The following is a 128,835-nucleotide window of genomic DNA, read 5'->3' as shown; positions in this document are numbered from 1 at the left end:
TCCTTGTATTGAGCTCGTTTCTCACATTGAAATCCCTTTCCAAGATAATTGCATGCTCTTTAAAAAACTTGGCTACATCCTCCCCAAATGCATAAAAGCATCTTCTCGGGATAGATGACTATTATGTATGTAGATTGGTGATTGCCATGGTGTAAAGTAGCATTCTGGCAGCCCTGACATTTGCTGCTATTTCCAACCACATACATTGCTTATGTGGGTCTTATTTTATGACCTTGTCTATTTTTTTCAAATGATATTGTTGATGTAGCATACTATTCGACCAAATCCTCTCCCTCCTATGTGTGTTTTTGTGTTCCATATTGAAGTTTTTCAAAAATCCCATAATTTTTAGAGATTCATTCCTTTAAGCATATCTATCTCTGATATTTCATCTTCCATTTTTATGAACTTGTACAAAGTCCAACCTCCCACATTCCATTCAACAATTGAATTTCCCGGTTAGAAATTGTAGCTATCAACAGATTTACTAGTAGTGCATCTAGCTCTCTCATTTGACAATATTTCAATAAATGTGAAAGGAATGCATCTTCTAATTTATGACTTCACCTTGTTTCTGAAAAATACATGCTCCTCCGATTCATGTGATTACCATAGCATTATAAGCACCTGTTGACAGCCTTAGTGTGGCATAAGTGGCGCGATTTGACAGCATAAGAATAGGCACCTATCTATTGTGATTTGACAGCAAGTGCTAGGGGTTTCCCCATGAATGTGGTCTTATGTCGTCTCCTGGTTGTCGCTCTACGTATGATAAGGGCTACATTGACCCCTATCGGCAGTGGAACCCGAACTTTGAACAGAGAAGAAATATCCTCAAGCGTAAAGTGTGCATCAATCCTCTATCTGAGTTGTCGTATCGTTGGCTCTGTCTCACGATCATGGCAAGGCCTCGTGCTGTGGGAGCCCGCATGGTCTAGTTGGAAGAACTCAGTGATCGAGCTGTGAGAAGAGTCTATCAAGGAGGTCTCCTCTTGTCTCCGTGATCAAAGTAGATGCTCATGGTGTCTGAGTGCCTCGTGAATGAAGGCGGATGAGCATCTTTGGTCCAGAAAGGAGAGAAAGTGGGACAATATCCCAGAGAGAGAGAGAGAGAGAGAGAGAGAGAGAGAGATTTGACAACAGTTGAGAGAACTTCACATGAAAGAAATAGAAATAAAGATTCAAGGAGAAGAGTGAGAGAACAACTAACCCAACCTCACCCACAACTTTGGAATTTACAGCATCACTCTTCCCACTACATGTACTTCCCTCCCTATTCATGTTACCTTAATATTTATTTTTGCCCTCACGCTGTCCCAAACTAATGATGATGAGAATTTAATGTTCATTTGATTGGGGCAGACAAAGAGAGAGGTTTCCGTTTTTCATCGCAAAGCTCTCTCATGTGCTTGAGCTGCCTCCCCCTCCCCATTCGTGCTCACTCTCCCTCTCCTCCATCTTGCCTCGTTCTCCCTCACCTCCCCCTTCTCCTTCCGCGCTCACGCCCCCCCCTCCTTCACCCGCCTTGCCTCCTCCTCCTCCCTCTCCCCCCTCCTCTTCCATGCCCTTCCTCCCCTGCGACCTCTGCCATTCTCCGCCCTGTTTTTAGCCCCCCCTCTTGCCAACCCGCCATGCAGCCTGTGCTGGGCTGTGGGCTATGCCGCCTTCCTTGCCTGTCCTCTATCATGCCCCCTAGGGCTACCATCAAGCCCCCTAGGGCCGCTTGTGTGGGGGTTAAAGGCCACTGTGCCTTGGGGTTATGTATAATACTCAAACACATATATGTATGGATGACATAGAAGATTAGGGTGTTCTTGCACCCACCAAAACTTGTGTCGCTCTCTCTTCTGGCTCTCCCTCTCTATCACCTTCTTCCATTATGCTTCCGTTGTTGAGATCTCTCAACTAGTATCAGAGTGCGAGTGTTCTAGGTGAGCTCGAGCATGGAGCTCGAAGTCTACTACTACAACTCTATGGGAGGAAGAATAATCTTTGTTGGGTGACTTTACCAGCATCCTGGTGAGTAGAGACCTTGTAGAAACCTTTGGAAAGTTCTTTGAGTGGAACAAAAAAGACGTTTCTTGATGATTCCCCTGTTCCTTTCAATGATCGAGAGTCCGGAATGACCTGCAAAGGTAACCATTTCTTGCTTTTGGTTTCCATTGCACTTTGGGATTTGAAAACCCCTTTCTTCTTCAATTTGGGATCATTTTATTGGATTTCTGACTCACTGTCTCTACTTTGATATTTTTCTGCTAGTATGTTGGAACTCAAGTTTAAAGCAACCATTCACAGATTTGCTAGATCCGGTGGACTGAGAAGGTCCTTAAACTTCTATGTTGCTCATCATTCGCACTCCGGTGGTGTTTACAAACAAGTATGTTTGCAAAAACGTTTTTTGGTCCGTGTGTTGGACCCGGTGATTGGGACCACGATTTCCAAAACCATTTGTTTCATTGCATTCTGAAGGACCAAAAACCCCTAACTGTCAGCTCTTGCACAATTCCCTAGAGATTTGGAGAAGTTTCGTCTCTCTAAGACTCCGAATCGTATGTTTCTCTATCAAAATTCCATTCAAAGATTCAAACCTTTGATTTTTTTATTACAGGTCAAATGCAAGGGTTGACTCCCCATTTCTCATTCATCGGTTGGGATTTTGGAGTTCCAGCAGAAGAGAGATATTTGCATATTTTCTTGCTGATTCCGATTATGTAGTGATGCCCATGTTTTGAGGCATCTCAAGTCCTCTTTTAAATAGCAGTCATTGTCGTGGGATCGTAATTTTAGGGACATACCTTATGCAGATCACTCTGGTTGCAATCTGAGCTGTGTGCGCTCATTTGTGGTTTGTATTGGGTTGCAGTGGACGTTTTACATGCCATTTGAATGCATTGCGATCCTTGTTGGATATACTGATAGGCCTAGATTGCCTTATGGGATGCTTTATTGATGGACGTTTAGCACACATATACTATTTTATACTGAGGGACAACTTTGACACATTGCAATTGATGCACTCATAGTTATGCTCTCTTGGATGAGACATTATTGATGCATATGCCATTGGATGGTGTTTATGCTTGAGGCATTTAGCTCTTATTGGCATTGGGTTTGCTATTGTTTTGTCATTGCAGATTGACATTTTCTTTTGTGCCAAATATACTCATATGGATGCATAGTATATGCACATGAGTCAAATGCATTTTGATGCTTTGAACCTTGCGTTTTGCTGACACTATCCTCCATTAAGGCATACATATTTGGGTGCACCTAGTATTTCGTGTGATTTCTCTCTTGCGAGTACTAGCATTTGGGATTTTTCTTTATTTGCATCAAGGCATCCTCTTCCATGTCTGAAAAGGAGTTTTTTAGCAGTAAAAATTTTAATGGAATAAACTTTTCTTTGTGGAAAGAACAGATAAGGGATGTGCTTATTCAAAAGAAGCAGATTAAACCCTTGGCAGGGATTGAAGCTAAGCCTACAGATATGTCTGAGGATGATTGGAATGAGATTGGAATGAGTTGGATGCATTATCAAAGTCTACTATTAGACCATCTTGTAGAGAGTTTATTTCACAATAGTAAATGAGTAGACTACGGAAGATTTGTGAAAGAAATTATGTACCACTTATGAGAAGGAAACTGCCTCTAATAAAGTTTACCTCATGAAAAGGTTGTTTGAGCTATAGATGAAGGAAGGGGTATCCATTTCTTCTCACTTGAATGAATTCAATATTATTTTCAGCCAACTTTAGGCTCAAAAGATGAATTTTGATGCGGATACTAAGGCAATATTCCTCTTATGTTCATTGCCATCCTCATGGGTTACCTTCTGTATAGCTATCAATAACTCTGCACCTAGTGGAGTACTTAAGTTTGATGATGTTGTGGGTAGCTTGTTGGCCGAGGAGATTCCACGGAAGTCTATGGATGGCAACAAGCAGGATGCAGCCTTAAATGTGCAAAGGGGCAGATCACGCTTCAGGGAAAAGTCCCAAGAAAGAGGGAATTCTCGTAACAAATCTAGGGCACGCAAGATTGTGTGCTACCACTGTAGCAAGAGGGCCACATGAATAAGGATTGCCACAAGATGAAAAGAGAGCAAAAGGATAAGAAAAAGAATGCAAATTGAGGTACAACTAAGAAGGAAGAGAGTCCAAGGGAGGACAAAGGACAAGTTAAGATCGAGGAGATCAATGCAATCACTGATAATAGTGACAATGACATTCTCTTCATGTCTAGTCTACTTGCAGAGTTGCTTACCACTTCAGATGATGCATATTCCCAGGATTGGATTTTGGATTTTGGTGCTTCATTCCATGTTACGTATGGAATGGTTCTCCACTTTTGACAATGAAAAGATAGGTTGTGTGCATCTTGGAAATAACTATGCATGTGACATAGTAGGAGCAGGTGACAAAGTTTTCTTTTGCAAATGGGTCTGCATTTGTTTTGAAAAATGTGAGACATGTGCCTAAGCCGACCAAGAGTCTCATTTCAGCGGGTCAACTGGATGATGCTAGTTTTCATACCATCTTTGGCTTTCAGAGTTGCCAAATTCAGAAGCTCTCTGTGGTTTTGGCAAGAGGTGCCAAGTGTGAGACATTGTATCCCTTACATGTATCAAGGATGCCTGATCATGTTGTTGCAACCACCAAGCAACCAAGTACTTCTTTGTGGCATTGCCGGTTGGGGCACATGAGCCAAAATGGAATGAAACTCTTATGGCGTTTGGGTTATGTACCGCATTTGAGTTTTTCTGACTTTGAATTTTGTGAGCATTGTCTCTATGGGAAGCAAACTAAATCAGCCCATAAAATAAGGGAAAGGAAAGAGCTTGAAAACCTTGATTTAGTGCATTCTTATGTATGTGATCGCATGCCTTCACAGTCATTAGGCGGGGCTAAATACTATGTAACATTCATTGACGATGCAACTAGGAAAGTGTGGGAATATGCTATAGCTCGAAAGAGCGATGTATTCCAGGTATTTCAAAAATGGCTGGCTTTGGTTAAAAATCAGTTAGGTAGAACGCTTAAACGCCTACAGACTGACAATGGTAGAGAGTATCTCTGTCATGACTTTCAGCATTTTTATGATACACGTGGGATCAAGAGGGAACCCCTCATACTCCAGAGAAAAATCCAGTTGTAGAAAAGATGAACTGTACCATTCAGGAAAGGTTCCAATGTATGCTTTCCAACGCAAGTCTTTCTGGTGGTTTCGAGCTGAGGCAATGAGGACTGCAGTGCATGTGATCAATAGATCACATAGTAAGAGTTTGGATGGTGGTATTCCTGAAGAGGCATGGAGTGAAAAGAAGTCCTCTTACTCTCATTTACATATATTTGGGTGTGAGGCATATGCACATATGCCAAAAGAGCTTCGAAAGAAGCTAGATCCTAAGTCTAGGAAATGCATCTTTCTAGCTTATGGTGAAAGTAGAGAGATGGGGTATCATCTCTGGGATCCAGAAGCAAAGAAGATCATACGAAACCATGATGGGTCTTCAATGAGAAGAATATGCATAAGACACCCATGAGGAATGTGGAAATGAGGAGAATCACTTTCCAGGATGTGAATCCACCTGCATATGTTGATAGACAGCAAGCTATCCATGCATCGAATGTGCAGAAATGGTGCCACTAGGTACTTTCTCCCACAGCTACACAATCAAGGACAGATGATGGATCATCTTTTGGTGGAAATGATGAGCCAAATGTGGCTGGTATGCAGGCGGGACAACAAGCTAAAATGCCCTTGAGAAGATCAACTAGAGTGTCTAGACCGCCTGAGAGATTTGTTCCAGGAACAAACTATGTGATGCTTATTGATTGCAGGGAGCCTTCTTGCTATAGGGAGTCTATGATGCGCAAGGATGAACGAAAGTGGGAGTATGCTATGTAATCAGAGATGAATTCCCTCATGAAAAATAGGACTTGGGACTTGGTTTCTTTGCCACATGGAAAGAAAGCATTGCCATGTAAATGGGTCTACAAGATGGTCATAAGTGATGATGTGCCTAAGTACAAGGCTCATTTGGTTGCTAAAGGGTTCAAGCAAGAGAAGGGTGTGGACTTTGATGAGGTCTTCTCTCCGGTTGTGAAGATGACCACACTTAGATGTGCACTTGGACTTGTGGCAACAGAGGATATGGAGCTTATGTAGATGGATGTCAAGACAGCTTTCTTGCATGGGGATCTACATGAGGAAATTTACATGGTACAACCGGAAGGCTTTGAAGAAAAGGGCAAAGAACATTTGATTTCCAAAACTTGTGTGTCTCTCTCTTCTGGCTCTCCCTCTCTCACCTTCCATTCCGCTTCTGTTGTTGAGATCTCTCAGCTTGTAGTGCCCAGCGATGGACTGTTGCTGCGCCTCTACTAGATTGGAGGCCGCCCTCCAACTGCCTCTTCAAATCACCCTTGAGGCGCCATCCCTTGAACAGCCTGTGTAGCGAGAGGCCACACTTAACCTCAGCCCTCCATACGGAGCAGATTTGTGCCAAGAAGACCCTCGATAACTCTAGTGGTGGACAACGGGCTAGATGTTTGCAATCGCTCCGGCCTCTCTCAGCTTCGAGGTGGCTTGCATATTTTTCCTTGGCCCCGTGGTGTGAGGATATCAGTGGCAGCTTTCAGGCAGACCCTCAAGGAACCCTTGCGTGCCAGGGTCCGAGGGGCAGAGGTTGTGGGCATGCTTTGGTGATGCTCTTGGAGGGCTTTGAGCCTTCATTGCTCTTTTCTTAATCCATTCAGGCAGCACAAATTTATTTCTTCTGGGTTTCGAATTTTGGCAGCGACCACTGGTCTGGTAAGAGGAGCTCAAATGGAAGCATCCTCAACTCCTTCAATTGTCAAGGTTTTGTAATCTTTAGAAGACAAACATGTGCAGAAAGCGGTGCAATCTCTTTAGGATAGATCAGTAGTGGGCCAGATAGTGGGGCTCACACCTGCAAGCAGACAAGTACGAGAGTGGATCCAAGCAAGTAGCCACTAGAGAGAGAGAGAGAGAGAGAGAGAGAGAGGTCACCATCTATGGCAAGGGAGTTTTCCTTCTCCAGTGGAGCTCACCCGACACACCTCTCAAGTCCTCATAGAGTGGGACCCCCTTCTTTTATGCCTGCACTTCATCTACTTTATCTCATGGTACCATGGGTTCACTGTGGAGGACATGGAATCGATGCATCGCGTGGCCCACTTCGCGGTGATGCTACGCTTGGCTCCTGAAGGAGTACCGGACCATTCTCTACTCCATCGAGAGATATTTTGGTACAATCCTAGACACTCCACCCCCGACGGTCGCCTCAATGGTAGCAGACGATGGGGTCCCTCAGCTCAGGTTGGTCGTAGCGCACCAAGAGACCTTCCCAGAAGAGATCTTCCTCCGGACACTTGATGGCATAGAGTTCAGGCAGAGGATTAAGGTCTCCAGATTACCAAGACAATGCCTATGTTGCAAGCAGATGGGTCATCTAACCCGCGAACGTCAAAGGGGTGAGGTCGGGGCTATGGCTCATCCCTGACAGGATCAATGGGCTGCTCGTCCAAGGAGAGCCCCGCACGAGCGAGGTCAGCAGATGGAGTCCCATACCCCTTAAGTGGAGCCCTCGAAAGGGGGGCTTGAACCAAGATGAAACATAAGAGGTCTGGCAATAGGGCCAAGCAGAACCACAAGTGGCGTGCCATATATCACACAAGATGGCAAAGGATGAGGTGGAGCCCCCTCCACAGGGAAAGTAGATAGAAGGAGACTCTACAAACCGATCACAGTCTCTGGAGGAGGAGACCTTCGATGATGTCCCCCCACGCTGAGAGCAATGTCACAGGCACCCCAGCAAGTCCCTAGTGCTCCCCTTGCTACCCCAAAGGTGGCCCCTTCCCCCATCCTCCACCCTACCTCCACCTAACCTTCCACCCCCTTCGTCCTTCGAACGCCTGCCCAAAACCTCGTCCTCTGCCTCCCTCGCCCGCCCCCCCCGTCCCCCCTGCTGCAGTGACTCTCACCGTTGCCTCTCCCCTCTCCCTTTCTTCTACCCCCTTGCCTCCCCCCTCACCTAGAGAGTTTTGGAGGCGGACCATGGAATGACTAGGAGATCCCTGACAAGTACCCTTTGACGCTTAAGATGACGGTTATGATCTTGCAGTCGTGCAAAGGGGGGTCCATTGGCATGGTGGGGTCTCACATTACAGCGTTTTGGGGTTCAACTTTGCCTCCACAAGAGAAGAAAAGTGGACTCCCACCCTCTTCGAATGGATGATGAAAGAGCATATTTTTGTATGACGACGGAGTGGATGGGCTTCCAAGGTCTAGACATTTGGGTCACACATGGTGACTCATCCATCTTTCAGCTTGGATTCTCTCCAAAGAGACCTAGCGTAGGCATGGGCATCGCAATGATCAATGGGACCCAAGGTGTAGTTTACGTAGGTCACACATTTGTCATTACACTAGTGTGCGTCCAAGCTAGGACTCGAGGTCTCCTTCATGATGCATTGGGCTTCAAAGGTGGTAGTGACTTTGGTCATGCTCTTGATCCGGCATCGAACGAACATGGATTACTCCCCCTCAAAGCCTTCGTCAAAGTCACAGAGATCTAAGATTGTTTTGCAAGCTCCTTCACATGAGCGAGCCTTTTTCACTCACACCGCCTCTCCATGAGTTGGAGCATAGTGTGTTGGAGCATGCATGGACTACATGATCGTGCACGAAGTCAGCCATAGTACTTGATTCTTTGGCAAGGGCTTCAAAGAGGTGGTATGTTGACTTTCTTCTAGTTAAAGAGCACATGTTTTCAGAGGCAAACATTAGTCACCGCCATGATCTTCTCCCAGGGCGGGAACTTGAGGTATGGTCCCCCGCAGTAGGCTAGAGCAAGGGGGTTTGCATTTCGATTTCTCAGATAGTGGCCCCGGATGTTTTCAACCAGGGGGAGCTTATCCCAAACCAGAAGTATGGGTGGGTGTACAAGTGAGAGTTCAAGATTAGCATTCTGAATGTTTACACACTATCATGTCGGTAGTGTCGCCGAGCTTTTAGGAGGAGACTAATAGACAGCCTCCCCGATGTTGATTCCTTGGTTGTTGGAGATTACTAAAACAACCTGGAATTTGGAGAAGAGAAGCAGGGAGAAGCCTCATTTGCGGAGATTCCGAGGGTAGAGGGCACGCGGGAGCAGCTCATCTTTGAGGTCTGAGGTAAGGATTCGTAGCGAGAGGAAGAGTTCACCAAGAGCCTCGACAAGCCTCCACTTCTTCGATCAGAGGAGACATGACCGCCTGCTTGAGCACATTGATAGAGTTTATGTTGGGGACTAGGCTTTTCTTCAAGGGGGGGGGGGGGCTAGCAGGCATGACAATGTCCAATCACTCCCCGATAGTGCTCCACCTAGAGCCACACCGCCAAGACCTTCCCAAGAAAGGGGTTCGTATTCCCGATAAACTAGGAGGTGCAGCAGGCAGTAGCTTTAATTTGGCTATAGCCTTAGGAGGAACCCAACATAGATTGGTCTTCATGGGTTGCCGAGGCAATCCTTCGGAGTAGCGAGGAGGTGCAGTCCTGGGTTATGTGAAGGGTACTTGCTCTGAAAGGAGTGCAAGCGTGCCTTGAGAAGGGACCTCACTTCTATAGAGCAACTCAAAGAGCAGGACCCAAGTTCCCAATGGCTCAGTGACCCAGGAGATCTGAGAAGCCCTCCAAGCCCTCCCTTTCTAGAAGTGCCCAAGAGAGGGACTAACCCCAACCTTCTTTCGTTGCTTCGAGGAGCACATTCTCACCCCCCTTCGATTGGCGTGCCAGGAGATCTTTGATTCAACAAGTGTACTCCCATAATCCCTGAGTTGAGGATGGATTTGCTTAATCCCAAAAGGGGGAGATAGATCAAATATTCGACAGTGGAGATCGATTACCCTACTAGACACCACATACAAGATCTTGTCCAAGGTATCGAGCTTGCGGTTACAGCCCCATCTTCAGATATCATCCACAACACTCAGATTGGCTTTGTTCAAGAACATAGCATCCTGATCAATACCTTCATGTTTTCGGAGGCTATGGATTGGGTCTGAGATGATGAGCCGTGGCCTCTTGCTATTCTTCTCTTGGACTTTGAGAAGGCATACAATATGGTGGAGTGGTCTTTCCTAGAGGGCACTATGCAACAAATGGGCTTCTATGCAATGGATGGGCTTCTCCGAAGGATGGATTAGAGGGGTTTTAGCTTTATATGCAGGAGGACACGTGGAAGAGGCTTTTTGTCTTTCGCTTTTGGTTGGACAAGATTGCCCCCTGGCTCCCTTCCTGTTTCTCTTCGTCTCACTGAGGCACTAGGCTACTTTCTCAGTTCCCACGCTTCTAGCCTTGCAGGTATATGATGTTCGATTTGCAAGGAGGACGAGCTTCTAGATTCAAACTTTGCAGATGACACGACTTCATATGTGGAGGGTTCTGTGGCGAGCCTAGAGGCAGTGAGGGGAGCATTGGCCATCTACTACGAGGCTTCTGGGGTGAGGATCAACTAGACCAATTCTATTGGCTTTTTCACAGGCGTAGAGGAGGTTCACGAGGTTCGAGATTGGGGGACAACCATGCGGGTAAACAACGAGATGCCTAGGATGTCAGGTGGGGATTGACATTTCTACAGAGCAGCAGATAGCTCTAGTTGTTGAGAGCATTGTATTGGACTTCCACTAAGATTCCCCTAGCAGGCACAAGAAGACAGAGTGCTGATCATCAACCAACTCCTTGCCACAACTTGGTTTATAGCCTCCCATTGGTGTTTTCAGAGAGGATGCATGGGGCAACTCACATGCTTGCTTCGCAACTTTCTTTGGCCAAGATCGGGCGACACACGGAATACCAAAGCCCAAGTTGCGTGGCAGACAGTGATTCTATCGTAGGCATGAGGAGGGCTAGGTATCATTGATCTAGAGATGCAAAGCAGAGCCCTTTTGGGCAAGCTATTGGTTGTTGGTCTCACCCCAAGCACGAAGACCTAGAAGCTACTTCTCCAAAGAGGTATCCTTAGGAACACCCCTTGCATAGGTGGACAGTGGCAATAGTCCCAAAGATGGATCTTCTCGAAGGGCTCTCTCACGAGGAAAGGCTCCCCGTTGATGTGGAATCTTTATAGGTTTGGCGGTGATTGCTTGCGAGACATATCCTCACTAGCTCCTCATGCAGGGAGGAGTTTGAGAGAGAGCCGCTCATTTGGCACCCAATGATTAGAGATGCGAGGGTCGCATACTACGGCAATGCACACACATAGGGTGGGCATAGTGGGACAATGGCACTGCGAGGTCCTTTGGAGCCTGGAGAGTGCTACCGCGAGCTGCAAAGAACAAGTTGTAACATTGGCTCACCTAAGAGGGACAACCTCCGGGATGACATAGATTGATACAACGATTCCGAACTCATGATGGAAGGGGCTACGTAGCCCTTGGACCCCCCACTATTGGTCTGGCCAGTTCTCGCAAACTATATCCCCCACAAAGTGCGCTTTTTTTTAGAGTCTCTTAAGGCCCCCTGCCGCCGCAGGTTCTACAGTGTAGGACCAAGAGGCCGCCTATAGGCCGAGATGGACAGAGACCGAGAGGATGAGCTCTTAGATAGCTTGGATTGGCAGAGGATAAGGATCATGGGCCGCTTGGGCAAGAAGTGGCACATTGATCCGATTTCAATCCTTTCAAGGCCAAAGGGTGTGCAATTCAGAGTCTCTAGCTCTAGGAGAGACGGGCCCCTCCGCGACCTTCAATGGGACCGGAGAGTGGATGTGGCCGACGCATGTAGGGCTTTTGAACGAGGTGGAGGAGAGATCCAACTTCTCCTACACAACACGCATAAGACGCAGTATCTAAGTGGCAGTTGTGGCTTCAACACCCTCGAGAGTACGCCATTGGTTAGAGCAGGATGTCCCATGGGAGATCCTACTTTTGACCAGGTTTGTGGACCAACCTCAAACCACGAAAGATCTCATACTTCTGGATGGTAGCATACGAGGGCCTACCTATCAACCCTTGGCTGAAGCAAATGTGAGTGGATGCCCGTTGTCATTGCTATACAGAGGAGTGCTTGAGACGATACCACACTAACGTTGGGACTGTAAAGCGATGCAAGGGATGTGTCCAGTAGCTATCAGGATTGTTGCTAACACACAAAGGAGGCAACGAGACTTCACGTGGGGGATGGTGGCTTGGTTCACTAAGGGGGGTCATGGGGATTGAGATTGAGGCCACAGTCCCTCCTTAACGAGCCCACCTGATTGTTTCTACAAAGGATAGCATCTGGGAGGCATTACTACATGGCACATTTGGGTCGCCAGATGCAATCAGGTGATGGGAGTCCAGCAAGTCCCTGCGACAACTACACTCGTTGCTACTTGGCAAGATGTTATCTTGACCTTGCGAGCTATCTATGAGTACGGTACCCCAGGCTCACGTGCGACCATTGAGAGGCGAAAGCATTTTTGCAAGGCTTGGCATGCAAGCACTTTCTACACTCTTTCCGCGAGAGGTATTCAATGATGTATAGACCACCACCCGGGTTCTACAAGGAACCTAGGCAGTGTGCTAGGCCCTACAGAACCTGGCTTGGTTAATAGCTGGTTTCCTCTTTTGTATTCACCTTCAGCAGCTCTATTAGAAGCTGACTTGCAGGGTGTTTTTTCAAAGCATTAATAGAAGTTCCTTTTTTTGCAGAGAGAGAGAGAGACAGAGAGAGAGACTCTCTTTCACATCTCCTAATGCCCTTTATATGAGAAAACAATTACATAAATAAAATTAAACATGAAAGAAAACTGAAAATTCTCTTCATATGTGACAACAATTGCATTTCGAGGTCATAGAGGAAACATGAAATGATTTTATTCAATAAGATATTATGCTTTTGGGTGTAAAAAAATGGTAACATCTTAATGACATGCCAAATACTAGAAACCTTGGGAGAAGGTAACCATTCTCTGCCAGTTTCACTTTTAAAAAATGTTCAGTAACCGTGCCACATCCGTGGGCTTAAGATGAACCTATTAGTAGCCTTTCGAAGTTCCCTGTAGCTTCATCCACGGAGTCTAACTCTGCACTAACCTTACGGACCTTCTTAAGGTTCTCTTCCTGCACTTTGAGCGGGACTTTCTCTTTGTATCCTGCACTCTCCATCTTCTTTGTCAACCTTTCTTTCTGCCTGTAAACCAGGTCAACAAAATAGCTAAATCAACAGCCTGACAATAGGCTCGGAAAGCAAGAACAAGCCCCACTCTAAATGTCTTTACAAAATGATGCATTGCAAATTACCTTAACTGAAGATTTCTTCCTTTCTACAATATAGGAAAGGCATATCAATGTGTCAAATAGCATTGGGCCACTTTAAAGTTTCCCAGGTCCAAACATACAAAACGAACAGAATAGTTGCACCTTAACAGAATATTTCAGGAATCTAAAGAGAATCTTCTGAAATGCCAAAAGACAGTGAAAAGAAGGGTTTAAGGGAGAAGGGGGGTTGAGAATGCTAAATCAGGGAGCAGGGATTGAGCCAGGTGCATCCCACATTGAGTGCAACACAAAAAATTCCACACATAAGCAGATATGAAAAGTTGGACAGAGGAAAGTACAGGTTCGCACATTCGATACCAAGTTTGACATAAAACTTGGTTACGTCATCAATCGTGTGGAAGATTACTCACCCTAAAAGTTCCTCTCGCTTCTTTGTTAGCTTTGAGATTTCTAGAGCAGCGTCCACAACACCTTCGAGGAGTAAGAATGCTGATATTTGTTCATTTACAATAAAAACTGCACAACCTGAAGGAGGTATATCGGTTTCCTGCAACACCTAGTGCCAGATCCAAAGGGAGTGATAAGCTAGCTGCAAACCAATGGAAGCAGAAAGCAATACAGATCTTGTCTAATAGAATTTAGAGACATACCTTTACATTTGACAAATTTGCAAGAGTGCGAATTTCAGAAGAGCACTTCTGTGACACAATACTGCATTCGGCTGTTCGGCAAAGTAGCATAGCCTCAGGTCTGCATACAGAAGTTATAATATGTTTTACTTTAAAACCAGCTCAAAATGTTATCATGATCATTGTTTGAACAGTACTTGAATAAAGAGTTTTCATTGGAAAAATTTCCAATCTCTTAGCTTGTGAGGAACTAAATTTAGACACCCTCACTAGCATCATTAAATCATTAAAGTGTCTATCCTAGTGACACATTGGGTGCATACCAGATCCAATCAACAACAAGCAATGTACACAGACATAACCGATGCATAGAAACATCACTGAGGCTCTGCGGCAAATCTATGATTGGTCCTTTGTGTGTTTTTCATCTTGGATTAGAAACAGCTTCGAAGCCTGTAGGCATTTTCTACACCTTTTTCGCAAGGGGTATTCGCTTGATGTATAGACCACCATCTTGGTTGCTAGCTCCTGTTTTGGAATCTCTCTAGGCGGTGAGCCGTGAGATCCGAAAACATATGGCTTTCCTATTGCTGGCAGCCTGTTTTTTTTCTGTACTTCCATCAGTAGATCCTTTTTGTATGGTGTTTTCAAGCATTAATAGAATTTACATCTTTTTTGGGGGGGGGGAAAATCTTCGAATTGCTGTTCCAAGCAAAGGCACTTATTTCTACAAGCTTCTTGAAGCTATTTTGTAGCTTTTAAAACAGTTCTCAGACTAGTTGACCTATTTTTTCACTGCTGCATGCATTCCAAGACAAGGTCGTGTTAGAGATATCATAGCCAAAGAGTGTGTTGGTGTGATGTGTTAGTGTGTAATACTAGGTGATCTAGTACTAGTTCATGTGTGAGTCACGTGTAAGTGCCACGTGTCATTATGAGACTTATCCCATATGCACTAGGTGCTAGTGTGTAAGTGAGTAGCCTATATAAGGCTTGTACTTCTCATGATTATGAATAAGATAGCCTTTCATTATGTTTTCATTTATGTATCAATTCCTCACACCCTAACCTTGTCTCCCTCTCTCTCCACCATGTTTCTAACATGGTATCATAGCAGGTCAACCTGCCATAGTGCCCTGCCACGTCATCTCTGACCTTACCCTAACCCTAACCCTAATTTTGCTCAATCTCTTCCTTCATGCAGCTGCCTCAACTCTGCTCATTTCCGACCAAGTTCAGCCTCATTTCCGTCTCTTTTCAGTTGTCTTCTACCTGTTTAGGGTTTATGCACAGCCGCCCTCTTTGCTGCCCTCATTACCCATCTGTTTTGCAGCTTCTTCTGCCCATTTAGCCTCTCCACAGCCTGATGGTCAACACGCCTTCCAAGAGACGCCTGCACGTGTCTATTTTCGAGCCTTCTTGGAGCTGTTCCATCCCGTTTTTAGGGTTTGCAGGCTGTTCCATCCCATTTTTAGGGTTTATGCACAGCCGCCCTCTTTGCTGCCCTCATTACCCATCTGTTTTGCAGCTTCTTCTGCCCATTTAGCCTCTCCACAGCCTGCTGGTCGACATGCCTTCCAAGAGATGCCTGCACGTGTATTTTTGAGCCTTCTTGGAGCTGTTCCATCCCGTTTTTAGGGTTTGCAGGCTGCTGCAGCAGAAATCGCCCATCTGTGAGTGAATTTCATGACTTTTGGAGGCATTTTCAACCTAGTTTGGAGCTACTACTGCAATTCCGAGCTGTTTTGGTGCTGCTGCAGCATAACCGCCTACATCAGAGGTGATTTTGGGCGTTTTCCTCATCTACTCCAACATTTTAAAACCCTAAATCAACTTGGAGCTGCATTTCCAGCCACTTTCGAGGTGTTTTTGGCCTTTAGCACATCAAAATCAATCGTTTCTCTGCGTGAAGATTTGCTGCAGCACCCCATGTGCACTTTGAATAGCCGCCTGATCATTTTGAAGCTGTTTTGAGGCCTCTAGCATACATATAACAGACATTTTTCGTTGTGGAGGCGTGCTACATCACTTCGGACTGTTCAAGGGAGCCACCTTCCACATGGACTGCCTGTTCTTTGGACTTTAGAGCACCCTGCTAAGCCTTCTTGAGGATTTCTAACCTGCTACCACGCCCATTAGTGCACATCTCTTGGCTCATTTTTGCATTTTGGGGCATGTACCAGCTGTTGGACACGTTTATTCAAGCATTTCTTAGGCCGTTGATTCATTTCAGAGCCCTAGACCAGCCCCTCTATTGGCTGGTAACCCATTTCAGCTTGCTGGCTTTGCTACCTCAGTTTGATACTATGGAGCCTCGTCCTTGTGGTGAACACTCATCAGTATCACTCTAAGCTAGGGATGAGCAGCATGACAAAGCACTGGCACTTATTAATGTGAGGTTGGTCAACAAATTGCTTCATCAACTTGACCTCACTACTTCAGCCAAGAAGACCCTGGACAAGCTCAAGAATACTTATGCTACATCTATTGGACTTGAGAAGGAAGCTTTATCTGCTATGTTGCATGATCTATTCCTCTCTGAGGTGGTACATGATGCTTAGCTCTGTGTGTTTGTGTTGAGTCAAATAAAGGTCCTCAGCCTTGAGTTGTCCCTCTAAAGTGAATGTATTTGGAGTCAATAAGAGGTACTCTGCCCAGTGTGTAAGTGAGGGGGTGGCTAGAGATGCTTTCAAAGTATGTTTGTCCATATTCAGGGTGATCGTCTGCTCAGTTTTCACTAAACACAAAGATCTCCTCCCCCTCAATATGTAGCTTCTGTTCCACCTACCAAAGAGGGTTTGTGATACAAAATCTTATGGTTTACAATACAAATTCTTATGGGCTACAATCGCACACAGCAGATCAGCATGAAGAATTTTTCCATACTAAGATAAACAACAAACAATAAGTGATACAGAATGATATAGCAATACTGAGGTGAATTTAAGAAAGATGACCTGCATAGAAAACCTAGGATTATTCCTATACTGAGTACCGTAAGTTGGAATAACATGTGCACATTCCACCTTGCCAGCGCACACCCACAAACCTTCTAAGCCCACAATTCAGCATGTATAATGTGGATTATAAGATCTGGCACACCGACTTGCATCACTAATGCACATGAGTGGGCGCAGGCCAGACACACAAGCTTATGCCCAGTCAGCCCATAGAGCCCGAAAGCTTGTACAATAACATTTTAACCCATATCAATTGCTTACCTTTCCTTTGGTTCCAAGCGATATGTCGCACGAAGAGTCCGAATTGATTTTACCACAGACTCGATTAACAACATTTCAGACTCGGTTTCCAAGCTTGTCCAATCCTGCACATGTAGGAAAACATTATAGCATTAGAACTTTGCAACATTTCAAAACCCAGTACAAAAAATCAACTTCACAGGACTTCAGTCTCTAAAAAGAATTACAGAAAGATAAAAGGGAAGAAAGAGAAATCAACTCAAAACCATGACTCATGCCATCGGATGGAAACACAGCATAACTGCTGACCTCAACAAAAGAAGGATAATCCGCAATCATGATCGATGAGCATGAACTGCCACCCAGTCTTTGTGGGAGACGCTGCCACAGTTCTTCTGTTACAAAGGGCATGAATGGATGCAGCAGGCGCAAACCTGTATCTAAGCATACCCATAAGGTATCCTGAGTGGTCTTTTTTAAAGCAGCAGCCTCAGCATTACTGTCATCTCCAGCCAAAGCTGGCTTGCTTATCTCAATGAAAACATCACATAATTGGTATAGCCACCATGAGTGCACAGCTGTAGTGGCTCCTGAAAAATCATGTGCCTCAAGACAAGTATTTGTCCTTAGAATGGCGCTGTTTAACACTGATAGAATCCATTTACATCCAAAAGGAAGAAAAGCTGTCTCCAGCTTAGTTGAGGGGACAAAACCCTTTCCAAGGTTTATCATGGCAAATCGTATTGCATTCCAAAGTTTGTTGCACCAATGTCGGTAACCCACAACACGCTGTATATCAAGGTTTATTTTGTCTGACTGCATAAATGCATGAAACAATAATCAGTCTACTTTTGTGACACACTCCCATCTTCCCCTTTAACTCTAGACTATCTTTCAACATACTTATCAGCAGGAGAAAATATCAGTGGTGAAGTAGACGTTCTAAACCTGGACAGAAACCTGCTAATGAAAATTACCTGGGCTGTATATGCAACAAGTGCAAATCGCAACGCATCTGCACCACATTCATCTATCCCTTTGGGAAAGTCTCTCATCATCCCTGACTTTGCTATTTCCATTTCTTTCTTATCTAAGTTACCCTGCTCCAGTCTCTTCAATAACCCGTCCAATGTAATACCCTGAATAACTTCCAATGGATCAATCACATTGCCAAGCGATTTTGACATCTTCCGCCCATGTGCATCTCGCACCATTGCGTGAAGAAACACCTGTGAATACATCCAGTGATGAATAACACACTCTGAATAACCCCCCCCCCCCCCCCCCCCCCTTCCCTTCTCTCTCTCTCTCTCTCTTTCAATAATTGCATAGAGGTGGTTCATCGAATAAAGAATCATTTCAACAAAATGAAAGCACTTGCACGGATTGAGTGCAACAGTTCATTGGAGAAAAAGAAGTTTGATCAAGCAATCATTACAACAACAAAATTCTTAGAAGAAGAGAAATTCGTCATAGAAAAAAGACACAAGCAGATAATCATGCTGTAAGCCTATGCTACTTTGGCACAAAAGATATGGACATGTCAATTTCAAGAGTTTGACACCAGTCAAGAACAAAAATATGATCACTAGCATTTCAAAACAACATCCAGTAACTATTTATAAGCATCACATTGGTACATGTGTAACCATGCAGGACTGTCACTTGCCAGATATGTGGTACATAATTATGTATTTGTAACCAAACTTCACTTATCAAATTCAATATGATTTCTAGGAAATATTTCATTGAGAGGCTCCATGAAGTACCTTTTTAAATGGAACCTGGCCTGTTAGCTTCATGCCAAGCATAACCATGTGAGCTACCCAGAAAAATAGAATATCGTGCCCTGTTTCCAATAACGCTGTCGGGTAGAAAGATTCCAAATCAACTGTCTTTTCTGGCCATTCCATAACAGAGAATGGGAAAAGGCCAGAGGAAAACCATGTATCCAAAACATCTGGATCTTGAGCAAGCTTATACTTTTTCCCATGATACTTTTGACTGGCTTGCGATACAGCTTCTTCCTCATTTCTTCCAACTACCCAATGATCAAGATATGCACCAAACTCTGTTATCTCATCATCCTCTAAAGTAACATACCAAGCTGGTATCCTGTGTCCCCACCAAAGCTGTCTTGATATGCACCAATCTCTTATGTTCTCTAACCACCTGCATAAGCAAACGAGTTAATTCACACGTGAGCTTGAAGACATATCTTCGTTGATGTGTCAAGAGTATCTAGTATATGTAAAGAACAACAGTTGAACAAGTGCATCCTAAGGGGATATAGCCATCTACAAGAGTTACCCCAACTACGGGAACACAACCAAAATTGTCATTTTACTACACCTCTCATACAAAAGCATCCAGGAACATTTAAGATATTTTACTACATAGATTTTGTTGAAGATGTCCGCCACATATACATCTAGGGCATATCCCATGAGGCCAACATCCTTGATTAGTTGTATACCTTTGTAAGACTAGAATAAGTCCAATCATACAAATTTAGATTTTTTGTTGTTCTAAAGACCAAAAATCTACACAGAAAATAAAAGAGAAGAAAAAAGAGGTAAACAAAAACTTTTATGAAAAACAAAAAGGAAGACATACTTAGCAAGCAAAGCAACACTTATGTCGTCATCAGTGCCCAAGCATAAGCAGCTATATTGGGTTTCTAAAGACCCGCGGAGTCTCTTGGGCAAACCCAGTGCTTACTAAATACGTCAAATAAACAAAAGAGAAAGAAAACAAGAAATAAAGAAGAAAGGAAGAAGGTGACTAAACAAAAATAAACAAGCAAGTCAAGAAACAAAATCTTCCAAAAAACTGAAACTCTCTCTCTCTCTCTCTCTCTCTCTCTCTCTCTCTCTCTGTCTCTCTCACTCATTTAAAACATAAAAAGCTAAATGGATCCTTGATTAGTTGTATACAACAAAAACAATTGCCAATGTATTTCTTGCTATCATAAAACATGAGATCCTTCACAAAACATTGGCTGTCACAAAAATTAGATTATAAGCAAAATTCCTCAACGACATGCATTCCATTCAAGCTGCATTGGTTGCCTTACATGCAGCTTCACATTAGCATAGAGACAGAGACTATTATCTAACTGAGCAAATAAATACATGCGGAGCCAAGCTAGAACCAAAACCCGCACATCGAGTATCTATGTCTACATTTCCTGCCCAATCAAATCAGTGAAGACCTGCAACACCAAGTCATTGTCTCTAGCATATGCAAAATCAAATGTTAGTCTTCCAGTGACATACATCAAAACTTTTACATTGTGTTCCAATGAGTGATTGTTGGGTAAAATTTGGCTTACCAACCCAATCATGAAGGCATGTTGTGACTCATGCAATAAAGATAAGGTCTGCCTAGCACATGTCTATACAAAGTAGTGTTACTTTAATCCTTGTCATGCTTGCTTAACATTGAGAAGGATATCATATAAAGTTCTGTTATCCGGAAGGGCCCTCGCCAAACGAAAAGGCCTACTGTTTGTGCTTCCTAAGGTTCCACCTCACTGTTTGTGCTTTGCAGAATACCAGATAAAACTCAGCTATCCGAAAGGGCCAACGCAAAAGGATAAGGCCTACTGTTTGTGCTTGCTTCCTAAGGTTTCACCTCACTACTTAAGGCAACCGCGGAGTAGGCACTAGCAACTGATGTAAACGCTTTGACTTTGGTTCTTAAAACTCCTAAGCACACCTTACCAACAACAATTCCCTACCTCCTCTTTAAATGCATTACCCCCCCCTCCCTTTTCCCATCCTCCTTGTAGGTTGCCTACGTCGAATTGTGAAAGCCTTTGTGCTGACGTCCCACACCTCTTATATCTTGTGGTTGGGAAGGGAAAGCTTCTCCAATGCCTTCATGCCCCCCTCGCCTTTGCCACATCTTGTCATCCTTCAAACAAAAAAGGGCGCTCCCCACATGGGCAAAAGACAGGACAAAAGGGATTGGCACAAGAGTGATGGAAACATTTTCCATCAAAGTCCATTGATGTCAATCAACGGGATTCCGTCATTGTGAATTCACATTCAATTGCAGATTTTTTGGCTTGTCATTCATTGCCAATGCTTTCAAAAACCATTAAATGTATTATATATCGTATATAGTGTGTGCTATCACTAGGGTAAGAGTAATTGAGGACGAGCTCCAGGTGAAGGGAGGAGAGGCAGAGTGGGTCTTGTTGAGCCCAAGGCTAAATAGCAGGCCATCAAGCGTGGGTTTGCTACCAACCCCTCATGTTTAGCTGGTTGGGGCTTGCTTGAGGCACTCCTTGTTGTAAGGCAGTCAAATGGGCTCCTTTAGTAGCCCACCTGCAACAAGCATGAAGGGGAACGAGGGGGATGCTCGCAAGTGAGATGGCCAAAACCATGCAACCAACGAGGATGTCAAGCAATTGAGAGACGAAGTTCACGCAACACGAGGGGAGGGAGTGGTTTCACACACACACTTTTTTTTGTAAAAGAAATTGCTCTCTCTCTCTCTCTCTCTCCGGCAACGTTGGGGTCTTTTGTCACTCGCCTTTTTTCGCACTATCAAGAACTTGAAAACTCTTGACCCCTCCACATCGGAGGAGATTTTTTGTACTGAGGATTAGGTCCCATGGCTCATTTTTGGCCCCCCGAGGACGATTATAAATTCTACTTCTACCTCTCTCTCTCTCTCTCTCTCTCTCTCTCTCTCTCTCTCTCTACCTCTCTCTCTCTCTCTCTCTCTCTCTCTCTCTCTCTACCTCTCTCTCTCTCTCTCTCTCTCTCTCAACGACAGCATTGGGGTCTTTTGTCACTCGTCTTTTTTCATACCGTCAAGAACTTGAAAACTCTTGACCCCTCCACATCGGAGGAGATTTTTTGTACTAAGGATTAGGTCCCATGGGCCATTTTTTGCCCCTCAAGGACGATAATAAATTCTACTTCTACCTCTCTCTCTCTCTCTCTCTCAGAGGGCCAAAAAGCCTATGAGACCATGGAATCTGAAGTCGTCACAAGAGTGCATCCCGTATGGGAGGAGCTAGAGGTGTCTATCACATCTGATGAAACTATAAATTGCACGAAAGGAACTCTGTGTGTCAAGGAGTTCCTATCATATCTTGTCATGTGTCATGTCTTGCCTAGGGCATAGTGACCTAAGTGGGCCTGACTTCGATCCAACCTAGAGTTGTCATGTCTCTGAAACATGTATGAAACCTATTGCTGACGCATTCTACTTCTCGCTATTGAATATGCATGCGGGCGACATAAGGTAGTGTAATGCCAGAATGCTACAATGATGATGCCTCGGATAGGGTGGGTGCTCATGAGGCCTGTGTCCACTCTCTCGCTTAATCTGTCGTGCTTGAAACTCTGGGCTTTGATCCCGACGTCAGTTGTTTCTATGATAGTTTCTTTGTGCTTCTTTTGTAGGTCCGGGTTTTCAGGAGCTCTGGGGTCGTGTCAGTTGTTATCAGAGCGAACTCTTGAAAGGCGAATTCATGTAAAAGGAATCGTTTGCCAAGTTTTTCTCTTGGTATGCCCAAAAAAAAAAATCACAATTTGTAGACTTCTTACTAGATTTTGTCTATCAGGGTTAGGGCAAAATTCGTTTTTGAGAAGAGAAGGTGGATTTAGTGCAAGGTTACCCTAAATGTGAATGAGGATGAGCTAGAAAGTTGATATCGACCAAGAATCATAGGAAAGGATTGCATCAGCTTGGAATCGTTAGGAAATCTGGTCCAGGACTGCCAAAAAGTAGGCGACTTGTAGCGATCCAATTTCCAATTTCTGGAATGAGATTTGTGATTCAGCTATTGCGCATAATCTGGTAAAGCTCCAATTCTAGTTAGAATGAGATTTGTGATTCATTTGTTTGGGAATAAATTGGCTTGAGATTTGGAGAGGGAGGGGGTCAAAGAGTTATTTTCTAGGTATTGACTTTAGTCCAAGATACTTAACCTCGGTTAGATAAACCTAACCTTGGTTAGGGAGACTTGACTCACGCCAAGAGGGTTAACTACGGTTAACCAAAGTATTTCATAGCTAACCTCGGTCAGAGAGTGTTGGCTTCGACCAACAAGACTTTGCGTTAGCCAAGGAGGATTGACTTCGGTCAACCAAGTTATTTCCCGACCTCGATCGACGAGTTTTGGCTTTAATTAAGGTGCCTTGACTGTCGATCAAAGCACCTTAATTCATGTAGTTAAGAAAGCAAAGACCAAGGAATTCAAAGAAGGTGGGAAGTCTGTCAGGTTCGCTATTTAATGACCAGTATGATCATACAGAGAAGGCCATGCAATTTATCAAGCAGTTTGATGCAACGTTTGGTACAGAAAACTTTTCTGAGTCCTCCAAACTACGCATGATCACACTTGACAAGAACAGCCAATGCATGGTGGAGTGCACTGACCACAGATGGTTCTACTCCAAAGAATTGGAAGGACTTCAAAAAGACCTTCTACAAGCAGTTTATGCCTAAATAGTTTCAAGACCATGTCCTTCTTAGCATAGAAAGTTTACATATGGATGATGGGGACATAGTGGAGATTTATAATCAAAAGTTTTGGGATGCATATCTACAGATTGCACCCTTTAAAGAGGTGCCTAAGAAGACCCAAATACGGAAGTATAGGGCTGGCCCCAATCCGAAGATACAGGCTGTGGCAAATACCCAGCATCATAAAGGCATCCATAACATTATGCATGCAGCCTCTGTGGCAAGTTTGATGCACATGCAAGATCCCACTGTAGTGCCTTCTTTTTACACTGACACAGCAGAGAAGGAAAGGCCAGCCACTCCTCAGTCTCAGAAAAAGGAGTTTCCCAAGGCTCAAAAGATGGAATTTCAGACCCAGAAGCCGAAGGGGAACCAAGGACAAAAAGCCTATGAAGGCAAACCTCAGTTTTCCCCTAAGCAGATGGCTATATTCTGCAAGGAGGGGAAATGTGTTAGGTGTGAAAAAGAGGGGCATGTGGCTGTCCATTGCCCTGAGAAACCTTCGGGTTTGAAGAAGCAAAGAAAGCCACAAGGGCAGCCAAAGCCGATGGCAGGAGAAATTCTAGACATTCTGGGCAGAGCGTCAAATCCATAGGAAAGAGAGTTTTTGCTTTCATAGGGCAAGATAAGAGACTAGGAGGCGCTCATATTGTTTGATCAAGGGGTTACAAACAATTTCATCTCAAAAGATTTAGCCATGTGACTGGGAATAAAGACTGAATAGTTGGTCAAGGCTTTAGATGCCGATCAAATGTGCCATGGGAACCCTGTGCATGTTACTCCCTTGATTGGGAAACTCCGAGTCCATGTGCAAAGTTACATAGATCAAGAGGATTTCTTCATTTCCCCGATTAAACATCATGACGTTTGGGAATGCATTAGTTTCATCGTAAGGCGGTGAAGTTATCTCTTCTCGAAAGAGTGCTTGAGTTTGTACATAGGGGTAAAGCACAACGAGTTGTTTCCAGGAATAGAGGGGAGACCATCCCCATCGTATCTGATGTTTCAGTTGGAAAAGCAATAAAGTCTGCAGTTTCAGCGTACATGGTTTTCATCAAAGAAAGAGATGCTGAAATGCACATGATACAGAAAAAGAAAGATTTCAGTTTCTTGCAAGCTTTAAAGATTGTTTTTCACATGCTTTGCAAGGCGAGTTACCTCCTGAGAGACCTAAAGGCCATCGGCCCCCGTACAAAGTCAGTGCAACTCAGCGAGAAGAAATCATGGCCAAGTGTAGGACTTGTTGCCCAAAGGGCTGATTTAGCTCAGTTCCTCTCCATTTTGTTCCCCTGTACTTCTTGTACAGAAGAAAGATGGTTCATTTCCTATGTGCGTTGACTATCGCGCACTAAACAAGATGACCATCAAGAATAGATTTCCAATACCGCGCATCAATAATGTGCTAGACCAGTTCAATGGAGCCTCAGTTTTCAGCAAGATAGATTTGAAGAGTGGTTATCATCAAGTCAAAATATAGCCACAGGATGTGTACAAGACATCGTTTCGCACTACATTTGGGCTATGTATGAGTCCGGCAAAGATCCAAGCCCTCCAAGAATGGCTAGACTGAAAACGGTGCATGAAGTCCGTAGTTTCCTGGGCCCCTGTTCTTATTACAGAAGATTTATCTGACATTTTGCTGATATTGCTGCTCCACTTCATGACTTGACCAAGAAAAATGCAGCTTTCAAATGGCGTATTCCATAGAAGACAACATTCACTACACTCAAAGAGAAGCCGACTAGAGAGCCCATTTTGATAGTTCTTGATTAGTATCAGCCTTTTGATGTAGATTGTGATGCTTGCGGAGAGTGTGTTGGGGCTGCATTGCATCAAAATAGTCATGTAGTGGCTTATGAAAGCCGGAGACTACGAGATGCAAAGAGATACTTGGGAATCTATGAAAAAGAATTGCTAGCTGTAATTCATGCCATTAATACATAGAAACACTATCTCTTGGGTGCAAAATTTGCTATAAAGACTGACCACCAAAGTCTAAGATATTTCTTGACTCACGAGGCTTTCCGCGGACGTTAATCTCTCTCTCTCTCTCTCTCTCTCTCTCTCTCTCTCTCTCTCTCGTTCATGTGTCAAGTTGTTCGTGACTCATGTTACCATGAGTAAACCAAGCTCCATGCAAGTCCAACTGGGCTTCACGGGGAGTCCGTGACACTTGTGCCTCCCAAGCATATCTGGAATCTACTGCTTTCACCTCTTACTCCTCTCTATGGATGCATCTATGGGTAGTGCGAAGCAACCTTATGTTGTGATGCAGCTCGAATGGGGTGAGAGCTCGCTAGGTTAATGCCCACTCTCCTACGGGTCTGACATCTTTGGAGGATATGTTTGCGATCAAAGATCAATGCCTAGATAGTAATCTAGCGACCTCATGTACAAATACTCCATCACATCAATACGTGCTTCCCCATCTCCGCTCGATGCATGTGACAAAAGGTGCAAAGCTGCTCTCGACTCTCATACTATCTAGGACCTCCCATCAATATGTGCTTCCTGATCTCTGCCTCATGCATGTGACAAAGGGTGCAAAGTCTTACATCCTTACACTGTCATGGCTGTGATTTCAGGTGCAGCCTCTAGCTGAGCCTATGAGATGAGTTTTTGGAGCTGAACCAGGGCGATGCATACCACATGGAAGAGGAGGATCTATTGGTAACCCAATGCCTAAATGAATCCATTTTTGCTAAGTGGAGGAATGCTCTTTGTAGAAGGCCATCTTGGTAGATTATGGTTGTCGCTATTATGGGAATACCCATGTCTCATGAATATATACCTACCCTTAATTTTCTCTGATGACCCGTTGAATATCCTGCTGTGTCCAATGTAAGAAGGAAACAGCTAGCGAGTACTAGTATAGAGATGGGTGATCAATAGGCTTGCCATGGGAGTGGAAACATGTGGTAACCCATGCATATCAACACGATTCATCCTCCTCGTTTGCAAACTCCATAGACAATGAAAGATCCCTCCATGGTATCCTCTATCTAGCCTTGTTCGTTAGGCCATCTTGTCTGCTTGGTCTATGTATGTGATGATCTCGAAACACTGCCGCTCTAATCTTTGTAGACAAAGCTGGCTCGCCCATAAATATTTGTTTTATTTTTTGTGTAGTGGTGGTCGGAATTCTAGTATCACCTTGACTTTGTCCATATATCTAGCAATACCAAATCTTGATCACCTTTATTCCAATATCACCATGAACCCATATCTATGTACGTGCATGGAACAAAAAATTGAAACGTTCTGCAAATAAGGCTTGTCCACAAGCTGCCTTCAGTGATTTTTCTTCAATTAAAATATTCGATCCATGTCGGCCCAAAAAAATAAGTATTCAAAAGACATAGGAGACATCTTAACTCATTCTTCAAGCGCACTTTTAACCTTTTTAAAAATTATAGGTGTGTTAAAGTGAGCTTAAACATTGAATTAAAATATCATATAAGAATGAAATCCAAACCAACAACTACTATGTGCTCTGCCGACCTGAACCATTCTGCTTCAAATTGTTTTGGCACGATCTCCAAACGGCCATCACGAACAGCATCACAAGATTCCTTGGCCATACCAGTACAGTCAACAAACCATTGTGGTTTGATCATCGCTTCCACCACATCATCACTTCTTGAGCATATTGCAAGGCGCATGTCACTATTTTCAGTCTTTCTGTACAGGCCCTGTGTAAATGCCCCAAACCTTTTATAAGTGATCCATGTCAAAAGTTAGCATTCATTAACAGCCACCTAGCAAGTCAGCATGCATCACACGACACTTGAGACATCAGTACTGTGACAAATTTTAACTAAATTTCAGTCCCTGCAATTCAGCTCTATAACAGAACATAGTATCGCACGACAAAGCAGCTTCAAATGTCATCTAGGGCACATAGAGCAGCACCACCTATCATTTTCTAAAATTTATGTTTTTGCATGCAAAATGTACAAACAACTGCAATTGCTTTTATGAACCCACACATAGTTTAACAAACAACTTAAACATGGATAGTCTGGACTACTGAATGTTCTCATCCTCCTTTGCTCCTCCCTTTACCCCACTTGCTGCTGATCGCCCTCACCATCACTGCGCCTCTCCCCTCCCCTCCCCCTCATAATCAATGTCCCTCTCAGCCTCCCCCCCTGCCCCCCCTCTCTTGACCTTCCCTCCCTGTGCACTGCCCCTCTCCCCCCAGGCACCTCTTCTCTGCTCCCTCTCCTCCCCATCCGCCCCCCGCCCCCCCCTTTACAATTAGCACAAACACAGGATCCCCCCCTCCAAGAAAAAAAAAAGGGATAAAAAGAAAAACGCCCCTCCCAAAAACCCTTTCCCTCCCTCCCTGACCCAATGGCTCTATGTAGCTTGATCCCCCATCCCTTCCTCCTTTCCCAAGTTGTTCCACCCCGAGAATGCACCTTGTGGGTTAGGCTGTACCCCCGGCTCCCATTCTCTCTGTTCCCACTTTAGCCTCACCACTTTTTGCATGCAGGACACTCCTTGCCCATGTCCTTGTTGGTCTATGCCCACCATGGATTGAATAATGCCATCATAGGTTGTAATATTGAGTCTACACTCGGTTATGACGTGTGACCAATGTAAAGAGTCATAGACAATATGTCGGGTTCGGATGTAGAATCTGATTCCAGTTCAATGGAGTAGTCTAAACTCCTCCCTAAGTTCATGCAATAGTAATTTTTTGCACTAACATGTGGCACTATGCCACGTGTCACTCTACGACTTGCTCTTAATCTAAGGGTGTAGGGTTCTTATAAAACCCATACTTCCTTTGTATTTCAAGTGTGTGCAATTCATTTCACCTTTCTCAGACTTTACCCAAAAAATTATTTTAAGTTCTCTCGGTCTCATTAAACTCACAACTGGTATAAAAACAGTGGGCTCAAGTAGAACATATACAAACACCTTTATACATTTGATGGCAAATAGTAAAGAGAAGAGTGCATGTTTCACATTCAAAAACTCATTACATATTTTTACTATAGAACAATGGCTCACATTAACCACAAAAGTTTTCTGGTATTGAGCAATAGCACATCTTTTGGGAATATGCTCGTCTTTTTTTTCATGAAAGAGACTTTTTTTTTCCATGAAAGAGACTTCTATTAAGTATGAATGAAACCCGCAAGAGCAAGCTCAAGGTGGAAATACATCATGTAATGCATGACCATAAACACCCTAAACAGGCCAATATATTGCTCCTCCGAGCGAACTGGAAAAAATCCAAGGTTGAGGCTGAAAGTGACACCTCACCCCCACTGTCGTCTCCAAAAAGGAGCAAAATAGCCCTCCTGGCAGAAGCTGCTCAGGCAGACCCCTGCATGCTCATCCTAATCGCCACCAGCATGTGTACAGTATCTGTCCAAATACTGGCCAAAGTGTGAGAAGGGTGGACCTGGGTTCCATCCAAAGCATCTGTGCATCCTTGACCTCAGTACCAATTGCCATTCAAATGAAGGCACAGCTCCTTGCTACATGGGTAGAGCATGTGAGTCAACCTAGCAGCCACCATAATATTGCTCCTATACAACAATGAACGGATAAGACTACTCTCCCTTGAATCCTCTCTCAACATCCAACAAAGCAGAGCCTTCTTAACATGAATCAGGTTCCTGAAGGGTCAAGCATGAACAAGACTCTTGTAAGCTGGGATGTGCATGGCTTCCACAATTGAATTAGACATTAGCTGCAGAGACTGTTTCTCCACTGAGAAAGAGATCTGATTGGCAGAGCAAGAGGCATCTCAATGCTTCAAAAGTAATAACTTTCAACGACTAAGACACACAGGAGCAGTAGTCTCTATTCCTCACCATGGTAGGCCTCCATCTCATCCCATACAGTCTACAACAATGGCAGGGTCTACATCTCCATAGGGACGACCTTAGCTCCTACTTTCTTTAATCAAGGAGCATACCCCCCCCCCCCCGCAAAAAAAAAAAAAGACATAGCAAATGGGTAGGGCTAGAGTGGAAGATATGGCCAAAATGATTACATTCTTACATGTCATTAGAGATTCTTTAGAAGGTGGCTAAGGAGTTGTCTGCCAAATGCAAAGGCATAGATTGTCGGCAGCAACTTCAATAAGCTAGCATTCACACAGGTTAGGAGATGCACCATTCTCCAAGGTTCAGTCGCCACAGTGAGAAATTCATTAAAAGAGCCTACTAGATGAAGGAGCTTCCTCATCGCAATACATGGGCTCATTCAAATTCAAAGAGGAAATCACGTGCATACAAAAACAATATGGTGTTCAACCCACAGCCTGCTTAGATGCATAACCTCACCATACTCTCAAATTGTACTCTTCAACCAGTCAGCAGTGAAGGAAATTGGCCGGCCTGCTTGAAACACAAAAGATTCCAATCTTCGAACTCATAATTTCACCTATTCATGCTCTGTCCTTCCCAGCCCCTGCCCTATGGGGCAACTAATTTGCTCTTTAAAAAGTTTAACAAATCCTTACAAAAAATCTCTCCAAGCAACAGCCAAAAGGAGCAGGAAAAAACTGCAGGTGGTGACCATCCCGATGACTATATAAAGTGTGGAAACCAATAGAGAAGCAGAGAGCCCCATTAAGAAATCCCTCAAACAATCAGTAAACATCAATGGATGTAAAAGTCACAATGGCCTCACTTAGAAGAAGATCAAGACATAAAGCCCTCTGTTCAAGAATGATACACACCAACCATCTGGCACAATATGATAGAGAAGGCTTGCAGGTTAATACAAATGATCTATTGCAGACCTAAGGCTACACATAATCCTTTAAAAGCCTTGAAGATTTCAGTCAGAATAAAGTGACACGCCAAGAAAAGCACAATTAATTATAGAAAAAAGGGTACTATGATGGATATAAGTATGGGGGAAAGGTTAGAAGAAAGATAACCGATGAAATAAAGTTCCAAAAACAAAGCCAAGAATTACAGGAAAAGCAATCACGTGCATACAGTAAGGTTTCCTGACAGCAGCACATGGTTAATGCCGACGAAATTGCGAAATGGAGGAACACTACGGCATTTATATGGTATACAAGAGACACACTGCAGTGGACAGTATCCTTTTCAGAGAAGCAAGCATCACCAAGATTACAATGTTTGCCATAGATTTATTAAAGCCCCAATCAGACCCGTGACCCGTGAGAGGTGAGATTGCTTATGTATCCCATTTGGCCTTGATCTTCAAGAGTCTTCTGCTTATAGGGAAAGAGTGATGATGTGGACTGGTTCCTGGATTCAAGTTTTAGCAGGCACATAGTTCTCTGCCACTTCTCTAACAACTTCGAGTATTTCTAGTCCTCTTTTGAAGGTTGAGGCCCGTGGAAAACAACTCAGATGATGTAGCATGGCCACTGCATGACCTTCTAAGGTAACTCTTGTCTAAGGACTCCAGATGTATAATATGTAGGCGAGGATTCTTTAAAATGAGAAGGTTTGATCCCCATAAATAAGAAGAGAGTATTCAAGGAAAGTGCCTAAAATGACCTAACCACAAACTACAACTGTCATGGTGGTCAAGTCCTGCAATCGGTACCTAACCACAAACTACAAATGTCATGGTGGTCAAGTCCTGCAATTGGTATCTTTATAGGGTAGGAGAGCTTTGTTTATAGGAAACATTTTAGAAAAGCATTGGCTATTCACATGATAGACCAACCTAAAGACTTTAGAAAATTCCAAAGCCTTCATAGAGAAGAACACCAGATGCAGGATACTAAATATTAGAACAAACCACAAGGCAAATAATAGTTTGACCAGAGATGCGCTTGAGCATGCTGCATCTGATAGTTCTCTACTGTTCTCAGCAGAGAGCAACTGCCGAGTAGTTCAACCACCAGAAAGACACTTAGGTAGCCGGGAAGAAGCTCTAGCGAAGGCAACCGCAACACAAGTCTCGTTCCCTCTTTTTAAAAATGCAGATCAAAGCTTTCAAGAGACTTTCATATGGTCAAATTGTTAATTAAGCTCCATTTCAAAAGCAAAGTATGCTTGATACTTGGAAACGCTAAACACTGCAACCAACAAAATAATCAGAAATATTACCTTTAGTGAAGATAATCGTATAGAGATGCAATCAGAAGTGACAAACCCAATTACTTCTGGTTGTCAAAGGGTCACCACAGTTCATATGCACAAAGAAACCAGAATAGGCCAAAGGAAATCAATTTGCCATGACATCTATAAATCAAAACACAAAAGAAGATGGTGTTGAATGCAGACTGTTAGGCCTTCAGATGGCATCAAGTCAATAACCCAAGCAGCTGGAGGATACCTTTCAGGAATCATTTGCAACTGATTGTCTTGGACACCCTAAATAAGTTTGGAATGCAAGCACATAAGGAGTGTGAGACTTGGTTTTTCTAATTCCAGATTTCCATGGAGTAGTAGAAAAGGACCCTCAAGTGCACCTTTTGTGCTATAACAACAATTGTTGAGGATGTCCTCATGATGGAGTACTTCGCCTCAGCATTTAAAGATCAGGCCCCAACTTGACAGTGCATATTGACATGGGATGCAGATGAGATCTTGAAAGGTTTAAGGCTAGAATCATTGCCAAAAGATTTACACAGATGTGAATTCACTACCTTGACGCCATACTCAAGTGGCCAAACTGATGTCAATACTCATTGTATTTGCCATATGACTCAGGAACAAATGATTTTCACTACATAGTATCTTGAAATACTGTTAACTGAGGAATTTAACGCACATTAGGGAACAAAAAGACAATGCATGTAACTTGCAAGGGCTTGTACAATGCATCAGAGCAGCAGTACACCTCATAACTGAGAGAAGGGCAATACCTTGGGAAAAACAGCAGGAACTTCCACATACAGTTAGATATTGAGCTATTCATAACTGACAGACAATATTGAATAGACATATACTCCCAAAGCAGATTCAGAAAATTCTTTACAAATCCTGAGAGAGCAACAACCTACCACTTCCAGCCACAATTAGATATCATCAATGTACACCATTTACAAGAAACAGACAGTGAAAACAGCGTTTGTGCAATGAAATGAAAACTTTAACAAGTATTTTATAAATACTTGTACATTAAAGATTGCACTCAAAGGCTTGCCTTCATTTTCAGAGCATCTATGACTGCTACTCGAGCATCGAATCTTCGCATCCCCTTAAACAGTTCTCCTCCAGCACTATTTATTTTCCCATCATCTGTGAATATATTGATGAAGTCCAGCTTATGCCTATTTCCCACAGCAAAGTCATTCGTGTCATGAGCAGGAGTTATCTGTGAATATCAAAACAAGTATGCAGATAATTATTATAATACTTGTGAGGTGAACATTTTCCATAACAGAGACAAATGAAACATGTATAAGAAACTTAGTTGCAAAAACTATGCACAGTAAGTCTTACCTTCACAGCACCGGTACCAAACAATGGATCAACAAGGACTGCATCACAAATTATGGGGATCCTCCTTCCATTGAATGGATGTATGACAAATTTCCCATGCAAATGTTTGTATCTGCTATCTTCAGGATGAACTGCAACAGCAGTATCACCAAGCATCGTTTCTGGTCTTGTTGTTGCCACAACTATCTCTCCAGCACCATCTTCTAAAGGATAAGCAAAGGACGTAAGCGTTCCAAATTCAACAGGGTTCTCATAACCAGGCACTTTCAAAAGTGTCTTGCCATTTATATCAATATAATCCACCTGAGAAGAAAGCCAGATATTCCTATTTGTTAACATTGTGCAAGCGCTGACATTGTGATAACAAAAAATGCTATATCATTCTCAATTATGATCTTGCATACCCCAACGCATCCGAAAAATGATATCAATACCAGGGCATGATACCAATAAAGTTCAACAACACAACTCTTCAAAAGAGAAGGTTTCATGGACATATCCAAGAATTATCACACTGGACAGCGATAGCCACCCAAACCATCATAACATTGACAGCTAAGCTAGGCACATCACTAAACCTACACAGAAGAAGAGAGAACTTGCGATTACAGCACCAGAAAATCTCAATATATGACAAGTAAACAGTAGAATCTATCTGCCGAACACACAGACAATCATAAATAGATTGCTTGAGTGACATCAGGAAATAGTGAATCTTGGAAAAGGTAGAATCTCCAAAAAATTTATGATTTCGGCCTTTCCATAGAGTCCATAGTCCCCAATATCGAACCCAATCAAATTCAAGCCTTTGTGGATGTATCCAGAAAAGCCAGAACTGCTTGCCAAAACAAGCATTAGACAATTGAGCTCAGAGACGCTGCTGCAGGAAAGGGAGAAAATCACGAGTGACAAGGCTTTGCCACACACCCACACACATATCTACATCTATATGTGTGTCTGAATGTACATATATGTGTTTGTGTGACCTTACCCAAAAAAAGAAAAAAACGTGTTTGTGACCACTCGTGCTTTTGGGCATGGGCATCCCACTCCATGGGACTTCATTTTGGGTTAAATGTTCTTGGCCTGGAAGGAGACTCTCTCTCTCTCTCTCTCTCTCCCTCTCTCCGCTCAGCCCGCTCAGCCTTGCCTCTCCACCGCTCAGCCTTCCCGCCACTTAGCCTCTCCGCTTGCTCTCTCTCTGCCGCTGCCTGCTAGCCTCTCCACCCACTAGCCGCTAGCCTAGCCTCTCCATCCGCTAGCCCCCTCCGCCTACTAGCCCCCCCAACACCACCTGCTCATAACTCGCCGTACAGGGGGAGTTTTCATCAGCTAACCCAGCCTCAGGCTGAGCTGAGCCCCTGGCTCAGTCTGAGGTGTTAGCTCAAATAAAGGGGTCGCTGATTGCGCCAAGTCTTTTTTAATATGGAGTTCCCGAAAACGAAACTTTTCCCATCGACTCCAGCCACCAAGAAGCCATCCAACGCCACCATGGCATCAACGCCTTCCCCCTATGCTCTGACTTATCATAGATTTCAAAGTAAGCTGATCCACACGAACAGATTTACTTCCTACAGCAAGAACTCGGAGATGCAAAGCTCCGCATTGCTTCTTTGGAGAAGATAGTTTCAAAAATGAAGAATGAAGGGAGGCAAGAGGTAATACAAGAAGTCCTACAGCAATGAAACACCACGACTCCGACACCACAGCTCGTAGTCAAGATCCAAGAAATGGTCAACACTCAGCTCAAATCCATGGAACAGGAAATTACAGCAGCAATACACAACAAGATCGACAAATGTGATCTCTATACTGAGGTAAGAGAGCAGCAAAACATAGTAAGTAACAAGAAGATTTTACGCATTTGGAGGATTGCAAGACAGCTGTCTTAGCTGTTTTGAATGGAAGAGGAAGAGGAACACATTGATGAGAGCAAGATCATTCAACTCAAGAAGGCAATACCACAAGTCAATTGGGATGAGAATGACATAAGCTTCATCACTCGAAAGGGTAACCAGACACAGATTCACTTCAAAGAAAAAAGCTCAAGGGTCAAGATCCTTAAACAAACCAACAAGCTGAAAGGTACTAGGATTTGGATAAAACTCAAACAACCGGCAAATGAACTCATCAAAGTGAAAGAAGCAAGGAAGGAAGGTAAATGGGCGGTCTACCGAGATGGGCAAGCATTGATAAGACATTTCAAACCTAAACCCAAAGACTCGCAGTCTTAAACTGATGTTATTCATAATACCCGAATGTAGTTATGGTATGCTATTATAATAATCTAGGGCTGAGTTGTTGTACTCCCCCACAGACTCATGTAGTTTTGTGGTGTATGTATTTTGTCCCATAGACCCGCGAGGTCTTCCAAGGACGCTAATATATCTTTCTTTCTTTTCTTTCTTTCTTTCTGGATGGGAATTCCTCGCGCACTGAGAACTTACACTGGTCAAAGGCATTTGATTGACCCCTTGCTTTGCAAGAACCCAAGCGCTCGTATTTTAATTCATCCAAAAGAATTACACTTGTTGGTGATGTACATCATGATGATGTTAGAATTATTGTTATAATTTAGCAATGACCAATGTAATGTAATAAGTAGGTTAGGGGCACTTTTCCCTCACTTAGAGGTTTGTTCCCCTAACCACAGTTAGTTCACTAACTACGGTTAGTGAAGGATAAGGTTTTGTCACTTAGACAAAACCTATCCCTCTCTTCAGTTGTACTACACTCTTCTATTGCAACTATTGCTTTCAGCTCTCACTCTCCTACACTCTTGCTCTCCTGCTCTCACACTTTGCTCTCTCTCTTCAACTCACATTTGGTATCAGAGCAGGTTGACCCTGCTCCCTGTTCCTTGCCAGAAAGCTCCCTGCTCCAAGCTCAATAGCTCGTTGCCCGTCCGTATAAGCCAGTCGTCCGTACGTCGCCGTACAGCCGTATAGCTCCTGAGATCGCCGTACAGCTCCGTCCGTACGTCGCCGTACAGCCCGTACGGTATTCGTACCATTGCACTAGCCCATACAGCTCGCCGTCAGTTCGTACAACTCCCGTACATTCCGTACCGTTGCGCCAACCCGTACGATATCCGTACCGTCGCACCAGCCCGTACAACTCGCCGTCAGTACTAGTACGTGATGTTTCGTACAACCGTACTGATTCCGTACAGACTGTACCCGTGTCGCACTGCATTGTACTATGCCGTACATCCGTACACAGGCGTCCGTACCTGACTGCGCTGGGTCCGTACTCCATACAGCTATCATCCGTACAGGAGCTAAATCTGTCTGTACACAAGAGGGTACCCGTCCGTACAGCTTGATTGTACATTCCGTACAGTTCCGTACTTTTGTACGGAGTGTGTCATCAGCTGTCTCCTCAAGCCTCCGTGTGCATTCAAGGTCTTCTTGTAGGAGCATTTTGCAGGCATTTGGGAGTCATTCAAATTTGAGGCAGATTTTTGCTTTACAGGCCATTGTGGGCAGATTTGGACACATTTTGTGTATTGGGAATTTTGTCAAATTTGGGGCTTTTGCATTTGTTGCAGAGATTGCAAAAATTTGGGGCTTTTGCAATCACACTGCAATTTTGCAGTGAAATCTGGGGCTTTTGCAGGCAGAGAGCAATTTGTGCAACATTTGGGGCTTTTAGACCATTTGCCCCTTTCTGGTTGCAATTTCAAGCCACAAATTGGGGCTTTTGTGTTGGGAGAGCAATTTTGCAGGTTTCAGTTCACACTGCCTTTCTATAAGTGTTTTGAAGCACTTTTGGCAGGTTTTGGGAGAGATAGGATGCTCTGGCAGATTTCTAACAGAGACATTACAGAGATTTGAGTTGCATTTTTAGCCAGTGTTTGGCTGTATTTTTTGGGAATTGTGCACTCCATTCCCAGCAAGGGAATTCAGGTTTGCATTTGCTGTATTTTCTCTCTCAGACATGGCCCAACAAAATCAGAATGATTTCCAGTTCAGTGGTCTCTCACAAGAGGATAAGCTGGATGGTACCAACTACTCCCTCTGGAGTTTTATGGTACGCAATATTCTGATTTCCCGTAATTTGTGGGACTATGTAAATGGGGATGAGATCCGGCCAACAAATGTGGCACCTAATACCCCTCCACAGCAAGGAGGAGGCAGAGGTCGTGCACAAGGTACAGCTGCAGGACAAGTTATTGGTGCAACTATACCTACCAATCCAGAGCAAAAGAGATGGGATTCACGTGATGCTTTAGCTTTGTCGTGTATTTCTCTTTCAGTGAAAAGATTCATCATTCCGCATATCCGATCGTGTAAGACCTCAAAGGCAGCATGGGATATTTTGGAGAGCATGTATGCAGCTCGGAATGATGCCAGGGTGTCTTTTTTGAAAAGAGAATTGTCTCATACACATATGGAAGAGGGTGACTCCATGTCAGTGCACCTCACAAAGCTACAGGATTTACGAGAGCAATTGCTGAATATTGATGAGATCATTCCTGATTCAGAGATGATTACCATTCTCTTCCTGAGTCTTATCTCAGCTTTCATACCTCGCTGAATTTGTCGTTGAGGGGGGGTGCAAATCCTCCCAATTTTCACGAGTTGATAGGACTTCTGTTGCAGGAAGAGCAGACCAGGAAAAACATGGCTTCACGAGCAGGTGAACATGCCATGCTTTCAAAATTCAAGCCTAAAGTAAAGGGACAAGCAAAGACATCAGCAAGTTAGCCTTCCAGTGGTTCAGGACAGCCTTCTCAAAAGGTTAAGGGTGATGCAGGTAAGCCCAAGAAGAAGGGAATATGTCATTACTGCAAAAAGCCAGGTCACTACATTGGAGAAACCAAGAAAAGGCTTGCAAAGAAAAGAAAAACAGCTCCGGTATGGCTGTTTCAGATTCAGCTCCTCATACATCTGACAATGAGCAAGCTACAGCCAACTTTGTGGAGCACGACTATGCTTTCTTGTCTTGCATTTCAGACTCTCAGTTTGCTGCTCCGGATACTACAGCCACTTGTAATGATGACTCTTATGCTTTTCTGACATGGAGTTATGATTCTTTCAAGGATGCATCAGCTTTCAGTGTCAATGAGACACAAAATACATGGTATTTTGATAGCGGTGCCTCAAAGCATATCACTTCCAAGAAGTATCTTTTCACATCTCTGCATCCACCTCCCGTTGGTAAAAAGGTCACATGTGCCAACAACTCCTCCTATTCAGTTCGTGGTACAGGAGAAGTTGAACTTACAGCCATTGATGGCTCAACATTCAAAATTTCTGATGTCTTGTATGTGCCTAGTATCACAAAAAATCTACTTTCAATGTCCACTCTTAACAGAGCTGGATTTCAGGTCATTTTTTAAGATGACAAGTGTGCAGTCCATGACAGAGAGAATGATTATGCCTTGAGATTGTCTGGCACTTTGTTACGTGGTCTTTTTCAGCTTGACATGTATGAGAAAAGACCAGCACATGTTCTTGCAGATTCCACTCCTACTGCTGCTATGCAGAATGCGGAGTTATGGCATGCCAGATATGGACACATGCATTATGGCAGCTTGATGACACTTTAAAAACATGATATGGTTGATGCATTGCCTCCTCTTGAAACACCTCCTCCACATGCCTGTGAAGGATGCATTCTTGGTAAAATGCACAAATTTCCTTTCAAGAAGGATGGATCAGTAAAAGCTGTTCGAAAATTACAACTTATTCATAGTGATGTCTGTGGTCCCATGAGGACTCCATCATTGGGTGGTCATCTTTACTTTGTCACTTTTATAGATGACTACTCCAACTACACTTGGGTTTATGGGCTGAAACGCAAATCAGAAGTGTTTATGGTTTTCAAACACTTTGCAGCCATGGTTGAAAATGAATCAGGACTCAAGATACAGACATTACGCACAGATAGAGGAGGGAAGTATTTGTCTGCAGATTTTGATGCATTTTTGAAAGACAAGGGCATTGCACGTCAGCTTACAGTGAGGCTAACCCCTCAGCAAAATGGAATGGCAAAGCTGAGAGGAAAAATTGTACTCTTATGGAGATGGATAGATGCATGCTCAAAAGCAAAAAATTGCCTCACAAATCTTGGCTTGAAGGTCTCATGTGTGCCAATTATGTTTTGAATCGGGCTCCCACCAAAGCTTTGAAGACCAAGACTCCCTATGAAGTTTGGCAAGGGAGAAAGCCTTCTGTGGATCATTTTCGTGTTTTTGGATGCCTTGCATATGCTCATGTGCCAGTTGAGTTTCGGCATAAGTTGTCTGATAAGGCAATCAAATGCATTTTTGTTGGGTACAGTGCAGAGAGCAAGGGCTACCGTCTCTACAATCCTATCACACGCAAGATTATTGTCAATATAGATGTTCTTCTTCTTCTTCTTCTTCCTCTTCTTCTTGTCTCTTCTTCTTGTCTCTTTTTCTTCTTCGTCTTCTTCCTCTTCTTCTTCTTCTTCTTCTTGTCTCTTCTTCTTCTTCGTCTTCTTCCTCTTCTTCTTCTTCCTCTTCTTCTTCTTCGTCTTCTTCGTCTTCTTCTTCTTCTCTTCTTCTTCTTCTTTGTCTTCTTCGTCTTCTTCTTCTTCTTCCTCTTCTTCTTCTTCTTCTTCTTCTTCTTCCTCTTCTCTTCTTCTTCTTCTTTGTCTTCTTCGTCTTCTTCTTCCTTCTTCTTCCTTTTCTTCCTCCTCCTCCTCCTCCTCCTCCTCCTCCTCCTCCTCCTCTTCCTCTTCCTCTTCCTCTTCTTCTTCTTCTTCTTCTTCTTCTCTCTCTCTCTCTCTCTCTCTCTCTCTTACAAACTATTAGTAGCTCCTCGAATTTGTCAAGGTAGCTTCAGATAGGTGGATTCCTTCCTCCTAGCCCCTCACCCTTCTTACCCTCTCTCTCTCTCTCTCTCTCTCTCTCTCTCTCTCTCTCTCTCTCTCTCTCTCTCTCCCCGCTCAGCCCTCCGCTCAGCCCCCCCGCTCACCCCTCCGCTCAGCCCCTCCGCTCACCCCTCGCTCACCCCTCCGCTCACCCCCTCGCACTCGCAGCCCCTGCTCACCACTCGCTCACCCCTTGCACCCCTCCTCTCACCCCTCCGCTGCCCCCCTGCTCACCCCTTGGAACCTCCCCCTTCACCCCTCCGCTCAGCCCTCGCACCCCTCCTCTCACCCCTCCGCTCAGCCCCCGCAGCCCCCCCGCTCACCCCCCTCCCTCAACCCTCCCGCTCACCCCCTCGGTCAACCCCCCCGCTCACCCCCTCGCGCCCCTCCTCTCACCCCTCTGCTCAGCCCCCACAGCCCCTCGCTCACCCCTCCGCTCAGCCCCCCCGCTCACCACTCGCTCACCCCCCCTCGCACTTGCAGCCCCGACCCCCCTTTTTTTTTTTTTTTTTTTTGGGAGCAGCCCCAACCCCCCCTTTTTTTTTTTTAAATTAAGAAAAACCCCAACTTTTCTTTTTAATTTTAAAATCTCTCTCTCTCTCTCTCTCTCTCTCTCTCTCTCTCTCTCTCTCTCTCTCATCGCGCATTGGCAGCGCTCGCCATCTCCCGCTTTTCAATGTTGCCGGTTTCTCGTAATTAAACATGGCCGACACCGTCGAGCATGTTACAGAAGCAGCAACAGCAGCAACATCAATGGCCGCCACGACCGATATGCTGCACTATAGAAGAAGAGGACTTGCATCTTCTTCAAAGGACAACGCAGTGCCCGCACTTGCCGCACTCCCAGTCGCAGGTACACCGGTTTCAGCTCCACTATCTCATCTTCCGCCCAGCGCAGTGCCCGCACTCCCAGTCGCAGGTACACCGGTTTCAGTTCCATTATCTCATCTTCCGCCCATAGCTACTTTGTACCCGCAGTTTTTTTCACCCCTCCCCTCTCAGGTTCCTTCTTCTCCTACCCCTTCTCCACCCTTTTTGCTCCCCCTCTCACAGCCCTCTGTCACCTCTTCCCCCCCTTTGTTGCCTATTTTACCTACTTTGCCAGAGGCTCCCTCCTCCTCATCCTCTCTACAGACTTTACCCATCCCCTCCTCTCCATCCCCGGTACCCGCTTTCTCTCCCCCTTTCCAGCCTTCTCCTTCATCCCCGCTACCCACCTTACCGGTTTCCCCCCTTTCTCCCTTTCTTTCTCCTTCCATGCCTTGCACTGTTTGTCCTTGCCGCCACATCCTACCAGAGCTTCAGCACTTTGAGACCCACCTCCGAGCTGCCCTTCAGATGCTTCACAGGAAGGACGAGACCATTGCTCTACTTACAGCTCAGGTTGTATCTCTTGCTGATCGAGTGACACAGCAGGATCGGGAGATCTTGTCTATTAGGACAGATCTTCAGGTCTTACAGGCAACTCATAGGACTCTTGCTGGAGAGATTCATGGACACACAGAGCGAGTGCAGCAGATCGAGACTCGCGTTTAGCACATAGACACATCTCCCACTACAGCAGTAGCAGCGGTTGAGGAGCGTTTGACCTCCCTTCAGACAGAGGTCCAGAGAGCCACAGAGTGGGTGGATGTCATCCGCCGTCAGCCATCACAGCCTCAGAGATCGACTGTATCAGCTACATTGGCCGAGTCACAGCAGAGGGCCACAAAGGCCCTCAACATTCGCATTCGTGGTATCTTGCCCTCGGCGACAGAGTCCACGATGACACAGGCTGTGACCTTTGTCTCTCAGACACTGGGAGTACAGGATCATGGCATAGTAGGATCATATAGAGTCGGGAGGGATCGTACTAGAGAGCAGCCCCTCATTATCAGATTCAGAGATGCCCAGGCACGTCTAGCTGCCCTCAGGAGGAGAGGGACACTCAGAGACCACCCACAGATTTCCATGGACGAGGATTTGACTCAAATACAGGTTGAGGAGCGCAAGGCGCTCATGCCTCAGAGAGATGCAGCCCGAGCTCAGGGCAAGTGGGCAGTGATCAGGGATGGCAGACTCATCACAGGCACCTTGAGGCGTGCTCCCACAGTGCTTAGAGATGGCAGACCAGCAGATATAGCCCCACCTCCACCTCCTGCTGCGACCGCTTGACGGGACAGGGCCCATGGGACACACCACCCGTCAGATAGTCTACGCATCGTTGTATGGAACTGCAATGGTTCTTTTACAGCACAGCCAGGCAATCTACGGGGGGCATTCTTTGGGAGAGATATCATCTTTTTCACGGAGACACACGAGAGTCCAGAGAGACCTTTGCCACGAGTGACAGGGTATACATGGAGATCTGCCTTCAGGCAGCACACTCGAACATTTGGAGTGAGAGGATCTGGAGGAGTGGCCATTTTGTACAGAGAGCATCTCGATCGGATCATCACAGTGGAGAGAGCGGATTCACATGCCCGATTCTTGTGGGTACGCATCCGCCGCAGAGCCCCTCAGCGAGATCTTTTTATTGCAGTTTGCTACTTCCCCCCGGCGCAGTCGATCTATTCTTCCACTGGACCAGGCCAGTCCATATTTGAGGATCTCTCAGCGGACATTGCAGATTTTTCACATCGCGGAGAAGTCATCCTTTTAGGAGACTTCAACGCGAGGACCTCAAACAGACAGGCCCTCACTTATGACTTCATGGAGGATCCGGTCATACTCCCAGCATTTCACGATGATAGCCTCTGTCGGATTTCATCAGACTGCACAATACAGCCCACAGATCAGGGACGTCAGTTACTGGAGCTCCTCACCTCGCACAGTATGGTCATTTATAACGGCTTGTCCAGGTGGCCACAGTCTTCCATGCCTACATTCTCTTCTACTTCTGGGCGTGGTACTAGCGTGATCGACTACATCATAGGTCCCCCGACTCTAGTCCCTTCCATCCATAGCCTTACTGTTAGCCCCTTCATGCCCTCTGCCGACCATGCACTCATCCACTTTACTTTGACTCATGTCTCCCATGACCCACCCCCCCTCGTTATCATGACCGCCAACCCTATTACGAGGTTCATTTCGACCACCAGTTCGATGATGTATATAGCCAGAACCTCAGCCGCCTACTCCGTCCTCATCTATTAGATGCTCTACCATCCACGCAGGACCGGTGGGAACTTGTACATACTTCACTCGTTTCTGCCGCTCACATGTCGTTCCCTGCCACATGTCATTCGTCTAGTCCCCCACCGGTTGGTCTTGTTCCTTGCAACGGCTGGTATGACAAGGAGTGTAAGGAACTCCGCAGGAAACTTCACCTTGAGACCAAGGAGAAGTCTCCCCTCCTTGCCGAAACCAAGAGAGACTACAAGTGGTTGGTTAGGCGCAAGAAACGCCAATTTCTAGCCCGGAATGAGGAGGAGCTGAGAAGCTTGCTTTTCAGCTGTGACTCCAAGGAATTCTGGAGAAAATTCCTTCGCTCGAAGTCTCAGAGCCCCCTCACAGATCCACGTGTCTGGTCTGCATACACTTCAGCTCTATACGATGTTCCAGATCAGCCAGCCATCGATTTATCCCATTCCCCTAGGCCAGCTTCATCTAGTCTCTTCACACCAGAGAGTGTCCGTGCAGCAGTCCACTGATTGAAGAACGGGAGAGCTAAGGATCATGATGGATTGCAAGCGGAGTATGTAATCCATGGGATTAATGCCTTAGATTTTGTTCTTTCCCGTCTCTTCAATGAGTCTGTTTGTACAGGCCTACCACAGTCCTGGTTAGGCAATACCATAGTACCTATCCACAAGTCGGGGGACCCTATGGAGCCGTCGAATTACAGGACCATCATGATTGGCCACGTTATGGCCAAGATCTATGCATCAGTTTTGGAAAGCCGTATAAATGACCATGCCGAGACGACAGGACTCAGAGCCAGAGGGCAGGCTGGATTTCGCAGGGATCATTCGACACTTGACCACATCCTCACACTCAGGTCACTGGTAGAGGAGGCGAAGTCACGAAGGCAACGGCTTTATTGTTGCTTCGTGGACTTCAGGAAGGCATTTGACACAGTTCCGCGATTCAGATTGTTTCAGAGGATTCGCCAGATGGGCTTCAGTGGAGAGATACAGTGGGCTATCATGGCTTTGTATGAGAGGGTCACTGGTCGGGTTCGGACACGTGAGGGGCTCTCAGAGGAGGTATGCAGCACGATTGGGGTGAAGCAGGGTTGCCCGCTCTCTCCTACTCTCTTTGGGTTATATATTGATGAGCTAGAGATGTTTGTACAGATGACAGGCGGTGTGGGCTCTACTCTCTCAGGATCCTCCATTCCTATCCTCCTGTATGCGGACGATGTGGTTCTCATTTCCTCTACTGCTCAGGGCCTCCAGGCACATATTGAGGCACTCCACAGGTTTTGCTAGAACAGGGGGTTGACCGTAAACCTTGGCAAGACCAAGGTTATGGTTTTCAACACCTCTGATCGTATTTACAGCACGGATGAGTTTTGCTTCACTTATGACGGACAGCCCATTGAGCTTGTTAGAGAGTACACTTATTTGGGGGCAGTTTTCAGGGGACCGGTTTTCACCATGACATATGCAGCACGAGATAGGATTAGTAAAGGGTATGCTTCGTTGGCTCATCTTGAGCGTCAGTGTTTTCAGTCCCACTTTCAGCATCCCGATACGAAATCCTTGCTTTTTGATACATTGGTGAGACCAGCTGCGATGTATGCAGCTCCTTTCTGGGCAGGAGACCTTGGCGCTGCAGATTGGAGACGAGTAGAGAGGTTACAGATCATCATGTTCTCTCGGCTCATTAGGGCCAAGGCTACAGTTCCGCACGAGATCATGCTAGCAGAGTTTGGAGCTACTCCCCTTGCATTGGATGCAGCGTTTCAATCGGTCATGTATTTGCACAGGGTTAGGGAGTTTGGAGACTCAGCAGCAGGCAGAGCTCGGTTGCCATGGTTAGCACTTGCATCTTCTATGGAGTTGGCACGATCTGGGGCCCGATACTGCTGGTACTTCAGACTCACTAGGTGGCTCACATCTCTTGGACTAGACATGGATAGACTGCCTCCCTTCCGATACAGCATAGATGCCCCTCATCTCGAGTTGACTCGCCACGAGCTTAGCCAGGTCACGAGAGCAGACTTGCTGCAGCTTCATACGTATCGCACTTGGATTTATCCCACGCAGCTTCCGACGAAGATGGCCACATATCGTGACCACTTCCTTCGGATCTCAGAGGATGGATTTGTCATTCCATCAGGCTATACAGGTATCCACATGTCCCACTCACTGAGGATTGCCCTTGGCCAGCTTAGAGTCTCTTCGCATCAGCTCGAGATAGAGGCTGGTAGGATACGACGCATGGAGGATGGACGGCGACCAGGCCGAGAGACCAGGATCTGCCCTTGTTGCACCATGGGAGAGGTGGAGTCAAAGGAGCACTTCATTTGCAGATGCCCGCTATATTATGAGCTCAGAGGTAGATTCCACTGTCTCTTCACGGATGGCTTTGGACCTCTCTCACGAGTGATGGACTACGAGGATCAGCATTGCCTAGCTCTTTATGTCAGGGAGGCCACTATGCTTCGACGAGACTACCTCAGAGACCATCAGCACAGACCGGAGCGTGATAGAGCCCAGCCTGATAGAGCTCAGGCACACGCTATACCAGAGGACAGAGACCAGGAGGAGCACGAGGAGGTCAGAGCTCACACAGGACACATGCCTCCACCCTGTGGATGTACATATGAGATGGTTTGTAGACGCCGCAGGATCTTGTTACATAGGGGACGTACTCGCCGCTTCATCTCCAGACGATCCAGGATGATGGCAGCTTTTCGGAGGATACTTACTCATGGAGATCTCGCCCCACCAGCCGCTCACGTCACCTTTGCTCAGATTTGTACTCTCATAGCAGGAGGCAGAGTCGATGGACAAGATTTCCAGTATTATTTTGGTTCTCAGACTCCGTGACACTTGGACTTGTATCTTTGCATTGGCATATTGTACTCATCCCCCCATTTTGCACCCAGGGGCGGTTTCCTTGCATCTAGTTTACTTTGTATTTAGGCTCAGATTTGACATTATGTACTTTCACTTGCATTGTATTGCGTAGCACTTAGATGATATTCGACGATGCCTCTTCTTTGTGGCACGTTGATTTTGTGCTATCTTGTATGCAGAGTTCTTGATGTCCCATGGGCCCATTTTGGCCTTTAGTGGACAATAATACACTTTCTTTCTTTCTTTCTTTCTCTCTCTCTCTCTCTCTCGGGCTGCTATGCATCGAGAGCCGTTCACTTTTGATGGGTCACCGGTTGAGATTGTCTCGTGATACACATACTTGGGGTTTCTCTTCTCTGGACCTATTTTCACTATGAGGCTAGCGATGCAGGCTCGCTTGAGTAGAGGGTATGCCTCGTTGGCCAGACTAGAGAGGCAATGCTCCCGCTCACGCTTTCAAGACCCTCGGACCGAGGGCTTACTTTTTTACTCCTTGGTCCGCCCAGTGGGAATGTATGGCAACCCTTGCTGGGTGCCGGATCTGTCTGATACAGAGTGGGCTCGTGTGGAGCGCCTACAGGTTCTCATGTTATCACATATGATTCTCAGTGAGCCGTCAGTTCCTCACCAGATTATCCAAGCTGAGTTTGGGTCATCTCCCTTGCAGCTCGATGCAGCATTTCAGGTCATCACCCACTTATATTGAGTCAGGGGATACGGGGATTGCACCTCTAGATGCAACAGATTACCATGGCTAGCATTGTCCTCTTCTATGGCACTATCAGCTGCACGTGACCAGAGATGTTGGTTTGCACACATAGAGAGGTGGTTTGAGCGACTAGGGATCCACATGGATAGGCCTCGTCCCTTCCAATAGAGCATTGACGTGCCATTCTCCCCACTCCGGTATCATGAGGTCAACCAGGTCATACGTAAGGATCTTTTGCAACTACATACATTCCAGACCTGGTTGGAACATAATGAGCTCCTAGTGAAGCTCAGCTTCTATAGAGATCATTGCCTACATGTCTCAGATGAGAGGTTTATTGACCCACCATGATATACGCGGATTCATCTATCCCATTCACTGAGGATCTCTATTGAGCGATTTCGGGTCTCTTCTTGAGAGTGGCCAGGCAAAGGGTTTACCCAAGGAGAGACGCATATGCACCTTTTGTGACCTACAGGAGATTGAGTCTGAGAAGCATTCCATTTTCAGATGTCCGGTGTAATCTGAGATTCGGGGGCGCTTCTATTGTCTATACAGAGATGCTTGGCCACCTTCATTCACGAGGCAGTCAGACACCGTAAGTGTACCCTGATAGACCCTTCTTAAAGCATGATCCCTGAGTTTTTCCAGCCGGACCGTACAGGCTCCCACCTACTAGGCCTTCAACACGATCGCGACCCAGAGCTAGTGACACGACAGCTCAGGCAAAGGGTTGACGCACAAATTACACGTGGAGTCATTCCCTCCTTATTCAGAGTTGAAGCGCGACCAACAAGGGTCATTGCCGCCCTTGCTAGACATAGAGCCTTGACCAAGAGACAGCGCAAGACTACGCCCACAAGCAACCAACAGCATTCTATCTCTGATTTCATGCTACCCCTCCCTCACCCTTGATGAGGCGAGCTAGAGGGGACCTCAATCATGACACTTTGTATTCTGGACCATATTTCACTTTGTATTGATCTGATGACGATGATGATAGTGATGATGTAGAGGATTATTCTGATATGACTATGTAGCATTTTGCTTTTTGCTTTTTGCATGGGTGTTGATGCTCGATTAGTAGGTCCACCCTTTCAGCTTGCTTGTACCAAATTTGTCACAGTCTCATAGACCCATCGGTCTTCCAAAGACTAGCAAAATTCCGCTCTCTCTCTCTCTCTCTCTCTCTCTCTCTCTCTGGCGGCCAAACGGTATGGATTGGGGATGCATTATCAACGCCTTTGGCACTATCTTTCTCAGATGCTTTATTCCTTTTTGCTGGTACCTAGGTTGGAGCTTATGTATCGCCGACTGATTGGTCCTTGCATCGCCAGGGTTCTTCTACCCACCCATTATGCCTGGGTCATATCTCAGTGGCTGGTTTATACAGGGTTTTGATGCCTCCTCCTTGGATTGATATCACATCATGCGAATCAGCTTTGGTCTTTAAATCGTAATGCCAAATGGTACCATTTTTGGGTATACACACATATGTATCTATATATACATACATATACGTACACACCGACATATGCATATGTACACACATACACGCGCCCTGTGCCCACATGTATGGTTAGCTAAGTTAGCACATACCGTCTCTACGAGAATGTACAGCAAGGAGGGGGTTCAAATTGCAAGGTACGCTTTGTTAATGCTTATCTATGCAGATCACATAGTATTATTCGCAAAGAATAAGGAGGGCTTGCAAGCACATATAGATGCGCTGAAAGATTTCTGCAAACACTCGAGGATGCAGGTCAATATAGACAAGTCAAACGTAATGGTCATTGGGAAACACAACAAACCAAGTATAGGTTTCACGAACTACAAGTGGAACGCATGCATGGAAAGAACGATTCTAGCGGATTTAAAAGCTCTATATAGCTTCCAAAACAAATGCAAGAAGGCGCACCCTTGGAATTCACCATGCTTGTGCAGATAGTAATCCTCTATGGATGCCCCGCTTGGGCACCCGGGCTGTCTAGAACATGCTGGGAAAGATAGGGGAGTTAGGGGTTAAGGCACAGACACCCTACCCAATCCTACTCGCAGAGATGGGTATGATACCTCTAGAGGGGGAAGCATTGTGTCAATTCATGGCTTACCTCTAGAAGATGGGCGGCAGTAGGATACCACACAAGGCGATGGAAGGTACACAGAGCATGGGCTGGCACAGGGAGGGAATGAAATGGATGGAAACATTGGGTATAGCAGCCACTGATTTACCAGAAGATGCATGTGAAATAAGAAAGATTGTGACACAGAAAATGGTACAAAAACTCTGGCAAAACCCAGGTACAAAAATGCAATCGCATCGGGAATCCAAATGCCCTCCCGTGTGAAATTCCATGGACTAGCCTAACTCAATGGACAGCCATGGAATGCAGAAATACCTCAGGTAATATCAACATTTAAAAGACATCTCATCTGCAAAATCAGAACTAGCTCACATGATCTCGAGATAGACAGGGGTAGATGGGCAAGTCCATGAATTTCTAGAGAGGAAAGAAACTGCAAACTCTGCTCCACATGGGAGGTAGAGAATGAACAACATGTACTCCTAAGATGTAGAGCCTATGCACACATCAGAGAAGAATATGGGGGCAGCAGAGATCTAAAAAACCTGCTAGAGCAGCCAGCCACAAAGCTAGGAAGCTACTTGAAAGGGTTTTTGAACATTGCAACAAGGTACTGGGTCTAACACATAAGCTAGCCAAACAAGTACTCAATACAGTTTGTAATTTTTCTCACTGGACGTAAGGGATCACTATTAATTGATAGTGATCACCAGTCCCATAGATCCTAATGGGTCTCCTGCGGACTTTATCATATCATATTGCAGAAACAATTCTATCAATCCCTTATGTCCCAACTTTGGAACAAGGGCACCAAAAGAAAAAGCGGAAACATAGTACTAGCACATGTGAAAATCTTAAAATCTCAAGCAAGCAAAAGATTGAAAGTGATTCTGCTTTAAATTTCTATTTTATTTTTTTAAGATGAAGTAAGATTACCTCAATGTCTGAGATAGCAGTCCTTAATACACAGTCCCAATTGACCAGACGGTTGTCCCTGTTAAAGACGAATTAATACCATAGACTTGAGCGATAGGAAAGAATAGATAAGATTCTTTTCACCCACTCCTCTAAAACAGCCTTACATTAACTCTTGAATCTAGTACACAAGCACACAAGCACCACTTAAACTGCATGGACCTCTCCATTCACATTTTCCCTTAAAACCTAGAGTTGACACAGGTATTTTCAGTCTAATATTTGAGTTGTTTAGTGTAAATGACCCACACATACTCTTGAGTATCCATGTATACAAAAGTTTTCATACTATGTTTATGTCAGCTCTCCAGAAGTGAAGGGCAGACTTGGTCATGACAAACACTAGCACTAAAGGAGAAAGCTAATCAAAAAGTAGCCCACATTCTCTCATTCAAACTGCAACTATTATATTTTAGCATGGTTGTTAAGACACTCGTGTCTTATGATAAGACACTTAAGACACATGTCTTACCTTAAGACACCTTTAGACACTCTTGTGTTTTTTTTTTTTTTGGTGGGTGGGGAGTAACAACACACATTGAGTTTGACTTAGCCATGCTATCATTGATGGTGACTTTGGATCTAGCAGTGGCAGTGACCTCATAGATTCAGATTAGGATGAATCTTCAGAGATTTGAGTCTTGAGAGTCGAAAGCTTCCTTTCAATTATATGTATCGAGATGCAGTTTTCATTCATGTCACATGTGACAAGATTCAATTGTCAGTTTAAACCTTTAAGTACTTAAAACTTGTGAGCTCTTCAGCCGTGAGTCTTAACTTTAACTTTTAAGACTTGAGTGACAAGTCTTGACTCTTAACTACATTGTACAAGTGCATTGTTTCTTCTTGCATTATTTAAGTGTAGCTTATTGTACTTCTAGAATCTAGCAGCTAGCTATGCTAGCAAGTTGTACATTTGTATACTTATACATATATTAATTATTTATTTATTATTATAACCACAATGGCGTGTCTAACGTGTCTTATCTTTAAGACACTTTAGACACTTATGTCTGAAGCGTCTCTAACGTGTTGTGTCTTAACGTGTCTTACAACCATGTATTTTAGTCTCTCTAAAACGAGCATTTTTAAGTTATAATTGCTTGGAAAAGCAGCTATTAGCAAAACGCACCTTAAGACAAAAAGAATTTATCACAATATCAAGAGGCTGCAACATGGAAAAAAAAATCACAGCTGTCTGCAAATACAACAAGAACAATGATCGTGATGAATCCAAGAACATGCCCAAGCTCATCCTCTAAAAGCACAATAAATAGTGCAGCTTCAATCTCATGACAGTGACAAGGGTGAAAACCATACACTCCATCATGCACAACGTCTTCTATGGATCAAATATCAACATCTGCTCTCTGATGGTGTGGTTTATGTCATCTAGAAAACGCTCCACATCATCCACACTCCACCTGAATCTTACGTGGTAACTCGCCCTGATGTAGGCCTCTGGGTGGTAGTGACCATCTAACAAATTTCTTCATGGAAATCTACGTCCAGAAAACCTTCTGGTCTCCAGATCGATTTTCCCTGTGAGCAATCCTCAGGTTCAGATCCAAAGTCTTCCAAAGCCACATTTGTACTCTCCTTGTGCTCTCCCATCTTTGACAAGAAGTCTTTGACAGAGTCTGCTTTGTAAATCTCCAACAGTGTGCAGCTGGACCTCTTTGGGAAGGCTTCTTTGACAGTCAACCTTGGCACCACTATGTCCTCCAAGAAGTCCGCATCACCAATCATGCCATGCATAAAGCTTCCCGTGCCTCTACTCTAAAGCTAACCGCTCTAGTTGTTGGGCAGGTCTTCCTATTGAGAAATCCAGGCCAACCAAACATTCCATACCATCTTGCTAAATTCATGAAACAATAATGAGGACGAATATCAATATCAAGTATATAACACTTCCAGAGTGCCATCCTCCTGTGATTCTGGAGCCATACAACAGTCTTACACATTCTGCTCTTGAAATCTGCACTCTGCCTGTACACCAGCATCTTCCACCCTCAGTATTAACGGCCTTGTCCTCAGTTTCAATCTTTGTCTCTGTGTGACAAATGCTGTCCTCTACATTATTGCACCAGCACTCAATGCTAGGCATTGTGACAGTCATCCCATTGTCTGCAAATACACTGACTGAGGTGCTTGGGATAATCACCAAAAACAACTCCTCTTTCACCACATTGGCTGTTGCTTCTTCGTTATGGGACTCGTCCTCCTCCCTCTTTTCAACACTCCTTCTTGATGAACAATAAAATAGGTTTTACGCCATCGAGTTCAAAAACTTCCCTTGCTTTATTCTCACACGAAGCTTAATTATTATATCCGCCACCTGATCTTCTATCAAACAATAGGTAACGTCAATTTCATTACTTGCATCTTTTCACGCATGAACTACAAGGTCCTTGGCCAGGTAATAGACCTCTGGTTATCACCTATAAAGGGGTTGGGCTTTTTTGAATAAGACTGATATCATTTAGATCCAGATAGCCTCATCCACAGTAGTAGATGCTCTACATCCAGCTTCCAGGAAGCATAAAGCAATAGTACTTTGCTTCTTACTCCTCCACGATATCAGACCAAATCCAATACTGAAGCATCATGCCCAATTACTATTGATAAACCCTGACAGTTTTAGATATTATATTATATTCCATATCCATTGTTCCCTTGAAATACCAAAGAATCATCTAGGTTACCTTCCAATGGCTTTCGTTCAGATCAGACATATATTGTGGATATTGCACTAATTATGCTTCGTCTAGCGGTCCTCTGAATAGGGGCTAACAATCATTGTGCCTCACCTCCAATCGACTGGTGCAAAACTGCAGCTTATCTTATTTTCTAGCTTGATATCACCTCACTTAGCTTTTTACAAACCAAATCAAGAATGCGCAATGCGTGATTACATTGCTGCATTACAGCAGCAGCTGAGAAATAACATTCCAGTCACCTCACTGCTGAGAAATAAAATTTCAGTTACCTCACCAATCTGATTGGGATGATAGCACCATTTGGAAAATGGAAAATAGATGCTTAGCTTCCCATCAGCAAGAACTACTACATCCATATAGCTCTCTATAGAGCCTACACAAATCATCCTTCGAAGGCTTAGGTATATTAAGATTAGCTCGAATTGACAAACTTTAGATGACATGAATAGTGGAATGATAAAGAAAGCAAGCGTGTCCAATCCCTAAACAAGACCAAGAAGGACACCATAAGGGGTATCTTGAACTTTACTGTGCAAGAGATCTTAGTCACCTTTAATGGCAATAAAACAAGGGAATTTCTAAGCATGTATCAAAGAAAATGAACTGCAAGGTCCCCTCTTCTAGGAGGTGCATTGCAAGAAATTACAAATGAGGAATCTTTTCCTCACAAAAGCTCAAAAGAATATGTGTATCTACGCTTAATTAAATATTCAAGAGATATCTAAAATCCAAGTATAGCAGAAGAACACCAAAACCTGTATATCAGCCCTTCATGATACAAGCGCACAAATGCCTCAACTACTGCCCTTGATCTCTTCTCATCCATCGTAAAGCACTATAACCACACACAAAAAAAAAAAGGGTAATTTATGCTTCAGGACTGTAAAAAAACTGCCAACCAGAAATTGTTCAACTAAATACCGAACCATTCAGAAGACGTGTGTGATTCTGGGAAACCAACCCCCTGTAAGCCATTTGTGAGTAAGCTGTATAAATTAGCATTACATCAAAATTTAGAAGCCATACTTGGATAGATAAAAAATACTTACTTCTCTTGACCAATCAAGGGAAGCCCCAACTCGTCGAAGTTGCTTGAAGATAGTCCCTCCATACTCCTCTTTCCATTTCCATACCTGTCTTTCAACAATCCCAGAAGATGATTATCAAGGAGCACAAACCCTGTAAATTCCCTCAATCTGCTCAAAAGGATTATCTGTTAGAAAAAAGCATACCTCTGCAACAAACTTCTCTCGGCCAAGATCATGTCTAGTCAGCCTTTTCTCCTTCATTAGTTTCTTCTCTACAACAACCTGCAAAACACATACCAATTGAGACCACTGAGAACATCAAGCTTACACCAGAGCAAGCATAAAGAGGATCACTGGAAGAATCAAAACATGAGTCAAAGGAGAATAGTCATCTTGCCTAATATATATACTGCCTTCCTTACATAGAGACTAAAGATTATGAAATGAAAGGCCACAACTGCTAAAAAATAAGTGCATCCCTGTCAGAAATTGTGCCCCCCAAAAAAATCTTAGTGGTCCGCTGAAGCTTGAGCTGCTGCTCCTCCCCAACCTTTGCTGCCCCCTCTCCCTCAGCCCCTTCCTCTCCCCCTCCCTTTCCTCAGCCCCTCCCTCCCTCCCCCTTCCCTCTCAGCCCGCCCCCCTATCCCGCTTCCACTGGCCGTGATGGATTTCCAATCAGCCAATCCTATCCCGCTTCTAGTGGCCGCGAAAACAATCACATTCTCAGAAGACGAGTTGCAGCAGCTCAAGAAGGATGTAGAACGTGAAAGTTCTACCACTTTGATCGCACACATCTATATATCTCACCCTTCGATATCACAAGCCAGAGACTAGATGCTTGCAGCGCTCCCCTCAAACCTCACCCCTTGACTCATCGATGTTTGCTTACTAGGGAGAGGTTTCTTCTAGGTTGTTTTTGATTCACCGGAGGCTGTGAGCGCCGTGCTCAAAGCCGGGTACCTGCACTTGGGACATAGAAAGATTTTCTTTGACCCTTTCGTGCTGGGAGCACTTCAGTAATGTCACTGAGATCCCCCCCTCCCTGGTTTGCCCACAATGGCTGCAGAGGCAATCAGTTATGACGGAGTTCCTAGAGCTAGGATCCTTTCACCATACCCTAGTTTATCAGATGAGCATGTCATGCTTCAACGTCCGCATGGTTCTTTCTTTCGACAGAGAGTGGAGATCGCGGGCAGACAAGTCCAGTGCAGGATCTATAGGACCGTTCAACACGGAATGCCCAAAAAAGAAGAAAAGGCCCCAAAAACCTTCTAGTACAGCAACTCCCCCTAGACCTCAACAGGGGGGTGGTATGGTTCTAGCACCCCCTCCTCGGTCCTCAACCTCGACAGGGTGTTGGTACAGTTCGAAAACCACCTCCTCGACCTCGACAGGGTGTTGGTACAGCTCCCTCACATCAAAGTGCTCCTTCAGTATCTCCTCCTGTTGTCCCCCTGGTTGTTGGACACGGAGTTATCTTCCCCTCTAGAGACCAGTGGATTCTTTTTTTGATTCGGGAACGTAAGGTTGGATTCCTCAACCTCTATGCCCCCAATAATAGAGAAGATCGTGTCTTCTTGTTGCTCTCCTGAGCCCCCATTGCAGATTCATGGGTCATTGGAGGAGACTTCAACATGGTGGAGTTTCCCTCAGACAAAAATGGAGGCAAAGAGAGTGGCCTCCACTCCTTGGAGAGGGTAGCTTAGGATGCATTCCTCTTAGTTTCAATGGCAGAGATGCTTGGTTTGATGATGCCTTTCACACTCAGTCACAGTCACTCCTATTTCCCTGGTCAAACGGGAGACCACAAATGCCTATCCATGCACGGATTGACCGTTTCTATGTTGACAATTGGGCCTTGGATAGAGGAGGTTTAGTTTGCATTGCCCCTGGGGTTTCTACTTCGGATCACTTTCCGATGGTGCTGATGATTTTTGAGCCACACTTAAGAGGTCAATCCGCCATTATTAGGATTCCTAATGCCTTTTATGCAGAGGAGGACCTCACAAAGGCAGCTTTTCAGATCTGGGTTTCTCACTTGCAGGGTGGAGTGCCTTCCCCGTCACATATGGCACATGTCCTCTCCAATATTAGTGACTTTTACCATCTGGTTGCAAATACCAGGAGACGTGAGATTCTTAGACAAGAGATTGGTGTTCGCCAACAGTTGGCATCCTTGCAAAAGGAAAAGCAGAAGAGGCCACGCGATGCTTGGATTCAGGAGCGCCTTGCTGCAGCAAGGACTCACCAGCAGATTTTGTTAGATCAGAGAGCAGAGTATGCCTTTCATGCACGAGAGTCCTTCTGGTTCTAGATGGGAGGTAGGGTCAATAAGCATTTCTTCTCTACTCATGGCCCTAGACATAGTAGAGAGAGAGTTTCTCAACTCGTTGACTCAAACGGAGTTTTACAGTCCCCAAATCCAGATGCTGTCATGTGTATAGCTACAGATTTCTATGCCTCCCTTCTCTCAGCAAATCCTAGTAGCGAGGCCACTGATGATGCCATGCAGGTCATATGGCAATGTATTCCTAGATTGAAAGTGCCGGACTTACACCCTCTTTTTTCCTGACCTTTTGGGATATGATTGGAGATCACATTACCTCAGCCCTATAGGGTGTTTGGGACTCCGGTGAGATGCCTATCTCACTTACAAAGGGTCTCATACATCTAATCCCAAAAGGAGAGTGCAGAAATTTAGTGTCACAGTGGAGACCTATCACTTTATTGGGCACTTGCTATAAAATACAGGCAAAAGCAATCAACTTGCATTTGCATCCCATACTTCCAGATCTTATTCATGATAGGATGCGTCAATTTTACGAGCAAAAACCTATGAGCAGGTTTATCCGAGCGTGTTTTTCAAGAGATTTTTAAAAATGTTTTTCTTTAGGAAACATGGTTTTTACACTTTTATTTTCACTAGAACTAGATCCCTTTATCATAAAAATATACAGACTAGTCACTCATTCATTTTTACACAACATAATTTTCTTATTTAGAGACATCCCTTTGTACCCCTGTTATTACCTTAAAAAAGTGTTGATTCCTTTAAGAAACATTCCTCATAATCACTCTCAATGTAATAATACTATGCATATGTAATTACTTATTAACACATTTATATCATATGGCAATATCTTTTTAGTGTTTTTATAGCATATTTATGGACATGTTTCTAAAGAAGTTTAAATTACTATAAATAAGTATTAACTTAGGCTTATATATCACTCTCATAAAATACATGTAATATTTAATACTATATATGAAAGATTTTCCAAAATATAACCCCATAGATGTGCTCAAATGGGGTGTTCCGATCAATCTGAGTGGTTGAATGACTATATTTGGACATTGGATATGAAAGTTATGTCACTTTTAAAAGTGCTGTCCAAGGTAGTTTCGCCAGCGAAACTACCTTGGGAGACTTGCTTCAAAGGGGTTTCGCTGGCGAAACTACCTGGATGGCTTGCTTCAATGAGTTTTCTTTGAAGAAACTCTTTCATGAAGATAGGTTGAGAGAGGGTTTTCAATGTCACCTCCTATTAAGTAAAAGTTGTAAGAAGGATCATAAGGGAATTTTCATACAGAAGTCTACTCTACATGTGGGTTTCTTCAAAAGCCATCCCATTATGCTCTCACCATTCCTACAGATTCACCTAAAGATTTTTGTATAAAATAGGCATTGCTATAATACTTTGCATATTTCTAAGTGAAACTATGTTTTCTTCTGATCGATTTTTGCCATATTTATGCATAGTTGGAAGCTTTTTTTTTCCTTCGCTCGGACGCTCGGAAGATTTCGCTCAGAAAATGCTCGTCCCCTTCATGATACGTAGATGAGATTTGTTCATGGCAGAAGCATTTTTTATAATATATTCTCTTTTTGGGAAGCTTCGGAGTGAGCCATGCACAGTGGACAAAAGATAGCCATTTTCTCCTGGACTTTGAAAAAGCATATGACAGAGTAGATTGGAATTTGTTGAAGGGCACCCTTCCTCATTTTGGGTTTTCAGATGTGCATGGATCGTAGGGGTTTCAGCTTTGTACAGATCAGCCCATAGCCAGGTACTTATAGGAGGGGTCAGGGGAGATAGATTTCACATTCTGTTAGGGATGCCCTCTTGCCCCTTTTCTTTTTCCTTTTGTGGCTGAGGCTATGAGCATTTTTCTCATATCTCGAGCTGTCATTCTTGTGCTCAGATTACCGCTGAGACAGAAAGAGGACCTCGTCGATTGCGAGCTAGTAGATGACACTCCCCTTAGACTCTCACCTCTTTCAAGACAGCCTTGGACTTGTTTTGTATGGCAGCAGGTGCTCGCATTAATTGAAACAAGTCCAATGGCTTTTGGATCAGTGATGATGACACTCGAGACTGGGGGTCTGATTTGGGCTTTCACTTGGACTCAGAGAGAGGTGTCAGTCAGGTATTTAGGATGTCAGGTCGGTTTGGGTATCTCTTCTTCGCAGCAGTTTGCTCCAGTGTTGGAGAGTATCAGGAGGAAACTTCTTTGCTAGAGTTCAACAAGATTGGACCTTGCATCCAGGGTGGTGGTTGTCAACCAAGTTTTTCAAGCCACGGCTTGGTATGTTTGCTCCTTTTGGTGTAGCTCCAAGGATTGTATCACTCAACTCATAAGGCCTATAAGGAATTTTTTATGGAGCAAGCTAGATGGTACAGCAGACACTATTGTCAGGGTGGCTTGGGAGACCTTGAGGAGGAGGGTCTCACCCAAATTTGCAATGCAAGGCCCTGCTTTGCAAGTTTGTGGTTAATGGCCTTTTGCCTAGAGATGAGCCTTGGAAAATTTCCTTCATTCACGGCATTCAGACATGCAAGCCCTCCTCAGGTGGAGATTGGATGGACAGCACCAAACGGATTTCACCTCAGCCCGTCTCAAATCTCCATCCTCCCCGCTTTTGGTTGCTATTCTAAAAGCTTGGTCAAGTACCCTTCGGAGAGTTACTCCCTCCTCTCTCAAAGAGATTGGCATGCAGCCTGTCATGTGGAATGATTGCATACTTGATGAGCATGGTAGGCAACTTGGTTTGTCTCATTATATACAATGGTCCAAGTGGGAGAGAGGCCCAGCCACTTCGGTCGGCTCTCAGTCACCTCAAAGGAAGTGCAAGGAGGATACTTTAGATAGATGCAACCTTACTCCATGATTGGGTGGTTGCAGATGATAGACATGTGGCTTGCTCACTTTGGATGGGGGCTTTCTCCAGGACAGGTATTCCTCTTCAAGTCATTGCTTTCTTGGGGGCACAGGAGGATGCCTTGGTTTTTTATGTACAGTCAGGTGGCAGGCTGTCTATTTCCTCATATGATATTCTTTTGGACACACCATTTCAGCCTGTCAAGATCATAGGCTATGTGGAGCAAGGTAAGTACTCTGCTTGGCATATAGATCCGAGTCCTCGTCTCTCTACTTCGGGTTCATGGAGGTTGTGGCTCTATGGAGGAGTTCCCAAAAAGTATCTTCAATGGGACCCCGGAGAGTGGGAATGGATTGTTGCAGGGAACCAAGAGAGGAGTCTTCCTTTTTTTGGTTACACGGTCAGTAATGTTCCAGATCAATTGTAGAGGTTGAAGACCTTCCAAAGCCCCTCATTGGCCCCTCATTGGGAGGGCTATCAAATTTCAGTTGACTTGCAAAGAGTCTTTTGGAGAAGGCTTTGGAAATCCCAAAGAAATAGAAAGATTACTTTATTCATTTGGCTTTCTATACAAGGAGGGATTGCAATGAATAGGTGGAGATCCAGGTTTGGGACAGATTCCACTTGTCCGAGGTGCTCATCTGCAGATGAGTCAATTCATCATTGCTTATGGGACTGTAGACATGCGAGAGCCATTTGGATAGGGGCTGCCAAGATTCTCAGCACTTTCCCATCTTCTTCCAATTCCTTTTCTTCTTCTTCTTCTTCTCCTTCTTCTTCTTCCTCTTCATTCTGAGAGCATTCATCTTCTGGGCGTAAAAGGTAGAAGAATAGATCAAGACGAAAGGATTTCTTGCCCATCACATAGATTGCATATGCGACCCTCTTTGGGTATCCCCTCAGCCCGCCCCCTCTCAATGCATAGTCGGAGTGAAGAGAGAAGGAACTCCCTAACCAATATCCTCCAAGAATGGGAGAGGTGGATCCGTGTATAGCCTAGCAAATCAATGAAGCCCTCCTCTAATATCCGTAGGCAGTGGTCTCTATAGAAGATGAGCTTCACAGGATGGCAACTTTCATTTATGAGGCCACCCGACACAGAGACCCTTTGCTCAGAGCACAAAGACGAGATTAGGGTTCCACTCACAAGTAATCAATGAATTTTCTAAACCACATAGCACAAAGTGGGCTTGGGCATTGATGAGGCCATATTTGGAGTTTGTGTAAATATGGATACCTTAAATATATTGTAACCAATAAAATACTGAATGAACAGAACACTCAGCTGATAGATACTTAAGATAAATTGTAGCCAAAACATGTCACCAAGAATGACTCCAACAAGAGCACAAAAAGATAACTTGTTCACATGATCATCATCGACAATACTCCAACCACCAGCACCTTTTCATGATCCAAGGGACTGGATTGAGAACAGGAAGGGGGGCATGTTAACCAAATTGGTTAACAACGTCATTTGATGGATGGTGGCAAGTCCATGGAGCTAGAATTGTGTCTTGGAGCTAGATGAGCCCAAGAGGATGGTAAAAGAATGAGGAGATTGCCATGTCATCTACCACGTAGGCACTGTCACCTCGTCACTACCACGTGGCACAATCCCTTAGCAGGCACATTTGCCCCTTCACAGGCACACTTGGCACCCTGCATGTGCACAGACCTTGCCAGGCACAATTTTGCATGTGAATCTAATTGCCACATCATCATTTTCACCCTTTTTGCCCCTCCACCTAAATCAAGCCATCTCTCTTGATCCACGAAGAATTTGACGGTGCTCCAAAAAGGAAAAAATATCAATTTTTTGTGCTCTACATGCTCATCACATCACGCACACATTTTGGCTCGTGTATCACACAATTTTTAGCCTCGTCATCAAATCCATTTCTTGCACGCAGCTGGCCTCAACCTGGCAGTCTAGCCTTTCAACTTGTAACCAACTTTCAAACCTCTACTTGTGTAAATCCTCTAGAAATAAACTTTCAAAATGAAGCCGCATTGCTCGATTCCTCAATTACAAACCAAAGCAAAGGCACACAAAGATGCAAAGATGAGATCAATTTACATGTTCGTGCATGAGTGTGAATGTGTGACAGTATTTTGGAAAACAGAATAGACCTGTGTGGAGATGCTAGCATGGTCAATACCAGGAACCCACAATGTGTTGAAACCCCGCATTCGATGCCACCTTACTACTGTGTCCTGTTTAAGTTGAAAGGTACATGCATGACACAATAACTGTTAGTCTAAAGATATGCCCATAGCCTAATAATGCTTTTAGTCTTGAACAGACCGAACAGAGTGCAGCTAGAATGAGGACATAAAAGTATCTGATTGTCTGATAGCCGCACAAACATCAATCACATATAATGAATCTTAACCCACTCACAATCTCTCAATGTGTGTGATCTTGCATAATATGCATAAGAGGAAAAACAAGGTGTAGGTGATTTGACTTCAAGCTTAGTACATGGTCATGGACTCATTACTACTTACTTGAATTGCACAAGTAAGCCCATGTCCTATATGTAAAGCACCTGTAACATTCGGCGGTGGTACAACCTACAGTGAAAACAAAATAAGCACAGGCTATATGACATTCTCCTCCTGCAGGTATGGCTTCCCCTCTTCCTTGGAAAACACAAAAATTAAGGAAAGGGCATGGAAGTAATTTGCACAGCAATTTTCTTAAATGAAATAACTCACAATTACAAAGGGTGGTTTGCTGCTGGAGGGATCAGCTATAAAAAATCCTGCTTTCTCCCACCACTGGTACCACCTGCAGACAAATTGCCATGTGCACATTTGAGAGCACGATTCAGAAGGATTACTATTTCAATTGTCTCACAAGAATCAAGGTCCCTTTAAACTTAAATCCTAATCTCTTTCTTTCATTCCTTCAGGTTCTCATTCTACAGAGCCTATCCTACACATAACAATGCTGAAAAAGTGCAGCCACACACACAAATAATTAGTGATAAAATCCACTCTTGTTACACCATAAAGACCAAAACTTCAAGTTTGAAATGTGAATCACTACTGCAAAAGGAGAACGAGTAGGCACACTATTTCACTTGTCTCACAAGAATCAAGGTCCCTTTAAACTTAAATCCTAATCTCTTTCTTTCATTCCTTCAGGTTCTCATTCTATAGAGTCTATCCTACACCTAACAATGCTGAAAAGGTGCAGCCACACACACAAATAATTAGTGACAAAATCCACTCTTGTTACACCATAGAGACCAAAAATTCAAGTTTGAAATCTGAATCACTACTGCAAAAGGAGGAAGAGGAGGCACAAAATGAGCAGAGAAAGATGAAGTAATTTAAAAACACCAATTTCTTTCATTTGCCATCAGTAAATCATCATAGCAAAGTGAGGGACCCATAGGTTGAATCTCGTGGTGAAAGACTTAGCTCTGTACCGACTATGTCAACAGTAAGCACATATGTGAAACTAGCATCTCTTGAAGGTTCCTAGCCTAGGCAAGACAGGAATTCAAGTAAAGTCAAGAACTCCCTTTTAAAGAGGTTACTAGGGTATAGAATCCAGTGGAGTACAGGCTCCCATAGGGTTCAAGACTAGACACTCCAATTCTCAGCCTCAAGCATGTGCAAAAAAAGAATACAGTGCAAAGCAAAAGATAGTGTGATTGAGTCATACATCTTGCAAGCACTTTGTATATGGCGATAAGTCTTGGATCATGTTTGTGGTTTCTTCATGTACATCTATCTGGAGCACTTCCAAAAACTAATGCCATACGATACAGATAACTTGCAACCATGCATCACCAAACTAACTAATATATTGATGCCATCATTGCATAATCATGAGCCCAAAATAACTTTCAACAGAGATCAGGCAAGCAAACTTGTAAAGCAAGTGCCGCAAAGCATGACATTCTCTGTGGTTTTTCAAACATCATCACTCAATACAACGATCCTTTTGGGGAAAAAATTTGCTCCTTCAATAATATAACTTGCAGCCCTCCAAAAAACTTTGAAAATTACATGCAAAGGAGGGAATTTTCCCGTCTCCTATTGAAATTTACATTGTGTAAGGGTTCTTCCTCATATATGAATCATGTGAAAAGCAACTTTGCACTCCTCAAGAATTATTGGAAATCAGGGGGATGGAGGGAATGTGCACAAGATTGCAAGAAGATAGAGATGAAACCTTTATGAGATGGGGGCTTTGCACAAAATTCAGCTCAAGACTGAACTCAAAGAGACAAGAAATTGAAGTTCATACTCATCAAAAAGTCTCATGGAAGCCTCTTCTCCATCCTTTTTTCTAAGCCTCCCTTCTTAAAGATGATCTTAAAGTCGCCTACCTACCACAACATATGAAAGGAGTTGAAGACACTTCTAAACATCTTGGCATTACAATAACATGACTCATAGCATACATGTATCAAGGTGCACCTCTATTATATTAGAGCTATTAAACACATATTCTTAAGCCTTGCCTGGTTCAGAGAATCATACATAATCTAGTGATCTGTGTTCCAAACCTTTTGGAAGTCCTCAAAGTGCAAGCAAGTACTTGGCAAACTGAAGACGTGGAAAAGGATACAAGACTAAAAGAGGTGAGGCTTCTGAAATATCCCATCAAACACTCAATTGGATGTAATCGCTAATTTTTGAACACAACGAGCCAAGTCCCAGCTACAGGCTGTTCCAACAGGGACAGCTCCAAAAAATTTGAAAGGATCCTAAAGCGCCTTTGAAAGGGGTCTTTGGAGAGCTGTGAAGACAGCCACCTCCCTAGAAAAACTGCCAATAGGGGTGTCAACATTGAAGAGCTCGCGAAGACTTCCACAAAACACCTTGGGAGGGCAGCTTGGAGCGCTCCTCTTTCAAAGGCCTAGCCCGCTACCCGAGCAACTAGAGGTTGCACGAGACGGCCACGGGAGAGAAAGGGGGGGGGGGGGGGGGGGGGGGGCTCCCTAGGTGTATCAACGGAGGCTAGGTCCACCTTGGCCGCCAATGACTAGGCGAGGGAGCATCCCCGGCTGCTCCACAAGCTGCACACAGGTCGCCCAGGGCCGAGCAGGGAGGCGACTTGCTCGCCGGCACCAAAAACGGGGGCGGCCACCGTTTGTGAACTACGAGCTGCCTAGAAGGGGCATGCAATGGCGCGGTAGAGGCAGGGGGAAGGAAGGAGAAGAAGTGGCTGAAGAGGGGGCCGAGAGGAGATAGAGGGTGAAGGAAGCAAGGGAGCAGGGGGGGAATCGGGGGGCAACAACGAGTTCAAGAGAGAAATATTGGCCCGACTTCTGGATACTGTTTCTTACTCTCATCAGAAGCTATGTCATGGCTGAGTAAGCAACAACATACTGCCACCCTTTCATCTACAGAGACAGAGTACAGGGCTGCTTGTACAGCGGCATGTGAAGCATTGTGGCTCAGGTGGATCTTGGAGGACATGAATGTGGCCCAAGAAGATACGACGGTGATTATGTGCGACAACCAGAGTTGCATAGCAATCACCAACAACCTCGTGTTTCACGCACGGACGAAGTACATCGAGGTCCACTACCACTTCGTTCATGAACTCATCCACGAAGATGTCATAGAGTTCATGTACTGCCCGACCGACGATGACATCTCGGATGTCTTCACTAAGGCGCTTCCCAGGGAGCAAATGGAACACCTCATTCGACACATGGGGATTGGACCAGAGTTGTGTCATTGAGAGGAGGTGTTACAAATGTCACTACCCCACCTGTGAGCCCCCGATTGGAGGGGACAAGGGGGCAGGAGACTATAGGGAATGAGGGCTGAGAGTACCTGCCTGTTTGGAGGCAGATCTATGCCAGATATGAGGCAGCACCCTGCGTGGAAGATTGCACCAGCACCATAGGCCCATGCGGTGGCATATGCAGCAGCACTTGTACCAGCCAGCAGCAGCCCAAAGGCCCAGCATATGGGGCCTTATATAGGCCAGGAGGCTGGCCAAAAAACCGACCAGGGGGTCGGCCATTTTGGCCCCTTGTAGGGTCAATGGGGCTTGCTGAAACCGACTGGCCAAGTCGGCCAGTCTGTGGGCTTGCTGCCCACTTATATAAACCCCCCTTCCCCCACTTCATTCTCCATCACCTGCATTGACAAGCCTTGCACCGGCAAGCATGCTAGAGGAGGAGAACACTCAGCTTTTGTTGACAGAATCCTTGCTGTCTTCTCTGCTCATCTCTGAGCTTTTGTCAGCCCACATCTGTGGAAGAATATATCTGAGTTTTGTCTCTATCTCTCTCTATCTCTTTATGTGTTGTTTGAGCTACGATCGGGAGTGAGAGGAGCGAGTGATTCTGTCCTCTACTTTCCAACACCATAAACATGACCGCCACCCAATGGTTTGCTACGGTTATGGGGAACATCCGGTGCTACTCCCACTCATGCATTGGTTAGCTCAGGAAATTGATATGGAACTCCTTTGGTCTGATTCCAATGGCACAATGGGTAGCTTGGACCAATAACATCTTACCTAGACATGGGGACAGCCTCAACATCATTTATCCTGACATCCAGTGCAAAGTCTTCCTAGGTAAGGTGGCCATCAAACAACTCCACATACTTAAACTGTATACACAATGCACAAACATGCACATACACACAGACTATATTGCACAGTGCACACACACACACATGATAAACAAACCCAAAACACATATACATACCGAAAGTACAAATACATACACAAGAAACAAAAAACAAACTCCCACCCCCCAAAAACAGGCAACCCAAACGATTAAAACATTTCCAAAGAAAGAAGGAAAAAAAAAGTAGAGTTTTTTCTAAATGACATTTCATCTAGAAGTGCCACGTTAATTTCGGCCAGAAACATTTTGTCATATTTCATCCTGACAAAAGTGTTTTTTGGTAACTATGCTGCACTATTAAAGTTTGGACTTTAGCAATGGACACTCGGTTCTCATGCGTAATCCATGGCGCCTTTGGCCCTATGCTCATTGCCCCTCTCAACAACTACCAAGGCACTTGGAAGAGTGGTGATGAATTGATGCAATGTCTTCCCATAAGCCTTTATACATCTGCAACTATACAATTACAAATGCCAAACGAGCACAGAAATGAAGCCTGTAATGGCTACCTACTCAAGACAACATTGGAGAGTTTTGGTATCATACTCTCCATACAAAGTCACTTTGGAAGACTTGTTAGAAATCACTGACCCCATCTTGTGAGCCCCTGATTGGAGGGGGACAAGGGATGGCAACGAACTACAGCAGCAAAGGGGCCTGCAAATAGGGCCTACAAAGGGCCTGGAAGAGGGCTGGCTGTAGGGCAGCAAAGGCCCTACACCAGGGCCTTATATAGGCCAGGTTATAGCCTGCCTGGGTTGGCCAAATAGCTGACTACAGGGCGGCCCATTAGACTGCTGCCCAGGTCGGTGCAGGGGGCTGAGTCGGCCCCTGCTGGTCGGTGGAAATGCCCTAGGGGCAGGGCTATAAAGGCCCTCATATTCCCCCCCCCAATCCTCACTCACTCCAGCCACTAAAGTCTACCAGAAGACAGCACATACAAGGAGTCTTGTAAGGAGAGTTTTGCAGCAGGGTTTTACCTCAGATTTGAGGGGTGTTTTGTGCTCACCTTGAGCTCAGTTTTCCCACAGTAAGTGGATGAATATACTCTCACTTTCTCTCTCTCTTGCTGTCTACATAGATCTTCCATTAGGAAGGTGAAGATCTGGAGCCATCTCATGGCTCGGAAACTATGGAAGCTTGTGTTGGGCGTTGACGAAAGGCCGGAGGATGATGTACTGGACAAGAAGGAAAGAATTCGGATTCTAGTAAATGCGGAAGATCTCCCAACGTGCGAACAGAAGGATGCGCATGCCCTAGCCATGCTGATAGGGACGAGGCAGACGGAGTAATTCCCCATATTCAGATGGTGGAGATGTATGTAGAGGCGTGGGTCATACTGAAGGATCTCTATGAAACAGATAACACGTCTCAGATCCTCACTCTCCAGCATCAGTTGTACAATCTGGATATGAGTGAGGGAGACAACGTTCATGACCATCTGACGAAAGTCAAGGTGGTGAGGGACCAGCTTGCTGCAGTTGGTCAGAAGGTAGACTCGAGTCAGCTAGCATTGTTGACACTTCACAAGCTACCTAAGAGTTTCAAGAGCTTCATGACGACGATCACTGCAAGACAGAGGACCAAGCCTCTCACATTCGAAGAGCTTGGCCCGTTACTGTTGTAGGAGGCGGCTCCGGAGAAACTATTTAATCAATCGGACGAGAAAGCACTTGTGGTGAAGGACAAGCTAGGCAACGGCAAGTCCAAGAATTCCAAGAACAACAAGACCGAGGATGCAGAGAAGAAGAAGATGATGAAATGTTTCTACTACGAGAAACTTGGTCACTCAGCTAAGGAATGCCGAAAGAACAAGGCACACCTAAAGCAGAAGAGGGAGACCAAAGAGGAGGAGGAGCCAAAGGGTAACTAAGGGGGATAACCAAACATGCCCTATAAAGGGTCTTGGTAGTATCCCATTCATCACGACTGCAGGAGACGAGGAGCTGATTTTCCAGTGTCCTCTATGTACTAACTTTGTGCAAGAATCTTTTGTCTGTCAACCAAATCGACAAACACAGCATGTCCGTACTATTCGACAACAGCAAAGTCACTGTCACATCCAAGGCAAATGGAAAGGTAGTGGTGATAGTCCTATTAACTAATTATTCTACTGCATGTAAGCAAACTATAAGCAACATGAAATCGTCATTACATGGAATGAAACATGAAGTAGAAGAAGAATGATCGACACTTATTCCATTACTATCTCCTCAGCTCTACTAAGCTTGTTGGAGCTTCATTACAACACACGCACTCAGCTACAACCATACATAGACTAAGGCACCGAGCCATGGAAGATAAAAGAGATTGTCCCTGAAGACGCCACGCTCATCACGATCAGCTTCCAAGGCATAACATGAGCACCAACTTCAGAGATGACTGTGCCAACAGCAACCCGTGATCACAGCAAAGACCACCGCCTCTAAATGAGCTCTCTAAGTACTCCATACAGCCCGCCATGCATGCTCCACGTGGAGTATCCCTACCAACCTCCCTTGTCTCCATGATGCACTCCACCTGACCTCGAGTTTGCCTAGTTCACCAACAAGTGGCTCATGGTGGCGAGGAGCATGGGCTATATTGGCTCACCACTTTGTTGGTGCATGGGGACCATGGAAGATCCAAATTATGGCATGAGCGGTTCGGTCACATCAATTATGGCACTCTGGCCGAGATGCAGAAGTCCAAGATGGTGATGGACTTCCACCAATTGCAGCCAATGATCGTGTTTGCAGGGCTTGCTTGAAGGGCAAGCAACACAAGGATAAGTTTCCACAGGAGGCCTCATCATGGGCCAAGAAGCCGCTAGTTGGTTTCCTCCTATATCTACAGCCCGATCTCAACAAATTCCTTTGCAGGTTCAAGAGGTTCAAGAACTTCCAGCACTACCCACCTAAGGTTACCATCAAGGAGGTGGAGAAGACTGAAGAACCCAAATAGTAGGAGGAGGAGCACGACGACCCAGTGCCAGCTCCGAAGGCCTCTCCAACGAAGGCACCTCCAGTAGAGAAGAAACTACCTCAGTGGTATTTGAAGACACGGACTTTCCCGAGAGCAATTCCAAAGTGCAACGGTCTCAACGCAATGTGAAGAAAATCGTGGCTCAGCTTGAGGAGCCCAGATCCTTCAAGGAAGCGAGGGATATCCCAAAATGGCAAGATGCTATGCAAGCAGAAATGGACGCCATTCTCTATCCGTGAGTGTTTCGTGAAGTATTTCTGAGTGTACTTTGAGCTGAAGGTCAACGAGAGGTGGGAGAGATTCTATCCTCCTATTTCCAACAAGACTCCTCTGCAAATCCTACCAAAAGAGACACATTTCCATATTCTTTTGGCCCTTCCAACATGGTGGACTCCCAACCAATGGAGACAAAATTTTGGTGGAGACAAAATTTTGGTGTGAATCCAAAATGCCCACAACGTTTCGCAATGATGGAGTCTATTCACCACTACATCTAGGGTTGCAAAGAGGCCCAAAGGATCTTCTTAGGCATTGCACACTTAATTCACAAGATGAGGAGAGATGCTTGCTACATCACATCGGGAACCATCCCCTAATATTAGCTTTCTTCGATGCAATAAGGTAAACCTCATAGGGGGGTCATGTTGCAACACTGGTGGTGGAGAGTATTCAGGTCCCAAGATCTCTTCTGGCCGTTGCTTTATCATATGACAATGGAATCATCTCTTGGTGGCAGCATGGAGTCACCATCTGATGGAAATGTGGAGTCATCTCTTGCGAGCAAGGAGTTGCTAGGCGACAACTTTCATGGCGATTCTCCCTCTATAAAGACAACGATAGTTCATAGTTTTGTCAACTTGTGTGGTGATATATTTTAGGTCATCTTTCATTATCTCTGGCCGTGTGTCGGTCTTTCTCTAGCTTGTTTCACGTCTATTGTGCGACTGTGTGTCGCAGATCTTTCATGTCCTTCTACTGGTCTTTGTAACTGAGCATATCGGGTCTTTGTAAGCTCCTCACAAGCCTATGTGACTGTTTGTTCGGTACAACGTCCTTCTATGACAGTGTTTTATGCAGTGTAGAGCCTTTGTGGCTGAGATATTTCTCTTTCCAAGAGTCTTGTATTGCCATAACAGGCCCGATAGGGATGAGTGGATGTCTTGGGTTTTGACTTTGACTAGAACGTGTGTCATTGTGTAGAATTTCTGGATTCTATATTTTATGCAGGGATTTCAGTAAGGATTTATGTGAGGTCTTCAGTTCCGAGTTTCAGTAAAAGCAAGCTTTGTAAGCTCTAATTTTCAACACCTAACTCACATAGTCGAGACATCACAGTTTTCAAAGGGAGCAAATATGGACACAACTTTCTTGATCCAAAGAGGGATCCCTCAAATTACCACACTAGATAAACTACAAATCACCATGTTCAAGCCTCATTCTCCATATATATATATATATATATATATATATATATATATTCAACCTCGGAATCATAGCCAATCTCACTGCATGTAGGTATGTCGATCCAAATGTACAAGGGCTATAAATGCAACCACGCTTTTATCTCTCATGCACTCCGTGTTACTTGGCAAGGCATTATTCACACCCTCATAGCCGGTGCAAGACTCAAGCTCCTCATACACTGATGTGGCCAGGAGAGCATCTTTTATCATTTCTTTTCTACAAGATCTTGTAAGAGATTCTCAAACCAGTTTGTAAACTAATCTAAGCTATCTTGTTTTTAGAAAAGCTGCTAAAAATATTAATTATTAGCAAAAGAAATAGCTAGTTTAAACTTCAATCTACGTGCCTATGATTAACCCTAATCGTAAGCTAGCTAGAAAATATGAATTATCAACTTCTGGTTGAACGTTTAAGTTAGTTTTAATGGTACAAGTTAGGAGTTGATCACATTTCTAGGGCTTAAAATCTCAAATTTCAAACAATGTTTACACACAAGTGCACAAGGATTTGACCAAAGTGTTGTGCCTAAAGCTTAATCATAGACTAGAGAACTCTCGGTTGTATTAATTTTGGAGGCCATGCCTACTATGCTCATCAGGATATCTAGATTACTTCAAGTCTTGCCTCCTTAACATGTAAATCCCCTACACACCATCACAATGGCTGATTGGGGTACAACTATCTTATTAAAAATATTAGAATGCATTTCAGATGTGAAAGTGAAATACCCAGCCTCTACAACACTTGGATTGTAAGATTTTGCCATCTCTCGTGCTAGCTGTTTTTTCTTGCCTGGAATAGTAGGAGGATCCACAAAGTCACCTTCATCTTCATCCTCTAGCATCTGCTTTTTAGGTGCCTTGGTCTTTGCCGCTTTAATTGGCTGAGCAGCTTTCTCGCTCTGACATATTGGTGCAAGTTAGAGTTGGGCTTCTTTGCAAAAAAAAGGTTAGACTTGGGCTATAATAAAAGGATAAAATTTTTGCAATATATAAAGAGTCCATAAGCCTGAAAATACATTCTCACCTGTGCAGCTTTAGCAGCCTCCGCTTTTTGAGCAGCCTTCAATTTCTTTGCTTCTTTTTCCTTCACCTTTTGAACAAATCGTATGTGTTGGTTTGGTGCAAAGCTTTCTCTCTCTCTCTCTCTCTCTCTCTCTCTCTCTCTCTCTCTCTCTGTGCTTGAAAGACGAGCTTTAAAATTACAGAAACCAAACACAAGTATAAAGTAGGGGCTATAGACTACAGGAACTAGCTTGGAAGATGGGCGACAAAACAGGATTTGGCAAAATTACATAAGGTTGCACAGGTGGTCAAGGCTTATCCAAACAAGTAGCTCGTACAGAATTGGAACTTGACTCGGGAGAAGATTACTATTATAAACAGAACATGACTCTTGGTTAGGTTCTTGCAGGCACAGCACCTCGCCACTCTCTATGTAGTTCTCTAGGCAGGGAAACATCCTCCCTCCTTGGAGACTTCAATGCACGCACAGGAGATAGAGAGGTGCTCTGCTAGATTTTGCATCTGATTCCCTCATCGTACCGGAGTTAGATCCAGCAGAGCATGAGATAGAGTCACGGCATCCACAACCCATGGCATGCTTCCTACAGGCTGCAGCACCATCAAATACCCTCAGAAGACAGCACAGGACAAAAACGCAGAGTTGACGATGACTTTTTTGTCGACGTTGCCTGTTCATCGACTTGGTCAATGGTTGTTTTGTCCAGCTGACCAGGTCAGTCAATCTGCCCTAAAAGCCTATATAAGGCTAGCCATTCTTCATCCAAGTCTTCTAGTGCTCTAGCCCTCAGCAGCACAGCAGCTCCAGGAACCAGGATCAAGGCAGGGACAGCGGGCTCTAGGACACGCAAAATTTCAGAGAGCACTCCGCCCTAGACCACATCTTCACCCTACATGCTATCATTGTGGAGGCAAAGTCTAGATCCCAGAAAGTATATGAGACTTTCGGAAGGTCTTCAACATTGTGCCACACTCTCGTTGTTAGAAATTACCCAACAGAGGGTACGCACAGCGGAAGACTGATAGTATTGCCCAGGAGCTCACACAGTGTGGTGTGGGGTGTAGAATCACAAACTTCTTAACTTATGTGCATACATGTGCAAACCAGTAAATAGACAATGCTCAAAGACAAATATAGAAGCAACACTTTATATTTCTGTCCGTCCAGAAACTACAGGATACAATACCAAAAGGTTCTTCAACTACAAGCCTAGCACTTCTAGATCTCTGAGCCCGCGTGCTCCACCTCGAGCATATGTAGACTCTCTGTCTAGATCCCTTCCACCTTGCTGTCCTGAAGCCAGCCTAGGTGGTCAGCCACTCTAGCTCAGTCTGCAGCTTCTCCTAGGCACCTTGTCCTCCTGAAGGCTCCCCCTTTGCTGCTCCTGTCTGCTGTCCTGAGGGCTGCTCCAAGTGATAACTGAATGAGGCCCAATGGCCTCTTTATATAGGCCCAAGGGGCCCTGAAATGGACCGACCTGGTAGGGCCGACACCCAGGTCTGTTTGGGCCGACCAGTCTGCCCCCTCCCAGTCTGTAAACCGACTTGGTTTGGGGGCTGTCCACAGACCCGCCCGGCCATGTGGCAGCCCGCCATAGGCGCAGGCCTCTGCCCTTCTGCCAGCCCTGTTCCAGCCTTGTTGCAGGCTCCATACAAGGCCCAAAGGCCCTGCCATGCAGGCGCCTTTGGCCAATGCAAGTCCTGCCCTCTGTCAGGCTTCCAGCAGCCCTGTTCTCCATCAAAGAATCCTCTGTACAGCCCCATACAGTGGGGCCGTACCCTGCTGATGTAAGCACGCCCTTCACAGGGCCCTGTTACAGGCCGTACGCCTGCCCTTTGCCTTGACAGCTGCCCACATAGCAGCTCATGTGCTGCCCATGTGACAGCCCCAATATCTTCAGGTCTACCTCCCCTATGCTCTCCTCATATGGGGGCTTACAGATGGGGACGTGACCATTCCAACACTCGTTTGATCAGAAGACTTAAAGAGATGCGGATTCTAGAGGTCATGATCTTGGGAGTGATGAGCCTATAGGGGAGAGTTTGCGCCCCAGGAGTCTATCAGATTGGGTTAAGAGCACAATCAAAGTGAAACATGGTTGTCTCCTTTCCTTTACTCCCTTTGGGCTCTACATTGATGAGATCACATCCTTTATTGACCGCCTAGGAGGCGAGGGATCACTGCAACTTACAGATATTGCATATGCGGTGCGGATAACAAGTCCTTATACTATCTTCAGCAAAGAGACATCTGGGCGCCCTGGAGGTGTTTTGCAGAGAGAGAAAGAGAGACCTGACAGTTAACCTTGGGAAGACCAAGGTCGAGATCTTCAACACCTCGCACGCAGTCCACCGTCATAGTCACACCTAACCGAGGTGAGCTTGTGGAGATAGTGCAATCTTACACTAGGGGCAGTCTTCACAGGGCCAGTTTTCAAAATGATCCATGCAGCCAAGGCACTGACTCACACAAGGACAAGAAGCCTTAGCCCAACTAGAGAGGCGCACTTTCAGGATATGTGCACGAAGGGATGGCTCTTCGACACCCTAGTGAGGGCGACTACCATGAATGCAGCACCTTTGAAGGGAGTGATCACTCAGCGACAGAGTGGAGGAGATTTGAATAGCTAGATGATTATGGGGTCTATGATGATTTGGAGTAAGCTCTCAATCCCCATCAAATTGTACAGGCAAAGTTTGCTATAACACCTCTCTAGGTTTATGCCATTTTTCAAATAATGACTTTCCTCCACAGAGTTTGGGCCTTACCCCACCACAGAGTGTCAAGGCAAGCACTCGAGTCATACAGATGGCTAGCAAAGAGTGGGGTCGATACAGTAGGATATGTATCCACATGGTTTGACAGACACGGTATTCAAATGGACCGGCTTCCCCCCTTTCAGTAAAGAATGGAAGCCCTCCAACTCCATACACCTCAGACTTTTTTTTTTCCCGCGGGGCGAACCAGTACCATGACCACTTCTTGAGAGTATCGGAAAAATGGACTCATCATCAGACCCTTGTACCTGGAGGACAGAGGAATCTCACATGCACTAAGGATTGCCATTGGACAAATGCGGGTCTCATCCTATCAGCTGAGGATCGAGGCAGGGAGAGCGCAGGCATACCCAAAGAGCAACGTATCTGCAGGTTATGCACGTTGGGGGTGGTCAAGACAAAGGAGCATCTCTTATGTGTCTGCCCAGCCTACTATGAGATCCATGGGCAATACCACTGCCTTCTTCAGGACAGGCACGGCTTTGGTCCACTCTAACGATTAATCCACTTCCAAGACCAATCTGAATTGGGCTCTATCTTATCAGATGCACCAACACAAAGAGATACTATTACGATAGATCAAAGAGCAGCAGGGGGGACCACGCACGCTGTAGGAGGCTGAGGTAGACCGAGCACAGTGACATGTCACGGACTACTCTGCATTTGAGTCAGCTCCAAGGCATAACAGGGTGGAGGAGGAAGAGCTAGCTGACATGAGCGTGGTAGCCGGGAGAGACGACTCGATGTTGCCATGCGAGGGACGCCGAGACCACACACGACAAGGAGAGTGACCAAAGCACGCACGATCGAGGTCCAACCCATCTCAGCTCTCTTCAAAGGAGATCGCCAAAGTTGATTATGTGATCACAAACTCACATGCAAAGCACATGATTGATTAAATCAGGATTGAGGATAAGTCTCTCGAGTCAGGTCATAGAGCAATGACTATATAGGCATATTGGGGACAAGCAATGCTGTGAAAAAACAGAAAACTATTACACATCCCAGGTTGAGAATAAACTATTAAAAAGCACACATTTATGAAAGGGAAATAGAGCTGGCAATGGCACAAGGGCAAATGCCTTCAACATGTCAAGAAATGAGCAAATACTTAACAGATATGCTGCTGTCAACGCTCAAAAATGCTTCTCTAAAGGCAAGGGAAGAAGTGCAGGGATGCCATGTTAATTACTGATATGACCAGGATTGGAAGGATGCAAATAGAGCTTGGAAAACAGCAAACACAATAGAGAAGGAGGACAAAGCTTGAGCATATAAACAGACTTAATCTTCTGTCCCTCCTCTTCTGTCACCTCTCCCACTCACAGTGTATCCTCTCTCCCCCCAAGTCACCCCCCCCCCTTCCCTAGATACCCATGCCATACTAGACCATGGCTGGTTTCTCCCTCTAACTCACATACGGTCGTCCATCTCCATGCTATATGCTTACCACCACAGCAGCGCATGGAGCTACTCACGAAGATGCACATATGTGAGTCAGAGAGGTGGAGCAGCAAACACAGCTAAAGACTCTCAGGCACGACTTCATCACGACCCAAGCGATCTTTGGAAGGAGGTAGATGACCTCAGACAGTCAGTAGACATAGCCCCAGGGAGTAGCTTCACAATAGAGAAGCGAATTGCCATGATGCAGGCGGCAATCAAGGAGAACTCCAAGTGGGTGGACGTCGTGAAACGTGACCCTACAAAGGCAGCTATTTCAGCCACTCTAATTGAGCAGCAACAGAGAGCCAGCAAGGCTCTCACGATCAAAGTCCTCCGCAGAATCCCACATACCACCTCTACCATTTTTTTATGCCACCACCACCTTTGTTCCCTCCACCCTGGGGGTACCCAAGCGGCGGCATGGCGAGTCAGATGGGATCTCACCAGAGAGCATCTCCTGTGATATGCTACAGGGACACCCCGGCCAAATTGGCAGCATTGTGCAAGTCCGCAGCCCCCACAGGTTCACATGGGTGAGGATCTTACTCCTTTGCAGGTAGGGGACAGACGAGTCCTCATACAGCAGTGAGATGCCGCCCATAGGGAGAGGAACTGGGCAGTGGTACATGAGGGATGGCTCCTCCTTGGCCCTGGACGAGGACCCATTGACACCCCAGCCTCACGTCATCGTGGGATATTTTGTTACTTCCCAGGGAGCTCCAAGAGGAGGAAGAGGCATCTCCATGTGCTACATTATTTCCGATATCATGGACTTCTCGAGTCATTGGGAAGTTCTCCTACTTGGAGACTTCCACACCAGAACTGCTGACTGCCAGGTACCACTTATTGATTTTCAGCATGACTTGATTCTATTGCCCGACATTGATTCAGACGAGGTAGGTATCTCTTTAGTTTTCGCAAACCAATGATCCCAAGTCACATCATATGGGAATACTTTCATAGACATGGGCAGGACGCACGAGAATATCACTGTCTGATACATTGGAAGAAGAGGGGACTCACTAACCAAGATTAGGAAGAATTACTAAACATCCTGTTTAGCAATAACACCAAGGACTTTTGGTGGAAGTTTCTCAAGTGGAAGTTCGCATCCCCCCTCACATACCGGACCATCTGGCACACTTATACATGCACCTTATATGGCATTCCCAACCAGCCTACATTAGACCTCCCACAACTACCTCACCCTATCTCTTGCTCACTATCCACCACCGGTGATATCAAACATGCAACTCTCAAGTTACACAAAGGTTGGGCCAAAGATCACAAGGGGCTATGCACTGAGTACACAGCACATGGGTTTGGTATCCTAGCCCCAATCTTGGCGAAGCTATTCAGCAAAGGAGTTAGCACCAGTTTCCCCAAACCTGAACTCTTAACACCATTATCCCGATCCATACAGCATGAGCCCAGAAAACTACAAGACCATCATGATTCAAACATATTATGTCCAAGATTTATGCATTAGCACTTGACATAGTCATGTTGTAGAGTGTGAGGGCAAGCAGGCTTTCAAGCAGATCATGCTACACTGAGAGCTGTCACGGAGGACGGAAGCAGACAGTTTACCCTGACTTTCACAAAGCCATTGATACAGTACCACGAGCCCGACCATTCAAGCAACTCCACGATCTAGGGTACAAACAAGACATCATTTAGGCTGTCCGAACATTTTAAAGGCGGGTATCACTAGAGTCAAGACACTTTATAAGCGGTATCAAGTAGGGTCAAGACACCAATCATATGCCTCTACTTCCTGTGGTGTCACAAAGAGAGCACAATCTCGAGTCTCTACAATGTCATGTGGCTACAATCTCGCATCTCTATGATGCCATGTGGCTAAATCTAGTGTCTTGCCTTGATCTAGAATCAATGGGACAAGGTCCTGAGCTAACTCATGATGATCTAACTTGCAAGAGAGGTTGATTAGCAAGTGCCCCTGTGTCTAGAAGAAACTATCCTTCTAATGTAGAGGAAAAGCTCCTATAGAAGGCCATTTCGGTTAGCATGTGGTTGTGGGGGGATACCCACATCTTATAAACCATAGGTCATCCTCAAGACCCAATGAGCCTCACATTTAGTACTGGTATAGGGGTAGATGATGAACATGCCCTACGACTAGGCCATCTGATACCCATGCATACCAACACTGCTCATCCCCGTCAGATGCAAACCACACAAATAACGACAGAGTTCTCCAAGGTCTATCTGCCCATGTCAGCCATGCCGTACTGCCTAACTTGGGTGCAAGTATGTGAGACCTAAATGAGGCATCTGTGTGGAGGGGACCTAAATGAGGCATCTGTGTGGAGGGGTCTCACTACAAACTCAGCTACGATAATGTCATGTGGAGAGCATCGCTTCCCCCAAATCATGCATCATGACCTTAAAATCTCAAAAGCACCCTACTCATCCTCTCTAAGATCCATTGCCTAAAGGGCACCTGCATATAAAGTAGCTGGTTGAACTAGAGAGTCGAAAAAAAGGGACTTCGTGTTAATAGGCTAGAAGCATTGTCTCTTCAATCTCAATAACGACACATGCCCTCTACTCTTCTAACAAATGCAATTTCAGTAAATCAACAAATGTTTTCTTCTTTCTTCTGTTCCGTATACGCATTCATATTTTCTAGTTCTGATACTATATATCCAAGATTCTAGTTCCTCAAGTGTGTCTAGTCACGAGTGTAATGAAATACCTTTTCTTCTTTCTTCTTTTTCTTCTCTGGATCTTCTTCTTGGACCCCATTGGCAGGTTGACCATTTTCAATCTGTGTCTGCACATGACAAACGAGATCACTGCATAAATAAAGTAGCCAACGTGGAATCCAAATATACAACACCATTGTTTTACCACAATGTGAAGAAACATCTAGGCACAATAACATTCTCTCCCATCAATACATAAATTCATTTCGGAGAATTCTCATTCTGACGTGAGGCTCTCCATATGGAATAGAGGCTTAAAAGGACAACACTGAAACACAAAAAAAGCAAGGAGGAAACTTTGAGAAATGGCATATTGAATCACAAAATACAGATTTATTGTTCAATGTGTCTGTATCAACTTTAGTGTCATAAACTGAACTTACCATTCTCACTCCTGATAGAATGTACATTTCATCAGCATCTTAGCTACCATAGGCGACCTTTTATGTGATTGACCATGAAACTTAAGGAGAAACGAATACCTAAGAGGGGGGGAACAGGCCACAGGACAAAGATCTCTATTGTCAAGAAGCTTCTGATCGAAGAGTTTTGAAATGACATATCATTTTCTTGGGATCAAGGTCAGGCAAAGTAAGGGCAGCCTATTCATCTCACAAGAGAAATATTATCGGTCGGTTCCAGATGGAGGACTGCAAGGTGGCGGTAACTCCATTGAGGCTGGGCCGAAACCATACATGATTCATCTCAGCTGGTGGATGCTAGCAAGTATCAGAGGATGGTGGGCAGCCTGCGCTACCTAGCCAACACCAGGCCAGATATCTCCTATGCTATAGGGCTCCTCTGTCAGTTCTCTGCCCGACCAGGGAAACTCATTGGAACAGGTTTACAAGTGCTACGGTACTGGAAGGGTACATGCACCTATGGCATCACATATAACACAAGGGTGGAGTTGGGTGGTTTCTTCTGATTGGGCAGGTGAAGTGAATACCACCAGATCGACCACAGGCTACTATTTTGTGCGTGCATCAGGGGCCATCTTATGGCTAAGCAAGAAACAGCCCTCATTTGGCCTTTCATCTACAGAGGCGGAGTACGGAGCTGTGTGCATAGCAGCGTGCGAGACATTGTGGCTCACATCGCAAAGAACCCCGTGTTCCATGCACGGACAAAGCACATCGAGGTCCATTACCAATTTGTTCGAGAGCTCGTCATCGAGCTTATGTACTGTCCGACCAGACAACCTATCGAATGTATTCACGAAGGTGCTCCCATGGGAGCAAATGGAACACCTCATTCGATGTATGGGGATTGGCCCACAGTTGCATCATTAAGAGGGGGCGTTGGAGGTCAATGTCCCATCTGTTATACTCTAAGAGCAATCAAAGTAAAGTCAGGTTTGCTGTTCTGCATTTGGAAGACTATGCCCACACTTGGGGGAGGCACCAACAAGAGGGGTCTCCAAGGCTGCCCAAACTAAAAAGTACATGTAAATTTCACCTTTGTTACGCATTACGCATTCCCTCTCACCCTCCTAGTGTCGACAGCTTCATCCTTGATCTCATAATCTGATCAACCTTTGCTCTCCTTCACCTCAACAAAGGCATCTAGATCTCACACCCTAGCCTGTATATCTGATCTCAGGGGTACTAAGAGCAACTACTAAGAAAAGCTCCTATGTTACTATGTTTAGACTTGCTGGTTCAGACTTCTCATTCTTGGACTGGTGGACCTCCTTTTTCCCATACCTTTCTTCTTTCTACAAACCTGTCCATGTTGATCATGATAGTGGCACTTTTGTAGTTGCTTCTTGCTCTCACCATTAGAGTGCTGATACTAGCAGGAAAAAAAACCACCACTCACCTGGATCTATACGATCTTGGACAAGACACAAGCAATGGTCTCATCCATGCGCGATGCAATAAGGGTGGGTGGGATATGGGCTGAAACAATACCCCGCACCGCCCCCTTTTCCTGTCCACACTGTGAGCCTCTGCTGGCTGTCCTTGAAGTGGGCAAACTGCCCCGAACCACACCTGCAAGATGCTAACAGCTCGAAATTGCTGCCTGGAACTGAAACAAACAGCCCCTATGAACCGCCTAGTAGGACTCCTGCAAACACCTTCAAGGGCCGCTCCAATCATGCCTCAGAAGCCTTGGTTTGCTCTCCCAAACAGCCCCAAACTGGACAGAACACTAGAGGAGCAGACTGCAAGCAACAGCCGCCTCCAAAGGATGCCTCCACGCACATGCAGGTAGAGACTCTGGAGTATACAGCAGCAGCGAATTATCAGGCCCCTTCAACGTCTAGCCGACCTAGAAATCTGATACCATGTGAGAGTGGAGTGCAGTGCGGAAGCATTCATAAGAGAGGGATAGAATCTGTACAGATAGAGGCAACTGTATATATAGCAGGGGAATACAACCAACAGAGGGGAAGAGAAATGCTCCAGAAGTGATGATGTGATGTGGAGTGGGCAGGGCTATATATAGCCTGCCTACCAGGGCAACCGACCAGGCTGGTCAGTTGACCCAACCTAGTTGGCTAAACCTGACCAAGGTCTGGGCCCTAAAAGGCGTGGCCAACCAGCCCTAGAGACTGGGCCAAAAAGCCCCTCCAACAGCCTTGAAAAGGCCTCTAAATATATCCTATCCTCACCTAAATAAGGGCAGGCACACCCACAAAAGAGCCCTCACTCACTATGAGATGCATACAACTCCAACACATTCCCCATCCTCTGAAGGATCCTTCTTCTTTGGCTACCCTTTTCGGGCTTGCCCTTACCTTTACCCCTTCACTGGAGGTGGTAGATACCTTCCTGTTGCTGGCTTCTTCAGAAAAATTCTTATCAGGCCTCCTCCTGAAGCAAAAACAGACCAAGCTCCTAGGCATCGATTGTTCTCCAGCTGTCAAAGTCATACTAACCCATTGTATCTTCCTGAAACTTCAGTCTGTCCGGCAATTGGCTGCTATCCATCTGCGACCAATTGATCTCCAAGCACCTTGACATTCACCACGTGACGCTCCCTCATCCATTGTCAGTGTGAACAACTGATTTTGGAATGTCACAATTTGTGCAACATAAGGTCTTGAACAGATCCTTCAAATTCATCCAACCGTCGTATGCAGTCACCACTGTGCAGAAGCACCATATACACACGCATCCTATTGATCATTGATAGTGCCTCAGCATCTTTGAGCACCCACTCTCTAACATTCATCGGATTGGCACCCTTCACAACCTGCCCTTGGCATTCACCTGATCCTTGGTTTCAGCTCTAATCCTTTTGTAATCTCCCATATTCCCCTTGCAACCAAGTAGCACCAAATCTTTATCTTCTGGATCAGATTAGTTGGTCCCATCCAACATTCCTGCCCCCCCAAATTTGCCTCAGAAGAGACCTCTACTAGCAAAAACACTGTTTTTTAAATGCTATGCATGTTGTATTTGCACCTTCAGTGCTTTGCTCTTGGCCGTTTCCTTCATACTTAAAAGAAGTCTATTTCACGGGACAACAATTAATAAACAGCCCCAAAACGACAGGTCGAGCACACTGTCTAGGAGCTTCAAGATTGGGCCGATTTTGATGGTCTGATCACTTTACGAGAGTTGAGTCAACGACATAATTCCTTAGAGAAAACCATAGATACACCAAAATCAAAACCCTTAATCATTTTTCCACCTTTTCCCTTGCCAAGGCTCAGCTATAAAATCTCTCAATTTCACTCCCAAAATTTAACCCAAGCTGTCTCCAAATGCTGTTTCTTGCTCCTACATGCCCAAATGCCAAGGACTAAACGTTTCAAAGTCAATTGCTCCGGTTAGTTCTGTCTCTCTCCTCACCGATGGTACTTCTTTTCCAGAACTACATACTGCAAGGTGGTACTACAAAAAAGGGGTCCTGAACTGAGAAGCACTGCTCAATATTTTTGTGACTAGGGAGTATGCTATGAGAACTTGTTAATTTGTCTCACTTCTTGGCTTTCATTTGGTTACAATGCACAAGACCTCCTTCATCCTTCTACCGGAAACACTCTCTGTTTCGCAAGCTACCATAGTTCTGAATTAGCATTAAAACTCAAACCCCAAACTAAACCCACACCGTCAAAAGAACAGCAATGCGATGCGATCGTGCATTAAGAAGACGAGAGCCGCACAGGAGTAGGACAGGATGGAGATGTACAAACCATGATTGTTGCTGGAAGAGATGCCTGAGTCTTGAGAAACTATGAAGGCCAAAGGCAACTTGCTGCACAACCACCAGTATGAGAACACCTAGAGCAGAATATCAGTGGCTATGTTCTATGTTGCTCAAGTAGTTTGGAAATAGTTCTCGATGCCACGCTGAACAACGAGGGCGTTCTCCTAATCATAAGAAAGGCAAGTGAACAAAAAACAAATATAATGTAATTGAAGCGTATAATCACGTCGATGGATCCAGTGGACGGCCTGAAGGGTAAACAACCACTTAAATGCAAAAACGGAAGAGTAACGAGCTCATTTTGCATACCTTGCTCTTTGTCAACAAGGAAGAAGATGAAGGGATAGTACCCAGCGTCGAATTCCGGGGCAAACGCCGCCACTGACCGATGCACTAAGCCAAAGTGTTTTGTTAATGCTTGTAGAAATCGTTTTATCTCCGGTTTTTGAGAGAATTTGGACTTTTTGACTTGCGGCTCAAGCAAGCACTAGCTTCCTTTCCACACCATGGCCCATTTCATGTCGCCAAGCGCACGCCGAGTGGTAGGGCTGCTTGCCTACCTCTACTTGGCCGGCGCCTCGCGCGTGCACAGCTAACGGGCTTATGTCATGGAGGGGAAAAAGGGGGGAAATAATGATGGCTATTTTGGATGCTTTTCCCTTGAAAGAGCCTAATTCTGATGTTTTTCCTGTGATGCATGACATAATGATCCAAGGGAAAATGAGACATGCTATAAAGGAAATGTCACATCAATGGTTCTCAAGAGTGTGGGAAATAGCATTTTGAGGTCTAGAGCATGGAGTGCTATTTCCCCTGGTCCCACCCTATTTTCCACCTATTTCCCTTCTATTTTCCATGGTGCATTTGCATAGCATAACAGAAATAGCTATTTCTTACGTATTTCCCTTCCATGACATAAGGCCCTAAGTGCCTCTCGATAGGCCCAAAAAAACAGGTGGGTGAGTGGGGGTGTAAGCTTTTTTTTGGCCCGCCCCGGGGAGGAAGGGTATAGTGACCAGGGTGTGCTCCATGAAAGCCAAAATTCAGAGATATCTTTTTGTGAAAGTCCAAATTTTATGATTGGTCTACCTCCCCACTTTCAATTTCTTTCCCTTGAAATCCTCCACCATTTTCTCCACCCTCTATTTCTTTCCCTTGGAATCCTCCACCTCTCTCTCTCTCTCTCTCTCTCTCTCTCTCTCTCTCCTTCCTTTATCTCCTGGAGTCTTCCTACACATCATATCCAGGGTATTCTTTTTCGCTTTTCTTATCTTAGGCAGGCCTTATGAATGATCAAATATCATTCATCTTGTTTTTTTTTTTAAAAGGCCTGTTTGACGTGGGAGAATTAAGGGGTTTTGAAGTTTCAAATTTGTGCCACATGTTTTGTTTTTTCTTTTAACCCAAAGAAAGAGAATTTTATTAGTGAAATAAAACAAGAGTGCAAAAGTGCATGTGGGCACTGCCTCCAAGTTTAGTGATAAAGCAAGCACTTTTGGATGCCGATGAAAAAGCAAACTATATTTTAAAGGGTGTTGGGCTATTAAAAAGCAATTTTTTAATGATGATCTCAATTTGAAACACACAACTTAATTAATTTTCTTAAAAATTACACTTGGAAATTTACAAAAGAGCTCCACTATCTTTAACCTATTAACCACCATGGACAAGAGAGAAAAAATGAGAGGACACGTGGCAGCTTAGAGGAGAAGAGCCCGCCACATGTCACAAAGAAGGAGCTCTTGGATGGAGGCTTGGAGAGGGAAGGAGGTGGAAAGACAAGAGGCTTAGAGAGGGGAGGAGGTGGAAAGACAAGAGGCAGGCTTTGAATGGGGAGGAGGTGGAAAGACAAGAGGCAGCTTTAGGGGAAAGGAGGAGACAGAAGGTCAATGGAATGGAGGAGATGGAAGTTCAACTTTGGGAGGAAGGAGGAGATGGAAGGTTAATGGAATGAAAGGAGGAGATGGAAGGCCTCAGAGCCATGGGTTAAGACTTAGCCAAAATCTCAAAAGCCAATCCAAGTATGCAAGGTAAATTGATTAGCAAACTAAGAATCAATCATTCTACTGGTGCTGGCTGAGGGAAGATCCACCTTCAGATGGGGAGTGGTTGAGAATGGTCATGCATCTTTGCCCGTGCAAAGCAAGGGTTCAGTACTTGTAGCAATGAAAAGGAAAACATTACAACTTCAAAGAAACTACTTTTCTATAGCATCTTCAAAATTCAATATACTTATAAGGTCTGCAATCATTTATCGCATAAATATATAACAAGCTCCAAGATCTCCATCAGAGCAGTGATATGCACATCATTAGGCCACGCTTGAAAACTCAATAAATTATAATAATGCCAAACACTATGAGTTGTTGTAGCTCTCACGAGGTTCCATATCGGAATCTTGGCTTCATTAAAATGGCCTTTGTCTCCTAGTAATGCACACAATATGCGATTGAGCTCTTACATCCATTTGCTGATTTCCTTCTACCAAAAACATGGTAATGAGTTAGATGCTTATGTCTAGTTTTGAAGATTTGTTTTTTCTTCTTGTTTCTTTTTTTTAACTCTACCATCCTTTTTGCACCTATGGAGAGCACCCGCTCTGGGCTTATGCTAGAAGCAATAGGTTTTGAAGATTTGTTAGCACTACCTCCTTAGAGAGTCTATAGTGGAGGATTGAAACTCCTCTCGTGAATTTCCACATGTATTTTTTTCAAATTAATTAATGGTGTTTCAAATTGCCATTTATGGAGATTATGTTACAAAAATTGTATTTTAATAGCCCAACCCCCTTTGAAAAATCGTTTGCTTTCTCTTTTACATTGCTTTATCACTATACTAGAAGGCAATGCCGACGCACACTTGTGCCCTAACTGAAAGGCATCCATGCCCCCTTTTTGTTGTTATTTTAGGGCTGATAAACACCAAATGGTTTCTTGCCAACCTCATTGCTTGTCTAGCGTATCCCCTTTACACACAAAAACCAAGGCGACTTTGCAGTGGTATGAGCTATTGCATCCCCACTGGTCGGCAAGGGATCGAGCCCCCTAATGCCACCTTCCAAACTCATGTGAGCGTTGGCAAGCACTTGGGAGGGGGGGGTTCTTGGCTTCCTAGCAACTTGGGGCCCCATTATTTTAATAGCCAATATACTTTGACTGACTATCCACCATGCAAGCCCATCCACACTCGAACACTCGACCTGTAGCCGTATATACCAACACATTTGCTCAATTAATTTATGGTAACTGAATATTTTAATCTTTAGCTATGATCTCGCTATGATTTGCATGCCTGAATCAGGCGGCGCAAGCACAATCTGAACTCTTAAAGTCTTAAGACACGCGAGGAGGACTCCACAATTAAGGTAGTAATGCATTGGCTATTAAAGGAAGTCACATCCTATTAAAAGAGAAAGGACCTCCTCTAATGATGTGCCTTCGTTTTCATCCTATTCATAATGAATTCCCCATAAAGGCTTTGAATTTTTGGATCATATTGATGCTTAGTTGGTATCTTCTTCTAGATTTCTTTAGTATCTTGACCCCTACAAGCATTATAGCGGTAAGCCACCTTGATTCCCTTGGGGCTGGAGTTGAAGCAAATAGGTTGGGGCTTAGTTGTGGTTGATTTGATATTATTGTTAAGGTTAATCATGCTTGTGGTGTAGGTTAGTGTGGATTTTGGTAAGTTCTTCAAGCAAATGACTATACGTGATATGCTCTAGAATTGCTATCTGCTTGTTGTACCAATGAGCACTTTGTATCTCATCTTGTTCTTGAAGTGAGTAATTTTTTGCAAAATCTATAAGAGAGACAATAGTGTCATGGGGAAAATCGGCAAGGCACTTCCTGAAATGCTTATCATGCTATTTGTTTTGGGATGGATTGAACCAAGTGATCTATAAGCTCCCTTGGCCGAGTTCTCTTGTATGATAGTAGTAGCCATCTCTTTTTCTCTGATCCTTCAACATTAACATATTCAATTCTCCTTCATCGTAGAGCAATAGAGCTGTCTTCCATCATTTCATTTGGACAAACATCAAATTGCCTCTTCTTTAAACTACAATCCATGCATATGCCATGAATGTATTCAATACGATGCCACTCAAATTCTCCCTTTGGGCAGACCAGTAGCTCCCATAGAGGCCTTAGGCTACCAAACTCGGTCTCCCTTGTAACACATGATGAGGATCCAGGTGGCCTACAGACTATGCATTCATTTGCAAGACATGGGCATCTATCTCCATGGAGAAATGCTCCAACACGACCATATCTCAAGTCATTCAAAGCTTGCCAGGTCAAGTCAAAGTCTATGTGTGTTTTGCAACAACACATATTCTTGTCTTTGAGTTTCCTGACATACCAAGGCTTACAATGATCAAAACTCATTTGCCCAATCAAAAGGTTAGGGTCCTAAGCCATAAACTTTAGATGGAACTACACCTGCTCACCCAACATGCGGGAAATAAGATTTCAAGTGTGCAAAGAACAATTATTAAACTATAATAAAAATTAGTACTCCTGGATTCATGCTCATTGTATTCACATGGATGCATATAACATAATGCATATAATATACAAGCTACTAAAGGTATATATGATATTGACAAGGATACTCCTAAAAATATGATAGTGCATATAATATTCACTCGTCAAGGCCTCTCCATCTTGGCATGCAAAGAACAGCATGCAACATGCAACCTTTTTTTCCCCTAGAAATGAGAGTTTGTATTAAAGGTTCAAAAGTTTTATGGCTTTTACATCATATTCTCTGCCCCAGGACAACAAAGGGGAGATAGAACTCAGGATTGACTACATGCTATAGCTAGACATCTTGTTTCAGTACCACCAAACCTGGTTGAAGGACCACAGAAACTAGGAGTGTGCTAGGAGGCAAAGAAGACATGAATTTCGGAAAGTTCTTCCATCATGGTTCGTAGCCAAATCTTGTATGTGCCTTTGTATTATGCTTGCATTCTTTTGGGGGATGTTCCTAATAGAATGCTAGGGAACTCGACTGTTGTGTGAGCTCAACAACTTATGGCACATATGGTTTCAACGATGTTCTTTTCTTTTTTAAGACATGCAACATTATCTTATTCCCCCTTTTTGCACTACTATGAGGAAAATAAACATAGTATGTGTAAAAGTAAAGTCTAATCAAGTTACTAGAAAGCAAAACAATTTTAACCATCGGGCTAGTTTAGGACATGGTGTCTGACCTAAACTAGCTCAATAATATATTGCTATTACAACCATGGAGCTAGTTTAGGACAATCACATTAACTCCAAGCCAGCCCGTTTATGACTCGAGCTAGCTAAAAAATTAGACAACTAAACTAATTTAACTAATGGGAAACACAACAATTTTGACCACTGGGTTGGTCATTAATTAGATAATAACAAAACTTAGCTTAGAACAATCACATTAATTAGCTCAATTATATATTGTTGTTCCAACCAGTGGGATGGTTTTGGATGGTCATAGTCCAAGGCAGCTTGTGTATGACCTGAACTAGCCAATAAATTAAACTAAACTAATTTAGCTACTAGGAAAGATAGCAATTTCAACGATCATCAATTAGTTTAATTGCAAAATATATTTTTGTTTATTTCTATTCAACCACATTGGTTTAGGACAATGACATAACTGCTATTTGACTTCAACTAGCTTGATGATATATTGCATGATGTTCTAGCGGTTGGGTTGGTTTAGGATAATCACATTAAGTCCAAGCATGCCCGATTTATAAATTGACTAGTATATGACTTGAATCATTTTGAAAATAAACTGAACTAATTTAATTGCTAGGAAACACAATTATTTCAACCACTAGAATGGTCATCAATCAAACAATAACAATATATTGCTATTTATTTCTATTGTGAAATATATTGATATTGATTTTTGCTCAACCACACTGGTTAGGACAATCACATAACTGATGTCTGACTAGAACCATCATGGTGATATATTGCATGATGTTCTAAACATTGAGCTAGTTTAAGACAATCACATTAAGTCCAAGCGAGTCCCATTTAGAAATTAAATAATTAAGCTAGTCCAAAACTCAATCATAGACAACCACCGGGCTGGTTTAGGTAGCCACCACTGATCTGCATGTTATCAAGCATGTGTATGCTATGCTTGTTCCACTTCTTGCATTCCCATTCGCTTTTTTGCAGATGGCCTTCTTATTTACTAAAACTCCCGTATTCTCATGCCAGAATGCTGTCACTCTATCACTGACTTCCGCACTTAAGTTATCTCTCCTTTTCATGCATTCTATTGAAGTCCATAGACTTTCAGATCGGGATGATCCTACATTCCTTTTGCTATGTATCTAGCTCTACTAAAACCATGTTGGCTCTTCTAATTGACAACATCTTTGATGTTGTGCACCTAATATGTTTCTCCTTTATTTTGGGAGATACCAACGTAGCTAATGTCACTCTTTTTGCAGTTAGTCGGTCTAAGTTGTGCACGCCTTTCACTTTCTATAGGCCATTTCTCAAGTTAGAGAGCATCATCTCTTGGAAATACAGCCCCTGAGGTGTTGGCAGGGTTGTCACTTTATGAACTTTAGGGTGCAGGCTAAAGCTTGTTATGACTCGAGATTGGTATTCACCTAAATGGCTTGATGTTTTTGCCTCAAATGCTCCCACCAATTGTGAGACCACACCTTGTGTTCACTCTGATGGCAATGATCCAATGCGTGCATCTACAACCACTTCTTGCTACTGCTGCTATGTAAGGAGTCTTCTTTCTTCTAGTTGTTTCTCCCTTCGTAAATGTTGCAAAACTGTCTTCTTCTGTTGCCATTTTGATATTGTTCCATTTCTTTTCTCGTCCCACAATCTATTCCCTGTGCCTTGACCAAGCTAGTAGGGTTGTCACTCTATGAAGTTTAGGGTGTAGGCTAAATCTTGTGATGACTCAAGAGTAGAGACTGGTATTCACCTGAATGGACTGATGTTTTTGCCTCAAATGCTCCCACCAATTGTGATCACACCTTGTGTTCTTTGCTCTCATGGCAATGATCCAATGCATGCATCTACAACTGCTTCCTGCTGTTGCTATGTAAGGTTTCTTCTTTATTCTAGTTGTTTCTCCCTCTGCAAATGTTGCAAAAGTGTCTTCCATTGTCATTTTGATACTATGCCATTTATTTCCTTGCCCCACAATCTATTCCTTATGCCTTAACCAAGGCTTTTAGCTTTCCTACCTTGCACCCTCTATCTTACTCTCCTGCAAGCCATGATGAGCTGCATATTGCCATTGACACCATGATGACAATCAAGGTGGTGCACTCAAAAGTACCTTGGCATTGATGTACTAGCCACCAATGCAAAGAATGGAGCATTGATTCCAGATGGGGCAAATACTATGGGTTTGAGAATGATTGTAATAATAGTGACATGAGAAGATGGCACACACAGCATATACTATTCATCACACATGTATTACAAACCATGCTATATGGAGTAGAAGTGTGGTGTAGTAGGATCTTAATATCAACTTGGCATGACTTATAGAAGGGTCAACGTTTGCTTGGGTGTAGCCAATCATGAAACTATTTTTGGGGCCATTTTGGAGCAGCGATGCGATGCGCTTCTGGGTGAATATTTGATTTTGTGCGGACCCACGCCCTCATCGAAAATTTTTTTTGACGTCATAAAGGCGCACTGGCATAATAATGAGACGTAATCTATTTATTCTGAACACCACATAGCTCGACACATAGCATCTTTGCACTACTTCGCACAGCATAGTCTCTGGCCTAAGCCACCTGACCACTTATCATCGCACCGCGCTGGTTCTTGGTGTAATAATGAGAAAATCTATCATTTTGAACACCGTCGCAACGCAATCTCTAGACTTACCAACTGTCTCATTCAGCTTTGCCCATGAAAATCATAGGTTGGCTTGGAGAGACCACTGCACTGGTTCTTGGCATAATAATGAGATGCAATCTATCATTCTGAGCATCGCCTCAGCGCCCGACGACCTGTCATCACCCAGAATTCAAGGTTGTCTTGGAGAGACCACCACGCTGGTTCTTAAAGTTATAGCTTCATTATCTATTTTTATGTATTATAGGAGGAGATCTATGACGACCAGCGCACTGGCAAATAGAAGGAGATCTATGACAGCCACTGTGCTGGTTCTTGGAGTTATATATTTGTGTACTAAGGAAAATGTATTCGTTTTGCAACCAAGCAAAATATAATTGATGATACGGCCCTTAAGGGATCCCCTTTAGGGGCAAGGGCCATATCGACATGCCATTTCTGTCCAGTGGCATCTTGGATATTGTATAATGCATGTCGATATGGCCCTTGCCCCTAGAGGAGACTCCTCAAGGGCCATATCGTCAATTGCATTTTATGAAAGTTTGATTGTATTTTTCTAGATGTATCTCCATGCAACCACAACAGTGGGTCGTTGGAGTTATTTTAGTGCTATTTTGGTCATAAACCAAGGAAATTGTAGTCCTTCTTTATTGGTATTTTAGTCCTTGTTGCAATAAATATAAATGAGGGAAAAAGTATAATTTATTGAGTGAAAGTTGAGCAAAAGAGATTACAATGTACATCTACGTTCAATAACAGATTATATAAAAATTAAAAACTTATATCGAGCAAAAATTGAACAGAGGATTTTACATTTATAAAAACTCGACAATTGCTGAGAGCCTTAAAGATGTGACCCCCCCCCCCAAATACACACACACACACACTCTCTCTCTCTCTCTCTCTCTCTCTCTCTCACACACACACACACACACACACACACACACGTGAATCCCTTTATTGTCTCCCTCATTTTTGCTGCTTCCATCGGTCCCTAACAATGGCTTCTCCCAGTTCGTAGGTCAACCTCTTCTTTCGCTCTTTCTCTTTGTTTATGGATTGATTGTGTGTTTGTTCTCCCTTAGTGACTTATGCTTTACCTCTTGCTTTTAGCTGGTAGTAAACGATGTGGCCCAAATAAACGGCACGATTGACTCACTCTTGTTTTTAATGTTTGTCTTACTACATGGAATTATCTCTTGATGTTCTCCTTTTCATTTGTCGTGCATTTTAGTAATGCGCTCTGTGTTGCATAGCTCTGATAGTCATAGAGGAGAGACTTGCCTTTTTTGTTGCTGCTGCTGAATGCCGCCTTGCTAAGGGCTCAAGTCCATTGCTGCTCTGTCTTACTTCATGGTCTACTACTGGTCTTCTCAAGCTCGTGCACTATAGATTTCTTCAGTAAGTCACAACCCTTGTTTCTCTCCTACTCATGCACTCTCGATTGGATGCCTTTTGTGCTCATAGCCTACCTTCACCTCTAGACTCTGTTAAAGTCTTTTAACTTCGCTTTGCTCAGTCTCTATGGTCTCCCTTGTGCAATATTTACTCGTTTCCATGGTCGTCGCACCTGACTTTTTCAAACTTTGAGAGCGGTGTTCAACCTTGATGAGATTCCCGGTCTCCTCGCTTTGTTTCATATTCAGTTTATTTCTTGGCATTGTTCAGCTCCACATCCACAGGAAATAGCGACACCAACGAAAATAGCCCTGGAAGAAATACAGCTCAAACTCAGGGAGTTTGTTCCCCAAATATTCTGAAGAAAAGGCTTCCCAACAACATTCGGGATTACCTTGAGTGTTTCCCGGAAGCCTAGCCTTGTCACTCCAGGATTTGAGCCGTGTTCATGAGGTTCGAACACCAAACAAGTGAAGGTGTGAGGGTGCTCAGGGAGTTTGAGCCCCAAATCACTTGAGCCTAGGAGTGGCGAGGCTAACACAAGCGCTATTTGGGAACCGGTTAGGACCACCTCCTAACACTAGGTTTGTCCCAAGCACTTTAATATGGTTAACAAAAGTGCTACTTCCGCTAGTAGGGAGAGTCGGTAAGAATAGCAATATGCCTTGGCGCCCTATGAGCCCAAGAGCCCATGGTTGTAAAGTGAGGGAGAGTGCTAAAAAGGAAAAGGGTTGGCCCTCCCTTCAAAAGGTGACTTGTATAAAAGGCCAAAAGTTTGACTTTGGTCTTCATTGTTGTTTGCACAAGTTTGAATACAAGCTCCCTCTTCTCTTCCAAGAGAGTGTTTTGGGTGTTCTCTTGTTTCCATTGTAGTGCCTTTGTGGTTGTCACTCTATCCCCCTTCACTCCCTTCTCCTTCTTCCCTTCCTTCTCCTCCCTCCTTCTCCCTCTCTCTCTCCCTTCCCTCTTCCCTTTCCCCCTTTCTCGCATGAAACCACATTGCAACAATTCGGAGGCCGCTTGAGTGACACTTGTGGACAGCTCATGCTATGCATTGCTCCCATATGGATTAGCTAGGAGTGGAAGCTCTGTCGGCATATCTTCAACTACCCCATGACACGTGAGTCACCGCTGAGACCACACCACATTTTTGGCACCACTGCCAAGGAAAAAATATATGCTTTTGCATTTGCACTTGTCTCCCTTCGTTATATTCCCATCGCACAAGTTCTCAAGCTTAACTTGGAGCTTGTAAGTGGAGTTGTAGGAGAGAAGAGAGAGAGAGAGAAAGAGAGGACGGAAATCATTTTTTTCATGTAGGAATGCCATTTTTGAGCTTGGGAAGCTTGTTTTGGTTGCTTTTTGGTGTTTCAAGTTGACAGGAACATAGTAAACTTGATTGCTAAGGTGTGTGTGTAGTCTAATCACCTCAAAAAACAACAAAACTAAGGATTTTTGTCAAGTTTTGAAGTAGTTTTATGTTCTAGAACTTCCCTTTTCTGAGTTTTTGCATTTTGACTCCCAAAAAGTGTTTGGCGTGTTGAAGTAGTAGCACTTTAGTTGGATCCCGTTTATTGTTGTGTTGAATTGGACTCTGTCCAAGGTTTCTAGCAGCACAGCTTGAACTTCAGATGCTTTTTGTGGTCTTGGCATTGCTAGCCAGATTGGCTTGGAAGCTTCTCCATTTGTCTAGCTTTTTCTGGAATCTGTCCAATACCTATTAGGTAGTGTAGTAGCCCCCCATCACAAAAAAATAGGAACAAAAACAGCAAAATCCTCAGAAATCACCCAATCTCAGTCAGCGCAACTGTGTCTGACTACCCCACCGAGTTAGCGCTATCAGGTTACATGCTACCGACTGGCGTGTTAGCCGGATCCTGCCGATCAAACATCGTTGACCTGGCATGATAGCACTTCCCCCTGCTGACCTAAGCCTTGACCACGGTTCATCCCACCGCTTGGAGTTAATGCTTGTTAGAGTTACTTCCACACCGATCTGACAAGTCATTGACTAGTGCTGTAGTGGTTCCCCGCCGACCGTTGCTATTTTACTATCCCACCGTCGGTGCGGTGAAACTACCCCTCCAGCTGTATTCGTAATCGTTCCCCTCTACCGTCGCGTTACTGCATCGCATCGCTCATCGCTATGAAATCTTGCCATTTGGTGTTGTCCGTGTACTACGTCGTCGTCGCTATACTATCCCACCGAGTCATTTTCCCATCGATTGGTGTCATATCGTATCCCTATGCCCGTGGGGATACTCCGTCCTTCCTATCACACCGACCATGTGGCAACTATTTTCCCACCGACCGGTGCCATTTCCTTATTCCACCGATCGTTCGGTGAAAGGTTACGCTGTCGCTCATTGCCAAACCGTACTACATTGCCCATTGCTATACCCATAGCCCATCGACCGGTGCTGTAGTGTTACCTCGCCGACCAGTGCTATAGTGTTACCTCGTCGACCGATGCTATACATCTGGGGTAGCTTAGGAATTAACAGAAAATTCCAGAACCTCAGTTCAGCTTAGGTGTCCCCAGCCAAAGGCACCCCACATGCACCTGAGGTGTGGAAGAATTTTGCCAAAGGGTCCAGTGTAAGAGGAAAGTGCTTTGAGCTATGCTCAGCCCACCTTCCATCCTAGTTAGGAGTCCGGCAGCTCGATTCCTAGCCTCCACTCATTCATAGGACCCCGCCCAGAAACTCAATCAAGTTCAGATGACACAGAGAGCCATGATGCAAGACCCCACAGGTCCAAGGGCATCGGAAGCCCCCTTCACGAGTGTAGCCTCTCCCAACTCTCCTGCACCTTCGGTTGCATCTAGGCTTAGAGGTATGTTCTCTAATATGTTCGACTGCTTGGGAAGAACAGAGTCGATAGACATGGAGAATCCCTTTGCCGTCGGCATGTCTGCAGGGAGGGAAGGCCAGCAACATGCAGTTCTCAAGCCACAAATCGGGTCAAAAACTACTTTCGCCAATCCAGGTTCCTCCTCTTATGCCAAACCCCCCCCGTGGGAGAGCATGGATGATGAGGATTTATGGAGGAGGGAACTTCATAGACAAGACCCACATCGATAGGAACTTCCAAGGTGGAATGCCTGACGACCCTCTGATAGCCCCGGCCCCACCAGCCTTCTTCAACTTTAGGGTGCCGTAGTTTCCACCCTACCGCCCGTAGCATGGGACCAATGCTACCATGCCCCAGGACCCCCCACCTCTAGGAGTCCGTTCCTTCCCATCTCTATCGGTTGTGCTAATGAATGCAGGCATGGGCACTTCGGTCCCAATGCCGACACCATCAACTACCTAGACACTACCACCTGGTCAAGGCCTAAGGGCAGCCCTATGATCCATCAGGCCCATAGCAACACCACCTCCGCTAGCTACTCAAACAGTGTTGGACTGATGAGGCTATGCGTATTTTGGTGAACGCCCTAGAAAGGGGGTTAACACCACCGCCACTCGCCCTAGTGTTCCCTATAGGGAGGATGACAAACCCCTCGAGGAGCCGTCCCATAGCCATTTCCAAGATGATGACCAAGTTCCTCAGAGAAGGAGACTCGATCTCTCACGTGGAAAGGTTCGAGCAGATTTGTGAAGCCTTTAGAGCACCACGCGACCTTGAAATGGCCAATGCATTCGCGGCCTTAGCCTGGACGGCAAGGCAGGTCAATGGTATAGAGCTCTCACCCCAAAGGAAAAGATCAACTGGGAGACGTTGAGAAAGGATTTTATTGTGGGATTCACTCGGTCATAAATGGAGCCCGATCAACCAGCTGTATGGGGTGAAACAAAATGACAAGGAATCCCTTAGGGATTACATTGCAAGGATTAAGCACCTCAATGCCCGTTGCAAACCCTATGAGCAAATGAGCGACGAACGACTGTTGCCATGCTTTCTTATCGAGTTAACAGACCCAAAGCTGCATGACCATCTCATGGTGATGAACCCCACCTCCTTTGATCTATGCAGCAAAGTGGCCATCCGTATATGTGACAATATGATGGACAAAGTGGATTTGGATAAGGCCTCGGCCCCCTCCAAAACAACCCCATCAGTTAGGTCCTCGAGTGTAGAGTCAACTAAGAAGGAGGCTAATGAGCCTAAAAACTTGGATGTGAGTGAGCTAGACTCCAATTTGTTGGAGCAGCTATGTCAGCAATGGAGAGTGGGAACCTCCAAGGAAGTGTCGAGCAACCCCCACTTGTTTCCACGATGAGACAATGTCTGGTGTGGGGTATGCAATGGCAACCACCCTTCCAATGAGTGCCTGCACCTAAGGGCAAGGCCAACACTCTACTGTGCACACTACCATAGACCATGATACCTCCCAATGTCGCTACCCGAGGTTCCTTCCCCAACCCATGTATCAAATGCGACCCCCATTAGCCCTAACCGCCCCACCCAACCCCCAACTCCTGCAAGGTGGCCCTGTAGCTAGCTCTAGCTAGTACCGTGCTCAACTAGCTTTGTTGCCTCCACCCATACTAGGCCCGCAACCCCTGCTACCTCGCATCGCCCCAGTCAATCAAGTGTTGGTTGAAGAGTTGCCCAATGACTAGGAGGAAACGGACCCTGATCATGGACCTCATGATTATTACCCTTGTGAGGAGGGAAGTGGAGCCATATCTCACTACCTCCCGCTAGAGGATCAACAAGTCCTCATATTCCAGACTGCCCCCATAAACGCAAGGGCAAGAGATCTGAACTCAATTGCTCGGAGGCCCCCGCTACCTGCCAAGGTCCCCATAGAGCAAATGAATGCCCCTACCGCACGTCGAACTTGTGAGGACACAACGGAAGCTGAGAGGGTGAGAGGAAGCTTGAGAGACACAAGTTTTGGTGGGTGCAGATTACCCTTATCTTCTATTTCATCCATATATATATGTGTTTGAGTATTGTACATAACTGGGGTTAAGGTATAGTGGCCTTAACCCCCACAACCTCCCACTTAAAGGCCAATGTGCCTTTCAGGGAGAACAACCAATGAGCATACTATCCAATGCCCATCAATACACAACAATACTCAAACCACTAACTAGGTAGACTCTTTGTCAGCATATCTACATGGTTATCATCTATATGAACCTTGACAAGCTCTATGCGCTTGTCCTCAAGTACCTCCTTGATAAAATGGTACCTAACCTCAATGTGTTTGGTCTTTGCATGAAAGATTGGATTCCGTGTTAGCTGAATAGCACTCATAGAATCACTATGCAATGTCGGTACACCTGTATGAATTCCCAAACCTCTCACTAGCCGATCATGCCATATAGCCTCCTTGCAACCCTCTGTGGTTGCAACATACTCGACCTCTATGGTAGACAAAGCAATGAACTTCTGTGCACGAGACATCCACGACACTGCACCACCTGCAAAGGTGAACACATAACCAGAAGTGGATCTCCTACTATCCACATGCCCTGCATAGTCGGAATCTGTGTACCCAAATACATGCATCTCTCCTCTGCCAAAGCAAATACACACCTCCTTGGTACCCTTCATGTACCTCATGATGCACTTAACTACCTCCCAATGCCTCTTTTCTGGATTAGCCATATACCGGCTAACAACTCCCACTGCAAATGCAATGTCCGGTCTAGTAGCTATCATAGCATACATAAGACTCCCAACTGCTGATGCATAAGGGACCTTGGTCATCATGGCCCTCTCCTCATTTGATTTGGGACTATCTGCCTGACTCAATTTCACATATGGAGGCAATGGAGTACTTATTACCTTCCCCCCCTCCATATTGAAATGCTGCAACAATTTTGTAACATACTCCTTCTGTGAAAGCCAAAGGAGTTTCCTACTCCGGTCACGCATGATGTGCATACCAAGAATATGACCTGCATGTCCCAAATCCTTCATGTCAAAGGCCTCATGCAACTTGGCCTTCAATGCATCAAGCTCATAAGTGTTCTTGCTAGCCAATAACATATCATCCACATAAAGTGCCAAGAGTATCAGGCTATTATCCTGAGCCCTTTTAATGTAGAGGCAGTGATCAATCTCACTTCTTCTGAAACCCTGGGACCGAATGAAAGCATCAAACTTGTGATACCATTCTCTAGGCGCTTGCTTAAGGCCATAGAGACTCTTTTTCAGCTTGCAAACCAAATGATCTTTGCCCTTTTCTTCAAAGCCTTCCGGATGTATCATGTAAATTTCCTCATGCAAATCCCCATGCAAGAAAGCTGTCTTGACATCCATCTGCATAAGCTCCATATCCTCTATTGCCACAAGTCCAAGTACACATCTAAGTGTGGTCATCTTCACAACCGGAGAGAATATCTCATCAAAGTCCACACCCTTCTCTTGCTTGAACCCTTTAGCAACCAAATGGGCCTTGTACTTATGCACATCATCACCTGTGACCTTCATCTTGTAGACCCATTTACATGGTAGTGCTTTCTTTCCATGTGGCAAAGAAACCAAGTCCCAAGTCTTATTCTTTATGAGTGAACTCATCTTTGATTGCATAGCATACTCCCACTTGTGCTGATCCTTGCACATCATAGCCTCTCTATAGTAAGAAGGCTCCCCGCAATCAGTAAGCATCACATAGTCTACCCCTAGAACAAATCTCTCAGGCGGTCTAGACACTCTAGATGTTCTTCTCAAGGGCACTTCAGCTTACTGTCCCGCCTGCATATAAGCCACATTTGGTTCATCATTGCCACCAATAGATGATCCATCATCTGCCCTTGATTGTGTACCTGTGGGACTACCTGGTGGCACCATTTCCTGCACATTCGGTGCATGGACAATTTGCTGTGTATCAACATATGCGGGTGGATTCACATCCTGGAAAGTGATTCTCCTCATTTCCACATCCCTCATGGGTGCCTTATGCATCTTCTTCTCATTGAAGACCACATCATGGCTTTGTATGATTTTCTTTGCTTCCTGATCCTAGAGACAATAGCCCATCTCTCCACTTTCACCATAACCCAGAAAGATGCATTTCCTAGACTTAGGATCTAGCTTCTTTCGAAGCTCTTTTGGCACATGTGCATATGCCTCACACCCAAATATGTGCAAATGAGAGTAAGAGGGCTTCTTACCACTCCATGCCTCTTCAGGAATGCCTCCATCCAAACTCCTGCTAGGTGATCTATTGATCACATGCACTACAGTCTTCATTGCCTCAGCCCAAAAACCACCAGAAAGACTTGCATTGGAAAGCATACATTGCAACCTTTCCTGAATGGTGCAGTTCATTTGTTCTACAGCTAGATTTTGCTCTGGAGTATAAGGGGGCATGAGCCCCAACCTGCAATGCCACAAAGAAGTACTTGGCTGCTTGGTTATTGCAACAACATGATCAGACACCCATGATACATGTAAGGGATACAAAGTCCCACACTTGGCACCCCTAGCCAAAACCATAGAGCCCTTCTGAATTTTCCAACTCTGAAAGCCAAAAGTGGTCTAAAAACTGGCATCATCTAACTAACCCGCTGAAATAAGACTCTTGGTCAACTTAGGCACACGTCTCACATTTTTCAAAACAAATGCAGACCCATTTGCAAAAGAAAACTTTATGTTACCTGCTCCCACTATGTCACATGCATAGTTATTTCCAAGATGCACACAACCTGTCTTTCCATTGTCATAAGTGGAGAACCATTCCCTATGGGGAGTAACATGGAATGAAGTACCAGAATCCAAAATCCAATCCTGGGAATATGCATCATCTAAAGTGGTGAGCAAGTCTATAGGTAGACTAGACATGAAGAGAATGTCATTGTCACTATCATCAGTGGATTGCATTAATCTCCTCAATCTTCATTTTTCCTTTGTCCTCCCTTGGACTCTTTTCCTTCTTATTTGCACCCCAATTTGTTGTCCTTTTGCTCTCTTTTCAGCTTGTAGCAATCCTTTTTCATATGGCCCTTTTTGCCATAGTGGTAACACTCAATGTTTCGTGCCTTGAATTTGCTACGAGACTTCCCTCTTTCTTGGGACTTCCCCTTGAATTGTGATTTGCCCCTTTGACCATTTAAGGCTGCATCCTGCTTATTGCCATAGTGGTAACACTCAATGTTTCGTGCCTTGAATTTGCTACGAGACTTCCCTCTTTCTTGGGACTTCCCCTTGAATTGTGATTTGCCCCTTTGACCATTTAAGGCTGCATCCTGCTTATTACCATCCATAGACTTCCATCTAATCTCCTCGACCAACAAGCTATCCACAACATCATCAAACTTCAGAACTCCACTAGGTGCAGAGTTATTGACAGCTGTACGAAAGGTATCCCATGAGCATGGCAATGAACATAAGAGAAATAATATTGCCTTAGTCTCTGCATCAAAATTCATCTTCTGAGCATGAAGCTGGCTGAAAATAATATTGATATCATTCAAGTGAGAAGCAATGGAGACCTCTTCCTTCATTTGCAGGTCAAACAACCTCTTCATGAGGTAAACTTTATTAGAGTCAATTTCCTTCTCATAAGTGGTACACAATTTCTTCCACAAATCTTCCGTAGTCTGCTCATTTACTACTGTGAAATAAACAGACTCTGCAAGATGAATTATAATAGTAGACTTTGCTAATGCATCCAACTCATTCCAATCATCCTCAAACATATCTATAGGCTTAGCTTCAATCCCTACCAAGGGTTTAATCTACTTCTTTTGAATAAGCACATCCCTTATCTGTTCTTTCTACAAAGAAAAGTTTGTCCCATCAAACTTTTTAATGCTGAAAAACTCCTTTTCAGACATGGAAGAGGATGCCATGATGCAAATGAAACAAAATCCCAAATGCTAGTACCTGCAAAAGAGAAATCACACCAAATATTAGGTGCACCCAATATGTCTGCTTTAACGAAGGATAGTGTCACCAATACTCAAGGCTCAAAGCATCAAAATGCATCTGACTCATGTGCATATACTATGCATCCATATAAGCAAATCTGGCCCAAAAGAAAATGTCAACACACAATGACAAAACAATGCCAAATATAATGCCAATAAGAGCCAAATGCCTCAAGCATAAACACCATTCATGGGCATAAGCATCAATAATGTCCCATCCAAAAGATCATTGCACAACCTGTGCATCCATTGTAATATGTCAAAGCTGTCCCTCAGCATAAAATAGCATCTGTGTGCTAAACGTCCATCAATAAAGCATCCCACAAGGCAATCTGGGCCTGTCAACGCATCCAACAAGGATCGCAATGCATCCAAATGGCCTGTAAAGCATCCACTGCAACCCAATGCAAACCACAAATGAGCGCATATGGCTCAGACTGTAACCAGAGTAATCTGCATAAGGTATATCCAAGAAATCATGGCCTTATGGCAATGACCACTAGTGAAAGTAGAACTTGGGATGTCTCAAAACATGGGCATCACTACATAATCAAACTCAGGAAGACAATCTGCAAATATCTCTCTTCTGCCACAACTCCAAAATATCATCCAGGAATGGAGTAAGAGCCAGTCAACCCTTGCATTTACTTGCAAAAATGAACCTTAGAAAACTTAACCTTCACCAAAATGCCACATGGCAATCAATGAGAAGGTCTTGGAAACTTTTAGAAATTTCCTTCAAAAAGACGATGGAAAAACACAGAGAATCACAACTCCCTCGATTCCTCATAGAATGGCAAGCAACTTTGTAGACATATGTTTCAGGCAGTCCCAGATCCAACGGGACAGACAGCTCTGCAAATGGAGGCCCGGATGTAGAGATCCCACTCACATTGAAAATGGCAAAATGAAGATGTCAGAGTAGAAAGAGATTCACCAGAGCTTCAAAAGTTCACGAAATCACTCTGGATCCACTGGAAGTGTCAGAATTGCAAATGGTGGCCTGGATATGGAGATCCAACACACAAAATCCTCGCATGAAATGAATTTCGTCACTTTTTGCAAGAGCTATAACTTTTTACTGAAAACGCAGATGACAATGATGTTGAAAGTGAAAATGTAGCTCTCAATTTGATCAACAACCTCCTTGAAGACTTCAAGTCAAAATTTTGTCTCTAACTCTAGATATTTGCACCACTACATATGTGTGTCTGAGAAGATTTGCTTATATCCTACGCCTTCAACTTTACAACCCAACAAAACAAATGCCCAAGAGGATTTTGTCCCTTTCTCTCGAACTGCTATAGCAGCTCAAAAATCTACAGCTCCTCCTACTGAACAAGGATCTTTGGGATGCACCACTCTCTCTCCAGGCTAGAGGCTGCACTGGGCTACTCACGCTACCTCGAGGCTCTACTGCCAAGCTTTGATACCAATTGTGAGGACACAACGGAAGCTGAGAGGGTGAGAGGAAGCTTGAGAGACACAAGTTTTGGTGGGTGCTGAACACCCTAATCTTCTATTTCATCCATATATATATGTGTTTGAGCATTGTTCTAGACCAGGGTTAAGGTACAGTGGCCTTTAACCCCCACAGAACCTGGTGATGTCCTATTTTAAATGTCAGGACCCACACTTCTTGAAGGACTATCCATACATGGATCATACACCCACCACCCCGACCATAACCAACCCTACCCCCTTGTGCACAGGATGTGGCATGAAGCATCTATTCTAGGACTTGCCCCACAAGGAGACCAACCACTCCACTGACCCCACCAAAGAGCACTAGTCTCAATCTGCTTAGCATCGAAAAAGGCCATGCGGCCATAGTGCCACTACAAGTCATTACACGGATGCAAGCTACGGCACTAGGCAAGGCCATGAACCTAAGATTCTTCCACAACCTCTAACTCATTCCAAGAAATCCATTCAAGTAGGTGACGCTTCCGAGATTCGGTGTTCATCCAGGATGGTTCCGATGAGGAGACAACTACCCTTGCTACCTCCTCTGCCTCCGAATAGTCTTCCATCCAGGGTGATCCTGAGGTACCCCCTATTCCAGAAGTAAACACACCTGTGTAGGCTTAGGGCTTTGGCACTGGCTCCCACCTATAAAGAGACCTACCCTGACCTGCCGGTCTTAGAAAAGCAATACATAAAGGATGCTCAGGACTTGGTGCATGAGTGCCATAATAAGTTCGAGCATCGACTAAAGGCCAGTAGGGGATCAGATACTATCCATCCAGCCCACCTAATGGGGCATCGAGGAGCGAAATCTCTCACGGTCCAAGAAAGAGTGGAAGAAGAAGAATACCTTAGCTTGGAGCAGTTGAAAGCTCTAGATCTGATGTAGAAGATGTTCCAGAGGACCCAGTATTGCAAAACCTCCAAGACAAAGGAGACCTGTACGGCTTCAATGACATGTTATCCATGGAGGAAGAAGCTTCACTAGAACCCTGCGATAGTGCCGGGTTGGCTGCCTTCCTATCTACAGAAGTGAAAATGCCGATCGCATCTTTGTTAAGAGGAAATCCCATCCTATGGCGTGATTTGTCCAATTGGATGAACAAGCCATTCCTACCTCCAGCCCTTGCCAGCCCTAAGCCCAACCAATCAACACTAGATAAAGGGTCGAACCTGAACATGCCAGTAGCAGACGAACTGGGCTGACTACTACTGGAGCCAGATGAGAGATGACCTCAATACCCACGGGGATGTCATTAGCAATCCAATGATGTACATGCTGGTCCTCTATTACCTCAAAAGTTAGCATCTGCCCATCGGATTCAGACTCGCGGAGAAATCCACCATTGATCCGATATAGACCAAGTAGGAAGAGACAGAAACCAGGCCCAAGCGAGTGAGGACAACACCAGGTGCCACTCCAGTCACCCAAGTGCAACCGGAACCAAGTCAGCCACTCAACCAATATGAGGAAAGCCAGGTGCACCAATTCATGCAATGACAACTACGCATGCAGTCGACTAGGTCCTCAGGATAAGGGCAAACAGGTGCAAGGAGGGCCTATTCTCATTGAAGACCTCTAGGGCGATGACACCATCGAAATCAACCTCCATGCAGGAGCTGAAACTACACCGACAACCCCCGCTACACCCTTCATCTCAGTCTCCACCACCCCTCGAGAGACAGCATCCTTCGCCACAGGTGCCTCTTCCATGCCATGGGCAGGCCTAGCAGAGGCCATACAATTTTGCAATGCACCCCAATACAGGGCAACGGGAGGCTATAACCATATGACGGTAGAACAATTGTCATGTGGCGACGTCATGGAGATGAACCTCTTTGAAGCCATGGCACAACTGCCGAAAGTCGCGCACATGATCTTACAAAGGAGGCAAGAGGAAGCCTCACAACTCTCCTCCAACCTCATCCAAGCCTAGCTCTCGGCATAGGAAAGCCAATCGATCATGGTCGCAGCGCAAGCAATGGGCCATGCCGCACTACATCGAGCCGAAGAATACTGGGCTAAGGTGGAAGAGCTTGAGCTCACTCTTGCGAAAGTCAAAGATGACCTCGCCACTAGCGAATCCCTAGTCCAGACATTTATGGAACATGTAGAAAAGGTAGAATCAGCCCTACGCACAAAGCTGGAACAGCAAGCACAGGCAGAGCACTGGTATGCCCTCACCTAGGAGACCCACGACCAACAGATCCTGTCCCTACAGGACCTTCTGGCACAAGAGAGGAGCCTCACGGTCTCCTTCCAAGAAGAGATTGAAAGATAGCGTGCCACTAGCCACTCGGAGGAGTCAGGGTTAGAAGACCGTGAGTAGCAAGAGTTCACGATGTACCGGGAGGTGTCTGCACAATTAGCCACATATACACTTGCACCACGCACCATCACCCAAACCCTCCAAATGCACTTCGATCCACTCCGTGCACAAAACCTCACCTTCCAGCTAGACCTCACTACCCCACTTCCGCCCAATGCCCTTCAAACTATTCTTCATCATAATCCCAACCATTGCCGCTCCATCTTAGCCATGCCTTATTTTTCTCTTGACCTTCAACCCACATCCCTATTTTTTCTTTGCCCCTCCGATCTCCAACCCTATCTTCCCATCCCATTCTTCTTAACCTTCCCTCTCTCCTAGTCTCTGCTCCCTGCTCTCCCTTTTCCTACTCCCCTCACACTCCCTCTCCCCCTTATTTCTTAAACCCCCCCACCCCTTTGCCCCTTCACCATCTCTCTACTCCTCCCTCACTCCCTCCCTCTCCCTTTCACCCACATCGCATGTGGTGAGAGGAGGGGGAGGGAAAGGGAGAGGAGGGAGGGGAGAGCTGAGCGACGTGAGAAAGAGGAGGGGAGGGGAGAGCAAACATGAGAGAGAGAGAGAGAGAGAGAGAGAGAGAGAGAGAGAGAGATGGGGAGAGGCAACATGAGAGAGATAAGACAAAGAGGTGAGCGACAGGAGAGAGAGAGGAGGGGAGGGGAGAGGGGACGGTTGCGTGAGAGAGAAGAGAGGAGAGGGGAAGGGCAATGTGAGAGAGAGGAGGGGAGAATTGAGTGATGGGAGAGATAGGAGAGGAACATGAGAGAGAGGAGGGGAGGAGAGGAGGGGCTGGGAGAGGGGAGGGGCGAAGTGAGAGAGAGGAGCGAAAGGGGCACAAAGGAGAGAGGGGAGGGGAGTCAAGGGATGGCAGGGAATTTTTTAAAATGTTAAGGAGAGGGATGGCGGGAATTTTTTTGAAATTTCTACTTCACTCCCCTCCCCTCTCCTCTGTCCCGCCATAGATTTTAAAATAGGAAAGAGAGGGATGGCGGGGAATTTTTTCAAATTTCAAATTAGGGAATTAAGGAATGGCAGGAAATTTTTTTGATTTTTTTTCTAAAATCTATATCATCAAGTCACATGTAGGGGATAGGGGATAGGGTAAATTCATATGGGAGGGGAAGGAAAGAGGGAAGAAGTAAGAGGGAAGAGGGAAGGGGATAGCGGAAATGCATATGGATAATGCATAATGCACATGGATAATGCATATACATATGCATATTGCATTATGGGAGGGGATAGGGGATAGGGGAAATGCATATGGGAGGTAATGGATGAGGGAAAGAGGGAGGGGATAAGGACGTTTAAGATGAGGGAAAGAGGAAGGGGAAGGGAAGAGGGAAGAGGGAAGGGAAGAAGGAAGAGGGAAGAGGGAAATGCATATGCATAATGCATTTTCATTATGCATATGCATTTTGCAATTGGACAATAGACCAATTCCAATATCCCGTCCTCGATCAAATCATGCACATAGTGATACTGAATCTCTAAATGGTTTGTGCGCGCATGAAACATTGGATTTTTAGCAATGGCCATGCAACTTTGATTGTCGCACCTCAGCACAGTTGCCTCATCCTCTTGCACTCCCATGTGCCATAAGATCCTCCTTAGCCACACTGCTTCACATGTAGCAAAACATGCTACCTTATACTCAGCCTTGATAGAAGACAATGCCGCTATTGGTTGTTTCTTACTGATCCAAGAGAAGATACCTGAACCTAAAGAGAAATAGTATCCAGAAACTGATTTCCTAGAATCAACATCTCCAGCCCACCAATCTGAGTCACAATGACTAGCCAAGGAAGTGCCCATACCATAGGTGATGCCATAATCAAGAGTGCCCTTCACATACCTGAGCACCCGCATCCCTGCATTCCAATGATTCTCCTGGGGCTTATTGGAGAACCTGCTCAAAATGCCAATAGCAAAACTGATGTTCGGTCTGGTATTGCACATATAGATGAGACTGCCGACCAACTTCGTGTACCTCCTGATGTCTGCTGGTGGTGAGGCATCCTCCATAGACAGCCTCACATTTACCTCCATAGGTGTAGCTATCCCCTTGCACTTGGACATACCAAATGCCTTCAAGATCTCCCTTGCGTATTTCTGCTGAGATATGAAGATCTTGCCTGAGACTTCAATCCCCAAACAGTAGTGCATCAAGCCTAAGTCTGTCATCTCAAACTTTGTTCTCAATGCCTTTCTAGTCTACTGGATCATGTCTTCATAGTCACCTGTAATTAGGAGATCATCCACATATAGAACAATAATAGCAGATTTTCCACCTTTCCTGTACACATACAAGTTAGCATCTGAGGCACATCTTTTGAAGTTTAATTTATGAAAGAATTTGTCTATCCATTGGTACCATGCTCTTGGGGCCTGTTTCAACCCGTACAGAGCCTTCTTCAGCTTACATACCTTGTTCTCAGAATGGGGGGCCTCAAACCCAGGTGGCTAAGCCATGTACACCGAGTGTACACCTCCTCCTTGAGGTCACCATTCAAGAATGCTGATTTAACATCCATTTGATAAACTGGCCACTTTTTATGAGCAGTCACCGATAGTACTGTGCGAATAGTGGTCATTCTGGTAGTCGGAGTGAAAGATTCTTGAAAACCAAACCCTTTAACCTGCGAAAATCCTTGTGCAACCAATTTGGCTTTGTACTTTTCGAAAGTCCCATCGGCCTTGTACTTTACTTCCAAACCCACTTGGTGCCAATAACCTTTCTGTTAGGTGGTCGATCTACAAGCTCCCAAGTTTCATTCTTCATGATGCTTTCATATTCTACTTGCATAGTATTTTTCCAATCTCTATCTGCAAGTGCTTCCTCCAAACTCGTAGGCTCCCTTACTTCTGCAATAATCTCAGCCATCAAGGCCATATTGACTATGTGAGCAGAAGCCCTCCTTTGCTCCTCAATTCTCTGAGACTGCCTTGGTCCATCTGCAACAGACAGAGGCATCTGGTTATCATGGTCATAAAGCTCCCTTACCCATCATGGCAATGGCTTTTCTGGTGGTGTAACAATAGTTTGGTGACTTATACCTTCATGATCTGATATTTCCTCCTCCTTTATAACTCTTGGGACAGGTCCATAGTGAATTACCTCTTCACTTGATGATAAAGTGGAAGAGCACTTCTCTACCTCCACTGCATGTGGTTGCTCCTTGAACACCACATTGCAGCTCGCTATGATCTTCTTTGCCTCTTGGTCATACAACTTATAGGCTTTCTTCTCATCACAATAGCCTAAGAAGATACATTTGGTGCTTTTTGGTTGTAGCTTGTTTCTCTATTTGTCTAGTACATGCGCATAGCATTCACACCCAAACGTTCTGAAGTGGGAGATAGATGGCTTCTTACCGCTGTAAGCCTCATGTGGTGTTTTACCTTTGAGTGCCTTTGTATAGCTGCGATTAAGGATGTAAACCGCAGTATCGATAGCCTCAGCCCAAAAGTGGTTTGGCAGTCTAGCACCTTTCAACATACACCTCTCCATCTCCACGGTGGTCCGCATTCGGCATTCAACAACCAAATTTTGCTGAGGCATATGTGGTGTCATCATTTATCGCTTGATTCCTTTGCTCTTGCAAAAATCTCCAAACTCTGTAGAAACATCCGATCTGATTTTCTTCACTTTTCTCCCTATTTCATTTTCAACAAGCTGTAGCCATTCTTTAAATTTACCAAAAGCTTGAGACTTTTTGCGAAGAAAGTACACCCACATCTTCCTACTATAGTCGTCGACAATCAATAAAAAATAGGAAGATCCCCCCAAGGCTTGTGTAGGCATCTTACCGCACAAGTCAACATGCACCAACTCTAGAGGAGCGTTTGCTCTATTCTTGCTTTCTTGTGGGAATTGCTCTATTCTTGCTTTCTTATGGGAATGCCTTTCTCTGTTGCTTGCCCATCATGCAAGCTTCACACGGTTCTTTGATTTTTGCTAATGCAGGTAAGTGAGCAACCATACCTTGCTTCTGCATCTCCTTCAGCACTGCAAATCCGATGTGGCCAAATCTTTCATGCCAAAGTCTGCTTGTGCCCACTCCAGCGGTGGCTATAAGAGCACTTAGCTCATAGAGGTTGTTCCTCCTTACTCCTGTGCCAACAAGATTTCCAACACTATCCAAAATTTTTGCTCCTGTCTTGTTGAACCTCACCTCATGGTCAAGGTCAGTTATGGAAGCAACTGATAGCAAATTTCTCTTGATTTGTGGAACATACAACACATTAGATAGTTTCTTAACATCTCCATTTATAGAAATAAATGAAACCGTACCTGTACCCTCAACAGGGCATTTCATGTTATTACCAACTATCACAGTGATGGGTTCCTGTAGAGACTGCATGGAACAATATAGACCCTTCTTGCAGGTCATGTGACGGGAGGCACCACTATCCAATACCCATGAATCAGTGGTTGAAGCTTCTTGAACTGAGAAACACTCTTCCTCATTGGCCAGAAATAGATCCAACTCTGCTTCCGCTATGTTAGCTGTCTCTTTCCCCTTATCTGTCTTCTTTAGGGTACCATTCTTTTCATCTGCTTTCTTGACTTGGCAATCTGCAATCATATGGCCCTTCTTCATGTAGTAGAAGCATTCTCGTTGAAACTTCTTCTTGCCGTCCTTCTTCTTTTTGTTACTAGTAGAGGACTCACCTTTGGTGGAGGAACCACCTTTACCTTTCGCAGTGGCAGAGAAAGCAGCATCCCCATTGCCACCTCCATCTCGAGCTTTAAGCCTCAATTCCTCCTCCATAAGCAAAGCACATAACTCCTCAAATGACAAAGTTGGGGTCTCACCTGAGTGTTAAGCGTTGTTACCAGTCCATCAGACCTTGGTGGACATATTCGGAGACACCATCAAGCTAGCTCTTCGCTTGTCTTTTGTATCCCAGCACCAGCCATCTGGTCACATAGATTTTTGATTCGCGTTATGAATGCCTCCGCTGTCTCTCCTTCATTAAACTTCTCAGCTACGAGCTGATTCTCCAGGTTTTGGATCCTTGTCTGATTCCACGTCTCATATTGACTCTTCAATATGTTCCAGGCCACAGTTGCCTTAGATGTATGCTAAATCAAGGTCAAAACACTATCAATAGTACTTGTAACCAGGGCACACAGAGCATCTGCGTTCCTATGTTTCCAAGCTGGTAGAAGGTTGGCATTAGGAGGTATCATACTCCCTGAATTTGCTAGGTCGGGGGTTCCTTGTGATTCTGGGTTAGTCCCCAGTACTGTCTCCAAAAGCTCATATGAATCTAGAATAGCAATTCAGGGGGAGAAACTGGTGGGGATGGCAGACCATCATCATCTGCAAGTGGCATGGGCTACAGCTCCATTGTGCCTGCAGGAGTTGCTGCATCAGCTCTTTGTACAAAATTTGTTTCTTTGAGCAGAGTGTTGAAGGCTTCGTCAAGAAGGTCGACCGGAGCACTGGAGGAGATGGACTGGGAGGGTCCGTGCTCTGCGGTGGTGGTGTTAGAGACATTAGATGAGTACTCAGGCAGTGTTGTCCAAGGGATGGGAGGGTGGGTAGCTTGTTGGGTGGGTAGGGTAGGATCTAGAGGAGGCGGTAGTGGAATTTTGACAGGGGAGGCGGTAGTAGTAAAGAGGGTGATTGCATCATTTCCCTCTTCCTTGGTGACTTCCTATGGGTAGGCTACGTGAATTGTTTCAAAATTGCTCACCAAGGACTCAAGTGATTCTTGGAGAGCCTGTAGCACCCTATTGAAGACGATTATTATTTCGAGGGGGTGGTTGGTTGTGGACTGGTAGGTCGCAAGGTGCCCTTGCGATTGGATGGCTGAGGCTCGGCTATAGGTCTACATCCAATTCATGTCTGCATGTAGACTTGTAGGAGTACAGACCCATGGCGTGAGTTCCTCGAGCTTTGTGAGTTTCATCACTTCATCGTCCGTAGGATAATTAAGGGACTCAGTGATGACGTAGCACCGGGGTTGAAAATTAAGAAGGATGGGATGGGCGGTTAGTGTTTGGAGATCGGAGGGGCTTAGATTATTTGGGGCTCAAACTCCCTGAGCGCCCTCACACCTTAACCTATTTGTGGTTCGAACCCCATGCATGAGGCTCAAAACCTGGTGTGGCGAGGCTTAGCTTTCGCGAGACACTCAATGGTAACGCTGTCTCCGGATATTTTGGGATCAAAATCCCTGAGTTTGAGCTATTCTCCTTTCATGGCTATCTTCATTGGCATGGATATTTTCGGGGATGTGGAGCTGAAAAGTGCATGTTGCTTGCACTCCTTGTACTTCCGTGGACGTGGACATGAAGTGTGCATCTCCTTGTTCCTGGTGGTAGTAGTTGGAACATACAACCTGTGCCTGGAATCCTTGAATCCTTGAGCTTTGAAGCAGAGTTTGGGTATTTGGGGATCAAACTCCTTGAGTTTGAGCTATACTCCTTCCGTGTGCACATTGATTGTAATCATTGACCTTGGGGTATTTGGGGATCAAACTCCCTTGAGCTTGTCTATTGACATAGATCATTCGGCCTAGTCACCTTTAACCATTGATTACCTTGCATTTGGTGGCTATACTCTATGGATGTTAACAAGATCAAAAGATAGAGGAGTGTCGAGGAGTGGTCAAGGTTCTCGGTACCCTTTGCGATCACAGTGCAGATCAAAAGATAGAGGAGTGGTCAAGGTTCTTGGTACCCTTTGCGATTACAGTGCAGATCAAAAGGCACCTCACAATAGGACATGGGAATCAACCATCCGGAGGTCACTTCAAAAGAAGTGTCTGTTTCACAGATTTCTTCCTTGGTCGCAGTATAGGAGGAAGATGTCCACAATACCTCTTTGATCTTTAACATTGATGTGCCAACCTTTGTTCAAAATAAATGAAAGGAATCAGAGAGTACTAGCAGAGATGTTCGGAGTAAGGGAAAGGGACCAACAGTAGTAGAGAGTAGCACACATGACATGCAAGAGAAGGATCATGGGGAGATTCATTATTTGACAGAGCTGTGTACCCGTTATGGGAAACAAATCAAGGTGGACTTGTTGCAGTAAGTGATGGACAACATTACGGTGAGAGCAAACTCAAAGCTCCCATTGATACTCTTGTGGAAGCTTGTCATAAATGAGGCTATTAGGATAGTGGGCGACAACATAGGAGTTCTCGAGGACATGTTTGAATCTTAGGGATACATTGATAGTAGGGGTGACTTTCTTGTGTTGCTTTGGCGTCCGAGTGAGCCAAAACTTGTATATACCCATGAGGACCACCATTGTAGCAGTGGGTCATTGTGGGACTTGGTAAATCAAGAATTTGAGAATGACCTTGATTCAAAACTAGATTGGGTACACCTAAAGGGCAAAAAGTTCTTGGGTTAGGATGGCAACCATAGGCTGAAGGCTTGGCTAGGGTGGATCAACAAAAGTACCTTGTCTTGCCTTTTGTGTATTTGCCTTCTCTTTGATACCATGTGTTCATCCTTCCCACCATTGGGCACTTACAAATTACATTTTCCTTATAGTATGTTCGAATTGCCCACAGCGGCACATTAGAGTGCGTTGCAAGTTCTTGCAGTTTGAGTGTGCATAAGAGGAAGAGGTCTTCCTTGCACTTGCTGAGATAAATAGGTATCATACCACTTGATTGTGCTAGTGTTGTGCTTTGGAGATGCTCAATTCATCCCCGATTGAGAGGCTTCCATCCATCACATCTTGGCCTCCGCTCGACCATTCACTATACAAAACTAGATGACCCATTGAAGTCAAATCTCCCACCTTTGCACATGGCACAAAAAGGAGCTTGCTTTGCTTTTATATACAAGTTACTTTACTTGATTTTTCCCCATCCACAAAGGCTTTCTTCTTTAGACTTTAAAGTGTGATTTTTTGATGGAATTGGATTTAATGAACTAAAAGCCTCAATGATGATGTTTTGATGTCTTCTCTATTTCATCCATTTTTTTTTGAAGATATTTTCTATCAGCTTCATAGTTTCAAGAAACATAGGCCCTAAAGTAATAATTTGTTTCTTTCAAAGTAGCAAATTATATTTATCGGGTGGTCAATAAGTTCTATGTTACCTATGTGTATTGGTCTTATGAATTTGAAGTTCTTAGAGCTAGGTTGTGTTCGGCAATAGAAAAATAGGGGGAGGATGGAGACCTGAGAAATCTTTAGAGGTTGCGCGGCACTGAGGGAATGCTTGTATTTACATAAAAAATGGAGAAGATGGTCTTTTCCTATCCGTTGCTACATGTGTGAATGGGCAGATGTTGCTCACCGTAAAATTAGCTTAGGGGTTGTGCACGCGAGTAGCAGATTTATGCATGGCTGGTTCAAGCACTAGCTGTGCACTGGAATGTTAACTGAGGACATATTTACTAGAAATTTTTGGTTCACATGATTTGTAATCCACGAAATGGTAATAGGATGCCCCCCCTCTACCCCCATTTGCAAACCCTATAGCTAGAGAAAGCTCCATGTGTAGGTGAAAATGGCTGCGAGGACTGTTTGTTGCCAATCAATAAGGCATGGTGCACTTGGGCTCAATTTGGCACCTCGCCCCTTGAAGGTGTTTATTTGTGCACATGGAGGCATGCTTATGCAACCTCTTGCTCTCCAAAGGAAAATGCCACTAGTCGTGCCCTTAATACCTACATTTTTCAAGGTGCTAGTGGGGTTTGCAAGGGGCAAGGTGATTTTCTTGACTTGGAGAAAACACTAACCTTGGTTGGGGTATACACCGACCTATTGCTCATGCAACTTGTTACACCCCAAACACTCATAAATTTATGCTAATTTGTAGATGTTTTCTCTATGAAAAAATCAAAATTCGCATTATTTAGTTCGCCCATGTGTTGATTGCCTGATTAACATAAGGCAAGTCGATTAGACTAAGTCGATAAGGACCCTGATTAACATAAGGTAAGTCATGAATTTTAAACTTTCCAAAAAGAGCATCTATGGACTCCTTGTAGATCTTTCCATGAAAAAAATGTGTCGCCCCTTGAAAACATCTATTGCTCTTCTAGATCCTTGCCACCCGCTACTTTTGGCCCGCACCTTGCTCCCACTTTTATTCTCCCACTTTTACTCATCCCCATCTCACTCTCCCTTGATGCAGGCCAAAAGTGGCATCAAGGGAGAGTGAGATGGGGATGAGTTGAGGAAGAGAAGGGCGACTGAACATGGGGAGGAGAGGAAGAAATGGTGAGAGGGGGGTTGAGCGGAGGAAGAGAGGTGAAGGTAGAGAATGGAAAGAGGCTTGAGCAAGGGAGGTAGAGGGAGACAAAAGAGAGAGGTGGAGGCATTGCTGAGTGGAAGAAGAGGAAGAGAAGGAGAGTGAAGGAGGCAGATAGAGACAGGAGGAGGGTGGTTGTGCAGAGGGAGAGAAGGGGAGGGAGACAATAAGAGCTATAGAGAGAGAGAGAGAGAGAGAGAGAGAGAGAGAGAGTGAGTTGGGTGGAAGGAGAGGTAGGGAGGATAGAGGCTCAATGGAGGGCTGAGGTAGAGGAGAGGTGATGAGTAATGGCAAGGGGAGGCGCAATATTAACATAGGATAATTAGGTTAATTTAGGTCCCTTAACAACTAATTGATTGAATTTTAATAACTTAGTTTTCTCACCACTAGAAGGAATTTTGGGAATTTTTGAAAGAAGCCCCCACCCCAGTGTTCACCATCATATTTTGAAACCCCAAGTTTTGTGATTTGTTGAGAAAAATGTTTTCTATGAACACTGCCCCACCCCCGTCAAAGTCGTTAGGGCTTGGAGGGAGGATCTGGCATGTTGGATCAAGCTGCCATAAACATCAGAAAATGGTGGCATTGCAGAGTTAAATTGACGTGTCAAAACACTTCGCCACATCATGGGTAAACCTCAAAATAGTTTGACGTGTCCAAAAACTTCATAGTTAGCCCATCACAACATGGTTGATTTTTGGCATGGCCCCAATGGGATAGGGCTTAGTGAACGTTTGGCTGTGAAAGTGAAGAAAACTTTATTGATGGATTTTTCAATTTGCTGATTGGTTCACGTGTTTTTTTCCTCTCGCAAGGCAAAATTGATGCTAGAGGTTTTGTTTGTTTATTCGATGAAATTCATGCATGGTTTCGTTTGTTTATTATGGATGTTGTGGCGATCTCTCCTAGCTTGTACTGCACTCTTTGCCCAGCTCATTTTCTATTTTTGGATGAAGCGTAGAGATTCTTTCCTCCCTATTCTCTCTCTTCTTCCTCCCATGACCACTCATCCTTCGATCTATCCCTACTAGTAGAAGATCTGCACTCTGGTCACACTGGTGCATTTTCTTTGCATTGTTGTAGCTGCGAAGCTGCTACCTTATAAATTCTGGGTAGTTGGCCAACTATGATTTGGTCGGATGCAGATTATCCGCACCTTCATGCAAGGGAAGGTGTCGGGTCGAAGCTCATTCATGGAGGATCCACTTATGGATGAAGAAGTGCCAAGTACTCACAAAACTTCTATCATGTCCAGGCTATTTTGTAAACTAGTTGATTTCGCCATCTCATGCGACAAATATCAGAAGGCCATAGCTCCGGTTGATTTGGTGTCGTGTGGACTATTGCGGTGACCTGAGGGTTTTGGCATTTTTACTCTTGTTTCTATGATCAATATTATTATGTTCATGGAGTTATCGTTCCCTCTCCTGTCCTCAATTTGGAGAACTTGCTCTATACAGCCAAGCGGTAATCTACTTCTACTACTCCTTTACGGAGAGGTTTCGATGAGCAACGATTCTGGAGGCTCGAGGATAGCAAGAGGGAGCTTTGGGGGAGCTTCGAGGCAGGTAGACAGAGGCTCGGGAAGGTTTGGAGCTTTGGAGAGAGCTTTGCGAGGTGCAACCCGGCACGTGGCGATGATACAGAGGTGCGAACAGTCTTTAGAGGGACCAATCAATTCGCGAATGCCATGTGTTGGCACGCTAGTTTGTAGCACCTGAGGAGCAATAGACTCCATGTGTTGGCCCATGACAATTCTATGAACTTTGAAGCACTGACAACATGCCACATGGAAATTTGCGGGCAGCACTGAGCAACTAACCAATGACAAAGGTCCTTGGAAATCTAGTCAATGACGACTGACAGAACTACTGCATTGCACTGGCAGAAGGCCATGCGGCACCCCAAGGCAATACACGAGGACGCGTGGCCTCGAGGACACAGGTGGCCCCATAGACACATGGTATGGTGCTTGAGCTAACACGTATGCAGCCTCCGATATGACACACGGCCAATGTGAAAGAGATAGAGATAGAAGAGAGAGAGTGCGAGAGGAGAGAGGGCCAAGAGGAGAGAGAGAGAGCGAGGGGGACGAAGAGAGAGAGAGCGAGAGATAGCGAGAGGACAGAGGAGAGAGAGCGAGGGCGTGAGAGGAGAGACAGAAATAGAGAGAGCGAGAGGAGAGGGTGATCTAGGGGGGGAATATGGGGGATTCACTAGTAGTAATAAGGAGACGTCACCTACGTGCAATAAATATATAAAATTTCCTCTTTTCTACCCCCTATTTACGGGACCTTACCTTATAAAATGTACCTTCCTTCCCTTATATAACCCCCCTCGCTTACACTCACGTGGTACCATACGATAAACCCTAGTGGACCCCCCGGGGGGGAGAAAGAAAGAGAGAGAGGGGGGGCAGAGAGAGAGAGAGAGAGAGAGAGAGGGAGAGAGAGAGAGCAGAGAGGGTGATAAGGGGGGGGGAGAGAGAGAGAAAGAAACACATATATTTATTATATATTATATATATGTTATAACATAATATATGGTATAATAGATTCTATTATAAAACTCTATGTGTGTGTGTATTATGCGAGAGAGAGAGAGAGAAAGAGAGAGAGAGAGACTAAATAATTTCTAAAATGAATATATATATATATATACATACATACATACATACACACACACACACACACACACACACACACACACACACACACACACACAATGCTAAAACGTGGGGCTATAGAGAGAGGGAGTGAGGAGAGAGGATGATGGGGAGGGGGGGGGAGAGAGAGAGAGATTATATTTTTAAATTAATTTATAAATAATTTCTAATATATATATAATATATAAAAGAAATATGTATGTATATATACATATATATATGTATGTATGTATGTATATAACCAAACCCGATATACCTACACTCTCTGCTGTAGCTTGAATTGATATACCTACACTCTCAGAACCTCTGTCACGGACCAAACTCACTCACAACCTCCACTTTAGAACATACGTCTAGCAAACCTCCATCGCGCATATCCCCACAAAGAGAACCTGCCTCATGCATATACCTGCAAAATCAAAACCTCCATCGACCTTAGCTCTGTATCAAACCCTGCGTCGCACCCACAAAATGAAAATGCATGCAAAGAGAAGCCCTGACTACATGCAATGAGAAGCCCCCAACAACCAAACAAACCCCATTGGTCAATAAAAGCACGTGGCACAAAATGAATCAAAGAACATACACATAGCACACACTGCATCTAAACACCACAAAAAAACTACCATGTGGCACACACTGCATCTAAACCATGCACCGCCAAATCAAAACCGTCTGCCAAATGCCGCCGCCAAAAGAAATTGCCAAAGGAGACCCACACGTGGTAGTCGCATTATGCACATCAACCAATGGCAGTCCTCCCTCACCGCCTTGATGCTCAGGAAATGCTCGTGGTTGGCATTTCTTGACCGAGAAGTGCCTCCCCTGGGCATTTCCCAAAGCTTCATGCAGTAGAGCTACCAATCTTCTCTTCATCCTCTATTCATCTCCATCTTCAAGGAGCAGATTCTTCATCATCTTCATCTTCTTCATCCTTTGGAGCAACCTTTCAACTTTATACTTGCGCTGGGGGTAAGGAGGCCCCCTCAACCTCAACTCAATATTTCACCTTCTAAGGGTCATTCTCAGCATTCACTCGCTCATCGATCCTTCTTTTGGTGAGGCCACATCGTGTGGACTGAAACCCCACTGCGACCACAGCCACCTATGCTCAGATGAACACCACAGCCACCTATGCTCAGATGAACATCGTAGTGCCTGGAAACAAGGCCAAAGTTCGGGTGAGGAGAAGAACGGTGAATTACATTCAATTGGCCTGCAAGGTTGAATGCAATATATTTTGTGTTTCAATGGTTCTAAGAAGAGATTCGAGATTCTGGGAAAGAAATTGACATGCTGACAGAAGGCACAAGTGACTAAATCCACTATCACTCCTTCATGAGTAGCATGAGCCATCTACGATGAGTTAGCGACCCGCTCCACTGGGTCTCAAGGTTGGGATCTTTCATTTCAAGGAATAAAACTTAAGATTTTATTTATAAATCTCAATATCTAAATGCTTCTTAGGAATTTTAAAGTTGGATCTATGTTAAGCCTTGTCATTGCTTGGGAGAGAAGTGTTACAAGGCGGGGATAAAGACTTGAAAGGGAATTCAACCACTTTCTAAAAGCTTATCATAACCTCAATCTTTGAATATAGTTGTTTGAAGCCTTTAGGTAAGGCCCATTCTCTTCAATACACATCCCCTTGGAACCTTTTGTAATATCCAACACTACATGATCAAGGCACATAGTCACATGATGAAAAAAACTAGGTGCTTGAGGGAATTTGGAGTAATATCCTTAGGCAACAATGATTATTTAAGAAGTGGATAACACTCACTTCTCTTTTTTAAAGTTTACACTTTCAGACTAACACATCTACACATATATTTACACACACACACACACACACACACACAAAAAAAAGCTAGGTGCTCAAGGGAATTTGGAGTAATATCCTTATGCAACAATGATTATTTAAGAAGTGGATAACACTCCTCTTTTTTAAAGTTTACACTTTCAGACTAACACATCTACACATATATTTACACACGCGCACACACACACACACACACACACACACACACACACACACACACACACACACACACACACACACACACACACACACACACACACACACACACACACACACACACACACACATACACACACATACACACACACACACACACACACACACACACACATGCATACATGCATGCATACATACATAATATGAAGGGAAAAAGTCCGCCGATGCAAGCATGATGCAAGAATGGGGCCCATTGGTTGCCTTTATAGGCAGTGTAGGCTATGTGACCATATCAAGCGGCAATGGTGAGATTGGTTGGACGCGAAATTGAGCCCAATGCTCAAATCTACAACCTCCAAAATGGACGTTCCAGTTTTAGCATCCGTGGTGCTCTATCCTTGCCTCGATATTGGAGCCAACCTCCATTGGTGGTGCATTCCCATTCGCATGTGCACTAAGCCTCATTGACTGCATTTCTAGGGACCTTTTTGCTGAGTTGTTGTGTGTTGCAGTCTGGTCACTGGTTAGCTGCTCAATGCTGCCCGCAAATTTCCATGTGGCATGTTGTCAGTGCATCAAAGTTCATAGAATTATCGTGGGCTCTGCCTATTCTGGAGTCTATTACGTGCTTTGCTGCTCAGCTGCTACGAGCTAGCGTGCCAACACATGGCATTCGTGCATTTATTGGTCCCTTTGAAGACTGTTGCGCCTCCATATCATCGCCACGTGTCGGATTGCACCTCCGACGCTCTCTCCAGAGCTCCAAATCTTCTCGAGCCTCTGCCTACCTGCTCCGAAGCTCCCCTGAAGCTCCCTCTTGCTATCCTCGAACTTCCAGAATCGCTGTTTATCGAAACCTCTCCGTACAGGAGTAGTAGAAGTAGATTACCTCTCGGCTGCATAGAGCAAGTCCTCCAAACCGAGGACAAGAGAGGGAACGATAACTCCACGAACATAATAATATTGATCATAGAAACAAGAGTAAAAATGCCAAAACCCTAAGGTCACTGCAATAGTCCACGCAATACCAAATCAACCAAAGCTACGGCCTTCTGATATTTGTCGCATGACATGGCGAAATCAACTAGTTCACAAAATAGCCTGGACATGAGAGAAGTTTCGTGAGTACTTGGCACTTCTTCATCGAAAAGTGGATCCTCCATGAATTGGCCCGACACCTTCCCTTGCATGAAGGTGTGGATGATTTGCATCCGACCAAATCAAAGTTGGCCAACTACCCATAAATTATAAGGTGGTAGCTTCGCAGCTACAACAATGCAAAGAAAATGCACCAGTGTGACCAGAGTGCAGATCTTATACTACTAGGGATAGATCAAAGGATGAGTGGTCATGGGAGCAATAAGAGAGAGAATATGGAGGAAAGAATCTCTAAGCTTCATCCAAAAACAGAAAGACAAGCTGGGCAAAGAGCGCAGTACAAGCCAGGGGAGACCACCACAACATCCATAATAAACAAACAAAACCATGCATGAATTTTGCCAGATAAACAAACAAAACCTCTAGCATCAATTTTGCTTGGTGAGGAGTAAAAAACACGTGAACCAATCAGTGAATTAAAAAATCCAACAATAAAGTTTTCTTGAAAATTGACCATTTTTCACTTTCACAACCAAACGTTCACTAAGCCCTACCCCATTGGGGCTAGGCCAAAAATCAACCATGTTGTGATGGGCTAACTATGAAGTTTTTGGACATGTATGACTATTTTGAGGTTCTCCCATGATGTGGCGAAGTGTTTTAACACGTCAATTTAACTTTGCAATGCCACCATTTTCTGATGTTTATGGTAGCTTGATCCAACATGCTAGATCCTCCCTCCATGCCCTAACAACTTTGACGGGGGTGGGGCAGTGTTCATAGAAAACATTTTTCTCAACAAATCACAAAACTTGGGGTTTCAAATTTTGAAGTATGAAGAGTGGGTTGGGGGCTTCTTTCGAAAATTCCCTTGAGTTATTAAAATTCAATCAATTAGTTGTTAAGGGACCTAAATTAACCTAATTATCCTATGTTAATCTTGCCCCTCCCCTCGCCATCACTCATAGCCTCTCCTCTACGTCAGCCCTCCATTGAGCCTCTGTCCTCCCTACCTCTCCTTCCACCCAACTCTCTCTCTCTCTCTCTCTCTCTCTCTCTCTCTCTCTCTCTCTCTCTCCCCCCCCCCCTTCCCCTTCTAGCTCTTTTTGTCTCCCTCCCCACCTCTCCCTCTACATAGCCACCCTCTACCTCTCTCTATCGGCCTCCTTCACTCTCCTTCTCTTCCTCTTCTTCCGCTCAGCAATGCCTCCACCTCTCTCTTGTCTCCCTCTACCTCCCCCGCTCAAGCCTCTTACCATTCTCTACCTTCACCTCTCTTCCTCCTCTCAACCCCCCTCTCACCATTTCTTCCTCTCCTCCCCATGTTCAGTCGCCCTTCTTTTCCTGAACTCATCCCCGTCTCACTCTCCCTCGATGTCATCCTCGTGATGATCTCAGCACCTTAAAGGCTTTTGGGTGACACGAAAGGTCAACAAAATCAAAGGAGGAGAGTCATCGTAGAGGAGAATAAAAGTGGGAGCAAGGTGCAACCCAAAAGTAGCGGGTGGCAAGGATCTAGAAGAGCAATAGATGTTTTCAAGGGGCGACACATTTTTTTCACAGAAAGATTTATAAAGAGGCGATAGACGCTCTTTTTGGAAAGTTTAAAATTCATGACTTACCTTATGCTAATCAGGGTCTTTATCGACTTAGTCTAATCGACTTGCCTTATGTTAATCGGGTAGTCAATGCATGGGCGAACTGAATAATGCGAATTTTGATTTTTTCATAGAGAAAACGTCTACAAATTAGCATAAATTTATGAGTGTTTGGGGTGTAGCAAGTTTCGTGAGCAATAGGTTGGTGTATACCCCAACCAAGGTTAGTGCTTTCTCTAAGTCAAGAAAATCACCTTGCCCCTTGCAAACCCCACTAGCACCTCTGAAAATGTAGGTATTAAGGGCACGTTCAAATGCGCCCAAAAATGCACGACTGGTGGCATTCTACTTTGGTTCACATGAGGGAGTAAGAGGTTGCATAAGTGTGCCTCCAGGTGCGCAAATAAACACCTTCAAGGGACGAGGTTCCAAATTGAACCCAAGTGCACCATGCCTTGTTGATTGGCAACAAATAGTCCTCGCATCCATTTTCACCTCCACATGGAGGTTTCTCTAGCTATAGGGTTTGCAAATGGGGGTAGAGGGGGGGCATCCGATTACCATTTCGTGGATTACAAATCATGTGAACCAAAAATTTCTAGTAAATATGTCCTCAGTTAATGTTCCAGTGCATAGCTGGTGTGTGAACCACCATGCACAAATGTGTTGCTCGCGTGCACAACCCCTAAGCTAATTTTATGGTGAGCAATATCCATCCATTCACACATGCAACAACGGATAGGAAAAGACCATCTTCTCCATTTTTTTTGTAAATTCAAGCATTCACTCAATGCCGCGTGACCTCTAAAGATTTCTCAAGTCTCCATCCTCCCCCTATTTTTCTATTGCCTAGCACAATAGAGCTCTAAGGACTTCAAATTCATAAAACCAACACACATAGGTAACATAGAGCTTATTGACCACCTAATAAAGATAATTTGCTACTTTGAAAGCAACAAATTATTACTTTAGGGCCTACGTTTCTTGAAACTAATATAAACTACGAAGCTGGTAGAAAATATCTTCCAAAAAAAAAAGGATGAAATAGAGAAGACATCAAAACATCATCGTTGAGGCTTTTAGTTCATTAAATCCAATTCCATCAAAAAATCACACTTTAAAGTCTAAAGAAGATAGCCTTTGTGGACAGGGAAAAATCAAGTAGAGTAACTTGTATATAAAAGCAAGCAAACCTCCTTTTCATGCCCTATGCAAAGGTGGGAGATTTGACTTCAATAAGTCATCTAGGTTTGTACAGTGCATGGTCGAGTAGCAGCCAAGATATCATGGATGGAAGCCTCTCAATCAGGGATGAAAATTGAGCATCTCAAAATTACAACACTAGCACAATCAAAGTGGTATGATGCCTATTTATCTCAGAAGTGCAAGCAACACCTCTTCCTCCTATGCACGCTCGAATTGCAAGAACTTGCAGCGCACTCTAATGTGCCACTGTGGGCAATTTGAATATACTGTAAGGCAAACGTAATTTGTAAGTGCCCAATGGTGGGAAGGATGAACACATGGTAGCAAAGAGAAGGCAAATACACAAAAGGCAAGACAAGGTACTTGTGTTGATCCACCCTAGCCAGGCCTTCAACCTATGGTCACCATCCCAACCCAAGAACTTTTTGCCCTTTAGGTGCAACCAATCTGGTTTTGAATCAAGGTCATTCTCAAATTCTTGATTTATGAAGTCCCTCAATGGCCCATTGCGGCAATGGTGGTCCTCATCTGTCCATACAAGTTCTGGCTCACCGGACACCCAAGCAACACAAGAAAGTCACCCCTACTATCAATGTATCCCTGAGAATCAAACCTGTCCTCGAGAACTCCTAGGTTGTCGCCCACTATCCTAATGGCCTTGTTTATGACAAGCCTGCACAAGAGTATCAATGGGAGCTTTGAATTTGCTCTCGCCATAATGTTGTCCATCACTTATTGCAACAAGTCCACCTTGATTTGTTTCCCATTATGGGTACACAGCTCTGTCGAATAATGAATCTCCCCATGATCATTCTCTTGCACGTCATGTGTGCTGTCATTACTCTCTGCTACTACTAGTCCCTTTCCCTTACTCCAAACATCTTTGCTAGTTCCTTTACTTTGAACAAAGTTTGGCACATCAATGTTAGAGATCAAAGAGGTATTGTGGACATCTTCCTCCTACACTGTAGCCAAGGAAGAAATCTGTGAAGCAGACACTTCTTTTGAAGCAACCTCCAGATGGTTAATTCCTGTGTCCTGCTATGAGGTGCCTTTTTATCTGCACTGTGATCGCAAAGGGTACCAAGAACCTTGACCACTCCTCTGTCTTTTGATCTGCATTGTGGTCGCAAAGGGTACTGAGAACCTTGACCACTGCTTGACACTCTTTTGATCTGCACTGTGATCGCACAGGGGACCAAGAACCTTGACCACTCCTCAAACCTTGACCACTCCTTGACACCATCTATAACACTCCTCGACACCATTTTTAACACAAGAAACCTTGACCACTCCTCAAACCTTGCACAGGGTACCAAGAACCTTGACCACTCCTTGATACCATCTATAACACAAGAAATTGAAAGTGAAATTAAGTATTCAAACAACAATAAAAAAGAGGGAGTGGAATGTTAGTGTCAGTCAGATTTCAAAGAAAAGCAACTAAAAATAAAAAGATTTGCACATTTTGCATCACAAATATGACTAATTCAAAAGAAAAAAGTCCAAAAAAAAAAAAAATTGAGAAAATTTCCCATTGTTTTGAAGAAATTCTAATCCCAAGTATATGTACACTAATTTGATCCTCAAGGTTAGATTAGCATGTGGATGCACACTAATCTCATACCCGCAATCTAATTTACTATGAGAAAGGATGCATGGATACTATGATAGTGACTATGTAGAAGATCATGAGACTAGAATATCCACACAAGCATATGCATTTCTCCTTAGTCAAGGTGCTATATCATGGTTGTCAAATAAACTGTGAAAGTCGAAAAGGAAGGTTCACTATTTCTTTGTCTTCAACTAAAGTAGAATATGGGGCACTCACAACAGATGCATGTGAGGCTATATGGCTCAAAAGACTACTGTTAGAAATAGATTGCTTTGATGAATCAAAGCTAACAACAATAGACTGTGATAATCAATCGTCTCAAGCGTTAGCCAAGGATCTAGTATATCACTCTAGGACAAAGCACATTGATGTCAGAGAGCACTTCATTAGAGTGTTAGTTGATGACATCACAATGCAAAATTGTGATAGCAAAGAGAATGTTTCAGATATCTTTACCAAACCACTTGGAAAAGAGCTCTTCGATAAACACCAACAAGCTCTTGGTTTGACGCAGAGGAAGGACATTCCCATTAAAGGGGTGTGATGGAATGTAATGTTCAGTGCTTCTTTGATTTCCTAGAATCACCATCTTGATGGAAGGCCTACTTCATGATGTTGATCTTAAGGAAAGGTGTTGAGGATTCATCTCAACATCATGTGTTATCATATGTGCATAGCACTAACACATAGAGTGCTAAAAAGGAAATGCTTAGAATCCCTAACCCTAACCCTAAAGAGGTTTGTATATATTCTTTATTTTCAGCTAAATCTAGTGTACAGTTAGTTATTTGTGGTGTGCTCTCTAGATGTGCACTCTCTCCTCATCTCCACTCTTCTCCTCTCCTCTCTCCATATTTATTCAGATATTTCATCCAAGTGGAGCTCTTTGGCCTTGACCCATGTCAATGTGCAAAAAATGATATTTTCATCTTTTATTCCTTGCATTGAATCCACATAGTACTAGCCTTTGTCTCATCAAGTAAAGATTTTAGAGAGACATTAATCATATTGATTTTGTCTTTCCAAAAGATTGTTTAGATCATCCTTTTCCTTTAATTGCCTAGACTTGGCCTCGGCACTATGGCACCCACCAATAACAAAACAATCATATGTATTTGTCCTTGAATAATAAAAATTGCTCATATTCTCTGGACATTGATAAGAATCCACATTAGCAAGAGAAGAAACCACATTGGCAAATGCATTTATCTTCTTTCTAGACCTCAAATTTGCCACATGTAGATGATGAGGCAGTCTAACGTCTTGAGGTTTCCTTCCAATTCTAGATCCATAGGTGGCTTATGAAGTACCTATGATGTATCTCAAGACTCTTATGGCTGAATTCCAGTGAGACTGTTTTGGATTTGCCATAAACTGTGCAAGTGGACTTACTGCCTAACAAATATCTAGCCTTGTGATAGTCAGATATAGAAGTGATCCAATAAACTGTGCAAGTGAACTTACTGTTTAACAAGTATCTGGCCTTGTGATAGTCAAAGATATATAAGTGATCCGATGAGTTGCCGATAGTACCTGTCATTGACTATAGGCTTTTCTGGATCGTTGGTAAGTTTCAAACCTTGTTGCATGGGAGTCGCTGCAATCTTGCAATCTGCCATATGAAACTTCTTCAGGAGACTGTCTACATATTTCTATTGGCTCATGAAGGTGCTATCTCAGTCTCTCAAGAACTCAATTCCAAGACAATAGTGCATAAGTCCAAGATCTTTCATGTAGAACTCTGCAGATAAGTCTTGTTTTAGCTTGCTGATCAAGCTATCATTACTTCCTGTCACGATCAGATCATCTACATACAAAAGTGCAATAGTATTTTTTCAAAGCCCTTGAACTTTGCAGTAGAGAGTATGATCTGCATTGGATTTCATGTATCCTAGATTAGCAAAATACTTGTCGATTAACTTTTGGGTGCTTGCAAGCTTTAAGATGTAGATACTTTTCTTGCGATGGCAAACCTAATTCTCTTTTCCTGGTCCAACATAACCTCTTTGTTGTTACATGTAGACTTCCTCATCTAGGTAACCATTAACAAAAGAATTTTTGACATCTAGCTGGTACACATTCCATCTACTGAGTGTCACTAGTGACAAAGAATATTATGGAGTAATCTTTGCTACTAGAGCATAAGTATCGTCATAATCTTGAGCATATTGCCATGCAAAACCTTTTGCAACTAGTCTAGCTTTGTATATTTCAATGCTTCCATCTGGATTATACTTCACTTTGTAAACCCATTTGTTTGCTATGGCCTTCTTTCCTGATGGAAGGTCACATAATTTCCAAGTGTTGTTTGTACAAAGCTTCCATTTCTTCATTCATAGTAGTTTGCCATTCTGACTTATCAACTACATCTTTAAAGTACACTGGCTCTTCTGTGGCCATGATGGTAGTCATAAGAGCATAATTGGTAGTTTCAACCAGAATTTATTTTCCTTTCTGAGCATATGTGAATTTGGCTGGTGGTCTGCTTTCCCTAGTAGACTGTCTAAGTTGCTGCTCTTCTCGAGGTGTCTATCAATTCTTGCTCTTCTTCATCAACCTTTTCTGTAGGTGGTTGAGTAATTGGTGTGTCTATCTCCTATGTATTTGATGTGTTCCATTTCGATTCTTCATAAAAAATTACATCTTTGAAGATAATGATCTTTCGGTTGATGGGATCATATAGCTTGTATGCTTTGCTTTATTCACTGTAGCCAACCATGATGAATTTACGTGACCACACATCCAATTTTCTATGATTATCATCATGTATGAGGGCATATGCTATGCAACCAAATATGCGGAGATGCCCAATGCGTGGCTTGTATCTAGTGAATGCCTCATAAGGTATCATACCCTGAATTGGTTCAATTGGAAGCCGATTAAGTAAGTAGTTTGCAGTGGCAATTGCTTTTGCCCAATACTAATTCAGAAGATGCTTCTCACTGAGCATTGCTCTAGCATTGTCTACTAAAGTTCAATTCTTCCTTTTAGCTCTTGCATTCTACTGAGGAGTATCTACACATGTGAATTGTCTTCGAATTCCATTACTGCTGCAAAAGCTCATGAATGCGAAAGACATGTAGTCACCTCCTCTGTCTGATCTAATGACTTTGATCTTTCTTCCTGTCTCGTTCTCAACCATGGATTTGAATTCTTGAAATTTGGAAAAGAATTTCGATTTCTCTTTCATAAATTAGGAAAGTGGCATTGGCTGTTTCTGAGCTGACATGGCATGTGAATCTGCTACCGAAGCTAGCATTTTGAACAAGTGTCCTTCCTTGAATACTTTTCCTACTAGCTGATATCCTTTGGATTAGTCTCTAATCATGCATTCATCCCCATCTAAGATGACTATGTATTTGTGTTTTGTCATTTGCCCAACAGACAAGAGGTCTTTGTTGAGCTTTGGAAGAGTACATCTTTTACCAATCCTTTTGTACCAGTGAAATTGTTCATAGGGACAATGCCTTTCCCTTGAATTGTATTTGGTGTATTATCTGCCATGTAAATAATGTTATTCTATCCTTCTAATAAATGGTTTCATCTCTGTAAACCATTCCTCATGTTTTGCCATATGAGATGATGCACCACTGTCAATGTACCAAGGATCTTGATCTGCTTGATCAACTTGATAACTGCATTCTCCTTTTGAATTGCAATCAATGTCAACATACACTGTATCAGTCTTCTACATATCCTCACTTGCAATAAACATATTTTGAGGTTCATTGGCATAATGATTGTGACTTGAATGTCCACCATGATGATTTCCTCTTCCATAAAAAATCTGTTGATTGTTGTTGGATCGACCTCCTTGGTCGTACTACTTCTTGCGACAATCTCTTTCATAGTATCCATACTTATGACATTAGTTAGACTGAATGTTTGACACATTGGTGGATGCATTCTCTCTTCCTTGAAATCTTCCTCTGTTGGAATGATTTCCTCCTAGATACTGATACTGATGTTGTTGGCGGGTGTGGATGCTAATGTTGATTTTGATGCTTATGTTGATACTGACGATGACCACTTCACTGAGGTGCTCTTCCTATGATGTTGATGCTAATAATGATGATGACCACTTCACTGAGGTGCTCTTCCTCTTCATTTGCCTTTACCTCTGCCTTTGCTTCTATTTGAAGCTGTGAATGCTTGATCATTGAAATGACCTTTGTGTGCTTGAATGGTGTGAATCTTGAGTTCTTTACCAAGTAACACTGACTGTAATTTTTCCAGCATTGGAATTTGTCATTGAATGGTACTAATCTGGACTAGATTCTTGTATCCCTCTCCCAATCCATTCAAATTCTAAAATTACTTGAACCATTTGTATAGGATTCATGGTTTCTCCTGCTACTATGAGTTGATTGTTATAATCCTTGATCCTGAGTACGTAAGCATGGTCAGTTTCATTGCTGTTGCAAAAACTCTAGTTGATTTAGTTTCTCATTGTGAGAATCTTTGACGTGTTCTTAGACTCATAAAGAGCTGTGAACATATCCCATGCTTCTTTGGATGTCTTGACTGTGTTGAGCTATCCAAGCATGCTTCTTAGACTCATAAAGAGCTGCGAACATATCCCATGCTTCTTTGGATGTCTTGACTGTGTTGAGCTATCCAAGAATGCTTCTTAGACTCGTAAAGAGCTGCAAACATATCCCATGCTTCTTTGGATGTCTTGACTATGTTCAGCTATCCAAGCATGACATCTTGCACATTTTGCTTGATCAAATGATATGCACATTTGTATTTCTCATCCCATTCTGCCTATGCTAGGCAATGTAAAGATCTACTGCAGTTGCAAAAAATTGGTGGTGCAAGTGTAGATCCCACTGCTTGTGCTACGTCAATGGTCGGAGTTGTTGTTGAACCGTTAGATGGTCTAGGTGTAGACCCATCGATATTATCCCATTTGTCTTGAAGTACAAGAATGATCTCCATTCAATATTTCCATGTGCTATAGTTAGAATTGTCTAACTTAGCAGATGCCTCCAAATTGAGGTTGCTAGTGGTAGACATGGTGCATGAAATGTGCTCAATTTGCTATGAAAAAGTACTGTCTAAATCAACTGCAAAACAAAAACTCTTTGTATCAAGTGAAATTTAAACTATGGGTGAAGAAGAACTACAATATATATTCCAATCTGTCACAAGGATTGTGTGGCAAATGATGCCAGGGATAGCCAAGAGGCTTTACAAAGCTCAAATGATGTGCAAAATGCCATAAAAATAGCCAATAGGCTTTACAATGGTGGCATGTGAGTATCGTACCTCTGATGTTCTTCGAGAAATCAATGACGTCGTGGATCACGTCGCTGAAATTATTGATTAGGCCTTCTGCTAGTTATCCCATATAAGGTGGCTTATCTTGAAACTCTTTCTTATCCTTCTTCCAATCCAACCCTATGCACATGTGGTGGCCTTGGTCTACCCTCCAGCGCTATGAGGATGTCTAACTTGCAATGTTTGAGTATGTATGTATCATCAAATGTATATTTAGGTGGGTTTGGGTACTATTCCTTTAGTTGGTTTAAGATATACATTTGTCATGTTTCATCTTACTTGCAAAAATCATAAAAAAGATCTCCCTCAAACGTGATATGCAAAAGCTCACTCATGCAATCCATCACAACAACTCCTTTATCATCTATGATTATATTCTTTAAGCTATTAATATTATAATAAAAGTTCTCATTTGGGGAATTGAAACGTGTCTAGATGGGCCTGGGATGCTAGAAGAAGGGTGCTTATGTTGGGGGGAGGGGTGGAGGTCGTGTGAAGGGTGGTGGTGGGCGGCGGAGGCGGTGGGATGAGTTGAGGTAAAGCATTGCGAGGGGTGGATTCCATGGTAGGGGTGGGG

General features: G+C 44.3%; 1 protein-coding gene across 2 annotated transcripts; it reads right to left on the bottom strand.

The window, feature by feature from the left end:
* Positions 1-12,838: 12,838 nt before the first annotated feature.
* On the bottom strand, positions 12,839-82,312 carry LOC147880639 (valine--tRNA ligase, mitochondrial 1-like). 2 transcript variants are annotated; one of them, XM_087370466.1, is made up of 22 exons: positions 82,006-82,312; positions 81,683-81,860; positions 77,526-77,603; positions 70,587-70,652; positions 70,289-70,461; positions 61,237-61,309; positions 61,027-61,092; positions 60,649-60,732; positions 53,559-53,636; positions 53,376-53,459; positions 53,082-53,161; positions 49,568-49,625; positions 32,988-33,290; positions 32,689-32,859; positions 27,085-27,275; positions 18,864-19,266; positions 18,072-18,323; positions 17,404-17,910; positions 17,116-17,219; positions 13,916-14,015; positions 13,676-13,821; positions 12,839-13,176 (listed from the first exon to the last, which is right to left on the bottom strand). In XM_087370466.1, exons 2-22 carry the CDS (start codon positions 81,683-81,685, stop codon positions 13,008-13,010), a joined length of 3,189 nt encoding a protein of 1,062 aa, XP_087226592.1. In that variant the 5' UTR covers positions 81,686-81,860; positions 82,006-82,312; the 3' UTR covers positions 12,839-13,007. The 2 variants fall into 2 exon arrangements, with proteins under 2 accessions (XP_087226592.1, XP_087226593.1); XM_087370467.1 differs by having other exon boundaries at positions 81,683-81,744.
* Positions 82,313-128,835: the final 46,523 nt, after the last annotated feature.

The sequence above is a fragment of the Dipteris shenzhenensis genome, chromosome 32, assembly GCF_047967505.1.
Source record: "Dipteris shenzhenensis isolate YYH24624 ecotype China chromosome 32, Dip_SZ_1.0, whole genome shotgun sequence".
NCBI classification, from domain to species: Eukaryota; Viridiplantae; Streptophyta; class Polypodiopsida; order Gleicheniales; family Dipteridaceae; genus Dipteris; species Dipteris shenzhenensis.
Note: the sequence above shows the minus strand (reverse complement) of the source record. Positions and strands in the feature narration are given on the sequence as shown.

Excerpts from the sequence above, each read along its gene's own strand:
- LOC147880639 (XM_087370466.1), bottom strand. Across the intron at positions 70,653-77,525 it reads AAAAGAAGAAAGAAGAAAAG|GTGAAGGAAAAAGAAGCAAA; the intron begins GTATTTCATTAC and ends TTTGTTCAAAAG. Across the intron at positions 60,733-61,026 it reads GGCTTACTTGTGCAATTCAA|GACACAGTAGTAAGGTGGCA; the intron begins GTAAGTAGTAAT and ends CAACTTAAACAG.